The following is a 144179-nucleotide window of genomic DNA, read 5'->3' on the forward strand; positions in this document are numbered from 1 at the left end:
GGTCGCCTACGGGCGTCAAATCAAAAGACCTGCACTTTGTGAGCCGAACTTGTACTCGGACACTGCCGGCACTAAAAGCCATACGCCATTTCATTTTCTTAATTTCCCAATTAAAGTCATGGTCAGGTAATGACTACTAGCAGCAGTTCAATAAACGCTCCCTTCTTTTCTCTTCAGTTTTTTTTCTTTTTCTAGTTGCTTTATATCGCATGACACAGATAGGTCTTATGGCGACGATGGGACAGGAAAGGCCTAGGAAGGGGACGGAAGCGGCTGTGGCCTTAATTAAGGTACAGCCCCAGTATTTGCCTGGTGTGAAAATGGGAAACCACGGAAAATCATCTTCAAGGCTGCCGACAGTGGGGTTCGAACCCACTATCTCCCGGATGCAAGCTCACAGCTGCGCGCTCCTAACCGCACAGCCAACTAGCCCGGTCCTCTTCAGTTTAAAACCATAATCGTCTCAATGGGTGGTGTGAATAAAAATGAGCACGCACTCTTTACTCGCAAATTCAGAGCAGGCACTCGCAATGAGGTGAATAAAAACTGCTGGTCGGTAACAGTCACTCACAGCAGACCTGTGACCTTGAGCAGACACTCCAGTCGCTTGAGTAGCAGAATGGGCGCTCCAGATTTCTGGTGAATTAAGATAAAGCAGACACTCATTTCCGTTAGTGCCTGCTCGTGTTTCCTTGAGCTAGTTCAGTACTCGAGGCAATAGTGTCAAGTTCAATACTAACCCGGAGTTTATGATTGTGGTTAATTGGAAAAGAAAATTATATAAACTTTGCGGAGAATCATCTCAACTTGATTACAAAGTGTTATCTACGTCCAGTAAGGAGCTTGCTGATTGGCTAGTGGAGCATTTCCTTAGGCACTCCAAAGAAACAAGAGGTGGTGTACTAACAAACGAAGAAAAAATGAAAATCTTCTTACGTTACGTTGGTGACCCTGGGTTTCAGAGTGGAGTTGGTGAAGACATTTCGGAGCACTGTGTCAAAAAACATTTTTGCAGGTTTTGACATGAATAGAAATGAAAGCAAATTATTAGATAAAATTCCAACAAATGTTGCTTAGATACAGGAAGCACAGGCTAAGTGGCAAGAACGTTTTAACTTCCCTTATGCTGTTGGAGCTGCAGAGTGTACTCTTGTACAAATTCAAAAGCTACATGTTCAAGAGAATGACTACATTTACAGAAACGGCGTCCCTAGCATTAATATGCAGGCCACTTGCAATGAAAGGAAGAGTTCAACCAGTGTAGATGTATTATGGCCTGATTCTGTCCATGACTGCCGAATTTGGAGGAACTCCGATGTTTGCAGAGTTACGATGCCTCTGTTTGAAGTTGAAGGGATGACATCTCCTGCAGATTGGCTCCTTAAAAAATACATTCAATTGTCAAAATACTATTTTCATCATAATTTTTGTTATTTACGTTATACCATTTTCAGGCTATGATTTCCTACCTTTCAAACGGCCGATGGTAGAGTTATTCTTCCCCTGCATCAGATTCATCAGCCCTTTCTCCCATTATTTTAATAACATGGGTTTGTTTCCAGTATGCTTTAATTCTACTTTATATTTCAGTCTTGTTTTCATGTTTTGTAATTTTTTACCAACAGTTATTGGACGGGAATATTTAAGTTAAATTTAGAAAGTAGTTTACACATAACTGCATTTATTGCACTTGTTTTCTAGTGCTTCTTATCCGGTAACTGTGACTTTGAAAACAGAAGTGTATGTTCCTTTAAAATGGAGATAAAAGCAGACTGGAATTCCGCACTGTATTCTGCCATGTTGAGCATTGAACTATCTGGAAGTCATTGAAGTATTAGGTACATGGCACGTGCACGACCTTGATCAGTGAATCTGAGTGGCTGCTCCAGACACTCGAGTTTACACTGTGCTTCCACTCTACATTTTTATTCACCGCAAATGCGGAGTGGAAGCTCATCGGCAGGGAGACACTCAGACAGCACACGCTCACTCAGACTCAATTTTATTCACACCACCCAATATGTTTATCCTACTCAAAGCAGCATTTTTTAAAAATATGGGTATACTTTTTGATAAGCCTGTATATATAAGGAAAATTCTGACAGCAAAATAATGACAGGACTAAAATTTACGTACTCAATTAGTGTAGCTCTCGAAGACGAGTTGGTGTCAGGAAGGAAGCTTTCATCTCCAGCTCATCGTCTTATAGATCCAAATCCTCCGGGAGCACTACTGGAAGAAACTTCCAAGATGCAACCTAAAATGAAGTGCTGTGTCAAGCAATAAGGATGGTGGACCTGTAAAGAGATCTAACTCACAGTGCGCCAAGTGCAAACAAGGGCTCCACCCATTATGTTTGGGACTTCACAACTATTGTATTCTGCACAGCTTCACTTCCAAAATGACAGTTCGCAAAACACGTGAGCATGTCTTATCTAAGCAACCAGTGCTCTACTGCTGCAAGAACAGCTGATGCAATACGACCATAGCACAGAGCCCTCGTAAAAAGTAATACCATACTCAGAAAAGCGAATGAATCAAGAGTGAAAACAAATTTATAAAAACTTCAAAGATGTTGTATGCACTTACTAATAACACCCAACTAAGGCTGATGACACACGAAGCGGTTTTTGCCGAGTCGGCCGCCGCCTGGGATTGATACACAGAGCGGTTTTTGCCGACTGTGACGAAACCACTGCCTGCTCGAACTGCATCTAAAATGACTGCTTATAAGCAGTCATCGGGTGCGTATCGAGCAGGCAGTGGACAAAACACATTAGTGAGCGTGACGTTAGGTGAGGAAGCTAACTAAAATTACCGAAAAATTAAGGATTGTTCTTATTCTTATTCCAAAAGACTACTTACTCTATATATCCTTTTACGTGTATATTATTGAATTTCAAAGATACTTCATGATATCTAATACAAGAATACCTACCAATGATGCAATCGCCGCGTAAATTCAGCCACGCCCGACTAGAGCGAAGCATCAAGTCAGCCGTGATTCAGCTGAATGTAATAAATCTATGGCGCTAGAGCGCGCACAAAGTCTTCAAACCGCTCGCTGCACCGCCAGCTACACGACAGGCCGAGTCGGCAAATCTGCCGCCTGTCGGCGAGCACCGCTGTGTCTGTTTCATCCCATCTGATACAATAGAAACATGTGCCGACGCGGCGGCCGACTCGGCGAAAACCGCTCCGTGTGTCATCAGCCTAAAAAGGGTATACTGTAGAAGTCTGCTATAGCGATGTAAGGCATATAACGAGAACCCCTTTATAACGTCAGGTCTTTTTTAATGTCCCTTCGAAATCCCTATATTAAACTGTGTATTATCCTTCGGTTACAACAAGAGGCTTATCACTGACGCATCCATTATCACGAGCGATTTTACCAATATTTATGCACCCAGCCACTATATTGCATGCGATTGATCATCTTCGGTATTGTTTTCTCGCTATGTCCACTAGCAAGCTCTCTCGTCGACATTCGAAGACAATGCCGGAGTCTATTAGTAATACCTGTCAACTGCTGTTCCGTAAAGAAAAATGGAAATGAAATAGAACATGTTTTCGTAATAAGTGTGTAAATAACGTGTCCAATAGCAGTTGCTAACTGGTTAAAAGAAAAAAGGCAGAAGTAAACGATAGCTTAATTTTACTGCTAAATACTGCAGTTAGGTAAGAATGGGATACACCTCAAGATATGGCAGAGTGAATAATTGATTTCAGAGGTTAGTTTATATTTTCTTGCATCTGGTTAAATTTTGGAAAGGCTATTCCCATGTAATTTATAGAGAGAAGGTTATCACTTTTCTACTGGTGTTTGATTTATGTTTTAATGGTACATACGTGATATACATAGGTTAGATGACGCTGTTTGAATAAGAAAGCTTAAGCGTTTGCCACAAAATTCAACCTTTGGTATCATTTTTTTTTTTGCTATGAGCACTTGTGAGCTCTCTTGTTGACATTCGAAGGCGATGTCGGAGTTGATTAGTAATGCTTGTCAACTGCTGTTCCATAAAGAAAGAAAGAAAGAGAGAACATGTTTTCATAAGAAATATGTACATAATGTAGTCAATAGCAGTTGTAATCTCGTTAGATATAAAGAATGAAGCAAACGATCGCTTAATTTTAATGTTATATGCTGAAACTAAGTAAGAATGTAGTTTATCTCAGGATATGACAGAGTACGTCACTGATTTCAGAGGATAGTTTATATTTTCTTGCGTCTAGTTAAATTTTGGAATATTCCCGTGTAAATTCGTAGCAAGGTGGTCATAATTTCTCTACGTGCCCTTGAAATGTTTTCATGGTGCATATTCGGTTAGGTTAGGTGATGGTGTTTGAAGAAGAAAACTGAAACGTTTGCCACAGAGGCCTCTGGAGTGATACTGTAACTTTTTCAGAATGAAATTAAACATATACTTTCATGTAGTACAGCATTTCGAAAATAATGAACGAGTAAGCCGTAGTGGGGATATCATCCAAGAAAACGCAAGTTTTGAACAAACCGACTATCATTTCATACCAATTTTAATGTGTATGGGTTTCGCACACCCCCCACTTTTACGAAAAATCGGATATAACAATAATCCGTTATAACAAGTAAATTTTTTGCTGTTATGAATTCTTGCTATAACAGACTTCTACTGTACATTATTAAGACTAAAAGAAATAAATTACTCTCGACTAATGACTAAGATAGTAAAGAGGTTACGGCCTAAAAAGTGAATGCTCCACTGATCTCAGAATCACGTTCTTGCTGCTTGTCTTTCCCGAATTACACTGAGATGTGGTAGACACAGACAAACTATCCACCAACAAACACATGGATGTAAAGAAACAAACCACAGCTACACTGAACTATTAAACCGATAAAAAACTGTAGGCTATTTTACTAATTTATGTTATGGTGAACTGCAAACTACGTATTATACTATACTAGAGAGAAAAATACTATATATAACGATATGCAGAATGCAAATTACTGAAGAAAATGTAAAAGGTCACAAACTGTACCAAATGCCATACACGCCAAGTTAGGTAGTTTAACTACAAGGTGAATGTACACAATATAGTTGGCAACTAGGTTTCGAGATCGCACTCAACGGATACACAACTATATGAATTGCGGCCTGGAATTGGCTAGATTGCACACAACCACAAGTCAAAACATCAATTTAGAAGCTATAATGTTTTGAATATAAGTGATTCTTCAGCTGAAAATGATGCTGATGTGGATGTCATGAGGTCTAATGTTTGAGCATCACAATAGAAAGAATCATGGTGAATTTAATATTCTTCCATTAACTCATTTTTGATGCTCAGATTCTTTCTACATAACTATATTAATAAATCACACAATCACAATCACTACTGATCTGCATTTAGGGCAGTCGCCCCGGTGGCAGATTCCCTAATTGTTGTTTTCCTAGCCTTTTCTTAAATGATCGCAAAGAAATTGGAAAATTTTTTAACATTTCCCTTGGTAAGTTATTCCAATCCTTAACTCCCCTTCCTATAAACGAATATTTGCCCCCAATTTGTCCTCTTGAATTCCAACTTTATCTTCATATTGTGATCTTTTCTACTTTTAAAGACACCACTCAAACTTATTCGTCTACTGATGTCCTCCCACGCCATCTCTCCACTGACAGCTCGGAACATACCACTTATGATACAAATTCTTATAATTTTGTTAATTACCACCTATTCAATACAATAAAAAAGTAATTAAACTTACATATTTATTAAGTTGTTGATATGGTACGTTTCGCTCCTAAATGACGAAATTGAAATAAAGAACCCCCATCTTAGTACAATTACCGGAACTAATACAAATGCTTAAATCTGATATAAATAAATTCTATAAACATTTTAATCCAACAAAAGTTAATGGCTTATTGACGCAAACAAACTCAACTCCTCCCCTTACTTCTCCTAGGCAGTCCCCTCCACAATCTATTGCAGCTATCAATGCCAAAACGTAAACTCATCCACACTCACTCATATAATACAAGGAGTGCAAACAGAACAAGTAGTTCTCAAGAGGCTAGGAGTAACACTAGACAATTACGCAGCAGAAAGAAAAGTAAGTGACAATTCTTTCGATAAGGAGTTTATACAGAATTATAATCAAAACCATAAAGATATAATTTTTTATCTTTCATTGCAGATAAATATCAACAAGCCCTATTTGGAACATACGAGAACAATTCAAATTCTACATCACATTAGAAAGTGTTTATTCACCAACAAGTTTGTTCATGAACAATATTCTCGTATTGACAGCATAAAATTAATGCCAATACATTTTGTACAAATGTTACTCCAGCAACATCGAGAACAAGTTAAATGTTCATAACATAGGCTATTATCAACTGTAGAAAATTGTTAATATAGTTAACGAAGTTTCAACGACAATCATACAAGTCAAGCAACATTGAATCAATACAATTGGCCAGATCTCAAAAAGTTTTTAAAAATAATTTTAAAGGATGTTCACCAGACGAGTTTTGTCAATAAAATGTTAGACTTAAATAGATTTTAGACAAATATGTTTTAACTTGAAGACATTATTTTATTGTTATATGACTTGTAAAATATTATAAGATTTGTCAATCAGGTTTACAAGCATAATCTTAATCCAACAGAATAGATTCATGATCTTATATAACCTTACGTAAATAATAATTGGCTGATGATGCTCCTGAAAAAGGAGCAAAACATGTACCATATCAACAACTTAATAAATATGTAAGTTTTTAGTACGTTTTTATTGTATTGAATAGGTGGTATTTAACAAAATTATTAGAATTTGTATCACAAGTACAGTAGATCTTCAATACGGACAAAAAATGAAATTTATAACCTGCAACATACCACTTAATAGAGCAGCTCGTCTCCTTTCTCCCAGTTCTTCCCAACCCAAACTTTGCAACATTTTTGTAACACTACTCTTTTGTCGGAAATCACCCAGAACAAATCGAGCTGCTTTTCTTTGGATTTTTTCCAGTTCTTAAATTGAGTAATCCTGGTGAGGGTCCCATACACTGTAACCATACTCTAGTTGGGGTCTTAACAGAGACTTATATGCCCTCTCCTTTACATCCTTACTACAACCCCTACTAAATACCCTCATAATCATGTGCAGAGACCTGTACCCTTTATTAACACGTTGAGTGCCGAGCCGATTGTAGCACACTATTCCACTGGTGCCAGGCATGTTTTTGAATTGCATTCCGCTGGTGCCAAAGCAATTGTACGCGTTGTAGACTGTTTATATAATCTTGGGATGTATTTATATGATGTACTAAGTAAATTTTATCTCACCATACCATGGTCATGCGTGACGCCATATGGTGTCACATCAATTTTTAGGAAAGATAAAATATAGCGTGACGCCATATGGTGTCACAGAATTTTTTGACATGGAATGTTCAATACGAATTTCCAATACGGGATATTTATTTCCTAATTCAAATTAACGCAATATTTATGAAAACCTAGTAAAATGCAAAACAAGTACTTATATTGCATTACATATTGTTGTGAACAGTTTTCTGATAACTCTAAACAATGAAAATATGCGTCTCGGCATGCCCGAGTTCTTGTTACTCGTTGTAATTTTTCAAACCTTATTGGCATCGTTGTTCAAACATCGTCCTTTGTACACTTGTTTCATGTGCTGTATTCATATTTACGTTTTGCACATCTGATCGGGAAGTTAAGGGAAACGCGCTAACTGTACGCTACCTGGCTGCTGGCGCAGCTCGACGCAGCCCGGTTGGTTCACGTCCGATGTTTCGCTCCTCCCTACCTCTCCGCCACACCCCGATACTCCCGTGGTACTTCTAATTTTATGACTATTTATTTGCTCAATTTTGGCGTTTAAACTTGCGCTGGGTACATGCAGTTTTCACCTTGGCATTCTACTGCCTCCCACGAATATTCCTACCAAATTTCAACCGAATCCGAGTGTAACACATGTATGTGTTCCCTCGTAAGATTATTACCAATATCTTCAATTTTTTATATTTTTGCACAACTATATAAACTGAGTGATAATACGTACGTAAACGAGGAATAAACAAAGCCTGGCGCGCTTTCACCTGTGACAAAGACCACTGGCCAGTCAGTGGCTTCGGAAGAATACTGTGGCGCCACATGGTGGCATACAGTAAAAATACATAGCTGGAATAGACCCTGAAGTTCGCCCTTCACGTAGTACCAATTTTACGCGCATAGATGTCACAGCTGATTATCTACGGCGCATCGTCTGAAACTCAACTGTGCCGCCATATGGCGTCACGCCAACTCTGATTTCAAGAACGGTGTGCCGCCATATGGCGTCACGCCATCTCAAATTTGTAGACCACCGTGACGCCATATGGCGGCACGTGGCACCCAACGTGTTAACAATCATATTTATGTGATTACCCCAATGGAGGTCTTTTCTTATATTAACACCTAGGTATTTACAATGATCCCCAAAAGGAACTTTCACCCCACCAACGCAGTAATTACAACTTAGAGGACTTTTCCTATTTGTGAAACTCACAACCTGACTTTTAACCCCGTTTATAATCATACCATTGCCCACCGTCCATCTCACAACACTATCGAGGTCACCCTGCAGCCGCTCACAATCTTGTAATTTATAACTCTGTACAGAATAACATCATTTGCAAACAGCCTTATCTCTGATTTCACTTCTTTACACATATCATTGATATCTATAAGAAAACATAAAGGTCCAATAATACTGCCTTGAGGAATTCCCCTCTTAATTATTACAGGGTCAGATAAAGCTTAGCCTACTCTAATTCTCTGAGTTCTATTTTCTAGAAATATAGCCACCCATTCAGTCGCTCTTTTTTCTAGTCCTTCTAGTCCAATAGTACTCATTTTTGCTAGTAGTCTTCCATGATCTACCCTATCAAATGCCTTAGATAGGTCAATCACAATACAGTCCATTTGGCCTCCTGAATCCAGGATACCTGTTATATCTTACTGAAATCCTACAAGCTGAGCTTCAGTGGAATAACCTTTCCTAAACCCAAACTGCCTTCTGTCAAACCAGTTATTAATTTTGCAAACATGTCTAACATAATCAGAAAGAATGCCTTCCCAAAGCTTACATGCAATGCATGTCAAACTGACTGGCCTGTAATTTTCAGCTTTCTTAACACAGCTTCAATGACCAGTACCCTTACAGGTGAATTAAATGAAATGTCAACATTAATGGCAGGAAACTTTCTAAATTGAGTTTAGCTGATGATGGTGTCCTGTTTTCAGAAAATCGTTTAGTTTCTGTTAATGTTAGGTGACCTGCATGAACACTAAACATGTGGGATAATTGATGAATGTAGCAACGACCACGTTAATGATAAATAGCCTTGAGAAACCAATAAGAGTGAACAGAGAAACAATGGAATATGTTGAAGAATATGTCTATTAAAATAAATGTCCTTTTAGAGCAGGCTGGATAAAAAGTAAGAAGAATAGTACTTGCCTGGAAGAAATAACTGATCATTTAGCTTCATTCTCAAGAAAGATTTATCCATGTAAGATCCAGAGGAAAGTACTGGACACTAGTGTTCTGCTTGTTTTCAGATACTGTGGGTGCTCAGATATGGTCCACTGCTATAAAAGACAGGTCAACAAACTTCTACTTTGTCGGTGGAAGAAGATTAAGTTTCTAGGTGTTCTTCTGAGGGATCACCTCCATAACATTATCACAAGGTTTAAAACTCACTAAAGGAGGGGCCGATGACCTTTGATGTTAGGCCCCTTAAAACAACAAGCATCATCATTATCATCACCACTACAGGATGTACGGTCCACGAAGTGGAGCTGGACTCGGCATGTAGCAAGATCTGCCTCCAGAAATGAAAGAAGGCACTAATGCAGTGGTACCCAAGAAAAGGACAATGGAATAAAATACATCTATTATCTAGTTGGTCAGATATATAGAGAGGAAAACTGGGCAGCCATTGAGGAAGAGAAATGCTCGATACAGAAGAACCCGGAAGATGATGGTGATGTCTTTCTCCAAAAGGGAATTAATTATATGATGATAATTGTGGTGATTAATGTCAGGAAGCAATGGCATAGCATTAAAAATATAATGTATATAACTTAATCAGGTTGGTATGAATTAGGATATCAGTACGGCATCATTGATGGATGTCAGCACACCAGCAGATAACTTTACTTAGACATACATGGTTCAGGATTTCAGTATAAAATTTTACAAAGGAAGCCAAGGAATGGAATGTCAGCAAACAACATATCGTCTAACCACTCACGAGCCGGGATATAAGCACACTAACACATAACCACAGCGGGGGGGGGGGGGGGGGGAAGGCAGGAATAATAATAATAATAATAATAATAATAATTATAATGTTATTGGCTTTATGTTCCACTAACTAATTTTATGGTTTTCGGAGAAGCTAAGGTGTTGGAATTTAGTCCCACAGGTGTTCTTTCACACGCCAGTAAATCTATCGACTCAAGGCTGACATATTTGAGCACCTTCACATAACACCGGAATGAGGCAGGATCGAACCTGCCAAGTTGGGGTCAGAATGAAGGCCAGTGCCTCAACCATCTGAGCCACTCAGCCTGGCAGGGGGGCAGGATATCAGCACACTAACATATAGGGTAATTGGAAACTACGTGAACACGTTATATGGGCGTTAGAGGGTTGGTCATACTGGTCATACATACTGATAAAGAATTTAAAATTAACAATTCAATATCTCTTACCGTTGTCATTTTATCAGCTGCTGAACTTAGCTAATCAGATCACTTTATGGGTGAATTCAAATGGGCTTTGGGCAGCACTGCTGCACGTGACGTAAGAACGGCTTGAGAGCTATGCCGGGATATCAACATCAAACACAAAGAAACCTTTGTTTTCAGCCAATGTTGCTGCAGTGTACTTGTTTTGGTGCGACACTGTCAGCTCGGAGGTTTGTATTCAAAACCCTCCGCTGGCAAAGTTTCATTCTTCGACTGGTGCTCTCATTGGAAGTGATTAATATCATTGTAGATCCGTATTGAAAGTTATTATACTTATTACAATAATTAATTGTTTATTCACCTATTCAATAAATTAAACAATTAATTATTTTAATAAGTATACGGTGCTCTCATGCCGGTCCTACGCAAGCAACACCGCCTCGCAAAGCCCATTTGAATTCACCCGCGAATGATCTGACTGGTTAACTTCAGTAGATGGACAGATGGCATAAAACATGCAACAAAGATATCGTTCATACAATCTACGCGTATAGCAGAAGACCATGGAAGATGGAAACGGGTACAAAGAAATATCTTCAGAGATCACGATCCTCAGGATCGAGGGACCGATATAGACAGACATGATCCACCCTCTAATGCTCATATACCAGGTTCACGTTGTTTCCGACCACCCTGCATAAGCACCTAGGAGGCCAGGATATCAGCACACCAACATATAACCACTCAGGGGGACATGAACCAGGATACCAGCACACTACCATACAGGGTCTCTCTTATAAATCCAGACCGTCCAGCAGCATTTCTACTCCCCGAGACCTACGCAGTAGTACGGGAGGCGGGCGCATAGTTCTTGACCTTGCAAGGAGCATGCACATGTCTGACCTAGCATCAGTAGCCAGTCTGAATCTCAGCTGTTAACATGGTGAGACAGTCATCATTGCAGCACCGTATTTTCGTATGTAAAATTTAAGTACGAGTCGGCTCGACAGGGACACTATGCATTTGTTCATCAATTTCCTGGTGATATGCCACCTTCATAGGCAGAGATTCGTATAATTGTAAATCAATTTGAAAATACTGTCTCAGTGCTCAATAAAAAACCTACGTGCACACAACAGTTTTAACAGAGGTAAAGCTAGATGACATTGGTGCGAATCTTGAATGATCACCGAATAAATCACTCACAGAATTAGCACAAGTAGGGGTTTTCGTTTCTTCTGCACACAGAGCTACAAAGCTGTTACACATCAAACCGTACAAGTTTACACGGACCCATTGTTTAAAACCTGCTGATCCAGCCACAAGAGTGAGATAGTGTGAATGGTTTCGTGCATAATCAAATGATTGTTTATTCGACCCACAGCTTGTGTTCTTTTCGGACGAGGCCTGGTTTCATCTGAATGGTTGTGTGAACAGTCATAACTCTCGCTATTGGTGTGCAGAAAATCGTAATAGCTTTTATGAAGTCCCTCATTATGAAGAATGACAATTCCAGCATCTTTTATAAGGTATTATTTCATACAAGATTGTACACACGATTAAAGCAGGGCGGCAACGCGCCGTTAGTTGGGCTGAGGCAGCTGCTGTAGCGCCGAGTACAAACACTGTGCTCTTAGTCTGGGTTTATAAGAGATACCCTGTATAAACACTCGGGGGACATGAACAAGGATATCAGCAAGCTTACACATAACCACTCAGGGGGTCATTGACTACGAACCACCATAGTCACATATGAGTAATGGAAAGAAAGAAAAAAAGATAACAGATCCTGTATTAGAATAAACACAACAGGTCAGTGTGAGAAACGATGTGGCGATTTTCTTTGTTCTTTTGTGTTTTCATGTTTGCAGGAAACTGCATTATTAACTTATTTAGGAAGTTACAGGCTAAAATATCAGCAGAACAGCACTTAACTAGGATATTACCACAACACCACACTACTAAGCGTTCGTGGACTAGTATATAAGCACAGCAGCATGCATTTTCATTCAAAAGGCCATGCAGATACATAATAATAGCAAAACATCAATATTGCTTTATTAATGCTACGTTTGTACACTGACAAGTTGCTAAAACTACCATACATACACAAATACTCCAGACATTTCTGATTTTTTAATTTTTTTAAAAATTTAAAGTAGGCACCGCAAAATGCAGGAGCATGTTATTCAGGATAACGTTTTTAGAACCCTCATAATTTCAGAATCCTGTTACACTTCAGCATTGCACATAGTGTAAATTATCTAGTTAGAAAAGATGACAATGGTATTTAATTGAAGCAGCCTAAAATATATTTTTAGAATCTATTTTTTTCATATTTTGAAGCCTATTTTAGACATTTAAAATAACATTATTAGCCACTGAAAATCCAAGTTCTGGTGATCATGTGTGAAGTATGGATGCAAGTACAAGTTCTTGTTAAAGCTCCTGTACAGGTAAAGAAAAGCTTCACATTACTGAAGATGCAAGAAAATATTGGAAATTGGGCAGCAGGAAGAAAGAATATTGGTAAAAGTTGTATTTACAACCAGTGAAAATTTAAAACTGAACATCAAGAAACAAGTAGTAATCACCAGGTGTTCTGTAGCTAGAAAGCAAAGGATTAGGATATTTAACAGAATTGAAAAGGGCTACACAGCGCAATGTGAACAAAAAGAAGCAATACAGATACACAACTGCAAGTTAAATGTGCCAGCTAAAAGAATTAGTTATGGCTATGGAATTAAATATCACCGACTTCAAAACTAGCCAAGGCTCACAAACAAAGCTTAGAATACTGCTTGCCGCTACAATAGGACCTGAAGATTATGGAGCATAGTTTTAAAACAAACTGATGACTTACGAAGGTTTCACGTAAAATAAAACAAATTGTCTATTTTTTAATTTTAAATTACCCCCCCCCCTCAAACATTAAGGATGTGCAGATTTTCCAATGGCACGGTTTATTCGCCTGTATACAGTATTCTTATTACCAAACAAGTTTCTTCCATAGCAGCAAGAGTTACGGGATAGAAGGCATTGCAAGTACTTTCATCTCATCAGTAAGAAGTCAATTTAATCACATGACAAATATAACGTGACATTTATTAACAAAACCTGAGAGAATATAATTTGACAACTAACATTTTTTATTACACGTTCCTGCTTCAACGATTCCCAGTCGACATTTCATAAAATGTGGCAAATAACCACAAAGAAATCCAAAACAACTATACAAAAGGATCCAGCGTACAGGGGTTGTGTCATAAGTTTCATAAAGTTTTGGCAACGGTGATATATCATCCAAACATGTCGCAGCACAGTAAAGCCGATATTAAGTTTGAAACAAAACGGCACACACAAGGCCACTTACAGATTGGTCTGTGGGCATGGGTGGCTAGGTACCAGCGCCCATCATAGTCTATGTATGACCAGCTGTGTCATGTGGTCATACGTGAAAACTGCAGTTTTCCGTTGCAGGTCCATCAGCATCATGCGGAACTACGAGAAGCTGTGGGTGATAGGGCATTGCCACGTTGAACTGTTTCTCAATGGATGGCAGACTTCCAACGTGGACTGTAGCAACCGAGGACAAGGGAGCAGTAGGCGTCCCATATTTGCCCGTACAGACGTGTCCGTTTAAGACTGACATGGGACTGTGCAGGAATTATCCACACATACGGGTATGACTGGGTTGATAGTGTTACCCATTTTATGACAGAACTAGCAGATGTCCAAGAAGTGTTCGAAGTGCGTGCCACTTCAGTTAACAGAACAACTTCAAAGTGAAGGGAACAACATACTCAATCACACATTATTACAATACATGAAACCTGAGTGCAAGCTTACAAACCAGAACTGAAGCATCTATCAGCCAAATGGTGTCATCCAGCATCATCATGATGACACAAGAATCCATCGCCCACCCAAGGTGGTATTGAGCATCAATCAGTTGCAAGGGCCACCACTGCCAATTCCCTGAACTACCATAGGTTTCTGCAGGGACATCTGTGTTTTAAACTTTGATAGAAACATCCAGCACTGCTGGACAACACCGTACATCTCCAACAGCTCATAAGACAGCTCCCATCAGGAACCTTGCACAGCTGTAGGGGTGGAAAGTCTTGGAACACCTTCCATGCAACTCTGATCTGATTCCAAATGAAAGGACACGCTGCCTGGGATGTGTTTTGCAATCAAAACAGCATATCAGCAACAGGTGGTACAAACTGACACAACCAACACTGCTGATGGTATTCAACGATTCCCCACGATTGCAAATAATTTGTTGGACGCCTTGAGGGGCCTCTTTTGGAGGATGTCAGCTGCTTGTAATGCATGTTTGTATTCAGTTTGTACATAACAAAACACTATAACACTGCATTCTCTGTGCGTATCTTTCTACTATTCCCCAGCCATTAGCTTCTGAACCCCAACCCCATTTGATGATAGCTGGCTTTGCCCTTCCAAAGTACAATGTGAATTTCCCGTGCTTCGGTAAAACACAAGCGTCATAAGTTATGACACAACCCCCATATAAGAGTGAATCCCAGCACAAAGGGTATTAATCACTATTATATACTGTACCTGGTAGTCTTAAGAAAATTTCACTGCATTTCAAAAACAATAAATTATATACATTACATGGTATTCCCCATTGTGAAAAGAGAATTCTGAGTAGTCTTTGCTTCGTTTTTTTTCTTCTTCTTTTTCAAGTCCTCGGTAAAGCTTGCAAGTAACAGCAACAGCAGCAAGAATAATAATTATTATTATTATTAATAATAACAACAATAACAAAACAAAAAGAAGGAAAAAAAGGTTCACTTCAAGCACAACAAATGTCATCTCTTCTTCTCCACATTCACACACGCATAACTTGTCCTAGCCTCACCATTCTGCATCACCACTCGCCTTCTGGAAAACATAGTCCTTGCTGTTTAGGTTCATTATACCATCCTTCAGGTAAAACTTCCACTTATTTCTGCTCCTCGTGATCTGAAAACAGGAAACCACATGTATTTACTTAAAATCAAAGTTCTGCTGCAGGAAACAAAAAAACTGTACAAAACTCAAACCCCATCCAAACCTCTCTGCAGTATTCAGAGAAAGCAATACAATATGACGCCGTTGTTGGCGATTCGTCTATCGGATGGAGACATAAAGCCTTGAGCAAACCCCTTGTTATTATATGACAGGAGTAGGCTATGTACCGACACCAGGTTTCACCTTCTCTCTATCTAATTACCATATTTAAACAACTTGCTTAATGTCGCACAAACACAGATAAGTCTTATGGTGACGATGGGACAGGAAAGGGCTGGAAGTGGGAAGGAAGCAGCCGTGTGGCCTCAGCATTTGCCTGGTATAAAAATGGGAAACCACGGAAAACCATCTTCAGGGTGGCTGACAGTGGACTTCGAACCCACTACCTCCCGAATGAAAGCTCACAGCTGCACGCCCCTAATCCCACGGCCAACTCACTCGGTATTCTCATTGCCATCAACACACCCAGATGTTCAGGTCACCCATGGGCGTCAAATAGATAGACCTGCACCAGGCCTCTCCGGGGGCCACAAAACATCAATCAATCAATCAATCAATCAATCAATCAATCTGATTTTCAAGTATTCTTTCAAGTGATTAGGGAACAATTCAAGTTGAACAGAAAGAGGAGTTGTTGTTGGCAATTGTTGTTTTGAAGGGCCTAACATTTAGGTAATTAGACTCTGATTGTACAAGATGAAAATTATGGTAATTTAAAACTGATGCACCAAATAGGATGAATATGATCATGAATTTAAGATATCAGTGGATCTGAGTCAAAATGCCTTACATTTTGTAAAATTAGAATGTAATATAATTCAAGAAGGCACCGATTTAAAAATAACCTCACAAATATCATAAAATTGCATATAAAACCAAACTAGTATATAAAAACAGAACACTAAAGCATAATCTAACTTAAAAAGAGTTAGAACTACTAAAATTTAAATTCATTTACAGTAAGAGAAAAGTTAATGTTTAACTAGAATAGAATTTTCTGTTGAGAACGTTAAAGTAGATCACTCACAGATGACAAGGTCTACTGAGTACTCGTCATCTCATAGTATGCAGGATATGGTGTTCAGAAGTTTAAGACTACAGAAAAAATCGACCAGGTTCCTGCACACCGTAAGGAAATGTACTATGTTCAGACAGGCACCGCAAGTACACACTGGGGCGCGTTCTCTCTTCAGGTAAGTAGGAGATTGTCGCTATACAATGCCCGATCCAAAGATAGCACAATACCATTGTTCCTCCCAGAAAAAATCCGAAGGAAGACATTTTCATACCTTTGTATTTCCTTTAATCATTCTCAGTTTTTTGGAAGGAAGAACGCCACACTCCTCTTCCCAGCGAGACATTAGCAAATGTCTTATCTGAGAATGTACCTCACTAACAGGAAGCTTTAAGGTAATAGGGACAGTGTGAGTGCCTTACCAGCTAACTAACTCATTCCCCATTATATCCATGTGGCTTGGAAGCCATACAAATTAATTCTGGTGCTTACTTTCCACAATGAGGCACCAGAGAGCATATGCTGTGATACAGAAACAATTTGGAACAAGACAGAAAGTGTTGAATGTCATACAGCGTAAGAACAGCAAAATGCTACGCTGGAAGGAGTTCATTAATCTCATATTCACTGTTCCGTATTAACACCAATATCATATAACCTAGAAAGGAAGTAATTCTCGTTCCACCTTATTCAAAACTATTACAGTAAAATCTCATTAAGACACTGCTGCAGGGGACAAGGAAAGAGAACATGTTAGAACATGTTAAACGAGAAAACGTACTACTGAATGCAAAAATAAAATCTGTCCAAAAGGGAAATGTAAACATTCGGTATGTTCTTTTCGACAAGCGTGCAATTGATATCATGTATGTATGCGTACAGTGAAAGATCATAGGCTATCTACAGTTTCTAAAGATGAGATGAGAGTATTAAAATGCGTAAAAAAAATGAGAGAACAAATCATCATCATCATCATCATCATCATGAATTCCAGCGAGCGAGCCGGGAAGGACGTTTAAGAACGATGTGCCTCCATTTATTACAGTCTTGGTATGCTTCCTTTCTCTCTAGGGCATTCCTTGTTTTTCCTCTCTTCTCTAGACCTTCTCTTTTCTGGTCTAACCACCTTTCTCTAGGGCATTCAATTGGTCTTCGTCCCGGAACAATCTTTTCAAAATACTTCCGCGGTGTTAAGAGTCACCTGCACCTGATAACGTGTCCTAGCCACTGCAGCCTTGCAACACTCAGCCTTTCTTCCATGAGAGAACAAATATGAAAACATTTTCCAATGGAGCTTATTAAATAACAATGTATTAAAAGCTGTGTAAAACACCAGAAAAATATGAATACATTTGCACTGCGCCCAGAAAGTATCAATGTATCATTATAGATCGCGCTGTTGCGTGTTTCTGTGGAGATTGGTAGTGTGGCGAGTTGTGCTGTGTGTGTATGAAGAGGAAAGTATTGGAACAAATACAAAAACCTAGTAAATGCACAGGACTATCATGGGAGCACATCATATGACATTAGCCAGTAATGTTACGCTGTAGTCCACTGCAGCACACAACTTCACAATGACCAGCCCTGTTCGCACATGTTGTAACTCTCCCCGCAGCTGCAGCCTACACGTTGTCAGAGTGGGGCAAGCACATGATGCTTACACACTACATTAAAATACCAGTATAACAAAATTTTGGGGACCTCAGAATTTTTCTTATAGTGAAATTTTGTTATACTGAAATAAATCAATTTATAAGAACTCGTCCCTTGCTAAACCTGCTGAAGAATCTCAGTTATTTCAACATGAATTTACACATAAAAAACCTAATACTGTATTTATTAAGTGAGAGGAAAATTAGGATACATACACTGTACACTAGTGTTTATCTAGAGAAATGAATTTCATTTTATGCATCCACACTGAACTTGGATTAAACTAAATTACAAAATAAGCGAGTTAATTCCACCTTTTCAATACACTAATGTCCAAAAGTTAAGCATAAGTTACGAGTAAGTAGGACAACAGGAAATAGAGCGCAAATCGCACGACATATGCACCTACCAACCTTACCTGCTCGCTCTGTATAGGAAAAGTGTGTTCCTGCTTTGACTAGCAGGGCAACCGTAAGGTAAACACAGCCAGTGCCTGCGCCCCATATTCTCTCCGTCGTGTTTTACCTGTTATAGTGTGCGGAGTGTAGCCTCATGGTGAACGTGACAACATAATGACACGATGCCATTTGGACCCCGTTTTGCAGGGTATAATACTCGGCCATCTGGAAGCAGGCCAGACACAGACCAAAGTCGTCGTATCCTTGTTGAATGTGCCACAAAGTGTCATTTCCAGACTTTGGAGACGATTTCGAGACGCAGGAGATGTTAGTCGTAGGCCAGTACTAGGTCGACCAAGGGTAACCACCCCACAGCAGGACAGATATATGGCCTTACCCGCCCAACGAAATCGGAGTGCACCTGCAAGACAATTGATGGCAGAGCTTGCAGCCGTCTCGGGGGTTGCCGTTTCCCGGCAAACTGTGTACCGGAGGTTCAGAGCTGTTTGCCCGACGTCCATCGGTGTGCATCCCGCTCACTCCAGCACAGAGTGTGCTGTGGAGCCATCAACACTGAAACTGCACCATGAATGAATGAAGGCATGTGCTCTTTACAGATGAATCCCGCCGCACATTAATCTGGAGAGAACCGGGTAGCCGATACAACCACAGAACATCGTGGAACGGGACCAGTATGGTGGTCGTGGCGTCATGGTGTGTAGCGGCATCATGATGAATGGTCGTACAGACCTGCATCTCTTCATGGGTGGTCTGAGGAACACTTAACGCTCGGAGATACAGGGATGAGGTACTGAGACCACATGTTCCTACTCTTCAGGAGTGCAGTTGGTTCAGACTTCCTCTTAATGGACGATAATGCCTGACCGCACCGTGCTGCTCTGGTGGATGAATTTCTGGCTGGGGAAGACATTCATCGCATGGACTGGTCACTGAGGTCTGCGGATCTGAATCCTATAGAACATGCCTGGGATGCAGTGGGGAGGTGAATTGCATCCTGTCAGCCTCCACCAAGGACTCTCCAAGACTTACACATTGCCTTTTCTTGCCACAAGAACTCTTGGACCATTTGACAGAGAGCATGCCACGTCCCTGCGAAGCATGTGTGGCCGTTAGGGGTAACCGTACACCCTATTAACAGCATATTTTGTTGTGGAGGACATTGCCAAGTTTTGTTAGTTGTTGTCAAAGGTGTACCATAGCTGTCAGAACCTTTCTGACACTGTTTTTTTTTTTTTTTTTTTTTTTTTTTGGGGGCAAGTTGTGTGACACATGGTGTGTGAGTCAGCGACCGTTTGTTCAGCAATCCGTTTGACATTCCTATCAGGCAGTATGGCCTTGTTTAGTGATTATGCTTAATCTTTGGACACTAGTGCATATACATGAAGTAATGATATAAAGTACAGGTACTTGCAACAAGTTTTAAGCATCTGAAATTTTACCCTGTACCGGTACATTATGTCCTAGATTTTATATTTTGAAAAAATCTGACTTTCTTCTGAACACTCCCAGACAAAAACAAATATTCAAGTCAGTCAACAACCACTGCACTTGAATTTAACACAGATTCTGGCACATTACTTCATGACAGAAGAAAATCCTGAAGACTACATGCCATGTCTGTTGTCTGCACAAGAGTCAAACTCTATTGAACACTTTGACGCACATCTTCCTCTTCCCCTCATCATCACACGGATTTCTATCACTTATATCTACTGTTAGAAATCGGTATGTTGGAATACAGGTCTTTTATGTTACTTATATGTTATTTTGCGTTACTTTCCTCTAATTCAAACTCCTTGGTTCTGTTGCAAAATTCAATGATGTTGAGTAGGCCCATTGCTGTCGAACTTAAAATGTTTCTTTAAAAAAATCTGTATAAACTTTGCGATCATATTGCTCGGACTATTTCTAAAATTTACTATTGAACTTACGGATGTTTATTTTATGAATTATGAATAGGGTAGTTTTAGTATTCTTTTACGGCATTTATTATATACAGGAAAACCTCGTTAAGATGTTTCTACAGAGGACAACATAAAATAACGTGTTAAGCAAGAAAACGTATTACTGAATATACGAATACCAAAAACTATCCAATCCAATAGGGATATACAAACACTAAATACTTTTCTGACATTAGGACATTTTACGTTGTGTATCCATGTGTACAAAGTAAACTATATCTACCATATTATTAAAAGGTGTGAAAAACAGTAGAGAACAATTATGAAAACCTTTTCTGCTGGGTCTCATAAAATAACAAGTGCAATGAAAGTTGTAAAAACACCAAACAACAAATATGAAAACATGTGCACAGGGGCCAATAAAAAAAATTAAAAATATTGCTGCAGAACACACCCTTTCTAAAACAAATGTTGGCAGTAGAAGCCTTTTATTTCAGAGCAGGGGGTTATTAAACATTATTGTCTGATCACACCCTTTGAGAATGATTTGAGGTTACACTCAACCATGTGCAACTGGCAGGAATGACTTTGGCCGCCATTTTGAATCAAACAAAACTTCGACCAACTTAGTGATCGAATCAAAACTCGAAGGAGCGAGTTCAACATTTGCGACCTCTGCATGCTTCAAGATGCGGACAGCCAGTACACTTTCTAACAGATTTTAATTTTATCTTCATTAGTACGGAATTTTACGACTTAGAAGGGCTGATATCATACCTCTTCGCTATTTCTCCTTCTCTCCTCCTTTCTCCACTTCCCAAAGTATTTCACATTTTTCTTTTAAAGAAAACTGTATTTGCTTCTTTTGATCCATATTGGCAAGAGAGTTAACTGGCACAGTAATACACGTTGCTTCACGAACGAAAGATAAAGAATGAACATGTCACGAGACGTGCATAAACAAAATGCAGTCCTGAGTGTAGAGATGTGAAACCGTAACGATGATTGGTTGATTGTAAATGTAGCGTTCCTACCCAGCCAATAGCGTTACTTCTTATGTACTGGTTACTTTGAAATCAATATCCAGCTCGACTAATCGCGTACATGTATGGAAAATGGCTACCTGAACCGTACTCTGTAAACGCGAATACTGTAATTCAATCTGCGCACCCCAATATTTGAAGATATTTTTATTAATAAAAAATTAGCTTTAATTTGCGTTTCATGTATAAGAAATTAATCCTACATAATGACGTTCAGTACTGGTGCACCAAAACTGAATTACATAAATTACATTGGTTAAAAACTTCAATACTTTAAATTCAGTTTTACTGCAGAAACCATGACACTTTCTCGTGAGATCTTTTTTCAGGCCAGTAACTTCAAGCAAAGTTCGTTGAAAAATAGGCTACTAAATAACGCCAAGCCAAATAAGAATTGATCACAAGTAGTTCTATTAGTTCTCTAATCTAATTAAATAAAACACAACAGTCAATGACAACAAATTTCTGCAAGCAGAAGAAAATATTATGTTGTTTGCCTGCATCCGAAATAGGCTAAAATCTGAAGAGGAAGAAGAAGACTTTTTTAATTTACAATTTCTCTTACGTCACACCAACACAAACAGGTCTTATGGTGACCATGTGATGGGAAAAGCCTACGAGTGGGAAGGAAGCAGCCGTGACCTTAATTAAGGTACAGCTCCAGCATTTGCCTGGTGTGAAAATGGGAAACCATGGAAAACCATCTTCAGGGCTGCCGACAGAGGGTTTTGAACCCACTATCTCCTGGATGCAAGCTCACAGCCGCGTGCTCCTAACCGCACGGCCAACTCACCTGATAGAAGAAACACATCCTACAGAAAAGCACAAAATCACTTCTATTTTTTAAATCAGCGCTTGTTATTTGGTTAGCCATATATGTAGTAAGTTTTTATACAGTAAGTCTTGAACCGCATAAATTATCATTAGGCCTCCTCGAATTTAAAGATTATGTTGTGCTCGAAAATGAAAGTATCCATTTTCAAAAGTTCTCAAATACATTATATTTGATTCTGCCCATCAATAATCACAAGTCACAAATTTAACTGAAACATCATCACTAAAACTTGAGACATTAAAACAGACAATGGTCAAATTTGTCGAATATCTCCATTTATTCGTGACCTTGTGCTCAACTATAAAGAGCGTTAAGACACTCACTGTACAAGCCAGTAGACTAAAGGTGGGAAATTATAAACACTTTTTCAAATGGTAGGCTGTGCATATAAAATGACTGCAGTTTTCATAAGGACATATTAACGTAAAAATTCCCATCTTATATTCGAGCCAGTACAGTAATATCTCAAAACCTCCCATGGATTTATGTACAGTATGTAAGGTGCAGCATCTCTTCAGGTCACAAGAATACAATCGTATATAGCCAGAAGTTTGAGTGCATCATTGACAACTGTAGCAACTGTGAAAGGTTCACCTAAGGTAACACGTCAAAATGAGCAAAAGTGCAGAGAAACTACATTTTGTAAAGACTTTGTCCTACTTACTCAGAAGTGAGCCATTGCCAACTACAGCTGTAAGAATATCTCAGTCATGAGAAATTTTCCAAGCATATTGTAAACTCATGACTATTCCTGTCTGAAAACCCAGTAACTAGTGCCCTGAGAGAAGTGCCAAAAACCTACTCTGCGGTAACCATCAAAAATAAACATCCAACCCTAAACAAAAAATACATTTTTTTTACAAGTACGTATATTTGACGAAACTCATTTCGTCTTCAAGGAGAACTGTTGGAATGCACTCTGTCTCCTTCCAACCATTGTGGCCACTCTGCTTTATGACTTCTGCAGTTTCCACGAACAATAGTAGACGAATGTGATGCAAAGATAATCCTTTAAGCATGTTCATCACCGATCGCTTTTCCCGTACTTGCTCTAATCACTGCAACGAGGGGACATTAACGTGAGGATCCGTGACATTGAAGTCCTTTTGTTCTTGTTATTTGGTAACCGGTGTATAGAGTACGTTTTTGTAAGTCTTGTACGGCAAAAATTACCATTAGGCCAACTCGACTTTTAAAGCTTATGTCATGTTGTGCTCGAGTACAAGTATCTATTCTCAAAAGTCCTCAAACTGCCTAAATGCATTATATCCAATTCTACACATCTTGAAAAACACTTCATCAAGGATTTAGCATTAATGGGGTCGAAATTTATGGATGGATGATGTGTTACATATAAAATTAAAAGTTTAGTTTAACAGTTCCACCTTTTCAATACAAAATTTATGTAATGCGGGGTACATTACAAATGAATCATTTATTTGGAACTAGTTTCAACCTAAAGTCAAGGTCATCATCAGCCAACTAAACGAACTGCACAACATATTGAACAGTCCGTAAACAATGTACATATTTCGCACATAAATTGTGGTTTGACGCTATAGAGTTGAAGATGAAAGTCACAATGGAGATAAAAGTTAAGGCAGCTAAGTGCCTTACTTTAATACAATTTATGCATCATTCAAAACTTTCATCTCCATTGTGACCGTTTCATCTTCAACTTTACAGCATCAAACCACAATGTTTCTGTGATATATGTACATTGTTTATGGACTATTCAATATGCTGTGCAATTTGTGTTGTTGGCTGATAATGACCTTGACCTTAGGTCGAAACTAGTTCCGAATAAATGTTTCATCAATGTAAGCCACATTACAAAAATTTTGTATTGAAAAGGTGGAACTGTTGACCTAAACTTTTAATTTTATATGTAATCACAGTTCAATACGGACCATTCTACATGTTCTATATCTCTTAATGTATGATATGTGAAAATGTTTCTTTTGAGGAGCGGATAATGGCAGGGTTTTTAATACACGATTCGATTAGAATATTCGCAGGACCACGTAATTTGAACAAATAATCCATGAGAACATTGTTTCCGGGAACAGATAATCGAGGTTCGACTATTTCTTGTGCTACATTAATAACTATAATTGATATTTCTTGGTTGTAAATCAGTAGTCAAAAAATTTTCCCTCAAACCTCCCATATTTTTTCCCTTGCCATATCTTTATGCAAAACATTAATGAGAAGAGAGGGAAATTATTTAAATAATTACAATAACCTAAACAACATAGAACAGTCAAATTTAGGCCCAAGTTAATCATCTTTAGAATTTAAGTTGCAGGTATTAGAGATACTAGAGGGGTTCTGTCTTACCTTATCATACTGACACACAACAACATTGTCAGTGTCAAACAGATCCGATGGGTCCTCATCACTAACATCATCACCTGAGTTAAGTGGTTCCTACAACAAGAAAAAATAACATATGAAATTGGGTAAAACAGAGTGCTTACCTAGGCAAGAATTCAAAACACCACACCTAGAAAATTAACATCACTTTGTATATGTTGCCATTCTTCGTACTAGCTTCTTGACCTCGGATATTTCATTAATGAATGTATGACGCCACGGCCTTAATTAAGGTACAGCCCAAGTTTTTTACAGTTCCATGATACATGTACTGCAGTCAAAACTTAACTTTCAAGGTTATATATACCGTAAGTGCTAAGATAAAGCTACTGGCTGTTTAGAGAGGAACTTGACTGACAACTGAAACGCTGTATCAAAAACATTTACACAGTAGCAAAAAAGTGAACCACTTCTATTAATTAGGAAACTTGAAAATATCAGCTTATTACATGGAAATAAACCCCATGGCACTACAACTATTGAAGAGCCTTGGCCTACGAAGCGACCGCTGCTCAGCCCGAAGGCCTGCAGATTACGAGGTGTCGTGTGGTCAGCACAACGAATCCTCTCGGCCGATATTCTTGGCTTTTAGACCGGGGTCGCTATCTCACCGTCAGATAGCTCCTCAATTCTAATCACGTGGGCTGAGTGGGCCTCGAACCAGCCCTCAGGTCCAGGTAAAAATCCCTGGCCGGGAATCAAACCCGACGCCTCCGGGTAAGAGGCAGGCACGCTACCCCTACACCGCGGGGCCGGCTATTACATGGAAATACTGTAAATAAAAATAAATAAATAAATATATATTGGCATGGATGGCAAAGATATCAAAATTATTACCATCCTGTATTGGAATCAGACCACATCAGTTAAGGTTGACAGCACAAAACACCTGCGTTTTTGAAATTAAACAAGGAGTGAGGCAAGGCTGTGTTCTATCTCCACTCCTCTTCAATATTTACTCTGAAAGGGTATTTTCTGAAGCACTAGAAAGAAAACTGGATGTCATCATTGTTAATGTGATCACAATAAATAATCTGCTATATGTAGATGATACTGTTCTGCTTGCAACAAGTGCTGAAGATCTGCAGACATTACTAAACCAACAGATAACACTGCCAAAAGACTCTGATCCTTTGAGATATGGTGCTATCGACGCCTGCTCAGAATATCATGGGTTGACAAAACTTATTACAAAATTAGATTGATATTCTCCTAGTCAATATTATAATATTTTACGTCCAATTAAGACTAAACTTTACATAGATATAGACATTTTTTGACCCGACATTGGGTCATCCTCAGTAAGACATACAGGTATATAATAAATTAAAAAGCATACGACACACAAAATGAAATGTTAGTTAAAAAGTTTTTCTCAAAAAGCATGAAAATTAAAAACTGTGAGATGGTGATTGTTAAAAGTGTCTTGAGCTGGAGGTCTTTTTGTTTCAATATTTTTGTTGCCCCTTGGTGTAGTTCAACTAGTATCTGTAAACTGTTGGCTTAGTTGTTATGTTCAGACATGGGCTATATACATAAATGTTATTGAAGTTGAACCATCTGATTTTTAGTCTGTGAAATGGAAAATGCAAATCAAATTACGAATTGAAAAATGGTGACCAACAGGAAAACATCTAAGGTAAGTTATGAAGAACGAAAATTAACTTACATTACGTGGCCTGCTTGTATTACTAATGTTCTCCAACTATGGAGTCAGCTCTCGACTGCGGAAGCAAGTCAGTCGAGACGCAAGACGTGTTGCTAAGAGGAGGTGGAGTGGCAAAATGAGGTTGGGGCTTCGGGGTGAGTATGGGTGACTGAAACTGAGTGTAATAACAGTGAATTCTTCTGTTCCTGTTTCTTACTACAAATAATTGGAATGAAAGTTTCCCATATTACGTTCCTTTTTTCACTTATCTCATTGAAGTTGAAGGCTCGGTTCTTATACTGATCCGTACTAATCTAAAAATTCTCTAAAGTGTTGAGTAGTGGACCTCTTTGCTCACATTGTAAAATGTTTAGATCTTTATCTATTGTGGTATAATTGTGGTCTTTGTGATGGTTACTCATGGCAGAGAAATGATTATATTTTAAAGCATTGCAGTATTATGTATATCTTATGAGAAAGCTCCTACCAGTTTGTCCGACATAACTTGACCCACATCCCTGGCATTCCAGTTTATATATCCCAGAATTTGTGTATTTATTGCTAATATTTACTGTGTGAGAGTTAAATACTATTCTTTCATTAGTGCTGCTGGTTTTGAAAGCAATTTTTAGGATCTGTGTTTTTAGGATGTTAGTGATTATATGTATATTATTATTACTAAATGTGAATGTGGCATATTTTTCTTTAGTTTCTGATGGGGATATTAGCCTATATATTGACTGTTGTATACAAGGAACTTGATATACAAGGCACAACATAAAAGTTTATCACTTGGAACTTTTCATACAGTATGTACACAAAAGAACGAAACTTGTCTTGAAGTTTAATGTGCTGCACACGTTCAATGCTAACATAAATTAGCAGACTGAGGGTCTTAAAATTATATAAATTTATACACTTCAATATTTCTATGTACAATGAGTTCTATCTTGATAAGATAGTCTGCTCTGATGAATGAATGTCCATGACAGTGGAAGACTATCCGTAGTTGGCAGAATGACAAGCGAAACTTGTAGAAAGTCAGTAATGGCAGAATGCTAGTTACAAGTTGTAGAACTTGCAAGGAACTTAAGTTCATGAATAGCAGAATGCTTGGATTGAAGTCTGAGAACTTTTAGGGAACTTGTATTAAAGTTCATGTGTAGCAGAATGCTAGGACAGGATGCACAACGGCGATACGGGAGGCAGGATACATGAGGCAATGTCCTGAGGTGAAACCTCCCGGCCAGAATTAGTCCACCTGTTCAGAACACTTATTTAAGAGGGTACCTCCGTGTCTCACATACGGTGTAGTCTGGTCGTTGGACACTGTGGGAGTGCCTGGAGAGATAGAAACGTCGCTCAATATATAGCGCTGGCTGACGTCACAGACGATTACGTCAGCGCACTGCAGTCCGCCTCGTGGTCTCTCAAAACGTCGATGATGGGTGGGCTGTGGAACTTGTAGGCGGCGGAGGACACACACAACACTGACGACATCAAATAAAAGGATGTTGTAGTGTTCTGGTACCTTCATATGTTTTATTCTCTCGCAAAGTTCTACGCAGTTCTTTATCGTGGTATTCGCTTGATAGTGATAATGTGCACTAAGGAAATCTTGGAATAAACTGAGATACAGTGGAACCTCGACTCTCCGTTTTTGGACCACGAAAAAAAAAAAAAACATGGGAAAATGGAAAATCCGGGAACAAATGAACTATCAACAATTTGACTAAACATTTACAAAAATGAAATATGTATACTTATAATCTTACAAACACCCCTAAAGCAAATCAAACTACAACCCCAATGGGCCTTCCGCCAACCAAGAAACCGCTGCTCGGTCCGAAGGCCTGCAAATTACAAGGTGACGCATGGTCAGTGTGACAAATCCTCTCTGCCGTTATTCCTGGCTCTCTAGACCGGGGTCGCCATCCCACCATTTAATAGCCCCTCAATTACGGTAACGGTAATCGTACAATGAGTGAACCTAGAACCAGCCCTCATACCCACGTTAAAATGCCTGACCGTGAATACGGAATGATTCTAATATCTTGAAATAGATACAGTTTCTTGAAAAACGCGTGATCAAGGATTTAGCGTTGATGGGACTGAAATTTCTGGACGGTTGACCCGGGAAATTGTTTCTTTGAGGAACGGATAATGCGGGATATTTACAAAGTTATTTAATTAAGATGCTCATGGACGACATAATTTGAACGAATATTACAGAAAAACGTAGTTTCCGGGAACGTATAATCGAGGTTCTACTGTAATTTGTATGTCAGGCTGCCCCTAAAATTGATAACTGGTCATATAGGGATTAGTATGACTATAGGAGGAACAACATGGTTCTGCTTTACCAGTGATTAGTACCATTATGAGGGGGCCAGTGACCTGGATTTTGGAACCCTTTAGATAATGAGTATCATCCCAGTATTGAAGGCATTGTGAATTGGATCCACTGATCGTTTGTTTCACGATCATTTTTTCATCATCCGTTTTAGATTCTAGTTAGTGGATACACATCGACGTTTTAATTTTAGTTTCGTTCACCTTGTACCACTACTCTCACGCAACACAGACCCACGGTTTTACTCACACAGTGGTACTAAACACGGGTCCCAGCCAAACCCGTGGGGTTCCTCACTTAGAAGCACTGATCACAGGCAACACAGACCTATGATGTTTCGCATAAAGCGGTACTACTCATACGTAATGCAGACCCATTCTGAACACAGTGGAACCGACCGGTGGAATACACACGATGACCATCATCACAAACTATGCCCAAAACTGTAGCATTTCTCGCATAAAGGTACTGCTCCTGTGTAACGTAGACCCAGGGTTTTGCTCAGAGGTGGTACTAGTTGCAATACGTCGACCCATGGTGTTCCACATGTAATGATACTAATTAAAGTATTCTCATGGCTCTACATTCATCATCCCTTGGTCATTCCTTTTAGTCACCTCTTACGACAGGCAGGAGATACTGTGGGTATACTCTTCGTCTGCGTCTCCCACCCACAGGGGGTCTGTAAGAAAGAAGTCATCACCCAGACGAAAATGTCTTTACACAGGTCTGCTTTTAGACTGACTTGCTGTATGGGAGAAAAAGCTGGGTGAATTCAGGATACCTTATTCATAAATTAGAAGTACAGTCCTTTCAATTTCCTTGTTAATGACCAGAGACTCTAACGTTAACCAGAACCTCCCCAACAGTATCCAGATTTATGACTCTCTACAATCGCCTCTGCATTGACCAATAGCATGCTTGCTTTGCAGGGACAGTCCACATGGAGTACTTCAATTGTGTGCCGGTCCTGGAGCCGGCTCGTTTGTCACGTCTCAAATGCAGCATAGCTGCACGCAGTTCTATCCAGTCTTGCTGATCACTCTCAGTGGCTACCGTATTTGCTTGCATATAACTCGCCACTGTGTATATCTCTCTCCTCATTCTTAACTTTTGAAATTGCAGGGAAAAACCCCCACACATAACTCGCATTAAATTCTGACGTCATAAAGACATGGTATATACACGAAATAAAGTTTGGGTATTGCATGGCCGTGCCTATATTAAATATCGGAACTGTACCAATTGCTGTTATGGTACTTCGTACGTTGGCCGTGCGCGTAGAGGCGCGCGGCTGTGAGCTTGCATCCGGGAGATAGTAGGTTCGAATCCGACTATCGGCAGCCCTGAAGATGGTTTTCCGTGGTTTCCCATTTTCACACCAGGCAAATGCTGTACCTTAATTAAGGCCACGGCCGATTCCTTCCAACTCCTAGGCCTTTCCTATCCCATCGTCGCCATAAGACCTATCTGTGTCGGTGCGACGTAAAGCCCCTAGAAAAAAAAAAAAAAAAAGGTACTTCGTACGTGACAGTACAACAAGAGGCTGCATTTCTTTCTACCTGTAGAACGGTTGAGGCTAGCTGTTGTAACAAAAATACCTAATTCGCAAACACCCACTTCAAGGCTGCATTCCTAGCCAGTCAGGCACACTCAGCCATCCCTCTCACTTTTTTGTCTTCGCCAATATGCTTATAGCTAACTGTCCGGCAGAGATGATCACGTGAACTGGGAGTGTTTCCCTGTCCAGGCAGTGAAGTGATCACGGTATTAGGTATCGTCCATCTGTTATATTCTCGACAAGTACCGGTATTCTGTCTTCACATTTCATTGTTGTTTCCCAGTTAAGTTTTCTTCTGTAGGTCGATCTTTAAGTTCTTCAGGCCGGGCTGAGTGGCTCAGACGGTTGAGGTGCTGGCTTTCTGACCCCAACTTGGCAGGTTCGATCCTGGATCAGTCCGGCGGTATCTGAAGGTGCACAAATACGCCAGCCTCGTGTTGGTAAATTTACTGGCACGTAAAAGACCTCCTGCGGGACTTAATTCCGGCACCTCGGCGTCTCCGAACACTGTAAAAGTAGTTAGTGGGACGTAAAGTAAATAACATTATTATTAATTTCCCTAGAAACATGGGTTTAAACATGGCTGGGTTTAAACTCAAAGAGATAAAGTACGTTAAGAAAATGGTCACAGAGCTGCCGGTCGAGAATTCGGTGTGACTGAGTTTAATGTTCACTACTGGCATAAACAGAAAACTGAGCTAGAAACCACCAACCGAACACGTAATGCATTCAGAGGGCCGAAAACTGGTAAGTTTCCTGAGCTGGAAGAAGAGTTGCTTCATTACGTTACGGAGTTGCGAAATGCTACATTTCAAAGCGCGGGAACTAGTGATTAAAGGAGGAATCAGCTGTTTGGATCTGAAAGTGACCCGAGGTTGTTCCGTAGATTCATGAGACAAAAGGGATTGTGTCTGCGAAGGCGAACATCTCTCTGCCAGAGAATGCCAGGCGATTTCAGCGACAAAATCAACAAGAAGGGAGAATCTAGCGTGCTTGTACATACAACTGGGTGTGAAAAACAACATTGCTGTCATGCTAGCAATAAGTGCAGACGGAAGAAAATTGCCACCGTACGTTATTTTCAAAAGAAAAACAGTGCCGAAAGCGAAGTTTCCCAAAGGCATTCATGTACGGGCTCAAGAGAAAGCATGGATGGATACAGCTCCTGTCCAGGACTGGGTCCATACGGTGTGGGGAGCACGGCCAGAGGAACTGCTTCGACGCCCAGCAATGCTAGTGCGGGACAGTTTCTGCGAACACTTGGTGGAAGACACAAAAAAAACGTCTTCAGGAAATGAAAACTGATCTCGTTGTAATTGCTGGTGGACTCTCACATTATCTACAGCGCTTAGATATTTCCGTCAACAAGCCCTTCAAGGACAACATACACAAATTGTATGCCGAATAGATGGCAGAAAGAGAGCATGAGCTGACACCAGCAAGCAATATAAAGAGGCCATCAGTTGAACTTGTGTGTGATTGGGTTATGCGGGCATGGGTTATGGTGTCGACAGACGTTACTGTGAAGAGTTTCTTGAAGACGGGCATCGCAAGTGCATTGGACGGAAGTCAGAATGATGCAGTTTGGGATGGTGATCAGACTGATGCACGTGAGAATAGCTCGGAGATTGAAGGCAGTGTCAGTGAATTGTGTAAATATGCCAGTTGCCTTGTTTCAACAGCCTAAGGCAAATATTACGTTTTTTCTGGAATACAATGTTTCACACACGAATCCCCACATATATCCTGGCACTCTGCGGACAAGGAAAGTAAACACAGCCAGCCTCCTGGCCTTCAAAAGTGTGCTGGTCGTTAATGAGGAAATTGCAAGAAGTATAACAGACATGAAAGTAGTATAGATGTTTGCTGATAAAAACAAGTGGAAACAATGGCAGGAGGTTACACAGACTGAGGAGATCAAGGTTAAGTTAGAAATTATCTTGATGGATGAAGCTGTGTGCATAAATGACTTCAGTGCTGGGGTCATGTGAGGTGAATGAAGGAGGATAGACTACCCATGGAGGGTACGAGATAAAGGCAACAATTGTCAGACTCTGCTTTTGTAATGATTTTAAGGTAAGACATGTGGAACTAGAGCAGGCCACACTAATTATAACAGAGCACTGTGGAGGCGCTTAGTTAATTCACACAGACTTGCAGAATAAACACTGAAAGTAACAGTCTGTAATAAAGATATATGTATGCATGTATGAATGACGGAGATAATGGAACACAGTTACATACAGTAAGCATTACAAGTGTTCTTCCTAACACCTTCTTAATGGGCAACATAACCTGGATATGTGCAAGTCATATAATATTAGTACATATTAGTCATTGGGTCCTCCAAATGAAAATGTAAATACTTTAAATCATCATTATTGTCAGCATAATTGCATAAATTACATCGAAATTTAAGGACTGTCACGTAGTGTCGTGAGCGTGGGGTGTCTGGATTAGCACTGAATCCCACGTGAGCACTCAATTCTGCGGAACGTCACAAACCTGTATGGCACCCCACAGGAACCGAATGGTATGCCCCAGAGTTACACGATTATGAACGAGCAGCATAATACTACAAGTTCAAATTACAGTATTATGTCTTTTTCGTGATAATACTAAAATAGTTCAATTTAGCAGTTTTCCTGCCTGATATTACTGTCAATGACCTGAGGGGAATAAATTGAAATTTTATCATATTCATTTTATACATAGTATTCCCTGCCCGGCTACTCATTCCTGCCGCCCAACTACTCATTCCTGCCACTCGGCTGACGAAAATTTCTGATGATGATGCTTGTTTTAAGGGGCCTAACATCGAAGGACAACGGCCCGAACAAAAATTTCTGGGGAGGACACTGCATTACTATCCCTTCCATACCATTCACATGCAGTCACTAGTAAATGAAAACTATACAAACTATTGACAAACCAATTCCTACCTCTTCTGCACCCTCATTATTTTCCTCTTCATTTTCATCTTCGTCTCTATCTTCATTCTCATCATCGTCATCAATGTCCTCATCATCGTCTTCGTCCTCATCCTCGTCGGAAGTATCTGCAGCACCATCTACTTGCCTGAGGGACGCGGCTTGTCCCTGAAGAGCAGCTGTTACGTGTTGTTGGAGGAGCGTGGAAGCAAGTTGTGGAGGTAATGCCATTGTGGCAGAAATTACTGGACCAGTCAAAACACTATGCAGTTGGTTGCCTGAAAAAATTAACATAAAGATCTTACACTACTTCAAATATAAGCCTATTTAAAATGGTCAAAATGTTGCTATTATTCAGTGCATTGCAAACACATTGTGTTAACACACATGATAAAGCCAACAAACAGGCTGGCATACCAATCTGTTTATAAATAAAAATGACACCAGATTGTTCAAGGCACACTATATTTACATTAAACTGTTTTAGATCATATGCAATGTTACCCAGCGGGCAGACTATTCAGCACATATATTTAAAATACATAGTTGGCTCTACTTAAAACATAACAAAGGAATTGTTAAGAGTCCATTCAAACATTATATTTTATTCAAATCTCTGGTAAATGAACCTTGGCCAAAGCTGAGGTTCTGACTAAATTCCTCCACTACACCATCAAATAAATCTGACATTAACTAGTCAAAGAAATCATTCACAAGTTTTAAATCTGAGGGAATTATGGAATACAGTGAAACATCATTAGTGCTTACCTCATTAACACGTTTTCCCGCTTAGCACATCATAAATTCGAAGTCTCGATTCTCATCATATTAAACCTATATTAAAAATACTGCACTTACTGCATCAGAATTTTCACTATTACTGCTTAGTATGATCATATTTTTCCTAGCCCTGAAAATGTTGTCATCCCTTGAGAAAGAAACGTGATTTCCAACTCGAGTAAGAGCCGTCGCCACAGTTGCGCGATTATGGGAAAAGGCCTTGAATTTCTGAACTTCACAGGATAACTTGCACCTTAAGGGGCAAACTGTTAGCTTCAGGAATGTTAATTTTTGCTTGTTGGTTAGCAGCGAAATTGCTGAATAACACAGTGAGCCTACAGCTTGTATTTTGAAATCCATTCAGAAGTTAGACATTTATTTTGCACTGAGTGCTACAGTGATGTGTAGTAAATAATGTTGCGTGATTCGGTAGCTTATATATCCTAGTTATGGATATGAAAAAAGTCGTGAAATTCCTTACTAATGAAGACAAAATTAAAATCTTAAAGCACACAGAGGTCGTAAATGTTAAACTCGCACCTTTGAGTTTCTCGACTCTATTACTCGAGTTGGTTGAAGTTTATTCAAAATGACGCTCACAGGGTGTAAAAAATGGGAAATCATGGAAAACCATCTTCAGGACTGCCAGTGGTGGGGCTTAAACACAGTCAGTCCCATAAGAACAACATAGTAATAATAATAATAATAATTCTGTGAAGAAAGTTTTCTCTCCTCCCCCTTCGTCTTATTTTATCTGTGTTCTTCATTTGTGTCCATGCTTGCAAGCTGTGTTTAATTGAGTTTTTATTTGTAAGAGTTTTTATTTATGTTATACTGTATAATGTATTCTTTGGATTGCCCTTTTCTTCCTTAAATAAAGTCTGGTCCTCATCTCCTTATGGCCTCAGGATAAAGGGAAGTTTCTTCCCATCCTGGGCTATTTTCCTCTTGGCTCCACGTACTGGTGAGAAACACCCCGCCCCTTTTGGTGCGCCAATCAGAGGCAGGTCACCTTGCGCGTGCCTTTCCTCGCTCCAGGCAGGCTAGCGCTCGGTTGATCTTGTCATTCGGGATTATTAGCTCGTTCGCTGTACACTCGCAGGCAGGTCCTGCCGCAGCCTCGAACCGAGTACTCACTAGACGTGGAGGTAAGACTTACAGATTTTTCCTGTTGTGTAGCTCGTTATGAGGAGTTTGAGGAAGCAGATCGCAATCTTTAAGCTATATATATGTTGAGTAGGTGTAAAGCTCCAGTTAATGTTTTAAAGGGGTTCTCGGCCCGTGTATACTTCACTCCTAAACATGGTATGGATGTTAGATTTATATTATGGTTTTACGACCTGTGTTTCGCTTAGCTATGTTGTCTCTTGAATATGGGACAGATCACTTTAAACTGTCGTTTGTAAATTTAAAGTTGCGTTAAGTCCTTTCTTTGAGAAGTTTAAAGGATCTGTGTAAATGAGTATAGTTACTGAGTATGTGAAAGCATCAGAATGTTTTAGTAAATAGGACGAATATAACGGTATTTACATTTCTAGTTGTAATGAGTTTACATTCGAGGCATATGATTTCGCATAACATTGCTAAGTCTAAGATTATTCTGGCGTGACCCAGAACTATCTGGTATTATCCCGCAAATCTGGGATACCAAGAGACCCTACAATTTGGTGTTTGTGTAAAGGCGATGCCTTGTGTTTTTAGGGCTAAACCCCGTTACTAGTGAATTGTACGTAAACTAGTAAATAGTGCTAAGCACATGTGTTTATAGTATTTTAGTAAATTGGGTTTTGAAATGGGATATGTCCCTGTGCTGCTTGAAAAACTGTATCGAAGTATTCAATGGATTCCATTTATGTAACAAACTGTGATCTGGCAAACTTAACGTGCCTTTATGCCCCATTCCCTCGGCCCACCGCTTCTTCCCATAAAAGCTACCGGGTTATTAATAATAATAATAATAATAATAATCTTCGGATAAATCCCTCGTCGTGAACGCCACGGCGCACGAGTCTCGTTCGGATTCTGGGGGTGACTCGACATCATGCAAAAGACGAGTCGGAGCGTCTCTGTGTACCCCGAAGAGTCAAAAACTCAGGCCAAAATCTAAAACCTTTCTAGCAACTTTCAACATAAATTCACTTACACAAACTGGCAAGCTGAAAACCCTCACCAAAGCTCTTCACGAAAATCAGATATCCATAATAGCCCTACAGGAAACAAGATACCCAGATGAAGAGATTTTTGAATCCGAAGGCTACCGATTTTTCAAGAGCAAAGCGCAAAGAGGAATCCTCAATGGAGCTGTGATGCTTGGAACTGTGTTTGCTGTTAGAACCAAGATCCTTAAATCGGTTGCAAATTTCGAACCTGTGAATGACAGATTGTCTATACTCACAATTAAATGCGCGAACAAAACCTTCGCTCTAGTTAACGCACATGCTCCTACAAACGATAAGAACAAGTCTGATCCAGACGAAGTTGATAATTTCTGGGACCTACTGGATGAAAAATTAAACAAAATCCCCAAACACCATGTCAAGCTTCTTTTGGGTGACTTCAATGCCCAACTAGGTCGTGAACAGAAGTACAAGAAAGTTATAGGAAATTACCCTGCTCACAAAAGAACCAATCCCAATGGCAAAAGACTGGTGTCCATTTGCGAAAATCACAACCTGCAGGTCATGTCGACCCACTTTCGTCATCTACCCAGAAAGCAAATGACTTGGCGTTCTCCCGTCCAAACTCTCGGAGAGTTCCAAATTGATCATGTTGCAATCTCCAGGAGAAACAGCCCTGAGATTATGAATGTCAAGGTAAAGAAAGGCATCAATGTGGCCTCAGATCACTATATGTCTCTTATCAAATTCAAACCAATTCCCGCAAACACAAGGAAGACAACCAAACAGATCACACGCTTCGACAATGATAAACTTCTGCAAAGGGTCGAGGAGTTCCAGGAGAAGGCTAGACCAAATGACTGTGACTTTAACAACGCCAAAAGTCTCCTTGTTAAGGCCGCCAAAGACGTTGCAGAAATCAAGAGAAGCAAAAAGCATGCCTGGTGGAATGGTACCTGCGAATCAGTCCTCCAAGAAAGACTCAATGCTTGGAAACAGTACTACTCTACGAAATCAGAAAATGATTGGGAAACCTACAAAAACCAACGTGCCCAAGCAGCTAGGGTGTTCAGAACTGAGAAACGTAAATACGAAAAATCTCTCACTGAAAAGATAGAACAAAACTTTAGGAAGAATGAAAGCAGAGAGTACTACAGAGCCTTCGAACGCAAACTCACTGGCTATAAACCACTATCTCTATGCTTTGAGCGAAAGGACGGCACACTGGCGACGTCAGATGAAGAAAATTGTAGCATTCTGGCAGACTACTTCAAGAATTTACTTAATTGCTCTAAACCGCAAAGCCCCATTGAGACCAAGGAACCCTTACTCAGGTACCCAGATTCCAGACCACCCGACAGAGATGAAATCAAGCGCCACATTGCCCGTCTCAAAAATAACAAAGCGCCGGGGGAAGACTCAGTAGTAGCAGAACTATGGAAATATGCCCCAGAGGAATCACTTGATATCTTGCAAAAGCAAATAGAAGAAATTTGGAACAAGGAGACCCTACCCGAAGATTGGAAAATAGCTTTGATCCATCCATTACACAAAAAAGGCAGCATGAAGAACATCAACAACTACAGAGGAATATCTTTGCTACCCGTGACTTACAAAATTCTATCACTTGCCATCCTGGAGCGTTTGGAAGCACAAGTCGAACATCAAATAGGTGAATACCAAGGAGGGTTCAGAAAAGGTCGCTCAACAGCCGAGCAGATCCAAAATCTCAAAACGATCATCAGATATTGTACACTAAGGTCCAAACAGTATGTGTCTGTCTTTGTGGACTTTAAGAAAGCGTACGACTCCATTGACCAGGAAGTCCTGCTAAACATCTTGAATGAATTCGGAGTTGATTTGAAACTGCTGGCATTAATTAGAGCCACCCTGACCGATACAAAATCCAAGGTGAAGTTCCACGGATGTCTCTCGCATTCCTTTGACATCAAAACAGGAGTCCAACAAGGTGATGGGTTATCCCCAATACTCTTCAACTGTTCTTGAAAAGATCATCAGAACCTGGCGGATGAGATTACAGGAAACCAACTACTGTCCATTGAGAATAGGAACCAAATCCAAGGGGATCGCAACAGACTGCTTAGCATTTGCCGATGATATTGCTGTTCTCTCAAACGACATAGAAACCGCTAGAGCTCAAGTTGAAATTTTAAAGGAAATGGCCGAACAAACTGGTTTGCAGATATCGTTTGAGAAAACAGAAGTAATGACTAACATCAAAGAGGCTCCACCAAAACTCCATACAAAATACGGGGACATCACCCGAGTAGACAAATTCAAATACCTGGGTGAGACCATGAAAAATGGACTGGACAAAGAAGCACTTCAGGAGCGAGTACGCAAACTGGAAATAGCCTACCAAACATCCCGCACAATCTACAACAAAAAATGCCTTTCCCAAAACACCAAGATACGTCACTATGAAACCGTTCTGAAGCCAGTAGTTCTATGTGGAGCCGAAACCCTGTCTCTAAATGCCAACAAAGGACTCCTTGAAGAACTGGAGAAAAAAGAACGCAAAATTGTGAGAGGAATCTTGGGATCAAAGTACAGAAATGGAATCCATCAAAAGAGATCCAACGAGGAAGTCTACAGTAAAATAGAGAAAATTACCGACACAATCAGAAAAAGACGGGCACGATTTTACAGTCATCTGAAAAGAATGGACGAAAGAAAGTTAACTAAAGAAATCTTTCACTTTTTTGATTCAAACCCCAAAACTACAATTCCCTGGTTTAGAAATACCAAAGAAGATCTGCAAATGCTACATATCTCAGCTGAAGATGCCCTTAACAGAGATCTCTTCCGCAAGAAAATATTGACGAACGGGCTAAACCGAGACGAGCAACCGAAGAGAAGACACGGAGCCCCTTGGACAGAGGAGCGTAAGCAGGCCCACTCACAAAGAATGAGGGAAATTTGGGCTCTCAAGAAGGCCAAGTTCAGTGTCAAATGCAACAAGACTTAACGTGGTCCTTGATGGCCCCAGCGAATTATTTATATATATAAAATAATAAGTGACCGAACAAATGTGAACAATTACAGGGGAATTTTCCTGGTGCAAGTCACAAACAAAATCCTCTCGACAGCCCTCCTCCACAGAACACAGGAACAACTAGAACCACTCATATGCGAATACCAAGCGGGCTTCAGGCCCCACAGATCCTGTGCAGAACAGATACTCAATCTGAAAACCATCTTGAAACTACGACACACAAGAAAACAACCCACAATCTGCACCTTCGTGGACTTCCAGAAAGCATACGACTCCATTGACCGGCAATCCCTCTTCCAAACTCTGAGTGAATACGGACTGGACAATAAGATTCAAAAAATCATCAGACTAACTCTCACCAACACAACCTCCCAAGTAAAATTCATGGGAAACATATCTGAAAAATTTCAGATAAAACCCGGTGTCCGACAAGGAGTTGAACTTTCCCCACTACTCTTTAACATAGCCTTGGACAAAATCATGAGAGAATGGGAACAAGCTCTAAAAGCTCAAGGAAATTGGCAATCATTAAGTATGACAAGAAAACATGTAAAAAATCTCCTGTCCCGCTTTCGCAGATGATCTCGCGATCCTCGCAACAAACGAACAACAGGCAATCAGCCAAATCGAAACCCTCAAGAAATGCTCAGAAAAATTCGGCCTACAAATCTCCTTCTCAAAAACCAAGGTCATGTGCAACCACTGCAGCCTCCAGAATTTGAACACGTAATTTGGCACAATAGAAAAAGTAACCAAGTACCGATATCTAGGAGAAATTGTAGTACCAACACGAAAAGAACAGAAGGCCTTTGAGGTCCGCATCCAGAAAATGAAGAGAGCCCTCGGCCGAGAGCAAAACATTTACAACAAAAAATGCCTTTCAATCTTCACCAAAATTCGACATTACAACAATGAGATCAAACCTGAAATACTACATTGGAGTGAAACACTGGATCTCCACAGAAAAACAGTACTTGAAGACATCCTGAAAGAGGAACGCAAAATCATCAGAAAAATTCTCAGCCCAAAACTGACACAGACTGCAATCTCGTACAAAAACCGAGGAGCTCTCAAACCTTGCAGCCGACATCAGAAAAAGACGCCTGAAATTTTACGGACACATCAAATGTCTTCCAGAAAACAGACTGACAAGAATCTTACTTGAGGCAACAGAAAACATCAGAACAAATAAATGGATAACAGAAATCCGCCAAGACCTGGAAAAATCAGGAATCAAAGTGGCCGACATCGCTGACTGAACCTGCTACAGAACGAAATTCAGCAAGTGGGAAGGAGAGTCAGAGAGAAACCACAAGAAGAAGACAGGAGCTAAGTGGACAGAAGAACGAAGAACCACGATGAGAGAAAAATTGAAGGCTGCCTGGCAAGGAAGGAAATGAACAACTTCTAAGTGAGCTTTGCGTGATCAGTTTTCTGGTCTTTTTCGCATCTAATAATAATAATCTTCTGCCACTTTTTCCTCATTGCTTTCATTGATATAGAGAAAGGGTTTGATAATGTTAACTGGAATATTATGTTTAAAGCCCTTAGAATTCTAAAAGTGGACTACAGAGATTGGAAAATCATCTATCAGCTGTACAAGAACCAGACAGCACTTATAGGAAAGGAGCAAATCAACGCAAAAATAAGAAAAGGAGCAAGGTAAGGATGTGGTCTGTCACCTCTATTATTCAATGTGTATTTTGAAGAAGCAATTAAAGTGTTTTCAGCCACCTCCGCCCATGGAATAAAAATAAATGGCCAACTATACCAAACAATACATTTCGCAGATGATATTGCCCTCATACAATAGAGTAAAATAATATATTATTATTGGTCCACCTTTTCAATACAATAATAATATATTATTTTACTCTATTGTAATCACAGTTCAATACGGATCTATCATTATGAAACTTATTTCTTTTAATTGCCCTCATAGCTGAAACTGAGAAAGAGATAGAGACCTCACTAAAGAAATTGAATAATCTACCAATACCAAAATGTAACATGAATGTTAACAAAACAAAAACCATGATAATGAAATGTACTCCGTATGGTAAACAGGGCGTTAATGTTTGGTTGAAAGGAGAAAAATTGACTCAATTAATTCAGTTCAGTTATTTGGGAAGCATCATTACATCTGATGGGAGGTGTGAAAAGGACGCCTGTTCTTGAATAGCCCAAGCTAAAGAAACTTTCAATAAATAAAAAAAGAAGCCTGTTGACCTCCAAGGCAATATCCCTACCAATAAGAAAGCATATCATTAAGAACTTAATGTGGAGCTCTGAGACCTGGACTCTATTAAAGGCTGATAAGAAAAGAAAAGAATAGATGCATTTGAAATGTGGTGCTGGTTCTAATGTTACTAATTCCCTGGACTCACAGGCTAACAAATGAAGTTCTCAAGACATCCATATCAATTAATCAAGCAGCTGGCTCAGGATAGAAGGTCGTTGGACGAGGACAGTCATTCTACCCACCAACCATCAGGTTGAGGTGAATGAGAGAGAGAGAGCCACTTTTTCTACATTTGTGGGGTCGCGGGTGCGAACTCTGTCACACATCCCAGGTTTACGGCCAGGTGTCCTTCCTGACACCAACCCTGTGTGTATGTTAACCTCTTGTCCCATTATTCTACAGGGTTGGGTATGAATTGAGATGAATCTTTGTAGCGAGTTTTTAGGACCAGATGCCCTTCCTGACCCCATCCTATCTAGAGGAATGTAATCACTACTGTGTGTTTCTCTGGTGGTAGGTAGTGTGGTGTGTTGTCTGAATATGAAGAGAAGATGTTGGGACGAACAAAACCACCCTGTCCCCGAGCCAGAAGAATTAATCAGACCGGCTGGGAATCGGACCAGAGATCCTCTGAACTGAAGGCGTGAATGCTGACCATTCAGCCAAGCAGTCTGAATAATAATAATAATAATAATAATAATAATAATAATAATAATAATAACAACAATAATAATATGGAACATTTGACAGGACATTTTAGATACAAATTGCTTCAACTGTGACAAAAATGTTAGCAGTATATATTTTCATGTCATAATTTGTTATTCTGTTAGCAAAGAATTAGTTACGAGTTATTAGAAGCATTTTAATATTAAGTGGTACCATTCCGGCAAAACTATGGCAGATGGCATTTTTAATACCTTTTTTCATTCCTTTAGGCCTTATATCCATCCAAAAAATATATTCAGAATATGAAAAATCAACAAGAAAAGTTTCCAGGTGGAAAAGGTTAATCGGTCTGTGATAGTAACCTTTTACTTTGGGCGGGGGGGGGGCAACATCTGAAGCAATTTCGTTTCAGTTTCGACTCAAGTTATTTTATAACTGTCAGGTTCTTAATCTGCTGAAACTAATTAGGAGTAATAAATTTATAAACTACCTGCAAGAAAACATAGTAACAGTATTAAACCTGAAAAAAAAAAAAAAAAAAAAACTTCATTAAAATAGAATGACATGTTTTGTTCTTAAAAGAACATCATCAGATTCATTAAGATAAGTTCCAGATTTTCAAGTTCATAAGTATTTAAACAAATAAACACAAATGTTTATACTTTTCTAAATATTTGAGTGTGATTTGATAGAATCTACATGCAAGCATGCCTCTGTAACATTTGTTATTAGCTGGACAAAGATATCTTAGAGAAGCACAGTAGGTGTCAGTATTTATGGTGGTGTTTCTAGGAAAGAATTCAATGAGCAAGCTTCCAGAAAACAGATGTCATGAGTTTCTGCGATGACACATTTTGACTCCGCACGGCTTTTTTGACTAGTTTGAATTGTGTCACTCAAGTGACCAGAGTTTCCTTTCGGGGGTTTTATGCAAAACCTACATTTCATTCAGTGACAATTTGGTCTAAGGATCATTGCCATAATCTTGATAAACACTCTAACAAAGCTAATGCAGAACCCATCCGTTCAGATTTGTGCTCATCAGTGGGCATCCATGAACACAGTTAATGATACTGCAAATGTTCAGCGACAATTACGAACATAACCGTACATTGTGCATGCATTAACACTAAACGTACAGCTCAAATCTCTCTCAAATGATGCCACCATCTTTTCGTTTTATTTCGTCCTTGATGAGAGAGGGGCGACCTGATCTCTTTTTTTACATTGTATTCACCACCTCCTGACGATGGCCACATTCACAGACAGTAACAAGTCTCCCACGACACCAATGAATCCTCTTAACCGTTATTCTTGGCTTTCTAGACTGGGGTCACTATCTAACCATCCGACAGCGCCTCAATTGTAATCGCGTAGGCAGAGTGTACTTCGAATCAGACCTCAGATCAAGGTAAAAATCCCTGATCTGGCCTGGAATTAACCCAGGACCTCCGGATGACAGGTACATCATGGGGCTGGCTGAAGGATTATTATACCTATGTGATTACAGGATCCACCTGTAGGAACCGAATATGTAGAAAAGGAAATATACAAGCTAGGTCAAGAGAAAGTACACATGCATGTATGAGCACACATGAACAGAGTCAATGTGCATTTAGTCATTTCTACTAATTGTAATAATATTATGGCCACATTGAGTCTTCCATGTACACTTTATCTTTGAAGGTTGTACTGTTTGATTCTTCTTACCTGCCCAGTACTTCTTCACAGTGTTCTTAACTCATCTGAAATCTCTACAGGCCTTCTGTGCATCATTTCTGTTGAAAATGTGTGATTCTTAAGAAGTGTGGTAATTTTATTCTTGTTCTCTGCATCTGTAATTTCAAGTCCAACTGTTTTGATATCCTCTTCAATTTCTTTGATCCAATGTCCTCTGGTCTTCTTTCCCATATTTCTCATCACTAGTTGTCGTAAAATCCTGTTTTCTGGTAATCGTATGTGAAAGAAATAAGATTCTTTTCTTCTTCACCATGTTGGTAACTGGGTCAATCTCTCGATAGACAGTTTCATTGGGGAGGATTCTCCGCACCCCTTCAACCTGGTACTTGTTCCGATAATTCGTTTTGAGGAGCTCATCAGTTCTTTCATTTTTAATTTGGAACAAGGTTTTGCAAGCGTAGGTGGCTTCGGGCAAAGTTACAGTTTTGTAGTGTTGGATCTTAGTGTCTATTGACAAGCATTTTTTGTTGTAAGTTGACCAGGTTTGAAATCTTGCTTTTTTTATCTTGTTGGTTCTATTTACCCATGTTCCTTTCTCACTTAAGTTGTGCTGCATAATGATTTCTCCAAGGTATTTAAATTGTAGGACTATTGATTGTATTAATCATATGTGCTGTTTTTTTTTATGTTTGGTGAAGTGCCTTTTTCTCTTTCTTTTTTTTTTTTAGAAGGAAGTGTACAGTATAATTCATACCCAGTCTTTAAGACCATGTATAAATATTTAAGGGTTAAACAAACTGTGCATAGAATTAATATACAAGGCACAGATCACACAAGCTTTTGCCTGCAAAGAATATCAATGACTGAAAGAATAGTTCAACCAATATGCCCAAGTATAATTTCAGATCCAATCCTCCCCCTCACACAAACCCATTTTTAATAATAATAATAATAATAATAATAATAATAATAATAATAATAATAATAATAATAATAATGTTATTTGCTTTACGTCCCACTAACTACCTTTTCGGTTTTCGGAGACGCCGAGGTGCCAGAATTAAGTCCTGCAGGAGTTCTTTTACGTGCCCGTAAATCTGCCGACACAAGGCTGATATATTTGAGCATCTTCAAATACCACCGGACTGAGCCAGGATCGAACCTGCCATGTTTGGGTCAGAAGGCCAGCGCCTCAACTGTCTGAGCCACTCAGCCCGGCCAAACCCATTTTTGTGATAGGCTTTATGCTCAAAAGAGACCACAGAGATGAGTTATTTATAAGGTTCAACCTATTCAATATTTATATAAATAATATATAAATAACTCATCTCTGTGATCTCAGTTCAATACAGAAACAACAATGAAGCTCATATCTTTGAATCAAATGAGACCACACAAGGTTCAAAACTGTTTCTGATTTTAATAACTGAACTAAGGTGTTACAACAATATATATAACAAGATAAGACAGCCACTGCAAGACATATAGATTAAACCATTTTCTTATGCCAAACAACTAAATCATGTAATCTCCTGCCAGTGGACATTGGAAGCATGTCTAGAAACCCGACAAAATTTATTAAAACTCTGTTATAGTTTGCCCAAAAGGAATCTATTAATCTGCAATCCGGTGGAGTAAAATGAAATTTAAATTCTGGCAGCCTAGATGGCATCAGATAAAACTACCTGCACATTGTAGCTGAGGTCATATTTCTATTTTCTTCATCTCCGTACAAATCATGAAGGCCCTTGGAGGGGTGGAAGGTAAAGGCTTCCACTATTCGTAACCTCGGCACTTGATGCAGTAGAGTGGTTAGCTCTACACCCGGCCACCTTTGCCCCCAGGAATTAACCTGGTACTCATTTTTGGTGTAGGCTGAGTGAACCTCAGGACCATGTGCACTTCCAGAAGTGGAAATCTTGTTTCTTAAATCTTATGACTTCCTGACGGGGATTCAAACCCACATCCTTCTGGACGAACCGAGCACGCTTTATCGCCTCGGTCAGGCAGCCCCTGGGGTCATATAATGATGAATATTATTATTATTATAGAAGGTAATAATAAAACATGAAAAAATCTAACCTACTGATATTAAAAATAGAATTGTATCATATGTATCATACAAGAAAATACTATTATGTCACAATTAACATCGTTGTAAAGCTAAAATATGATAATCTATTACAAGTATATTTGTTAATTAAAAGAACATTAGAAAAATATATAAATTTCAAGGAGATACTGCAATTTGGAAGTAAGAGAAGGAAAATTAAGAAGAGAAAGAAAATGATCCATAAAAGGGAGAGGGAAATAATGAGGATGAGGAGGGGGGAGGAGTTTTATGGTCAGAACTGGATAATATAAGCCCATTTATGTTTTCTTAGTATTTCTACACAAGCTGCTTTAAAAGCAGGGTATTGCAGAAAGGTGAAAGAACTAGAAGAGAAATACTGGAGGCACGATGGTGTCGTGGAAATAGCCATGAACGAGATTGTAATGAACAGTACTGCAGATAGCAGTGACGATAGTGAAAGTGATATGTCTGAGAATCAACACTACTGCAGATAGCAGTGACGGTTGTGGAAGTGATATTTCAGAGAATTCATACTAAGATGATAACGGTTTAGAAAGTTCATATCGATCGATCATACTATCGATTCGATTCAGATTTCATTTCCATTCAGTTGGCAGGATTACCGAAAGTGGGAGAGCTCCCCGCTTACTCGTCACCATCGTAAAAAGAGGTATCACTTAAAGTTGCGCGTACTGTACTTCTTTCTGCTCTTTCAAAATCTGGCTAACTCTACCGGGCATGAACCTGTGATCTCAGAATCCAAATGCAAACCACTCATCCATATTTTGTTCTTATTAATATTTTCATCATCATCATCATCATCATCATCATCATCATCATCATCATCATCATCATCTTCCTTCCAAGTATTGGGCCATGTGTCCCGTTACGGTGTTGCATTTTTCTTTTTGCAAGACTTGAAAGCAATCAAATGTCCTTCCGACGGGTTGCTAGCCTGAAGGAAGTAGGACCATTGGTGGGGCTGCCATCTCTCAGCAAATGGACTAGCTGAAATTACAGCATTTCCTCCGTAATTGTTTTACGTCCCATAACTAAATTTTTATGGTTTTTGGAGATGCGAGTTGCCAGTGCCCCACAGGAGTTTTACTGATACAAGGCCGGTATATCTGAGCACCTTCAAATACCCCTAGACTAAGCCAGCATCAAACCTGACAAATTGGGCTCAAAAGGCCAGCGCTCAACCATCTGAGCTACTCAACCCAGCATTAATATTTTTGTTATTATCATTATTATTTTTATTATTTACGCATAGCTGTTGCTTCACAGTAATCTTCTAAGCAGACCATCTAACATATTACCGAGTGTCCAAAAATAAAGTACAGTCCTTAGTAGACCATTGGGAGCACAACCTCCAGTAAGGCAAAGAGAAATGGGTACTACTGACTTGCTATTTTAACTTAAAGAAACACAGGCCTAACATGATTTTAAAGTGATTTGTGAAAAACAGACCATGAGAACTTTGAGAATAAGCATATTAACTTTCACTTTTTGAAATAGTCCAGTACAGTAGTTTGCTTCCTCTTGCCCAGATGTCTCATGGAAAGAAATTTTCTCTCAATTTGGCTGAGGCTGTTGATGAGGTGTTCATCAACGTTGAAGGAGTAGAAGCACCAGCAGACAATTCCAGTCCCTCCACTGCTGCCCCAAAAGTTGGTTCTGCTGGATCCTCTTCTTCTTCCACTTCAGTACTTTGTCTTTTTGCATCATCACAAAGGTCTCCAACATCAATCTGTGGTGCTGAGGTTAGGATATATCATTACAAATAACAAATTCTTAGAATGTTGTGACACTCGAGTCCTTTGATACACCCCACCCACCAATCTTCCCCAATGTCATCAGTAGAGCCATCTTCATTAAAATGGTCTGAAATGGTATCAAAAATTGCATGGCCAAAGCAGTTTTGAATAGTGTCTTTCAAGGAAAGAAATAGCTCTTTGAACCAGGGCTTTCCTGTACTTCTCTTTCACAGAATGAATAATGCCAAGGTCCAAAGGCTGCAGGTGACTGGTGTGGTTAGAAGGAAAGGAAACCACCTTGATATTCCGCAGGAAAGATGCATCTGAATGATGAGCAGGACATCTATCACCAGCACTATTTTCCTTCCTGCCGATCCCATTTTACCATCCCAGCTTCGTAAAAATTTGAGATATATCTCCGATGTCTCCCACGCATTTTTGTTAAAATCATATTTACACGGGAGTATACGGGTGTTCTTGAAACATCTTGGCTTCTTAAATTTTCCAATTATTAGTGGGGTAATTTTTCACTCCCGTCACTGTTAGCACATAACAACGCTGTCAGTCTTTCTTTACATTTTTTTTTTTTTGCTTCGTGGAATTTTTCTCCGTGAACAGCATATCTCTTGGATGGGAGCAAATTGTAAAACACTCCCATTTCATCCGTGTTAAAAATATCCTTAACATCATATCTTTCAGGAAGTCAAGACAACGTATACTTTTTCCAGTTCACAACTTTACTGTCATTAACTTTCGCACTCTCGCTGTACATGTTTTGGAACCAAAGATTGTGCTGTTTTCTTAAACGATTAAACCAGCCATTAGAAGCACTGAAATTGACCAAACCCAGCTTAAGTGCGACTTCTCGAGTTTTTGGTTTAAGTATGTTCCCGTCATTTGGAGAGTTCTCACTCCTTTTTCCCCCTCAAACCATTTCATTAAAATGTTTTCAAGTTCCTCATAAGGCGAAGAACGAATATTCTTCCACGTTTTTTCCCCAGAAACGCACTTCCACGGTCAGAACAGCTTTCTTCTGTTTCATGATGCCAAACAGCATAGAGGGTGCCAAGTCATATTTGTTTGCCGTCTGTGACAAAGGTACTTGGCTATCCGTTCCAACATTACTAATGGTGTTGATCTTTGTTGAAGAGTAAGCTTCTTACATTTAGCAGCTATTTAAAAAATATCATCCGCCGTAACTCGCAGTACAACTTTCCACATACACAAATGTAACTCTTAACACAACTTTCAATGCAGAAACAAAAACATTGAATGAGACTGGAAATATTTTTCAGTCTGCGCCCTCAGCGAGATTCCTAACCAGTGATTGGTGTTGCGAGACAGAAATGCCTATCCGATGTAACAGCGCTGCGGCTATAGGTTAAGGCAGCTAACCTCACTGGAGACAACCACTGAACTATCATTAGTGAAGATTCTCCTTTTTCAGATAATCACTGGACATGATATTTAATTTCATTATGGGATTATTTGTACATTTTTTCATTTACTATTATTATTAATTGCCTTTATTATGGATACTGTAAAATATGATGGTAGAAAACTCGCAGGCTTTATGTACAACATGAAATCAATAATTTTTATAGATATTTGAAGGTCAACTAGTGACCCATCCCGACTAAAACGGTCCTAAACCCCGAATCGTTTGTGCAAATTATGTACTTTAAAGATTATTTTAATTCTTAACGAGTCCTAGAGGAGGTTAAACACCTTCTTTGGATGTAAAATTTGGGGAAAATCTCTAATTTGTTTCCTTATTTATGTGAAAAGTGATTTTCTTACCACTGACTATGAACTAAAATCGCTCTAAAGGACGGTTGGAGATAAATAGAGCTTGAACAGCTCTACATTTCGTACGCTTACACTTGGGGTCTATCAATGACGGTTCAGGCAGTGTAAGCCATGGAAGACACGACTTTCTACTTGTTCTGTAATTTTTTTCTACAATACATTTTCATTTTGTTCAATATCCATAGCAATTTTCAGTTTCTAATTGCTTTTAATCTTCTAAAATATATCTTTCACTGTAAATCATGTGCGGTTTGCAAGAGATTTTCCTCCTAAATGTTTATATTTTGTGAAGTTACTTGTGTCTCATGGCATGTACGCGTACGTCAGTTATGCCTCTAGGCCGCACAGCTAGTCTCGCCGGAAGCTGCACTTCACTCCCATAACAGCTGTCATTCCAGTACTACCTACAGTTCAATGAACATAACTAACCAACAGCATCTAACATGACTGAGACTCCAGCTTGCCGGTAATAGTGATTTGCAGAGGCCGCGCCAATTTATCACGGTTCCACACATTGCTAAAGGAATGCCTTCATTTAGCGTATTTACTTCGGACTGAGATTACGTGTAAACGGAAGTTAATCAACATTTAAAGCAAGTTTAGAAAAATGTATATTATCGCAAGTTTTCGTTACAACGGGATGTGCGATCGTAATTTATGTGAAATATATTCCTTAAAAGAGGACATTTCCTTATGTCAGGGTTCGTTAGAAGGGGGTTTAAATAACATTGTGCTTATGGCGATTTGGCTGGGCCTTATGAAAATCTTCGTTAAACGCGGGAATTCCTTAAAAGTGGGCATGTTAAAACGGGGTTCTACTGTAGTTTGCTTTCCAAAATCATGTACGTATGTAGTATCTGAAAAGCCATGTATTAAACAAATACATAGTAATGCTGCATTAGCTTACGATTAAGTAAAAATGAAAAAATATCCCCAACTTGGCGAAGATAAATGAAACCTCTTATCTTATCCAACAACCAAGGATAACACAAAATGTACTCACCTTGTAATGCCGAAGCTGGAACCTGGATGGTAAGTATCCTAGGCTCACCTCCACCCTGAGCTGGGAGTGTAATTTGAATAGGAACTTGTTTGGTGGGGTCGGTAACGATCACAGTCTGTTGGGTAGGTTGTTGAGTTTGTTGAGTGGGTGCCATCTGTTGTTGAGGAACAGTCTGTTGTTGCTGCTGTGCTTGTTGCTGTGGCAGAGCTGTCTGTTGATGAGACATCTGCTGCATGGCTTGTTGCTGTTGTAATTGTTGTTGTTGTGGAATATGCTGTTGATGGTTCGCCTGTTGTAGGACAGGGGCTGTTTGGTGAACATGACTAACTCCCAATGTGGTCTGCTGGCTGATAGGATACACTGCCATCTGTTGTACTGTAACATTGCATTTCAAACGTCAGTTATTTTATTTACTCATGTCAGGATCATTAAATTATTTAGTACAAGGTTGGCAAAGATGAAAAAGAAACACAATAGACAATTACAAAGGATATTAATTACAAAAGAAATCTGAATATGACGAACAGAAGTAGAGGAATTAGGAAGTCTCTATCAGAGCTGACCAGTATTTATAGGTGAGCTGGCACAAGGTTGCACTTGACAGTAGTAATTCATATTGGCACCACTACAAAAAACAAATGAAGAATTTCACCCATCAATCAGAATGACCAATCCACTACTTTTTATGCCAGATATAGTTATTAGTTCGTATTTAATTTTGTGTAGTGTAACAGTTCAAATCCCGTTACAAGGTGATATCTGTATTATTATTATTATTATTATTATTATTATTATTATTATTATTATTATTATTATTATTATTATTATTATTATTATTATTATTATGTCAGTATTATTATTATTTTATCTGTGAGATTATCATTATTGTATTATCATTCTTGTTCAATTCTATTCTGCAATGCTTGTCGCTTGCATGATTGTAGTTAAATGTATGCATATATATGTGTGTGTGTAGAATAACACTCAAGACATGTACAGTGAGAATTGTTATACATCAGATGTTGGATATGACATTGCTACATTGTGCAATACTGGTGGAGTAAATGCAGAGTCATGACTACGTCATTGTGAGCATTTAGCGATGAGCTCAGATACTCAGACCGCCCCGGAGGATTTCACCATTGTATGTAATATTTGTCGCGAGGTGGGAGTCGATAATAGTTATTTCTGGAGATTACGTAGGTGTGCCATGCTGTGCCTATATAAGGTGGCTGCATATTGTAGCGTCAGTCATTATTCTACTGGAAGGAGAGACACGTTGGCCATTAAGTGAACGAAGATGGAGTGGCCTCAGTCAGTCAACGGGAGTCAATAGTTAAACGGAAGATGAAGAGAGAAGAAGTGGATGGTGAACTGATGGAGTCATATAAGGATACCACTTGCAATGAAGTAATACCATCCAGACTTACAAAGTAGTCATATGATATGGAGAAGAAGCAGTCACAGGGATACATCACCAAATTAGGCGTGACACATCTACAGTAAACACCAGATCTAAGGAATACGTCGTAATTACACTCAAAGTGTTGAAGGTACAGTCAAGTGAAACAGTGAGGGATATATTTCGTATAAATTGTTAAATGTCCGGTCAAGAAGAATTCAAATTCATGCCTAGTTTCTTTCAGTTGCAATGTCATAATTTCATATTCTCATCTGTTTTAATCGCAGCAGTTCTCACTATTTTATATATTGTTTCAAGAATATATTTTGTTCTATCAAATTAATTTAGAGTTTCATTTCTACAGTAAAATTACTTAATCTCAAATTTAATGGGGAAACCGAATGCCAATCTCCTTTTCCCAGAACTTATATGGTATGTTGTCAAAAGTAAGCTTATTACCCCACACCCTAGAGATAGTCAAGATTCTCATTCTATTATTGCTGCACTGAGTGGTAGCTGGCGCCCTTCAAATAACGTATGTGTAAGTAAGCAGGTAAGAAGTAAGTGTGAGTACAAGGTCCGACGATTGTGTATTTTATTTAATGAATATTAATTAACATATTTTTCAATTTAAATTCAGATTAGTATGTTTTCAAGTAAGTAACCGAGTCAGGAACATCTTCTCAGTAGTGCTAATAATCTTTTATTTACTTATAAAAATATCAACATTTTTTAAAATGCAATGTTTAAGCTAGCTGCAAAATAAAGATGAACTATTTTCGTTTGATTGTTGTTGGCAATATCACTAGTACAATATAGTGGTACCATCTATAACTAACTTGACTGCCGTATCGAAGTGTTGCAGTTTCGTCTGTCGTCGCTAGCATGTGGTCAGATGTGATTCGCACATTTATGAAAGTTTTGCTTTCTTTGTGAGATAATTGTGGAATTTTAAATTTTTTTGGAACTAGTGCAGTGCCATGTCATGTAAACAATGATGACCTAGTGATGAATCACAAAGTGATAATCCTTTGTGCTGAGGAGAGCCCCTTCATAGTCAGACATGTGAACTCACAAGTTTTCACCTTTGTAAAGGGAGTGGGAAGCCATATGCTTGTATGGTCGTCCCTCTGTTCCTGCAGACCAATTTGTGGAACGCACGTGTCAAACATAAGATCTATCAAAACGTACTGTTATTCAGAAAGGTGTTCATCTCCAGGACCTGAAGGAAAAAGGGACTGGGAAACCAAGCAGTAAGGGAAACAAGAAAAAACAAAGCTAAGAGCATGGACTTGTTTCTTAGCACTTCAGGAAAGAAACAAATTAAGCCATCTTCTGTAACAGGAATTGATTCTTTCCAGGCTGATACAATACAAAGACACATGACACATGTACAATCATTAACAACAGGAAGGAATACCCTACTGTGGCAAAATTACTAGCCTCCCTTAAGCGCACAATGCTTTTTCTCCAATGGTAAAACTTCCTTAAAATTGGTACTGCGAGCCATAGGTTTCAGATATAAGAAACTGAATGGAAGAAAAGTGCTTCTTGAAAAATCACACATCGTGATGGCTAGGGGTAGTTTTCTCAATAAACTTGTTGGTGAGGATCTCTGCGAGGTGGTAGAGATGTGGATGAATGCTTGGGAGTGCACTGCTAAATCTTGGATAGATGAGTCCTAAAAGCTCTGGTAGTTTACCGACTGGGACAGTTACCAGATTAATAACGCATGCAGGTTCATCAAGTGGTTTTGTGGAAGGTGGTCTTCTTATGTTCTAATCAAAAGAGAAACTGTGATTATCACAAAGGTATGGACCATGTTCATTTTCTAGACTGGTTTAAGAAGCTCCTGCAACAGCTCAAAGACCCTTCTGTCTAGTGGAATGGCTGCAGGCAAGAAATATCCCAGTGCATATGGGTATGACTAAATTAGCCTTACATGCACTGGTGAAACAAAACAAACCCCTTTCACGAACATATGTAGTCGATGAGGTAGCGAAGGAACAAGAACACAAGGTTATTAGGCTGCCGCCATACCACTGTCACTTCAACCCAATTGAGTTGGTATGGGGTGAAGCGAAACATTACCTACGCAATAATAACACGTCCTTCACAATTACTGAAGTGGAAAGACTGTTCCTGGAGGGTACTGCTTGAGTGGAGGCGGAGGAAGAAATTTAGCAACATTAATGAACTCGGAAACAGCAATAGATGGCATCATCAGTGATTGTCAGGAGTTGGTGATCTGCCTGGATGACTACAATGAAAGCGATAGTAGTGGTGGGAGTGATCTGGAGGGATCGAGTCTCTACCAATGTGAATCAGGTAAAGAAGAATAAAGTTACTGAATTTTTGTAAATTGAATCGATTTTATTCTAAACCTTTTGCGTTAATGCCGGTATATATTATTGTGACATTTATTAGTGTATTTAAAGTGAGAATCTTATTGGCCGATTCCTTCTGTATTTTCTAACATTGCGATAATCAGAACTTCAAAGTAGATGTATCTAGTATCATCTTGTGTGATGATGTATTTTATTGTAAACTTAATCGGGGTGTTGAGAGTGCTATTGTTGTTGGCCAATTTCATTTATATTGTGTATCATCGCGATGACATTAACCCTTTGGGGTCCAATGTCGGACTCAGTCCGACATCGTTAATTTTCAGTTCCGGTCCTATGTCGGACCTAGTCTGACACAATTTTAAGCTTATATATATCGTATTATGGAGCAGAAATGGCGCCAAGCTTTACGCAGTATACGGCCTTGGAATTTCTCTGGTACCTACAGACATCAGCTGTTAATTTCTTTAAGCTAAATTGTGTTTCCTTTGGAGATTGTTCCTCACTGTCTCTGTTGTGTTTACCTTTGTTATCAACATGGCATCCACCAGCCGCAGCATGGAGCCTGACGATATTTACGAACAGTTATGTGACAGTGGCGATATTGACGATTTGTTGATGGATTCTGACAGCAACATTAGTATTCCCAAATCTGAGAATGATATTTCAAGTGAGGAGGAGGAAACTGAGGTGGAAGATGGTGGCAAAAACGGTAATGTAGGGGGTAAGTGGGGTCGATCATGCTGATCACTACTGCTCATCTTACGATTTTGTAGTGAAAAGCCTGAAGTGGTGGAGGAAATTGTACTTCCAGGCGCTGGAGGTAGCAGTGGTGAACAGTTTTCACCTATATAATTTGCAACAAAATACAGAATATAAGCCCGAGGTGAATCAGAAAACTTTCAGGGACCAAGTTATCATGGGACTTATTGGGGATGTTAGGATCAAAAATTCCCATAAACGCAGCCGACAGAGCAGCTGCGACGAAGAATTTCGACTGAATGGGAAGCTACACATCATAGATGCTCGTGAGGACAAAATAATCAAGGATGGTGCCATGTGTTCCGACAGGAAAGCGAAAGGAAGCAGAAAGGAGACTTCCCTTTTTTGTGAGACCTGTCCAATGAACCCAGGACTACACCAGAACAAATGCGTCTGGAAGTACCATACTTCGAAAAAATATCGCTGATAATATGGTTAACTTGACTGATAATGAATAAATTTGCAGTTCATATTTTTATTATAAAAATTCAGCTTTTTACTTATGTATTTCCTTTCCATTCTTGCCTAATGTTAAACTGGACCTGTGTAGGATGCAGGCGGGAAATCAATTGGACCCCAAAGAGTTATAAGCATTTCAATTTTTTTTTTTACAACTTGCTTTATGTCACCGACAGATAGGTCTTACGGCGACGATGGGACAGGGAAGGGCTAGGAGTAGGAAGGAAGCAGCCGTGGCCTTAATTAAGGTACAGTCCCAGCATTTTCCTGGTGTGAAAATGGGAAACCTTGGAAAACCATCTTCAGGCCTACCGAGAGTGGGGCTTGAACCCACTATGTCCCGAATACTGGATACTGGTCGCACTTAAGCAGCTGCAGCTATCGAGTTTGGTAAAAGCGTTTCTCCCAAGTTTCTAAAAACTCAAGTATCATGCAATCAGCAGTTGTGGTGGTGGCAACATCGCTTCGTGTGCCACTGCAGTGTGACCAACATTTTGCGCAGCTGCCATGTGCAACCTTATGCCGGCCCAACTATAGTGAGGTCACAGCCATTGGATATTGCAATAACCACGACTGCCATGTTTATTTACAGTCCCATATAATTTTGTCTCTTATGTTGATTTTTTGAATGACTATTTCAATTTTGATTATCCAATTATTCTTGCCTTTTAGTGAGGAGACATAATTAACTACCCTTTTACTTATTAATTATTTGTCTGTTCTCAAAGTACAAGATCCACATAAATAGCAAAGGTCAAAATCAAAAACCACAAGAATGTCCAAGTCCATAGCCAAGTCATAGGTCAAGATGGCAGCAAACCACTTCACAGTGACTTATTTTTAGGGATAAAGTAGGTAATGGAAAGGAACAAACTAGTGCAATTCTAGTCATACACAGAATGATAGGAAAAATGAAAGTAACACACAACAGGAGAAACACGACAAGTCAGTGTGGAAAGAGGGAGAAACAGAAGAAAGAAAAAAACACAATGACAAGGAAAATATCCACATCTTACACTCTGTCATCTAGAGATAAACAGCTTGTCTCCTCGTCAATCCCAGTTCTTCTACACCCATTTCCTCTCAGCCCCCAACGAGCTAATTTCTGCTTTCCAGCCTCACTAGGAGGATATAAAGATAAAGATCAATACAGATGTTTAAAAAAAAATTTATATTTTTGTCTCTTCTCTTTTTCTTTGTTTATCTGCCTTTCTTCTTATTCTACACTTGCTACATTAAGTCTGAAGATCTGTCAAGATAGCCCCTCAGTGAGTGTTGAAGCCCACCCTCCTGATGAAGCTGGGAAGCTGAAATGACCTCATCGGGGGCTGAGAAGAAATAAATGTAAAAGAAATGGAACTGACTGGGAGAGAGCCTATCTACCTGAAAACAACAGTGTACAAAAATGAGGAGATTATACTTGCCCTTTTGTGTTTTTCCCATTGTGTATTCCTTCCACTGTACTTGTCTTTGTACATAAGACTTAATTTAAGAGATTGTTTATCTTTCTCTGTAATATACTTTTATCTAATGACAAGTCAAGCTCGTATCTTGTTAATGCACTCGACTCATTTGATCTGACGTTCACGCGGGCAGTGTCCAGGCCGTACAAAGCTCAAATGGACGAGACATTTAAGTGCCATGCCGAGTCATATATACTGGCTTATATTTTGATCACCCCTATAAGGGATTCCCTTTTGCAAAGTTCTATGAACAGAACAGGAATGTGGCTTGTTTACAGCTCTCCTAAAAACTTGCACTGTTGTTTATTGCCTAATTGTAGCCTCTGAAAGCACAAACATTTTATCAGGTGTCGGTCATACTCCCAGCCATGGCTCCAGGCGAAGTATAAGCAAGTGACAGCAATGCTATTGCTGAGTTAATTGAAATTGTTTTAGATTCAGAGGACAGTTATTAGTAGAGCCCGGATTTCCATGCAACTATCAAATCTCAAAATATGCACAATAACGTGGAAAATATGCACTATCGAAATTCAGTTCCACATGGTTATATTTTCAGTTCTTCATGAAACATTGTACAACAACTAATTTTTCCAACTTGTCTTGACTTAAGCTCACCAAGCTCGATAGCTGCAGTCGCTTAAGTGCGGCCAGTGTCCCGTATTCGGGAGATAGTAGGTTCGAACCCCACTGTCGGCAGCCCTGAAAATGGTCTTCCGTGGTTTCCCATTTTCACACCAGGCAAATGCTGGGGCTGTACCTTAATTAAGGCCACGGCTGCTTCCTTCCCACTCCTAGCCCTTCCCTGTCCCATTGTCGCCATAAAACCTATCTGTGTCGGTGCGACGTAAAACGTGACGAAATCAAAATCGGGCTTTGATGGATCGCTTTGTTCAGCTTATCTCTAGCCGTCGCAGCTACTTCTCCGTGCGATGATTGCAGACACGTTTGAAAGTCTTCAATAACGGCTAAATATTCGACACGGGGTAGACCTGTAGCTTCCAACTTTTTTATCGTAGCAGGCAATTTCCCAAAATTATATTTTACATACATTAAGTCCTGCTGCTCATTCTTTTTGCTGAATTCCACTTGCGCATCTACTGGAAAACTGTCTACGACCTAAAACCGGAAAAAATGAATTCAACTAATTGATATGAAGCCTGATCAGTGGCATTAAGTTCAATGATGGTAAATTGGATTATAGGATCTGTACGGTATGTACTAACTTTGGTTGTCAGGTAGGATGTCATGGAATACTTCTATTTCTCTCCATATCTCAATAATAGACATGTAACATGGAAAAACGGTCCCAAATTTTGCAAATCAACATTAATAAAAGACACTATCCTGTAACTTAACATTATAAATGCGCCAAAATGAGAAGAAAAGCCATTATTTTGCGATATAAACATCCAAGTATTCGTTATTAAATCCAAAATCTTCAAAATAAGCATTATGCATGAATTTTCTCCTAAAAAGGCCAAAACATGCAAACATGCACGGAAAAAGAACGGTTATTTGGAATCGCTAAGTCATGAAACGAATATTTGCAAAGTTTGAGAAGTGCAACCCGCTTATTTAAAAACATGCATTTGCATGGAAATCCAGGCTCTAGTTATTAGTTTAGCTGTCAATATGGAAACATGAAATTTATATTTTATGGTATGGACCAGTTATCGGCCCCACATGGAAAAAGATGATGACAAGTGGTTTGACACTAATGAGGATGAAATTAAGGCCTACTTTGTCCTCTGCATTCTGATGTCCCAGGTTCGTAATCCTAACATTCAATTATACTGGAGCAAAGATAAATGTATTGAGACCCCAATTTTTCGAGAGACAATGAATAGTGAAAGTGCTTCTACATACACCCGAATGTTACGAGATAGTGAAAGTGCTTCTACATACACCCGAATGTTACAAGATTTCCCGCACAAAATCTTCGTTCTAACATAATTGTTGTTGAGTAAAATTATTTTGAATGCTTCAATGAAAAGTGTGCATGAAAAATTCTGGCTGCTGTTCCATTTATGGCATTTATATCAGAGTGCAACACAGTAGTTCTGACCGGCTGGGTTACTCGTGTTGTGGACGATTTAAATCCAATTTCTAAGTGAGCGTGCGGGACCATTAAACCTGAATCGACTGGATTAATATTGTTAAAGAGAGTTGGGAGACAGATCAGTAGGGATCATTGGATTATTGTTTGCCGAGCGTGAGGAGTGTCAAGAACGTCTTAGAAACTGATGAAGTATGAAGGGACATGGAGAGAGAACAGTGAAATAAGATATTAAAAGCGGAAATATCCATTTAAAATCTTGCAGACAAAACTCAGGTAAGTTGTCTGCCACCCAAAGTACAGTGTCAACACATTTATGGCTCTTTAATACCTGCTGCATGTGTTGCACTGTATGGGTCATGGGCTGCAGTTTGAGAGGTGAACCATGGCTTGTTCTACATTTACCGGGGTAACCTCATGAGGGAAATCTCGTTTAATAATAATAATGTATGTATGTTCAGTCATCAGCCCTAAGGCCGGTTGGATCCTCAACAGCTCCGCCATCAGCTGTCATAGATGGCCTAGGCACCACTGAAGAGGCGTACTAGGGAAATGAGGAGTGAGGTAGTTTCCTGTTGCTTTCCTCACTGAAAATTATTATTATTATTATTATTATTATTATTATTCTGCAGTCTCCTCACCGAAGGTTAGCAACCATCATGGAGTCCCATTTCCCATATTAGAGCTGCTGTGTTGTGGATGCTGAACCACTGTTCGAGATTCCGCATCCAAAATAATCATCTCCACCCGCGTCCTTGTTTTCCTTCTATCTTGTCTGCGAAGATGAGGGCGAAGAAGCCGCCAAGCTCAAGGAATTAACAAATGAAAGTTAAAATCCACAACCCAGCCAGGAATTGCACCCAGGACCCCTTACATCGAAGGCCAGCATGCCATGGAGCCAAACCTTGGAAACAAGCAAAAATCCAATGGCACGGTCTTTAAGGTAAAGGCGAGATATTTTTCCAATGTAAAAAAACTGCAAGTTCTGCATCTTCCTTGTTGTATGCAGTCTAAACTTGACACTGTCAGATTTTTACCTATTTGCAAAGGTGAAGTACACACTTGGCTGAAGAACTTACGGGAGTGGACAGGACTAGATGCGAACAGACTGATGAGGACAGCCGAACATCGTGCAGACTTAGTCGGGATTGAGGCCAAACTTTAGTAACAGAGAAGACACTACAGAAGAAGAAGTACACTGACGGAGGGAAAAGAAAAAAACTGACGATGAAGAGGACGTAAAGGCTGCTGTCACAGACTGTTTGAAGCACAAGTGGCAACTTTGTACAAGGTAATACTTAAACGATCTAGAAGTACAAGTGCCTAAATGTGAGAGAATATTTTTACACTGAGTTTCTGATAGAACACAGTCATTCAATGAACTCCTGAAAAATCATCATCAGTTCCTACTGCGTGAAGCACATGGGACAGCAAGCTTCCTCCAATGAGTCCTGTTCGAAGCAGCATCCTTAACCCTGACAGTAACACGTCTATAAATATCGCTTTAGTTACACCACACGTCTTGAAGACGTGCCACTCAAAGCCTATTATTTTTTTTTTTTTTTGCTATTTGCTTTACGTCGCACTGACACAGATAGGTCTTATGGCGACAATGGGATAGGAAAGGCCTAGGAGTTGGAAGGAAGCGGCCATGGCCTTAACTATGGTACAGCCCCGGCATTTTCCTGGTGTGAAAATGGGAAACCACGGAAAACCATCTTCAAGGCTGCCGACAGTGGGACTCAAACCCACTATCTCCCGATTACTGGATACTGGCCGCACTTAAGCGACTGCAGCTATCGAGCTCGGTAGCCTATTATTTAAAGTTACGTCAAAGTTACCAAACGGAATGAACAAGGATTAGAGGTGGTGGAGGGGATAACTCTCCCTTCCTTATGAATACTAGATGGCATTCATTCACACGACACGTCAGAAAATCGTATGGTGTAATTGTCAGGGTTAATATCATCCCACCTGATGTTAACTATTCATAGTTCTTCTTTGAGCGTCTGATGCCATGTTTTGCATGGTCTGCTCAGTTCACGCCTGGCTCCTGGTGGCTCCCATCATATAGCATCCTATCTGGTAAGCGAACAATACAGAGTTGGTAAGTAATTTAGTAAAAGTAATTTAATTGCTTGTAACAATTACTTTTTTAGTCATTGTTACTCTTAATTGTTACTGTTCACAAAATGTAATTTTTACTCATAATTTACTTTTTGAAATTAAATTATAGTCTTTACACTTCAGTAATTGTTACATTCCAGTAATCAATATACACCGCATTGAGAGCTTAGCAACTTTGGAGCACCAGCATTTGCAAGTCGTCGCGCTAGGGATATAATTCCAGAATATGTCGCACACTCGTTCATTTACTGGAAGATTGTCGCGGTTAACAGCTAAGATTTAGATAACAGATACAAGGTTGAGACAATGGTAGTAGTTACTGCTCAAAGAGGAAGTACAACTGGGCAACCGTCCTCTATTAACACTAATCACAAGGAAAATGGAGAAGGTCCGACACTTCGAAAAGTGAAGGTGTCGCCGGCAAAAGAAAGGGAAGGGCCATGAAGGTCGTGAAAATGAGACTTGCTAGGCCTCAAAAACCTAACACCGTCAGGGTGGGGAAAGAACAATAGTTGACCGAGGACAGTGACACAAGTAAGTGAAAGGAATGCCAGAGACAAGTACGTGAATGGAATGCTAAACTCGCCTAGAGGAACCATGGTCGCCAAACCACCCTCCCAAGTTGAGAGTTCCCGGTCTCCTTTTTAATTGCCTCTAACAACAGGCAGGGGATACCACTGATGTTATTCTACCGCCTCCCACCCACAGAGGTTACGTGGTCAAGAATGGAGCAGGAATAAACATGTGACAGTGAAGAGTTTAAGGCATTCCCCCATTTGAATAAATCTTTTCTTTTCAATTAGTTATCCTGAAAATAATGCAAACACAAAAGTGACATGTAAATTTTGCTTGGGAGCAATAACTTTGAAAGTCTGATCAGTCTCACTAGCAATGATAGCCACTTAAAGTCTCTACTCTAAATAACACAAAATGGAGTAAATATATTTTTCCTTGCAAACTTTGGTATCATTTTATCCCCATGTGAAAAAATGTCAGCGATTCCCTAAAGACTCACGTTCTGTGAACTAATTGTAATTTTAAAGATTACTTTTTGAAAAAGTAAGTAGTAATTGAAATTGAGTACATTTTTTCTCAGGTAACTATAACTGAGCCCAATTACTTTTATTTTGTACTATTCCCATCACTGGAAGAATATGGCAGGCTAAATGCATTCAACATTTCGTCACAATATCTCGCGATTTTCCTGCAGCCACTCCATCACAAAATTTTCTCGCTGGTGACTCTGTCATGCCTAGCAACACCTAAAATTTTGTGTAGACAACACTGGCGGACTACCCTTGCAGGAGCCGCTCAACCCCTAAAGAGCGTGTCCTCAGGTGGCAGATAGGGGGCGTATAGAAATGTGGGCTGGTGAAGATACCTTGGAAATGAACCCGCAGAACTACAAGCAGCTCTACCCCTGGGGGCTTTACAATATTGGGACACCCTCTCTCCAGGCGTCATAAATATGGAGGGCTCCAGCTTCGGGTTTTGAGTGAAGTCCACAATGGTAGCCAACGGTGGAGAAGCTGGTATTCGGAACAGTGCAGCTGGCAGAAATGGCATCCTAACACAGAAACTGGGTAATCTATGGTCGACCGGGCGAGTTGGCCGTGTGCGTAGAGGCGCGCGGCTGTGAGTTTGCATCCGGGAGATAGTAGGTTCGAATCCCACTATCGGCAGCCCTGAAGATGGTTTTCTGTGGTTTCCCATTTTCACACCAGGCAAATGCTGGGGCTGTACCTTAATTAAGGCCACAGCCGCTTCCTTCCAACTCCTACGCCTTTCCTATCCCATCGTCGCCATAAGACCTATCTGTGTCGGTGCGACGTAAAGCCCCTAGCAAAAAAAAAAAATCTATGGTCGAGTTTTAATTTATTTTTGTCGGGTAAGCATTAAATGTGTCAATAGAGATCTTTTAGAAGCTAACATCCAACAACACTGAGTGTTGAATGGACTTTTTTCTGCCTTTCCAAAATCCAACTACTGTATATCTGCTGGGTGTGAACCTATGGCCAACAGAGGCCATATATAACTGATCCACAGAGGGAGCAGTGTGAATCTTTCTATTATGAAGACTGCTCCACATCGTCCATCAAGGACACGTCGCACAGGATGACCAAAGAAGCAGTGGGTGGACATAAGCGAGGAAATGTCCGGCCAGCGATGCAGTAGATCATGCCTGGCAAGCCATGTGCAGAACAGCAAATCCTGCTATGTGGGACAAATACTAAGAGGAGGAGGAATCTTGGGGGAAAAAAAATATCAAAACACAAGATAAACCCACTAATGTACCTGGTTTGCTGGCTATATTGTTTCGAGCAAGTTCCTTCTGAATCCCAATTTGAGGGGGCTGAGGTTCTGGAGGATCTGGATTTAATTCAACAGCTTTACTCGAGATGAGTTTGGTCTCCCAGATTTGTCTAAGCTCCTGGAGGACTTGCTCATCCACACCTTCATCCAGGAAGGCATCTCGGACTCCAGTAATCACATCTTCTATGACACTGCGGTATAACTTCAGCTGCAACAAACAGATACAAAAATAATAAGTAAACTGAACCAAATTGTTAGTAGCAGTAGGAGTTCCTTCATAGTCCAGGACAGGGCTATTTAATTAGTCTTCCATCGGATCACTTAAAAAAAAATAATAATAAAGAGAGATATGTAAATTTCTCCGCTACACAGAAAAGCATAGAATCGTGGATACATTTTTTGGGCTTAAAGGACAAGAGAGCTATTGTCGCGGCCACCAAATTAGGCGGGTCAGAGAAATTACGCTGTTGCCAAGGTTATGTAGCAACTGGCGAAGAAATGTCTGACTGAGCACATCATTTCGGAGTGCGAGGCAGGGTGTTCTCTCTCAAGCTCCTGATGTTACTTCACATAATGTTTCGAAACAAATTATACCATAAGCTTCAGAAAAGACTGCTGATTTCAGTGGTATAACTATTTTCCATATAAACCATTTTAAATAATTATTAAAAATAAAATCTTGAACGAGTAAATTTAAATCCTTAGAATCATGTATTGAAAATTTCAGTAAGCGGCCAAGTTTTTATATCTTCGGCCAATAAAATTTTGTCTGCGGGAAAAATGTAAAAAATCGCCTGACTTACATTTTTTATATGAAACATATTTCTGCGAGTCTTGTAGTTTCCCTGGAAAATTGCCCGCAAAGCGATCATGTAAATGGCACTAACTGAGACAGTTCGGGGCGCGCACGCCAGCACGGGCTGCAGGACGCCGTAAATACTTTTGGATTACATATTAATCTGTATCGGTTTTCTTACATTATAACTTTGAATATTTGAGTAATGTATATTGGTCCGAGTAATATAGAAAAAGAACTACTTTAAAGAATGGGTTTACATTAATTTACAATGAATTAAGAATCGGTTTCTATCTAAAAGGCAGTCTAAGATTTCTTGGTCACTGTCATCATTCATCTTGCTATCTGTCGAGTCGTCATTTACACTGATGATGAATGACTCCATTGTTTCTTCCCTTATTATTTCCTTAGCCCAATCGTCTGCTTGAGGATTTTCCGTGCGATTGAAGCACTTTTCCCAGTCTGCAGCAGTCACACGGATGATGGCTTCTGACGCGAGTTTTTCTACATCCTTTATATTGAATGTCTTGTTTCTCTCTGCCACTTCTCTCTTGACTTGAGCCCAAATTATTTCAATTGGGTTGTATTGGCAGTGGTAGGGCGGCAACCTACTACCTCATGGCTCCAAGAGAGAGCTGATTTATCAAGTTTTCCTTGGAGATGAAAGTATTTTATGGTTGGGTGAATATTTGGCTTCATGAACACATCTCTGGACAGAACGAAAGCTAACATTACACATTGTTGCAGTCAATTCTTGACTTTTCTTGAAGCTCACAGTCTGAAAAATATTTAAGCCGGCCAACTTGTGCACATATTGCAACACATTCACAATTACCGATTTTGTCTGGCTGGCTAAATCCTTCTTCTTAAGCCCTTCCAACCGACGATGCTTCAGAGGAGTTTCTTGTTCTTTTCCCGCACTTACTTCGTCCTTTTAAGATAATAGACCCGAAGAAACACCAGGCTGAACACATTCACTATCCATTTTTAACTGCACTTACGGTGCAAACTCAACAGCCGCATTACAGGGAATGACTCGGGTAAGGTGGCCTGGAATGGATGGGCTTCAACTAGACAGCACTGCACGATCAGCGTTGCCAATCCGTGCTCGGAGGTAAGCGACTCTCGACCATCTGTCGCTTCACCATTCCCATATCTGAAGACAGCGCAGTTTTCCTCACCCGCCTAATTTGGTGGCCGCGAAAATAGTACAGATGCTTTGGTTGTTTCCCTCTTAGTAGCCTCTTATAACATGCACGGAGTGCAGATAATACTTCTTTTCATTCCACCCACAGGGAAGATAAAAAATTCCGATAAATGAAAAGAAATATGTAGCATCATGTTCTACATCCAACAACATAACAGCCAATCCAGCACACAACAATCCCATGCCATGTCACAAGATAGCCCCACCTATCAAGATCTACGTCCAACAAAACCGTTGCTGATTTTGCACACAATTTTATGACCTTAAATATTCAGAAGATAAATATTATGAGAACAATTCTGCTGCATTCTGTGATGTTACCGTGTGTACAAAACTTTGCTCTGACCCAGTCAAAAACAGTGGAAACTTGTTTAAAATACTGTGCCATTTGTACCTACTGTATATAGAAGGCAGAGCACACGGTATTAATGTGAAGAGGATAACGAAGACTTGGTATAGATGGTTTTCTCATCATCATCATTTCCCATTATCCAGCTGTAGCAGGGTAGGGGCAAATACGGTTCCCCTCCACTTTCTTCGGTTTTTCCACCACTCCTCTTCCAACACTGTGTCCCAGTCCAGGTTTCTTTCCCTAATACCGCGTCGGGTTGTGTGCTTTCATCTCAATCGTGGTCGTCCTCGGCCTCTCCTTCCTTGCATTTGCGTTTCAATCATTTTTTCTGGGATTCTTTCATCAATCATTCGCTTTATGTGTCCAAACCATCTTAATAGGCTCTTCTCTATTCTACCATTCATTTTTTCCACTCCAATTTCTTCCCAGATTTTCTCATTCCTTATTTTGTATCTTCTACTCTTCTGTATCATACTCCTCAAGAACTTCATTTCGGCTGCGGGGCCGATGACTTTCGATGTTAGGCCCCTTTAAACAAGAAGCATCATCATCATCATTTCGGCTGCCAGTATTCGACTCTCTTCTTCTTTGTCACTGTCTAAGTTTCTGCTCCATAAGTTGTTATAGGTACGTAATACATCTTGTACATAGTATCCTTTGTTTCCATTGATAAATCTTTGTCCCATAACATGTTTCTTACACTATGACAGAAACCGCTTCCAGCTTGAAGCCTCTTACTAATTTCAGCATCCAGTCAAGCATTCTCCATTCATTCACTCCCCAGGTATTTGAATGTATCCACTACTTCCAGGGGCTTGTCCGCAAGTCTAATCTGACCTTTCCCTTCTTTCTCCCCTCTAGTCATAACAAGAGTTTTACTCTTTTCTACACTTATTTTCAATCCACATTCTTCGATCTTCCCATTCACCACATCCAAATGTTCTTGAACTTTCATGTCCTCTTCTCCCCAAATCACAGTATCATCTGCAAATAACAACATGTTCATTTCTCTTCCTCCATATGCTGCTTTTGCTGTTCTCATGATGTCATCCATTACTACTTTAAACAGGATTGGCGATAGAACACTTCCCTGTCTCAGCCCAATAGTGATTTTGAACCAACTTGTCTTTGCAGGCAACTACAACATTCCTTGTACATTGCCATGATCATTTTTATTAATCCCTGTCCAATTCCTGTTTGCACCAGACTGTCCCAAGCTTTAGTCCTGGGGGGTATGATGCGCAAAGGTATCACCGAGATATCACTATAAAATTTGTCACAAATGGAACATAACAATTGCTTTTACACATATCAAGTGAAAAATTCCTGGCACATTAAGAAATACCGTCGTTATTTGAGAAATATGAAAACATACTTAAGGCTTGTAGACAGGACTGGTTTATGTCGTATTCCGCTGCTGATGCCGTCTTTTGTTTTTTTCTTGAGGTCCAGGGCTAGCACCGAGGAATGCGAGTGCTATGTCTGTGGATTCTCATTATCTTTGTCCATTATGAGTAGAGCGGCTAGTTCAAAAAGCAAAATGGAGGTGAACAGTATTCATTTTTCGATGAGGCAAATGAACAGGTTATTGTTAAATTACAAGACCTTAAGCTATTGCCGAAGTAGCATGATCCCTGGACCAATAAATAACTTAATGAATCAGTTAGGGCACAAGTCCACAACTCGTCGTGATCAAAGAACTTCAGCGAACAAAGACATTACATACGAAATTGTTCAACGTGTGAGACAAAAGACATACGTGTGTCACTGTGAGCGTAACACCAAATGTACTTGTAAAGTGGTAAAGTACGCATACATAATATACTCCAAAAATGAAATATTTCTTAATGTGCCAGGAATTTTTCACTTGATATGTGTAAAAGCAATTTCTATGTTCCATTTGTGACAAATTTTATAGTGATATCTCGGTGATACCTTTGCGCATCGTACCCAGTCCTGGGGACACTGTCATATGCCTTTTCAATGTTAATGAATGTCATCACCATATCATTTCCATACTCTCATTGCTTTTCCATTAGTTGTCTAATAATGAAAATGGGCTCTATTGTTGACCTTCCCCCAACCTTATCCTATTTTCCAGTATCCTTTCCATTATCTTAGCAACATGCGACATCAGAGTAATTCCCCCTGTAGTTTTTCAATACTTTCTTATCGCCTTTCTTGAAAATTGGGATGATTATTCCTTTTTGTCATTCCTCAGGGACCTCCTCAACCTCCCAGACAATCCTGAGAACTGGATATGTCCACTGCAGGCCTAACAGCTCCAGCTGCCTTTATTATCTCCACTGAAGTTTCTTCTATTCCAGCAGTTTCTCCATTCTTCATCTTTCTTACTGCCATTTCTATTTCATTCATCATAATTTCTTTATCCATTTCTTCATCAACTAATTGCCTTTCCTGGCGGTCCACTGAATGACTGCCATTAGTTCTGTTAAGCAACTTCTGAAAATACTCCCTCGTTCTATGTATTTCTTATTTCTTTTGGCTTTGTTAATATTATGCCACCTTGATCCTTCACAAATCTGGTGTTTACTTGATCTCTCTTTTTGTTTCTTAAGAAACCATACAATAATTTCTTGCTGCTCTGCATATCATCTCTCAATTTCTGTGTGAATAAGGCCCAGCTTTTCCTTTATTCTTCCTCCACTACTTTCTTGGCCAAATTCTTTGCCTCCACATATTTTCTACTTTCTTCAGTCTTAGATGTTTTCCATGCTTTCCATGTCATTTTCTTTTCTTTCACTTTAATCTTTACCCTATCATTCCACCAGTGTGTCTCTTTGTCTTTCACATTTTCTGATGTTCTACCACATACCTTTTCTGCACATCCAACTAGTGTTTCCTAAAATCTTTTCCATTCATCTTCAACATTCCCCATCTCTGTCCTGTATACCAAAGGTATTATTTCCCTTTGACATTGTTCTCGTATGATTTTCTCCTTCAACTTGCATACTTTAATTCTTTTCTTCTCTTCTTAATGGGTTGTTTTTTTTTTTTTTTTTTCAATCTTCCCCACATTCGATTTTCCTATCACCACTCTAAGTTCTCCACTAAAGGCTTCTTCAGGCATGACTGTAACAACTAAAAGGTTCTTCCGGTGTTCTTTCTCAATGATTATACAGCATGACTAACATCTAAAAGGTTCTTCCGGTGTTCTTTCTCAATGATTATACAATCAATCATGGTCTTTGTTCGTCTGTCTCCCCAACCATACCCTGTAATGTTTTGACTGTTCTTCTCCCTAAACCAGGTGTTTCCAACAATCATTTGGTTCCTCATCCAAAAATCCACCAACAACTCGCTTTCTGGATTCACATTTCCATATCCAAAGAGCCTACAACATCTTTCTTCCCTTGTCTTTTCATTCCAACTTGTGCAATTAGATCTCCTATCAATAGCACTTCCTTATCTTCTATCTGTCTCTCCACTTCCTCCAAAAAGTCCTCTGGATGTTCACCTCTGCAACCCGTTTGTGGGGCATACAACTGAAATAGATCTTTCATGCCATTTTCAAACTGGAGTCTCATCACCATCATCCCATCTCATTTTCTAGATTCCACATATTCTTGGATTTATTTTCTAAGTATGATGGCCACTCCATTTTTTGCTTCAGGTCCTCCACTGTAATACAGCCTGTATCCTTCTTTCAGAGGAATCTCTCCTGTACCCCTCTTCTTGGTCTCACGCAGACCAAGTATATCTTTTTCTTTCATAAAGTCAATCAGTTCTTGTCTTTCCCGTCAGTGTTAGGACATTTACTGTCGCAATCTTGAAGTAGTTTGGTGCTGGTTGCACAGCTCCCCCAGCACCCAAAGAGCTGCGCATCGCTTTTAGCAGGGGACACCCTAACATCTTCCGCGGCATCATATCTGCTTTATCCATATAGGCTATTGTTACAATGGGCTTGCCACACCCAAAGGCATTTTATACCTACTGCCAGGTTCAAAATTAGGCCACCCCTAACATGGAGACAGACGTCTTTCGTAGCCGCTCCTCTGAAGTACAGATGCTACGGGTTTGCCCCTTCTGCCATCTCCACCGTACTGAAGTTCATCTTCTCTGTCATAGATGCCGTTGAGGACTTCACCCATAACCCAGGGCAAGGGCCTTCCATATTTATGACCCCTGGAGAGAGGGTGTCCCAGTATTTTAAAGCCCCCAGGTTTTCTGTCCATGCTAAATTGATGGCGCCAATTCCAGATGGACCCCCAAGCCCAAAAATATATCCACATTAAAGTTACAAGGATATATTTTTTAATAAAAAAGACATTGCTTTCATATTTGCATATGGGAAGGTTCTGGGACCTAGATATGTTGATGGACATTGAAGAACGAACCAAACAATGAGCTATACAAGGAAACAGAAGGAATTATGGAATCGATGAGAAAGAGATGAGCCCAATTCTTGATACGACAACTGAGTTAACACATGGATGAACGTCTACCCCATAGTCCCATTTCCTGATACGGGGTTAGGGATGAGATGAGATGAATTTATTATGCAGTTTTTATAGCCAGATGCTCTTCCTGATGCCAACCTCATTTGAGAAGCTAATAAAGATAAAATGAATGACTGTGAATGAAATTGGGTAAGGAGGTAGAGAGAATTGGCGGTGGGCTATGAATAGAAACTGTCTCAGTATTTGACTGGAAGTGAAAATGGGAAACCACAGAACTTTTTTTTCCTACTTGCTTTACGTCGCACCGACACAGATAGGTCTTATGGCGACGATGGGACAGGAAAGGGCTAGGAGTAGGAAGGAAGCGGCCGTGGCCTTAATTAAGGTACAGCCCCAGCATTTGCCTGGTGTGAAAATGAGAAACCACGGAAAACCATTTTCAGGGCTGCCGACAGTGGGGTTCGAACCTACTATCTCCCGAATATTGGATACTGATATAGATGTTGATTCCAATAGGGAATCTGAAATATTTGTCCTGAATGAGTATTATTGGATGGTATTTTTTTTTTTTTGCTAGGGGCTTTACGTCGCACCGACACAGATAGGTCTTATGGCGACGATGGGATAGGAAAGGCCTAGGAGTTGGAAGGAAGCGGCCGTGGCCTTAATTAAGGTACAGCCCCAGCATTTGCCTGGTGTGAAAATGGGAAACCACGGAAAACCATCTTCAGGGCTGCCGATAGTGGGATTCGAACCTACTATCTCCCGGATGCAAGCTCACAGCCGCGCGCCTCTACGCGCACGGCCAACTCGTCCGGTTTGGATGGTATTATTGGATACTGGCCGCACTTAAGCGACTGCAGCTATCTAGCTCGGTCGGAAAATTATTCTCAGGACAGCTGATGGTGGGGCTCTAATTCACCTTTCTCCTGAATGCAGAGCTTGGCCCCTCCACTTGATTGAGTTAACAGAAATGAATCATAAACATATACCGAACAATGACCATGTCAAGCCACGTTCTTCCAACAAAAAAAAAGTACTGCCCCTAGTGTTTGCAGGGAGGGAAATAGACAACTGCGCACAGTGATTATGAAAGAGCAGTTGTAAACAACAGCAGCGAGATTTAGGGGCATGTTGTGGTCTCGAGAGGACAAGGGAGGAAAGAAAAGGATGAAGAGAGTGGAAAGTACAGTAAAAGCTCTCCTTACAGATACTTCCCTCTTCAAGTAAGGACAGACTTTCTAATGTCCCAACTTATATACGAAGCATGTTTTTTAAATAAGTACCCTTTTTAAATACGGCCGCTGCAGTGCATCAGTCGTCGTTCAGAGCATGCGCGCTCAGTACGTACATCTGTACGCTAGCCACAGGCGCCATTCTGGAAGCATTCGCCCATATTTATGGTCGTTTGTGCATACTGAAAATGCCTCTGACAATTAACGGTCCCGCCAAGTGTGAAGTACGTGTTGTGATTCATTATCCAACTGGAAAAGGCGTGAAAACTTGTTGAAAGTCATCAGCAGATTAGTGAAGTGTATGGAGAAGCGTAGTGAGCGACCATCTGTCATTAATTTGAGATAAAAGACGCTTTACGATTTTGTCATTAAGTTATTAATTGCCTGAACTTTCAAGGAGTGTTCTTTATGAAATTGTGGCAGGATGCTTAGATTATCGGCAGTTGTGCTCACGCAATCCAAAACAAATGGCATGGCATGCTCACAAGAGGAATTCTTTTGCTTCATGATAATGCGTACCTCACACAGCTAATCGAACCCGAGACCTCATCGCTTCATTTGGTTGGGAACAATTTGATCATCCTTCGTACAGTCGTGACCCAGTGCCTAATGACTTGTTCCTGCACTTGAAAAAGCATTTAGGAGGTCAGCACCACAACGATGACCTAAAAATGACTGCGCGGCAGTGGTTGGCACATCAGGTGGCAGATCTCTACTAGGATGGAATTCAGAAGCTGGTTTCACAATAACACAAGTGCCTTACTGTAATATGCTTGGAACAAATGTTGAGAAGTAGTTGGTACAGGCTTGCATGTAAAAAAAAAAGTTTAAAAATTGCATCACTTGTTTTCTATATCAAAACAGTACTTCCTTAAAAAACATGCCTCTTAATACAGATATAATTATAAAACCAACTCTTGTTTATGGATACACTCAGACACTGACACATACAGCTGTTTGAGAGCACTTAAGATTGTTTTACCTTTTAATAATGGACAGATATGGGTTTCAAGTTGGTGGTGGTGATTATTGTTTTAAGAAAGAGCTAATACACTAAACTGTGTTATAAAAACATGTAAGTTGGTTTTGAGAAATGTATTTCTTTATAATTTTTTTTAAGTTGCTTTACGATGCACCAGATACGACAACGCAGCTGCAACTGCCTTCTCTCCTGGTGACAATGTATTCCTGCCAGTTCTCGCTAGACTTATCCCCGAACCAGCTCTTACATGCCCTCTTCCTTCATATGGACGTTCTGCTGCACTTCCTCTATCCACAGCAACAACTGTGTGTCAATGCATTGTCAGCCAGATTTCTTCATGTCTTGGATGGCCTTCGCTACAGTAGTAAGAAAGTCACGTAACGCACCTCATGTACCCTAGACTGACTGAGTTTATAATGGGGAAATTTGATGCTGTTAACAATGACTATCTTGGGTTCTTGTGGTTTCCACCATTTAGTTGTCTCTGGGCCCTTCGCAACACCACTTCATTGTGCCGTTTATACTATGGAGTAAGGCATTCAGATAGGATTTTTTTTTTTTTTTTTTTTTTTGCTAGCTGCTTTACATCGCACCAACACAGAGAGGTCTTATGGCGACAATGGGAGAGGAAAGGCCTAGGAATGGGAAGGAAGCTGCTGTGGCCTTAATTAAGGTACAGCCCCAGCATTTGCCTGGTGTGAAAATGGGAAACCACGGAAAAAAACTTCAGGGCTGCCAACAGTAGGGTTCGAACCTCAGATAGGATCACCCTCATATCCACCACAATTGGGAAGTCATGTCTGGGCAATGGAATGACGTAGATCTGACTTCGATTTTCACCAAAAGTAGAGGTAATTAACTGACTAGTGTGCTCCCCTAAAAAGGTGTTACTGATGACAAGATCGCAAACATCACCAAAATCAAGGATTTGGTCTCTGCCATGTTGCGCATGTTGTTGGAGATTCATAGAAAAGGACTCGTACACACTCTAACGGCGTTATGTGATTTGGATATGCAATCTCCCTGTACATAGTTTAGTATTTCAAGTATGAGCTCCTGCTATCTAGCGGAGCTACTGGGAACTGCCATATCGCTTGTATTTATGCTTTTGTTTTGTACTGGTTTGTAGTAAGTAAGAATAAAGATGGCAGCCATGACGAAGTAAAGTGATTCAGTGTTTTATTTATTAGTGATATCCCCAACATTTATGGTGCCGAAATAACCCATCTGTTCAAGTTACGATACGTTTCATCACGAACTTTCAAGATTTGGAGAACTTTCACGCCAAGTAACCACGGATCTCCTGTAAAGGGAATGTTTCATCACGCCACTCGACCCAGGATCACGATGAGTAAAACAGTTATTTCTTCTGAGATACAATGTACTGAATCACTAACGTAGCATGCTATATGGGGATTATACGGCATTATTGCATTGGTGTAGATATTATTTCTGCATGCTTCAAGAATATCGTTCTTTCTAAAACAACTTCACGCCGGTCTGTGTGACAAGTGCTGCCACCTACTGGAAACAAGGCGGACTATTACCGGCCCAACTACCTACAGTCACGGGAACAAAGCCCTGCCTGCAGCACGTTCATCTGCACCCCCTCCTCAGCCGTCATAAATTGCCCGTCTGTCACACCGTCAGCGATGTCTATACAAGACCTGTCCCTTCTGAAAAGAAAGCGAACTACTCTGCGAGCTAATTTAACGCGCTTTGTCAATCTTTTAAAAGACAAAACAAGTACACCAGAGTATGACGAAATAGAATATCTTCGTGATAGACTTCAGAACACTTTGCAATTATTAGTTTCCTCAGATGATGTTATACACGACCAGTTACCCGACACAGATTATGAAACAGATGTACAGGCATGTGAAAACTATGTCGACAGTGCAACAAGAGCTATACAGCATGCCAACAAAGTTCTTACACGGAAACCAGCAGAGACAAATGCGTCAGCATCCATTCCCAGTTCTAGCTTTTATGTTCCACCCCGAGTTGTTCCGGAATTTAAACTCCCGACAATACACATTGAGCCATTCTCAGGTGACATAGAGTCCTGGTCTCGTTTCTGGGAACAGTTCGAGACAGCAGTTGATAACAACACCACGATTCCAGGCATTAGCAAGCACGTGTTATTACGAGGATATCTACGAGGGGAACCCAAGCAACTCGTCGATGGTATAGCACTTAGTTCAGAAACCTACGCCCAGGTCAAGACTTTACTTACCGAACGTTATGGCGACAAAGATAAAATAATTCAGGCTCATCTGAACTACCTGGAGAATTTACCACCCACATTATCAGAGAATCCCGATGATCTCAACGTGACATACCTGGAGTGCCACCGTAGAGTTCAAGCCCTCAAGGCGCTCGGCGAAGACATTAATGTTTACGGACGCGTGATTGCCCCGAAGATTTTACGAGCTTTTCCAGCGGCAATCTGCACACGTTGGCTAATTCACGCAAAGCGCAACAAAATCTCCGAAGGTCATATGATGTCTCTGATAGAATTTCTTCGTGAGGAGGTAGAAGCGGCCCTTAGCACTCAGAAACTCAGGGGAGAGAGCAGCATCGCACTTCCATCACTTTACCAACCTACAGCAGCTGCTTTCCAAGTCAGTACTAAGCCACAAAAGTTAAGAAGGGAGCAGAACAAGCCCACAATAACACCATTCTGTGCCTTCTGCGAAAGCAGAGGTCACTGGGCACAGGGATGCACACAAGTAGTCCTACCCCAAGCTAGGGTGGAGAAGCTGAAACTCTCCAAAAGATGCTTTCTCTGCCTCAATCGAGGTCACAATGTCCAGAACTGCAACAAGAAGGGCAGAGTGTCATGCTCTAAATGCGAACAACTTCACCACGTATCCATCTGCAACCAGAGCCAATCCCAGGCAACTTCTGTCGGAAAGATTGAAACAGGGCCACCCAGTTTTTCATTTCTGCAGACAGCCCGTGTTCAGATACAAGGACCAACAGGGACACACAAAATCACACGATGCCTCCTAGACGCTGGAAGTCAATCAAGTTTTATTGCCACGTCATTATTGGACACTCTACAGCTACCAGTAATCTGTACTCGAGACCTAGCAGTCACAGCCTTCGAAACAACTAGCAATAGCTTTCAGCCACGTCGACTCACCCAATTTGAAATTATCGGATTTTCGACAAAAACCGCCGTCACTATCACAGCTTTCGAAAGTGCCAACACTTATTCATCTCACCCAGCAGTCACTCTTAACCACAGCAATCTGCCACTCGCTGATCCAAAAACCAACGATGCAGATGACTTGCCGATTGAAATCCTTATTGGTGCAGACAATTATTGGAAAGTCGTGAAACTAGATCCACCACAGCCCATCAGACCCTCCTTAGTCCTACTTCCAACAATCTTTGGTTGGGTCCTCACAGGCAACCGTTCTGGTACCACTGTCACTCATGTCATGACGAACCACGTCTCAGTCAACAATGACGAGATATCTGACGACTCCATGCGACGTTTTTGGGACCTCGAGACAATCGGCATTCGAGAGACGAAACACAGACAACTAGACGACACGGATGCTGCTATTCTTCAAGAGTTCCACGACAATTACCGCATCCACGACGGACGAAGAGTCGTATCCCTTCCTCGCAAACGGGATATAGTCTTATCCGATAATTTGGCAACAACCGAGGCAAGGTTTCGAACACTACAGAGACGGCTACATCAAGACGCAACTTTCAAAAACATGTATCAGACGCTAATGTTGGACTACGTGCTTCGAGAGCAAGTGGAACTAGCCCCCGATACCGCAATCCCTGGAAATATGTTTTATCTGCCACACCATGCCGTCAAGAAGGAGAAACGAGATGCCACGAAATGGAGAATAGTGTACGACGCTTCCTCTCACGAACCAGGATTCCCATCCCTCAACGATACCCTCCACATGGGTCCAAATCTCCTACCCGAAATTTTTGCCACCCTCTTAAGGTTTCGATTGCATCGAAAGGCCATCGCATGTGACGGTACCCAGGCGTTCCTCCAGCTAGCCCTCGACGAAAAAGATAGAGATCTCACCAGATTTCTTTGGTACCGCATCGAAACTACTACAGACGGAACCTACACGACAACAGAGGACGTCGTAACGTACCGATTCACCCGGCTACCCTTTGGCCTCACCTGTAGCCCGTTCCTCCTCTCAGCCACTCTCCGTGAACTAGCTACCCTACACTACAACACTTATCCCACGGCAGCGCCTCTCCTAGATGCTTGCACATTTATGGATGACTTCACTGCCAGCGTAGAAGACGACAATACGGCCGTTACTCTTTATTATGAACTGACAGCCCTCCTGCGCCACATTCGACTCCCACTCTCCAAATGGGTCACGAATTCCTTGCCATTAATGAACATTTGGAAAGCAGAAACTCGAGAAGTTGTACTGCAGACACGAGTATTAGGTATTGACTGGAATGCGGAATCAGACGAACTCTTTACAACCCCAAGTGACGTCACTGCAAAACTATCCACACAGCCAGCAACTAAACGACAGTTACTGAAAGCCACCGCACGCTTCTACGACCCACTTGGACTATTTTCACCCGTGTCAATCACTGCCAAAATCCTTTTCCAAGATACTTGGTGCCAAGGACTGGCATGGGAAGAAATTTTACCGCCTAATCTCGCCCATCGATGGAACGATTGGCTCTCACACCTACAGTACCTCTCTCCAATCCGAATACCACGATGGATTGCCATTTCAAATTCCGGTACAGACATATCACTGCAAGTGTTTTGCGACGCCTCCGAAAGAGCATACGGCGCCGCATTGTACGTCCGGTCACTTGTCAATGACGCTTACACTGTTCGCTTAGTTTGCAGCAAGGCCAGACTGTCCCCTGTGAAGAAAGTGACCCTTCCCAGGCTCGAATTGTTAGCAGCCTTGGTCGGATCCCGACTTCTACATTATTTTTACGAAGCCACTGGAGTAACGTCCATCCCTGCCACGTTATGGAGCGATTCTACAGTCACACTGGGGTGGATAAGAAGTAATCCCAACCGTTGGAAGACATTTGTCTGTAACCGGGTGACTGAAATTTTGACTCATACCACGTCCAGTCAGTGGAGACACTGTCCCGGAATCAACAACCCAGCTGACCACCTTTCTAGAGGACTTCAAGCACACCAACTGGAGTCCTTGGACTCATGGTGGCACGGACCTTCGTGGTTGAATGGACCTTCCTACTCATGGCCCAGAGATGTCACCCCCACTAATATAACTCTACCTGAGGAAAGGAAGACCACTCAAGTTCTTGCAACCACCACGCCAGAACCATTGTTTGCTGCCTCACGATTTAGTACATACTGGAAACTTTTAAGGGTTACCGCGTGGATTATACGATTCGTGAAATGTTTGAAGGAGAAAACCAAGTATTGTCACAACTTCACAGCCTCAGAAATGGAAGAAGCAAGAACGTACTGGATAAAGCAAGTTCAACAGGAATGCTTTGCTTCTGAACTGCAAGCCCTGAAGAATAATCTTCCACTAGCACGAGCTTCGAAGATCTTTCGCTACAATCCATTTCTACAACATGGTATCCTTCGACTAGGCGGACGGCTACAACACGCAGACATCTCGAACAACGAAAAGCACCCAATACTTCTGGATGGCTCACACGCATTCTGTAAACTTCTGATAAAACAAACTCACATAAGACTTCACCATCTAGGTGTTTCAGCTATCCTAACTGAACTACGCACAGAATTCTGGATCTTGCGAGCACGCCAAACAATCAAGAAGGTCTTACACACTTGCCTTCCGTGTAAAGTTGTTCACCGGAGGAGACCGACGGAATTAGAAGCACCACTTCCTCTGGATCGTCTATGTCCTTCCAGACCATTCGAAGTAACGGGACTAGACTTCGCAGGACCACTGTACGTTACTTCTGGCAACCTCATGAAGAAAGCCTACATTGCATTATTCACCTGTGCAACAACGCGTGCCTTACACTGGGAGCTGTGCGGTGACATGTCGACAGACAAATTCCTACAGGCCTTGCAGAGGTTTATAGGCCGACGTGGTATACCACACACGATCTACAGCGACAACGCTCAGACATTCCATTCAGCGAACGCAGAGTTAACAGACTTGTGGAGAGAACTGACAGCGGCACGGACACACCACTATATGGCCCAGCAAGGTATCACATGGAAGTTCATTGCCCCACGTGCCGCTTGGTGGGGAGGATGGTGGGAAAGACTAATTGGCCTCACCAAGCGATGTCTACGGAAAATACTTGGACGTTCCACTATTGATGATGAAGGGCTACGGACTGTTTTGACCAGCATAGAAGCCGTATTAAACACAAGACCCTTGACGCAACATGATGACAGTGGTGGTGTATTGACTCCAGCCCACTTCCTCGTTGGCGATCGACTCACCACGATACCTACTGGACCAGAACCACCTAGGCGAGACCTTGTTAGAACCTTCAGACTACTCCAGCGAATGACTGACGACTTCTGGAAGCGTTGGAGTAAAGAGTATTTGCTACTATTACGGAATTTTCACGAAGTTTGCCAGCCCAGAGACCACGGGTCAAGAATCAGGGTCGGTGACGTAGTTTTACTACAAGAGGATACACGCCCAAGACACATGTGGAATAAAGCACGGGTCGAAGAATTACGCGAAGGACGTGACGGGAGAACTAGAACGGTTATTCTTCGCACCTCGGACGGAAACAATGTGACACGACCTGTCCAGCTGGTCATCCCACTCGAGATAGACCAGGGTGGGGAGGATGTTGGAGATTCATAGAAAAGGACTCGTACACACTCTAACGGCGTTATGTGATTTGGATATGCAATCTCCCTGTACATAGTTTAGTATTTCAAGTATGAGCTCCTGCTATCTAGCGGAGCTACTGGGAACTGCCATATCGCTTGTATTTATGCTTTTGTTTTGTACTGGTTTGTAGTAAGTAAGAATAAAGATGGCAGCCATGACGAAGTAAAGTGATTCAGTGTTTTATTTATTAGTGATATCCCCAACACATGTCATACCCTTGATTCCAATGACAGTTACATCCATCTTCAGCACTTACAATGAATCCATTTAGGATATCTTTATAAATTGGAAATAACAGATACAAAAGTAGCAAGAATAATTGCAGGTACAAAGATGTGAGAACAATGGCAGGAGGGTACTGGAAATTAGGAGATAAAGGCTAACTTACAAAAGAACTACTCAATGAATTAAGTTAAACAAATAAACTGGCTTAGGTGCAGGGTTCATGTGAGGCGAATAGAGGAGGATACGTTACTGAGGAGAACAGTGCCAAGAACTACAGGGAGACCAACAAGATGATGATGATGATGATGATGATGATGATATGATTTAATGACAAGAGGAGAGGAAATAAAGACTAAAGAGTTCTAAATACAGGACTGTGGGAGCATTTTGTAAATTCCTCTTTTTTTCTATTTTTAGATCGCTCCAACGAGGACAGATCTTACAGCAATGATGGGGTAGGACAGGGCTAGAACTGGAACGGAAGTGACTGTGAATGATCAATTAACATATCGTAAATTCTTGGCAGTAATAAAAATGATAATTGTTCCAACTATTTTAAATGCCATCTATTGGCTGCCCAGCATTCACACCCATACAACAAGATGGGAATTACAATTTAATTGCCATTTGTTATCAATTTAATTGTACAGGAAAAGTTTACTTGCAGCATTTATATCATGGTTGTTGTTGAATCTCTCAAGCTACCAAAATATGTATCCACCCGGTTAATTCTATTTTGGACTTCTACGTCAATGTCCGTGTGCAAAGAGAGCATACTGCCTAAATAAGGAAAGGTATTTACAACTCAAAGAACTTTTCCATGGACATCATTGGACCTTGCCTGTTCTCTTAGGGCATACTGGTACAAGATATGGGTCTTTTTTGTATTAATCTTGGTAACAAACATTTCACAATAAAATCAACCAAGGTGTTATAATTAATTGCTGAAAAATAAGGTGGCGGCTTGTACATGAAATGTAGAAATATACCGATAGTTCTATTTGAAGTAACTTAGACCTCAACGGGAAAGTCATGCTATGGGCTTAGCTCCAGTCTGCAGAATGGACTCGTTTGTAGTCCATCCCCCCCAAGGGGTATCAGTTCAGTCCATAACAAGCTGCCCGGGTGGTAACTTCACCGTAGAGTGCTAAGTTTGCTGTGGTGATGGTAATTATTGTTTTAAGACGAAGTATAACTGGGAAATCAAAATTTATTAACCCTTTTGCACTCAGTACGCCGATGGATCGGCACGCGAGGTTATAGCCCGAGATGGCTCATGGCACTAATACATCAGTTCTGTCCTATTTAGGGGTTTTGGTCATTTGTGTGGCTGTTAAATGGTAACAGACGATCGTGACAATAACTTAAAGGATTGAATTTGCATTTTACTCATCAGACAGGTCCACCAGCCCACAAAATACACTGCCAGAAATTAAAAAACATGCAACCTCAAGGACTGTGTCCAGTGGCACCAGAGTATAACATGGGCACAATGAGGAGTTGTCGATAGTCCGTGTGTTCGTTATACTTCCTGAACAATAATTAAACATATTCTCAAAACTCCTTTTTTGCACGTGGTTGTGCTTTCTCTCTCAATGGCTGGGCCATGTTCAAGGCCAAATGATTCTGATGGCCTTTAATATTCACGTGATTTAGACAGCAATAGTGACTTTGTTACCAAAAGTGATTCCCAGCATGTGGGTACTGACGACTATACTCGTGAAGATTTCTGCACTGTCACAGCTCCTCACTGTGCACCAGACCATAAAGAACCTGACATCAATGATAGTTATGTGTAGCCTACAGTGAATAATTTTGTGTCCTACTTGATGGGCGAATTGCAGCAAAAAATATCGTACTGCAATTAGCCATCCGACGATTATTGGCAGGAAAACCATACCTATTTAAGGTAGGAGGAAATGCCTTTCGCCAGAAAACATCATGAGGCCCTCTAAAGCTAACAACCTTAGTTGTACAATGTTGGACTATGTCTAACCCTAAAATGAACATTAATATAATGGAAAAGCTTCTTACGAATTAAATTACCCTGAAGACAAAATCAGGCTTCAGATTCCAGGGTGCCTGACATTTTGAAGCTCATGAGTGAAGTGGTATAGGCATGGTATAAGTTTGGCCGGTTCGCAAGAAAGAAAGAAAGAAAGAAAGAAAGAAAGAAAGAAAGAAAGAAAGAAAGAAAGAAAGAAAGAAGAAACAGTGTTTAATATTCCTGTCGTAAACCAAGTGCTAACTTTCAAAAATTCTTTTCAAAATTTAATTATTTTTTCTGCGCTACCTATAATAATACATCCAAGATATATTCATTTCTCACTTTCCTATATCAGGATGATTTGTTTGATTTTAATATGTGTTAAACTGTTTAGGTGATTAATTTTTGTAGTTTGATTGAAAAATCTTCGAGCAGACCTCTGCAGATAGGCTGAGTGGAAGAGGGTTAACACTAATTACAGGAAGAAAAGTGCAAGGGGTTCAAAACTTCAAAATATGGAAGATTGAAATATATATATTTATTTATTTTGACTTTCCCCATCTGGAGATTGCAACTGAGGACAAAGTACACAAAAAGGCAATATGAATATTGTAAGTAATTGTGAGTTGGTTAGCACATTTGACATACTGTATGTCTTACAAGTTGTCCATTTCATGACCGTATCGATGTTTAATCAAGAAGTATAAATAACCACCTAATCGATACTTTATTATTGCCTCAGGCAAAATTGAATATAATTAAAACTTACAGGACATGTTTCGACCAATTAGTGGTCCTCTTCAGCTGTATAAATAAAGAATTGAGAAGAAAAAAAAACAAAAGATTATGACAATAAGCACAAATAAAAGTTATTTGGAGACTTCTTTGATAAAAATGGAGGTCATCAGAATAGGACATCTTGCCTCTCGTTCTTGTTTGGAAAAGATGTTTATTCTGCGCTGTCTAGAGGGTCTGTCTTTGAGCGCGACCTGGTGAAGTAACGATGTGATACAGTCTGACAATTCATGGTAAGCTCTGGTGAGAAGGGAAGTAGAGTTTTATCGTCATCTAAAATAACGTGTGAGGAGGGAGATTGGGCTTCTGCGATGTCGTGTTTGATTATATCTCTTGTTCGTCTAATCTGTTTCATGTCTACCCATTCTAAGTATTTGCTAATATTCTCGTATAAGATGTTTTTATGCTCGTTTTCGTTGAGATTCTCTTCACCGTTTTCCAATTTATCAAGAACGATGTGGATGTTTTTCAGGTTGTTCATAAGATTACCTTTATTTATCATACACATAATTTGAAGGTCCTGTTTTATACTGGTGAATTTGTGGTTGGACTCTTTCATATGGGATCCCATGGCAGAGAATCTTTTGTATTTTTCAGCATTGAAGTGTTCTTGATATCTAATTAAGAAGTTCCTTCCAGATTGTCCCACGTAAGTTTTTTTACATTGAGCACAAGTCAGCTTATAAATACCCGATTCCTGGAATTCGTCATCTTTAAGTTTATTAGCTTTATTGTGACTAAAGAATCTATGTTTCATGTTGTTGTTTGTAGAGAAGGCTACTTTGGTATTGTGTTTCTTGAATAAGTTGGTGATTTCGTAAAGCTTCGGGTTATTAAAGGTGAATTTTACATATCCTTTTTCTTTTTCTGAATGCTGTTTAAGTTTAATTTGTTGTTGGTATTTGCATTTAGTGATGATTTTATTGATGAATTTCAAACTGAAACCATTATGTAGAGCCTGATGACGAATGAAAGAAAGTTCCTTTTTTCTGTCTGTTTCTGTTAGCGGAATTTCAAAGGCTCTGTTGACGAAACTATAATAAGCGGATTTCTTTTGCGAGATGGGATGTAAAGAATCACTTTTGATTGTTGTCAGGGTAAAAGTGGGTTTCCTGTATATTTTAAATTGGAAATGGTTGTCTTTCCGAATTGTTTGGATATCCAGAAAATTGAGTATGTCTTTCTCTTCTTCTTCAGCTGTAAATTTCATGTTTGGGTCTAAATTATTCAAAGTATTAAGGATAATGTGACTGTCATTTATTTCCTTGTTAATTATGGCATAGGTATCATCAACATATCGAAGCCAGAGATCGAGTCCTTTAATGTGGCCTACTATCTGAGTGTGTTCCAAATAGTCGAGGTAAATGTTAGCTAAAATTCCAGAAGCCGGCGCTCCCATTGGAAGTCCATCTTGCTGATATATTTTATTATTAAAAGAAAAGAAATTGTGGTTCAAAATGAATTCCAAGATAGTAATGAAGTTTTCTATTTCAGGTATACTGATACGTTTGTGAACTAATAAATTTGTCTTTATAATCTCAATGGTGTTCTTAATAGGAATGTTCGTGTACATGTCCTTGATGTCGAAGGAACTTGTTACATGAGATGAAGTTAACGTGAAATCTTTAATAGCAATGCCTAATCACAATTGGCATAGTTTCGATAACAGACAAGTATTAATACAAACTTTAGCAGAAACAGAGACAGCCATACAAAGCCTTCCAGTCGACATTCAGAATGACGTACGGTACGAAGCAAAGAAAAAAATTCCCTCCATAATTAAAGGGTTACTAACCAATTCCACAAACACTAAGATCGAGAAGGATCTTCAACGTAAAATTAGACAAAGTGATGTAGTGATAACGAAAGCTGATAAAGGTGGAACAGTAGTAATATTAAATGAAACCGAATACATCAATAAAACAGAAACTTTTTTCACTAACAACAAATTTAAGGTAATTGAGAAAGACCCCACCCTAAAAATTCAAAAGAATTTGAAAGGGATACTGAAGCAAAGCTCCTTCCTTTTTAACGACCAAGATATTCAAAAACTCATTAATATGAATCCAGGACTTCCTAAAGCAAGAGCTATGCCTAAATTTCAAAAAAAGGATGCACCTATGAGACCTATAATTAATTTTCAGAGAAGCCCAAAATACAAAATATCCCAATTTATTCATAGGTTCTTAACTCATAATTACGTATTTTATACCAAATCTTCGATAAAAAACTCCAAAGAGTTCTGCATTGCTATTAAAGATTTCAAGTTATCTTCATCTCATGTAACAAGTTCCTTCGACATCAAGGACATGTACACGAACATTCCTATTAAGAACACCATTGAGATTATAAAGACAAATTTATTAGTTCACAAACATATCAGTATACCTGAAATAGAAAACTTCATTACTATCTTGGAATTCGTTTTGAAACACAATTTCTTTTCTTTTAATAATAAAATATATCAGCAAGATGGACTTCCAATGGGAGCGCCGGCTTCTGGAATTTTAGCTAACATTTACCTCGACTATTTGGAACACACTCAGATAGTAGGCCACATTAAAGGACTCGATCTCTGGCTTCGATATGTTGATGATACCTATGCCATAATTAACAAGGAAATAAATGACAGTCACATTATCCTTAATACTTTGAATAATTTAGACCCAAACATGAAATTTACAGCTGAAGAAGAAGAGAAAGACATACTCAATTTTCTGGATATCCAAACAATTCGGAAAGACAACCATTTCCAATTTAAAATATACAGGAAACCCACTTTTACCCTGACAACAATCAAAAGTGATTCTTTACATCCCATCTCGCAAAAGAAATCCGCTTATTATAGTTTCGTCAACAGAGCCTTTGAAATTCCGCTAACAGAAACAGACAGAAAAAAGGAACTTTCTTTCATTCGTCATCAGGCTCTACATAATGGTTTCAGTTTGAAATTCATCAATAAAATCATCACTAAATGCAAATACCAACAACAAATTAAACTTAAACAGCATTCAGAAAAAGAAAAAGGATATGTAAAATTCACCTTTAATAACCTGAAGCTTTACGAAATCACCAACTTATTCAAGAAACACAATACCAAAGTAGCCTTCTCTACAAACAACAACACGAAACATAGATTCTTTAGTCACAATAAAGCTAATAAACTTAAAGATGACGAATTCCAGGAATCGGGTATTTATAAGCTGACTTGTGCTCAATGTAAAAAAGCTTACGTGGGACAATCTGGAAGGAACTTCTTAATTAGATATCAAGAACACTTCAATGCTGAAAAATACAAAAGATTCTCTGCCATGGGATCCCATATGAAAGAGTCCAACCACAAATTCACCAGTATAAAACAGGACCTTCAAATTATGTGTATGATAAATAAAGGTAATCTTATGAACAACCTGGAAAACATCCACATCGTTCTTGATAAATTGGAAAACGGTGAAGAGAATCTCAACGAAAACGAGCATAAAAACATCTTATACGAGAATATTAGCAAATACTTAGAATGGGTAGACATGAAACAGATTAGACGAACAAGAGATATAATCAAACACGACATCGCAGAAGCCCAATCTCCCTCCTCACACGTTATTTTAGATGACGATAAAACTCTATTTCCCTTCTCACCAGAGCTTACCATGAACTGTCAGACAGTATCACATCGTTACTTCACCAGGTCGCGCTCAAAGACAGACCCTCTAGACAGCGCAGAATAAACATCTTTTCCAAACAAGAACAAGAGGCAAGATGTCCTATTCTGATGACCTCCATTTTTATCAAAGAAGTCTCCAAATAACTTTTATTTGTGCTTATTGTCATAATGTTGTTGTGTTTTTCTTCTCAATTCTTTATTTATACAGCAGAAGAGGACCACTAATTGGTCGAAACATGTCCTGTACGTTTTAATTATATTCAATTTTGCCTGAGGCAATAATAAAGTATTGATTAGGTGGTTATTTATACTTACTTCTTGATACTGTATGTCGTCGTATTAAAAAGTTTGGGAGATACGGTTCTTCAACATTTGGACAGAATATTTCAAGGCAGTCACTGCAATTTATTTTATTAATACCTGATTGAGGTTAAAGGATTTCCAGAATTGGATGAAAAAGAGAGGAATGGTTGCTCTAGCGTCAACCATTAATCCTATGACTTCCATATCATCCAACTGGTATTGCTGTTGATAGAATGGGATAGTTGGTACATATGTTGTTTACTTTTCCTCATGTACCTCATTGGGTTATGTTTTGGGTGTCTCTAATCTGATCGTTGGATCTATTATAAAGTCCTTTTGGTGGTACTTGAAGGCTATCATGTCAATTCAGCAAGTGCTGCATGTAAGAGAGAGAATGTGAACCTCTTCCAAGATTGTAAAGCTCGAGTCCTGTAACGCTCGAGCACTGGCAGATCGTATATTATGCTGCCTAGTATTTTGCAGAGCTTCTCCATACGAGCAGCAACCGAGGATAAGACCGAGAGTTTCTACCTCGTTGTGGCAGTGCCGACAACGGTTAATGTCAATGGTTCTGCCTGGAATAGCTCACACAGCTGCTACGTTACCTGTCATTTTCAAGCCATCATGCCATTCGCTACAAGATAATCCTTGGAGGGGAGATCACACAACTTACCAAATTCAACTTATCTCAACTGGGTTATTATTTTCCGAGGGTTTAAAAAACATCCTTTTTATTCAATACGCTGCCACCTGGAGTTAGACGAAGCCTTTTCAAACAGTTGAGTCTTTCTTCTTTTGGTTCCCTTGTATTTAGTAGGTAAAGATCTCTGAAATTGAACAGTATTCTAAGGGCATTAATGTGTTGAAGAACAACCTCCCAACATGATTGGAATAGCCCTAGTCCCTTGAATTTCCTAGGACTGTATGGCATGGTGTCCGGCATATCAGCGGGAAATTCTAAGATTGTTTTCAATGTGCATCTGATAATTTTATCTGAATCTTCGAGGAATTTTACAGGAATTTGCTCAGAGGAAATTGTTTGGAACTGGTAAATAAGAGATGGACAAACCGAGGTATTTAGAATAAGAATTTTTGATTAGTTTGTAAAAAGGTGAGGACAACAGAGATTCTAACTTGTTTTTTAGATTAATCATTGAAGCTTGAGAGTTGAATGTGATAATAATCTCAAAGTTCACTCCCAAATATTTGATTGATTCTCCTGGAGAGATACTCTTGACATCTCCTCCGTGAGTTGAGATCTCTTCACCAATGAGCTTACTTTGAACAATATTTATACATACTGACTTGGACAGATTAATATTTAAAGCAATCTCACTAAATCCTTGAATTACCATTTGTGCAAGTTCAAGGGAAGATTGTTTATCTTTGCCGATGATGACGTATCATCCGCAAAACTTGAAACAGTTAACGGCTTAAAGTCAGGTGTTACAGAAAATTCATATTCTCTTGCCACAGGTTCCTCGTTGAGTTCTTCCAAAATATGATCTGTTGCAAGATTGTATAATGCTGGATATAAAGGAGATCCCAACAAAATGCCTCTTCTAAGCGGTATTGGCTTGGTTTTGAAGTTGCATTCAATTTATGTTTGATTTCTTTCTTGTAATGAGACAACCAGAGAAGAAAGTTTTAAGGGAGTATCAGAATTTTCCAGAGTTTTTCTAAGATGTTCATTGCCTATGTTGTCTAAGACTTTATGAATATCAAGAAAATCATAGTAGCATTGCTGCTATTCTTCTTCACACATTATAATATCGACTGCAATATGGACGTGTTCAGTATTGTGCCAGGTGAATTTGTGAAACCTCTTTGGTGCTCATTAAACACCTTTGGTTGAGGACTCACTCGATCACTCTTCTGAGGACTGAAAGAATTGTGACTGGCTGCCAGTTTGAGCTTGACAGCTAATCTCCAGATTTAAATATTAATACTGTTCTTGCTTTGTTGAAGCAAAGTGGTACATGTGATGTCTCTAACATATAGGTAGCTATAAGAGCAATTACATCCGCAACCATGTCCTCTCTGACAACTCTCATTAACACATGATCAGGTCCAGGTGACGTATCATCTGCTATTTTCTGAAATGCTGAAAGAATTTCCTCTTTTGAAAAAATGATATGTATCATCTAGAATAGTTCTCTCAGAATCAGGTAATTGCCATGGATAAAAACTTCTGATAGAGTCATTACTGATAGGAAAAAAATTTGGGAAAAATGATTTTCTGTATCCTGCATAGGAATTTTGCATTGTGGTCCACAATTACCAAGAACATGGAGAATAGCTTTTCTCCTCTGATGATAATATTGATACTGCGATAGCTGGTATTCGTATTTTGTTTGACTCTTTGTTCTATCGCGTTTTGTTTGCCTTTCAGGGTTTGATGATTGTGCATAATTCCTCTGAATATTTTGATCCTTCTTATTTTTCAAGTTATAATACCTGTGAGCAGGGTGCTTAGGTCCAGGAAGAATATCAACAGCTTGGGCACGGAATTGTGTGAATTCATGTACTCGTTCTGAAAACCGATTATCATCCATATTTTCCTCGAATGTCCGTTTCCCATTCTGTAATTCCTGATTTGAATAGATTAACATGTGAGTTTGAACAGGGAGAATTATCTTTTATCGTAGAGGAAGAGGGAGAGGACGTTGACGATTCAGAAACATTGGCAGAAATGTTCATCTGATGAGATGCAAGTCTCAGTCGTTGAACATCAGGATGAGATTTGCTTCTGTGAATGCTAACGCCTTTCTTTCCACAGAAATATCGTCCACAAAACTGACAATGAATTGATTGGGACATTGCACAATGTGCTTATTATAAGAAAAACAGGCTCAGATTCTAGGCAAAAGGTATAAGACTGAATGCATTTCATTCGTCAGTGCTTCAGACGGATTGTGTGCTAAGCTTTTGCTTGCATGATTGTTTTCAATGTTATGTGTATATCTTATAATTATGTATATAATGGTTTGTGCTTACTGTTCATTTATATTTAATCTTTGTATTGTTTTGTGTACGTTACCATACGCTAATAATAATAATTACTAACATAAAGGTCCACTGATGTATAACCTCTATGCTGTAACTGATCTGAAAAGTGCATTTACTGTATCAGTGAAGAGCTTTGAACATAGAAAAGGAAAATGACAGCCTCCTAACAGAATGGTTCATTGATGTATAATCTCTACGCTAAACTGGTCTGGTAAGTATATTTACTGTGAAAGTTGAGGGCTTTGGATCTAGGAAGGGAAAATGGCTGTCTCCTAAATATCCTCTTCTATAACATTGTAAGTAATGTTTCCTTACATTTTGTAGTTGAATACGTTGGACAACACCTCATCGTCTGTAGGGGATCTTGATACCAGCTAATATCTGTGGCTTTTGTGTTTTAACTGGTGGAATCCTTGTCTTCGTACTTAAAAACATGCACCCAGCATACAATCCATCTTACTGCAATTTCAATACAGTTTAACCACCTAATCAATACTCAAATCAACAAAATAAAACATTGGCCATGAAGGGCACAAAAATTAAAAGACACCCTAGGCCTCAAGAGGCCTGACAAATTAGTGGAAGCAACGCCAGACTCTGCTAGGGGGACCACAGTCGCCAACCCACGCTCCCAAGTTGAGAGCCCCTGGTCCCCCCTTACAATAGGCAGGGGATACCATGGATGTTATTCTACCGCCATCCTCTTCTTCCTGCTAGCCGAACTTGCTCCACATGCATTTTTGTGCCACAGCATTCTGGCTGAGTTCTAGCAAACATGAGATTTTGACAACACAAAGAGAATTTTATATAGGCCAAACCTATTTTTCCAGCACTTACAGTGTAAGAGTTCTTCTTTCTTAACGGACGTCCCATTGCACAGGGTTTGCTGTCTTGCTATGTTTCCTTCATTTTACTCAATCCTGTACCTCTTTTGCGCAGATATCTGCAACCCATATGTTTTCTGTGATGGAGTCCATCTACCGTTTCATTGGTCTTTCACGTGGACGACATCCTCCAGGATCGAAATGGTCACTTTTGTCATAGAACTGTTGTCTTAACAGATGGCATGACCATACCCCAACAGAGTCCTGCCTCTCTCACTTTCTCTACAATCGGGGCCACGCCCAGTCTTTGTCACACACTGTCATTTGTCCCATGGTCCTGGGGTGTTAGGTCAAGGGTTCATCAGAACATTTCTGTCGCCATGGGGTGGATAATTTGGCCTCATTTCCTTGTCACCATGTGACATTCTGATCTGTAGAGAGCAACAGGGCGCACTACTATCTTATATACATGCTCCTTAGGATATTCAGACATGTGCTTGACACAGAGAATGCCGGTAACTTGCCACCACTTAACCAACGCTGCATTTACCCTTGACGTGACATAGTTGGAGGCGTCACTGTGAGATGTCAAATCGTGGTTGCCAATGCTGATGCTGCCATCATTCATCTTTCAATCCACTGCTGGATATAGACCTCTTCCATATGCTTCCATCGTCTTTGGTCTTGAGCCACTTGGAACCAGCGTGTTCCAGCCAACAGCTTTATGTCGTCGAGCCATCTCTTCTGGGGTCTTCCAATGCCTCTCTTGCGTTCCCATGGTCTCCAGTGAACAATCCTAGAGGTCCACCTGTTGTAGTCTTGTCGAGCTACGTGTCCTACCCATTGCCATTTTAGTCTTGCTACTCTCTCTAGGATGTCTGTTACATTAGTTCTTCTCCTGATGTCCTCTGAACGGATCTTATCCCTAAGGCTGATCCCTAGCATCTGTCGCTCCATGGCTCATTGTGTTCGCTGAAGCTTGCGAGCACTTTCCTTCGTCAAGAGTCATCGTTCCCAGACCATAGGTACTAACTGGCAGCACGCACGTATTATAAACCTTGGTCTTCAGGTTAATTGGAACATCCTTGTTGGTGAGGATAAATCTTAGTTTTCGGAATGCAGTCCAGCTCATACCTATTCTGCGAGGAATTTCTGCACGTTGGTTGTCTTTTTTGGTAGCAGGTAGAGACCCTCCTTGGAGGCAGCTCTACCCACGGAGTGGCGCCCCTGCCTATGCGAGTCCCAGAGCACGCTGACCCGGTGTGTAGTATCTGGTAAGGGTCCCAGCTCAGGGTTACGAGTGAAGACCTCAACGACATCAACGGCGGAGAGGGTGACCTTCGGTACGGCGGAGATGTTGGAAGAGGCAGCCCTGTATTTGGGGATTAATACGAGAACAACACACAAAGGGCATGACTGTTCCACATGTTAGTGGCGGTACCCCGACAGCGTCTGTTCCCCATGTTAGGGGCGGCTGAATCACAACTCACCAACACGTCTGGCAAGCGTGGTGTTTTATTGCCGAACACCTTCCATCAACTCCTATGACTTCAAATTCATTCATATTTTTGCAAACTTTTCTTCCATATGTACGTTTTGCAGAACGACCCCTAGATAGCAATAAAGACCATTACAGCCTATTGAATGGTAGCCAAGTGGCAACATACCAGTTTTCTGGCAAGGCAAAAAACATCTTGTTTCCTAAGCCGTACAGCTTCAGGGACTGCAGGAAGCTTTCCTGAATGTGTTTCACACCGGGTACCAAGATTTTTGAGACTTGTCAAATGTCCCTTAAGTGCACAGACCACTGGGGACATTAGAAGGATGGAGGTAAGAAGGAAAAGCAAGGCCAAAAACAGGGGGGGAAAAAGGAGGGGATGGAATTGCATAAGAAGCCAAGAACTAAACAAGACACAATTGATTCCAGCAATAATTAAACATAATGAAATTGACCTTTAATACCAATAAATAGCTACATAGAATGTATTCTCAAGGAGTATGAAAGGAAGTTATTTGATTTTTGTGGTTTACCATATATTGTGACAATTTTCATCAATACTGCACATTTCATCTTTACAGTTGCAAGTAATTTCTTTAATTCCTGTTATAATAACAAGAGGACATTTACAGTAAGTAAATAGTAGGCTTTAATACCATGACGAAGGCATACAAAAATTGGTGCCCCGTTATGACAAGTGCCTTAATAATGGTGGTATCTGTGTGAGGAATCCAAAGAAAAGAAAACGTTTTCAACAAAAGGTTGTGTTTCTTTGTAAAAGAAAAGTCAGTACTTACTTAAGGCATGGTTTAGACTCGACACATGTGAGGCACGAAGTGTGAGGCCTACATTGCGTATTACCTCCACAAGGACATTATGAGGCTTTCTGGATTCTTACACTGTGGAGCCGTGCTCCGGCCAATGGATCTTGCCACTTGCGGGCTACTTTTGGACGAGGATGCAGAAGATGAAGAGGAAATTATCCTGCACTTTTTTGGTAGTGAGTACTCTTTAAATAGGAAGTACAACTGTGCAATCATCCTCTATTAACACTAATCAGAAGAAAACAATGAAGAGGTCCAACCTCCAAAGTATATAAAAATAATGTTATTTGCTTTAACCCCTGAACGCCCGAAATTTTTATTTTTTGAAATGTTCAATTTTTCTTAATAAACATTCTGAGGATAGGGTATTATTCAAGGAAGATCCATTATTTTGAAGCAAACATGTTTAGTTTCGGAAATATAGGGTGTTGCATATATGCAACGCTAGGCGCTTAAATAGTAGTCTGCAAGGTACCAACACATATGTTGTTTTCTTCGAGAAAATAATGAAAATAAGAGGACAATGAGCATGGAGAAGAAGATAAAAGTCATTGCTGAGTTTATTATTTACTAAGAGACAAAATAAAATAGTTTATATACAATAAGATATTATTTACAGTACCTATTATATATATATATATATATACGGTATATATACAATAATCAAAATAAATATATTTATTGGAAAATTATATTGAAAACTGGCAGGGTATTTAGAGTTCTTCAGTTTACTGGTGTAATCATTTGCTGTGGGTTTCTCTGAAGACTCAGTGATCTGTATGTCCCCTTGTGTGGAACGGAATGAAGCAATTCATGCAGAGCCCAACATCACACTTTACACACGCTGTACTTCGCAAAGTCACTATCAGGAAAGATACCGGAAGGTGGTGAAAAGTCTTTTACAGTCCAATTTCATGTAACTTGAGGTATGAACGGATTTCGATTAGAAACATAATGAGCAGCTGCAGAAGCACTATCATTAGGCGGGACAATATCACACTTATCATTGCAATCTTCCTCCAGTCTTTCTTGGTTGGAAAGAACAACTTCAGCTCCCGCAGCAAGCTGCTTATGACTCAGATTGTCAATAAGCCCTCCCTCGTCCTTATCTGCCAAGTCTTCATCCGAAAGGGGTGTAGGCTCTGGAGGTTCTACATAAATAGTATCTACTCCTTCAATTCGCTTTTCTACTTCCTCGAGAATTTCTGCTAATGTCAAGCCCCTGAAATAAATGTGAAACGAATAAATGGCACTATTCAACTATGATTTCCTCCCTATATGTACGAGATCAAATTTCCTACCACCACTTATTATTATTATTATTATTATTATTATGCATCACAAAACTGGTATATGAGTTTGAATTGCATGCACAGCAACGAAGGGTTATTACGTTAATAACAAACCCTTCAATACCAAATTGGTACATAAGGAAGTGATTTGACAACGGATCCGCCTAGCGTTGTGAATATGCAACGCTGGGAGTATGTGGATCTCACTCGCCCACGAGTTATTAATTGTAAAAGGAATCGTGCTACATTCAAACTCTGATGAATTTACTTCCTGGATTTCCTAATAGAGGTTAATTATTTCTAAATCATAAAATTATATGGCGAATCTTACCTCTTACGGTATGCCATTGTGACAGCTGGAACATACGGCAAACTTCAAACATACACCTTGTCAACAATAAAGCGGTGACTATTGATTAACCGACTCGTAACAAACCACAACACTTCCCTTTACTGAATACGCGCGCAATTTTCATTCTTTTACTGGAAAACAAGTTTATACATTGAAAGAAAAGAGCATCGGCACACCGTTGCACATATGCAACGCTAGGCGTTCATGGGTTAAGTCCCACTAACTACTTTATTCCTGCAGGAGTTCTTTTACGTGCCTATAAATATACCGACAAGAGTTTGACGCGTATTTGAGCACCTTCAAATACCACCGGACTGAGCCATGATCGAACCTGCCAAGTTGATCTCAGAAGGCCAGCGCCTCAACCATCTGAGCCACTCAGCCTGATTCTCCAAAGAATGAAGGAATCGGCAAAAGAAGGGAAGCGGTCATAAAGGAGGTGAAAGACACACTAAGCCTCGCAAACCTAATACCGGCAGGGTCGGAAGGAAACAAGCGTTGGGCAAGGAAGGATAGGTACGAAAAATGAAAGTGAAGAGCCTGACACTCAGAAGACCTGTGGTCACCAATCCACACTCCTACGTCGAGAGGTTTTGGGGTAAACCCTTTTAATCACATCTTACGACAGGCACGGGTTGCTATGGATGTATTTAACTACGCTATCCCACATATATTTTGGTGGGGAAGAGAGTGATGTCTTCACTAATAGAAAATCTAAGGGAGCCTGCAATATTCTTCTAAGCCACCACTTATTAACAGACAGTAAAATTAAATTAATTACTTTCAAGTATCAACAAACCTTTTTCAGAGAATTCTACATTTCATTAAAGATGCGTACATCATTAAAGAAGACATTAGCAAAAGCCGAGCGACAGTTATGGAAGAACCATCTTATTTGGTGAATTTGGACTTGTTCGATAAGTTTCTCGTCCATTTCGTCAGTAAAACTCATCTTATTGCTTGGTGCCAAGCCTCGCACAGACCTGACAGAATGAATCTCTGCGAGGCGATGCAGCAAGGTAGGCCTATTTCAGGGAAGCTGTGCAAACAGCGCACAGCACAACTTCAAAATCCACTCACTATTGCACCTGTAGTTTGAATTTGTGCAAGGCGGTTACATACCTCACACGCATCGAGTCTTAAAAACCAAGCCTTTAGAAAGAATATGCCTCATACAATGGAATGATTCAAGCCCAATATAGAAAGACAGGAACATGAAAATGACACGATAAACAGAATGACAGGTCAGTGTGAAAAGTGAAGCGACAGGAAGCAAAGATCACAGTAATCTTCATACACTGTCACCTTCACACAGATGGGCTCTCTCATTTCCTCTCAGCTCATTTCTGCTTCCCAGATTCATAAGGAGGGACCGACAGACCACAGTGACGGAATTTCCTTTCCCCCCCCACTAGTGGTTTAACATCGCACTAACACATCGAAGATTTTCAGCAAAGCAAGGATGGAAAAGTGCTAGGATTGGGAAGGTAGCAGATGTAGTAGGAAGGTACATTTACCTGGTGTGAAAATGGGAAACCATGGAAAACCATCTTCAGGGCTGCCAACGGTGGAATTTGAACTCACCGTCTCCTGAATGCAGCAAGATCACAGCAATCTTCCTTTATGTGTGAAGTGTTGGATAAGAAGACAAATAGAAGCATAGAAAGGGATGGAAAAAAAAAAAAAAAAAGTTGCTCACAAATAATAAAAGACTGGTTCAGAAGGAAAAAAGAAAGAAACAATGGATGTAAAAGGAACCAAAATTAATGAGGCAAGAGCCCAATTTTTTAACGTGAAAACCACAATATAAGAAAATATGGAGACTGTCCTAGTTCTTTTGTGTTTTCATGTTTGTAATATTTTTCTTTTTACAAGTTGCTTTATGTCACGATACAGATAGGTCTTATGGCGATAATGGGACAGTAAAGGGTTAGGGCACGGAAGGAATCGGCTGTGACCATAACTGAGGTACAGCCCAGGCATTTGCCTGGCGTGAAAATGTGAAACCATGGAAAACCATTTTCAGGGACGCCAACAGCTAGGTTCGAACCCACTATCTCCCGAATATTGGATACTGGCTGCACTTAAAGACTCCTCGTCTTTGATACAGGACTTCATTTGTCACTTTCTTGATCCCTTCCATTAGTTAAATGGGAAGACTAATTTAGTCCAAGCGCAAATCAAGTGTCAGTTCATGCCAGTGCTTCAAAGATCATGCAACTAATCTTTATTGACAAAACTGGAATAGAGAAATATAAAGGTGACTGAGCTCTTTATGTCTTCTCAACTGTGAAATTACTAGTGTTTCGTCCCCATGTGGCAGTAGGCTCATCGGTTGCAATGAAGCACCTTTACAGCATGCTGGCAGCTAGTGAGCCATTGAAAAACCACCGCAAACCTCTATACTTTAAATACTTTTAAAATAATGTAATAATTTACAATGGTATGGCCAGTAAACAGTCAAGTCATTGCATGGCACTGATGTCAGATGTCAGGTTTGTCAAGACCCAATGATGAGAAAATTGAAGATAAGAGAACATTTTCCTTTTAATACTGGCACTGATTTTACATCCCACTAATGACAAGGTTTTCAGAAATGCCGAGTGCCAGAATTTCATCTCGCAGGAGTTCTTTCACGGATTGGTAAATTTTGGGCAGGAAAGACTTGGGAGGGGTATTTTAAAGCGAGCAGCGATGTTGTATAACAGTGAGGTACCATGGAGGCCAGTGTAATACTGTATAAGTTGGGAAGTTACAGTGTAACATGTAACTATCGAAGCGTATTTAATAATAACGGAAGACATAACGGCAGGCAGTAGTGAAAGACCGTCAACTCCTACGACATTTATGTCTGTGTGACAAAACTTACTCTTATTAATGGTTTCAAATTTCTAGGCACGTTGAGATTCATTTATAATACTAACAATACTACCACAGAAGAATCAAAAGCATCAAAATCTGTGTATAGAGGCCATGCTGCCAGTGTTCAGTTGAAGCTTACCAGCACTTCACTGGCTACATAGTGCTCAGTGTGCACAAAAGCTAAATACAGAGCGTGGAACACACCAACTGCTGTTCAAGTCTACATTAGTATGAATCCACACTAAACACAATCAATGAAGCATATGTCATAAGTGACACTCCTAGACAAGGATCACAGCCCAATGGTTGAAGAAGCTTGGTCCCAAGCAGGCCCACTTGATAGTAGTAGCTGTTCTGGAGATTTTCGACACTTACTCGTTTGTAGACATCATTATCCTAGGCTTAGAGATAGTTCACTAAAGATCAGACAGTGGTCTGTATCATCGAAAATCCCCAGAAAACCTGTACATTCCTAACAGATTTCCTGATTTTGAAGTCGGATAGGATGTAGTCTATAATGGATCTGGTCTCCCTACCCACCCATGTGTAGCGGTGAATAGCCTTATGCTTGAAGAATGTATTCATAACTGCTAAAGCCATACTAGGACAGAAGTGCAGCAAATGCTTCCCATTCCTATTAGCTTCCATATCTTCCCCCACATTTACCAATCACCCTTTTGTATCCTTCAGTTCTATTTCCAACTCTCGCATTGAAATCGCCCATTAGCACTATCCTGTCCTTGCTGTTGACCCTAACTACGATGTCACTCAATGCTTCATAAAACTTGTCAACTTCATCCTCATCTGCACCCTCACATGGTGAATACACTAAGATAATTCTCGTCCTAATTCCTCCAACTGCCAAATCTACCCTCATCATTCGCTCATTTATATGCCTATCTGAAACTATGAGTATTCCTGATGAAAAGCCCTACCCCATACTCTGCCCTTCCCTTTTCAACACCCGTCAAGTACACTTTATAATCTCCTATCTCTTCCTGTTATCTCCACTTACCTGAATATCACTTGCTCCTAGCACATCCAGATACATCCTCTTTGCTGGCTCAGCCAGTTCTACTTTCTTTCTTCCATAAGCCCCATTAATATTGATAGCTCCCCATCAAATTCCATTTCGTTCGCCAAGTTGCTTCCAAGGAGTCCCTCGCCTGTCAAATGGGAGTGGGACTCCATAACTCCCATAGGTCTGAGGCTTGCTTAAAATGTTCTGATCTCAGTAAATTCATGAAGCAGGAAGCTACCCTACTTACACATAGTCTAAGTAAGGATCTCTCCTCTAACAAGTTAAGGACCACCGGTGGATTGTATAGTCCTAGTCACCTGAGCACAAGGAAGGCCATGACTCAGAATATGTCCGAGATGCCCACTCCCATTCCGTAGCAACAGGTATCCCGACTCTCCGGACCTCTTTAGGCCACTCAGCTGTTGCCCATGGTTCACGAACTAGGACGTGACTATAATAACCCACACCATGAACCATATGAATGTAATGTTTTCTGATAATGTTAGACGTGTTTGAATTGTCTAGTGCAAATAAATAAAGAATATGTACTATTACACCTTTACTAAGCAGAAACTGTCTTTAGCAAACATTCTTTCCAGTTCCTTGAGATTCCTTAAGACAGGTTTTACTGTACTGTTATACTAACAGTGTTGTGGCTGAAAGTTCTAGTGTTCTGTAAAGGCACTTCCCATAATCAGATCAAAACAAATCGCATGGCTCAACAGCAAGCAACTGCAGATTAAGAGGTGATGTGTAGTCAGCACAATGAATCCTCTCTGCCTTTATTCCTCGCTTTCTAAACCGGGGCTGTCATCTCACCATCTGATAGGTCCTCAACTATAATCATGTAGGCTGAGTGGACCTCGAACCAGCCTTCAGACACAGATAAAAATCCCTGAACTGGCCAGGAATCAAACCCCGGAGCCACCGCGTAAGAGGCAGGCATGTTACCCCTGAACTTCAGGGCAGGCTTCCATAATCAGACACGAGCTATTATTATTATTATTATTATTATGGTGTATTCTGGTTTAACAGGGTACTCTGGGGCCACCTCACAGGGGACTAGGAGTTAGGCTAGAACTGCTCTCTCCTAAGTGGCCAATGTCTTCCAAACAGAGTGCTGTCTCCCTTGTTCTGTTGACAGTTTACAGACAGCAGCCAGCCATATCCAATGTACGCTGTGGGGAGCGGAGAGTAATCTATGAGGCGCGTCTAAGTTTGGAAGTTCATATGATGTACAAACTTCATCTCATTTTTAATGAGTTATTGTTATCCTCAGATTCTCTGTACAGTAAGCTAGGCAAGAAGCTCTTCAACTTCTATTTGAAACTAGTATACTTTCATGGAAACACACTACCTTACCTAAAATTTTACAAATGCTGACTAGAAAGGCTGGCAAATCAGATCCTGATTGCACAAGTCTGGACATTAGTTGCTGCCACACATCTATGACAACAATTAAAGGACCAGCTTTTCAGATCTGAACCTATACCACCCATGGCACCAATTTGCACCCATTCAAGCTTAATGACAATAAACCACTAGACAATGTCACTGCCACCACATCGCTAGGCTACAAGAATACATTCTTCTTTCTCAGCCTTCCTCTTTGGCCTGAAGCTCATAGTCAGTCAGTGCACAAACTGTAACTGAACAGATCACTGTGCTGTGCAGATGGATTTCTGTGCATTCTGAGTTGAGGTGGTGAAACTTTTTTAATGGTAAATGTATCATCATAATCGTGTTTCCTTGAGTGACTGTTCACTCAGAAAAATACATAATAAAGAGCAGGATGTGAATTTAGTGGAATGTTCCACCTTCCGCATCAGTTTCACCTCTTGCCGGGAAGGTTAACTATTCGACCAGAACAAACTTGTGCAAATATCAAAACTATTACAGTACCTAAAGCTAGGTTTCAGTAGCATTCTCGTGAATAACCAGGAATGGGAACAGCGTGTTCTTTGCCTGGATATTTTAGCCAATGATAGTTTGAAAGCTGCAAAATTTACAAGACACTTCCAGATAAAACATCCAGAATATGGGAGAAAACCTATTGACTTTTTTAAGCATCACAAGCAACCACTGAAAGAAAAGCACGCTACAATTCTTAAGAAAGCACTAAGAGCATCATTAAAGGTTTTAACTGGCATTATTTGCTGTTGCAAGTAAGCAATCATCACCACCCCCCACAAGTTTGATCCTTTTCCAAAATCTGTACAGATATTCAAGAAGAGAATAAACAGCAACAGAGAAAATAAATGAAATGTTGGAGGGCATTCGACCAGTGCAGGTTATTATAAATAAAAAATGTGTGTGAATAAATTAATTCCATCCCCTGGTCTATGGAGTTTGGACAGCCGAAGTAGGGGATTGCCTGTAGGGGTGAAGTACAGTGGGGACTTCGAGGGCCCTGGGACTGCTAAGGTAGCTGTGAAGGCCCTTCAAGAACTCTGAAAAGTGGTGGCAAAAGGGGCTCTGGTTAAGACGCAGCAGGTCGTTATGCTACTTATGTTCCAAAATGGGTAAAAAAATAAATAAGTAAATAAATGCAATGTAAATTTCAATCTTATACCACTTGCATAGTATTATTTGAAGTAAATCCACATACTGTATATGAGTTGACTATGTTTGCAAGTACAGGAGATATTTTAAGTAGAATTTTGTAAACAATATAAATTTATTGAGGATGAGCTGTGTGTTTAATAGAAAAAATTGTTAGTGTAAATTGTATAATATTGTATTCTAGGAAAATTTTCTTCTTCTCTTCTTAATTTAAAATTTAGTGCTTGACAATAATGTATTTTAGTGTACCATTTGCCACCAAGGTAGGTAGACACCTCATTTGCAAATAAAGAGATTTTGATTTGATTTTTTTGAAGTTGAACTGGTCTACTACTTGCAGGGAAATTAACTATGAGTAGATAAGAAGCAAATTTGAGGGCTTTTCCCCCACAACATTGCTCCACTTGCTTTATCATAGGCTCAGTGAACCACTCAAAAACCACATTCTTCCCTTCTATGAATGGCTACCACCTTCTACTCTTAAGGTGTTTATTTAAATTTTCTTCCTGTTCCTTTAAGTAATGGTTATGATTTACAATACATTGTGGTTACGGCACAAGTTAGTGTTAGTAAAATCACATGTTTACCTGCATCTAAAATGGAAGATCAGTGGCATATACTGAGGGCTACCAAGGCTATCGGTGAAACGCAAACCTCAAATGCTTTTTTTTGCTAGTTGTTTTACGTCGCACCGACACAGATAGGTCTTACGGCGACGATGGGACAGGAAAGGGCTAGGAGTGGGAAGGAAGCGGCCGTGGCCTTAATTAAGGTATAGCCCCAGCATTTGCCTGGTGTGAAAATGGGAAACCACGGAAAACCATTTTCAGGGCTGCCGACAGTGGGGTTCGAACCTACTATCTCCCGAATACTGGATACTGGCCGCACTTAAGCAACTGCAGCTATCGAGCTCGGTAAACCTCAAATGAGAACAATGGAAATCTAAAGCACATTATAATGTAAGCATATGGCACATTCTTCCAATTACAAAACTTCAATACAATGAGAAAAAACGTTGCACGTATTTCTGAGAGCAAGGCATCGGAGAAAGATACTGCAGCCCAGACTCCGCTCTCCTCTCCCCTCGAACCACCTCACGCAGCTTGCTGATTGTATGCTCGATAGGTGCGGGGACCGGGAGGATAGGTATGCTAGGCTTCGGTCTATCAGATAGCCACTGTTATATACTTCCTCACCTTATACTCATAGATAACAGAGTGCTGACATTTCACTCCAGTTACTTCTACATCCTAGTAGGAAGACACTATAGGGCTGCTGTTATAAGAGTAATATAGTTTTCTTTGTATAGGTAGATCTGCTAAAATGAAATGCATTCTTTCAGGTGTAGTGTTCTCTTTTGTTGGTTGGAATGGAACCCATTATCATGGGACGGACATCACCGCTGATCTCCCGAGGAAGCTAATAAACCAGTGAATTATACGTATGACTTCTTGTAATGCTGTAAAATTCAAAATGTGTATTTTATAATAATAATAATAATAATAATAATAATAATAATAATAATAATAATAATAATAATAATAATAATAATAATAATAATATAATAATAATAATAATAATAATGGTGCACGGCATCTGTACAGGCTTGGTAGCGACCTGATGAGGATGAAATGAATGGCGAAGAAGTCATAAACACCCAGTCCCCAAGCCACGGGAATTAATGGTCCTAGGAGGGGGTTGATTCTGAGAACTGAACCGGGGCCATCGTACTAAAGGCAAGCATTCTATCCATTTAGCCACAAAGCCAGACTTTAATTTGCTAAACCTTAGGCACTGGTCAGGTGTTCAGCTTTGACAGTAGCAGAGACTGGGACAGTAGCTTCTGAAACAGCTTTGACAACGCAGCAGGCTACTCCGTTGGCTATTGGCTGCAGCCCAAAACTCTTAAAAGGCTTGACATTCACTAAACCAACCATCGAAAAGGGGTAACCTAAGTCTAGTGATAGCCCACGTCTTGGACTCAGCATACGCCACTGAAGATCATACTGGTTTTATGCTAAAACAGGAGTAAAATTCAGTGACCATTATTAAATATTATTTCAACATGGGAAATATACAGGGTGGTTGAAAATAATGTGAACCGGGTACATGACCGTAAGAGGGTTGGTCATACCGATAAATAATTTGAAAGAAATAATTTGACATCTCTTGCTGTTGTCAATTAATGAGCTGCTAAATTTAGCCAATTAGATTGCTTTGCAAGCGAATTAAAATGGGCTTTGCAAGGCAATGTTGCTAAATCTGCACGTGGCTTAAGACGGCTTGAGAACACCAATGGAAGAAGGAAACTTTCGCCAGTGGAGGAGTGTGAACACAGACCTTCCGAACTTACAGGATCGCGCCATAGAAAATACACTGATGACACCGGCTGAAACTCACAGTATGTTTGTGTTTGATGCTGATTTCTCGGCATAGCTCTCAAGCCTGTCTTAAGCAATGTACAGATTCAGCAACACCGGCCCGCAAAGCGATCTGAATGGCTAACTTCAGCAGCTGAGAAAATGAGAATGCCGAGAGATATCGAATTATTTCCTTCAAATTATTTATCAGTATGACCAACACATTTACATCAATATACCCGGTTACATTGCTTCCGACCACCCTGTACATACACATCACAAGCCCACCTAGTGGCCATGATCGTTAAGGCGCTGAAGTCTAAATGGTCTGACACCGTGGTTAGCCGGTTTGAGTCCCGTTGCTAGAAAAAATTTCACCATCAGAATGATGGCCAACAGGATAGGGGAGGCAGTTGAATACAATTTGTAAACACTAGATTGCGTGCCAAAAGCCTGGATTATGTTCCAAACTTGTCCACAGTGCTCATACGGAGTGAGAGCATATTATGAACATTAAAACAAGAATAACAGTTAACACCACCTTTCCAATACTTATCTTTCCTTATATTTAGGAAATAAACATTACAACAGGCGTTGTAAGATGGGACGTAAGCATCTTCAGCCAAATAAATCTTAGCCTAAAGTTAGGTCAGGGCCCCAAACCTAGTGTCCTTAAAATATATGTTACCCTAAGAATCAACATTTACATTTAGAAAATCAAATAGACTTAAAACTAGTGTGAAAAAAACATAGAATGTTACAACATGGCTAAGAGAAAAACACACAATCGTGTTGAAACAGAGGATAAAAACAGAAAGTACAATAAAGAGCTGGTAGTGAAATAATTAAAATCATTAGGATATCATAGCTATCAGTCAGTCAATCAGAAATGTTCAAACAAAAAACAAGAGTACCGGTACCTAGTAACTAGATAACATCATTCATTTCATCTCATTAACTCCTCTCATGAGGTTTACATCAGGAAGGGCATCCGGTCCTGAAAACTCGCTTCAAAGATTCATCTCACTTCATAACCGACCCTGTAGAGAAATGGGACAAGGGTTGGACATGCAGACTTACATACATACTGTATATATACACACACAGCCCACACACCTTTCTTTACAAGGGCACTGTGCTTAATCATTATCTTTTGTCAAAATTTTCATAAAATGTAGGCTATCTAGCTGTTGTGGAATTCTTTGCTTTATTAATCACTTCTCAAAACGATGATGCAAGACTCAATACGACAAAGAAATAATTTGTTAATTATTTGTACTATTGGTCCAGGGCCAGCCATTATCCATTTTAGGCTTTGAACTGTCCATGACATTCATGGACAAAGATATTCAGACTTCACAGACATAATACTAGACATTCTTTCGTACAAACCCTGGACCTCAAGAGGTTAAAGGTAACAAAAAACATGTTTAAGTCATGGTTGTATGTATATATATATATTGATGTTTTAATAATAATAATAATAATAATAATAATAATAATAATAATAATAATAATAATATTAATATTAATAATTAATAATAATAAGAAGAAGGTCTGATGGCCACCGAATTTTACTCTTGATTTCCCTTATCTTACGTTTAAAACAGAAATTTGCATGAAATTTCACTAAAATTAATGTGTGTCATAACCCAGTTTTGGATTTCGCTTTTTTAACTCTCTTGCTTTAATCACACTGAAATCTTCCTTTATCACTCTCCTTTATTACAAAACTTGTTCTTGCTGTGATAGAACTTCCATTTTTCTCTTATGTAGGCTACACTTGCCATGACAACGCATTCACTGCTCTATAGTATGGCAACAATAAAAATTAATTAAGTTTATTAAAAAGGAATTCTTCCCCTGCGAACCATGTGACCTTAACTGTGGTGGGTAGGCTTGTGCATCCCAAATTAGCAGATGGCCAAGCTGCAGGTGCAACCATGTCAGATGGGTATCTGTCAAGAGACCAGACTAACAAATGGTTAATTGATTGGGGGAGGAGGGGGGGTAGCAGCCTTTGGGAAGTTGCAAGGGCAGCAGTCTAGATGATTAACTGATATGATCTTGTAATAAGACTCAACATGGCTTAGCTGTGTTGATACTGCTACACGGCTGAAATCAACGGGGAAACTACAGCCGTAACTAAGACCTGAGAACATTCAACTCTCTCTGTATAAATGATGTACCAATGACTGCATCCTCCTGGGTAAAATATTCCCCCATTTGGATCTCCGGGTGGGAGCTACATGAGAGGAGGCAATCAACAGGAAGAAGTATACCAACATTCTGAGAGTCGGAGCATGGAATGTTAGAAGTTTGAATCGTGGTAGGTAAGAGAATCTAAAACGGGAGATGGATAGACTAAAGTTAGATGTAGTTGGTGTAAGTGAAGTAAGTTAGCAGGACGAGCAGGATTTTTAATCAGGCGACTACAGAATTATTAACATAAAATCAAACAGGGGAAATGTAAGAGTTGGTCTAATAATGAATACCAAATCAATGCCCACCACAATAGTGCAGGTCTATATGCCTACTAGTTCAGCAAATGATGAAGAAATCTATATAAAAAGAGATAGAAGATTTAGGTAATACAATATGTTAAAGGTGATGAGAATCTAACTGTGATGGGAGACTGGAATGCAGTGGTAGGCCAAAGAAGAGAAGGTAATAGAGTATGCTAAGAGAATTCGGACTGGGGCAAAAGAATGAAAGAGGAAGTTGGCTGGTTGAATTCTGCACCGATCGTAATTTAGTCCTCGCTAATACTTGGTTCAAACACCACAAACGACGGCTGTATACGTGGACAAGACCTGGAGACACTAGAAGGTATCAAATAGACTTCCTTATGATTAGGCAGAGATTCAGAAACCAGGTATTGGATTGCAAAACTTTCCCAGGAGCAGATGTGGCCTGACCACAACTTGTTAGTCATGAAATGTCATCTGAAGCTGAAGAAATTAGTGAAAGGAAGGAATGGAAGGAGATGGGACCTTGACAAGTTGAAAGAAAAGAGTGTGAGGGATTGTTTCAAGGAACATGTTGCACAAGGACTAAATGAAAAAAGACTGAAGGAAACACAAAAGAGGAAAAACAGGCCGGCATGAGGAATGAGGTCAGTAGGGCTGCTGAAAACATGTTAGGAAGAAAGGAAAGATCAACTACAAATCAACGGACAACTCGAGAGATACTAGAACTGACTGATCATCATCATCATCGTTGTACCGTTCCAGTTTCTGGGGTACTGTTAATGAGCCTCTTCCACTTCTTTGAGAAGTCATGGAGAACATCATCCACTGTCCATCCTCTGGAAACTAGATCAACCTTGATCACTTGTCCCAAATGAGCAAATTTATAATACCAATATAAATGGTCCGTTATTGGACATTATAAATTTTCCAGCTAACTCATTCCTGGTTGCCAGCGTTTTGCCCTCGTGTGCTAGGTTGGACTCATCAGCTGGTACCTAACACACCTACCAAGATGCTGGCTAGTGCATACCGTGGAGGCCACTGCGTAGGCCACCGAGACTTTGTCTCTTTACCAAAAATTGATGCCTGCTTGGCCATCAACCTTGATCATGTCCATCCATCAAGTTTTAGGCCTTCCTGCAGGTCTTTTCCCCTCCACCTGTCTCCACATTTATTCTGGCTGTTTTTGTCGGCTCCATCCTCATCACATGCCTGTACCACCGTAGTCTGGATGTGCCAATTCTGTCTAATAGGGATGTCTTTATTCCGGCTTCCTTCATCACCTCCTCATTTCTTAACTTGTCCATATTGGTCTTCTGGATGATAGATCTAAGAAATTTCATCTCTGATATTTGCAGTCTTGATGAATATCTTTTTGTGAGGGTGCATGCTTCAATACCATAGGTCAATCAATATTGGTATGAAATAGCTGTTAAACATCATCAGTTTGGCCAGTTTTGGAATCATGTCATCCCACAAAAGTGTTCTAGAACTGCCTGATGAATGATGAAAATACAAGAATGCAAAAACTTAAGAGGGTAGAAAACAACACAGACGATTTAAGCCCACATACACGACATTCGTAAATTTAGAAAAGGCATTCAATAATACTGATTGGACCAAGCCAGTTGAGATTCTGAAGGTGATCGGGATCAGATACCACGGACGAAGAATATCTACAATCTGTATAAAAAACAGTCTGCAGTGATAAGAATCGAAGGCTTTGAAAAAGAAGCAGCAATCCAGAAAGGAGTGAGGCAAGGCTGCAGTTTGCCACTCCCCCCCTTCTTTTCAATGTAAAAAGAACAATCAGCAAAGGAAACCAAAGAGGAATTTGGAATGGGAATCACAATCCAAGGAGAGGAAATCAAAACCCTGAGCTTTGCTGATGATATTGTTAGTTTATCTGAGACTGCAGAAGATCTGGAGAAGTTGCTAAATGGTATGGACAGTCTTGGGGAAGGAGGACAAGATGAAAATAAATAAGTCCAAAACAAAAGTAACGGAGTGCAGTCCAACAAGTCAGGTGATACAGGAAATATTAAATTAGGACATTAAGTTTTAAAGGTAACGGATGAATATTATTACTTGAGTAGTAAAATAACCAACGATGGTAGACGGACATAAAATTCAAATTAGCACAAGCATGGAAGGCCTTCAAACATTGATATAGGAATTAGAAAGATGTTTTTGAAGACTTTCGTTTGCAGCAAGGCATTGTATGGAAGTGAAACATGTATGATAACTAGCTCAGAAAGAAAAATAATAGAAACTTTTGAAATATGGTGTTACAGAAGAATGCTGAAGTTGAGATGGGTAGATTGAATCATGAAGATATACAGAAACAAATTGGTGAAAGGAGATTGATTTGGCTAAATTTGACCAGAAGAAGCTACAGAATGATGGGACACATCTTAACACACCCAGGATTCGTTTAGCTGGTTTTTGAGGGAAGTGTAGCTGGTAAGAACACTAGCGGTAGACCTAAGTATGAATATGACAAGCAGATTAGAACAGATGGATGTAGTATTTACATAGAAATGAAAAGGTTAGCACAGGATAGGGTGGCATGAAGAGCTGCATCAAACCAATCTATGGACTGATGACTCAAACAGGAAGAAATTTGCACAAAGTGCATAAGCTGGTAAATTACAATTACAATCAGACATTCTAAGCACAGTGCATATAGGGGTGTACTGGTACAGGGACATAAAACATAGGGGTTATTTTTTTCCCCACAGTGTCCTGGTCTTATGAAAGGAGATAGGCATATATCATTGAGTTATGTCCAAAATTCATGGTCGTTAAGTCAGGAAGGTCACCTTAAAAAGAGTCGGACTTATGAGAATATAATTCTGTCTTGGATAAAAGTCATAAAGAATAGGAGCAGTGTGAAGGTGACAAATTCTGTTCACAGCCACCTTTGAAATGAAATGAAGGAGGTTGCCTAAGCTTTAAATTCAATGAACATTAAAACAGTTGCCAGAGAAGCCCGTCACATTGTTATGAGCGAAATACAGGAAAGATATTAATAATCTAGAAAATTCCATTCATTCATAAAATTTGCAATTCACAAGCAAAACTTCACCCCCCCGCCAAAGTGCATAGCCAGATCGTCTTAAGTATTTTGATAATTTGTGAAATAGGCCAAGACGTGAACCATCATTTAATCACAAAAACAATACATTTCAGAAAGTTAACACTGTTAACTACTGACGAAACAAACAATGCTTCGGTAACCTGAAACAAATCCAGACATCCTTACATAACTCCATTCTTCAGGGAAGGTGCTGGCTGCAGTATCCACGCAAAAGGAATCAATAATAGCAGCCCATAAATGTGCCTTGCATAAGAATAGGAAAATAACACTGAATTGTGAGTACCCTACTTTACAAAACTGTATTATTGTCCCTAAGGAAATTACTTCAGTGTCCTCAACACCATGTGCCCGGTTTTCACACTCACATTCTGGCCCCACCTTCTTTAAATTACAGCTGCCATAGTGTACTATTCTGTTATTCCTTCTCTGAGGCACGGTAAAATATCTCTTGCTTTACACCAAAAAATTCTCATTAAATTTAGAGGTCCAATACAAATGTCCTTCATCTTAATAAATGACTCTCACCTTAAAGGAGGAATTGATTTGTCATTTGTGGTGTGCACAAAATACAGGTAGCCTACCAGTACTGAACAAAACTCTTCTGTTTGAAAAGTGAGAAACTCGGGCATTAAAAATGTTGAAAGCCACTTACGAAGTTCAATTACACTGACAGCACCTAACAGTGACAACAGTAACTCAAGTTTCAATAATGAATTGGAGAAGAAACAGGATTGTTAAACGACATGCAAAATCATAAGTAAAATGTTTAATTCTGATAGCCCAGAAAATTCAGAAACTCGTTCAGTTTTAGATAAGTTTTCTAAGTAGTTTTAGCTCATTTGCGGACAATTATGCGTTTGTACTTCTCAAGCCGTCAATGCCAGTGGATCAAGGTTCAAATTCCAGTTTATGTGCATGTAGAAAACATAAGCTGTTTACTCTAACTTGCGATTTTCATTCACCATGAAAAGAAAACAACGAACACCAATAATTCTCAGTCTCATCTTCGTCTTTACCATAGGGCCTACCCAAAATTCGGCAAGTTATGTCTCGTAGGAAAAAAAGAAAAAAGTAATACAGTTATTTATAACAAAACATAAATAGATTCTTCAAAATACGTATAAGAACGGTCCCTCGGGAGTGATAATTATGAAAATGTATTCTTTACGTAACTTACGTTACAAAACTGTAAACGACACATCCAACTGAAATATAAATGCATGATGTTATAGGAATTTATTCAATTTAACTAATCACTAATTACTCAGAAACTTAATCAATAAATCATGAATGTCGACCCTACATAGTCAGAAATCGTATTACCGGCTTACTTACGAACTTCCGCACTTACTCTGAATTATAGCCTACAGATTTTTCACCTAGAGAACATTTAGGGTCGTTTTACGCCGCAATGGAGTTTGAAGATGATGTGTCATCACATCACTTGATAAACGGCCGTAAATAGCATACCCTCATAATCATTTTTTTATTCTGTTCAACTCTACTCACCACGTTCGCCTGGCTCTGGGTCATTGCAGCGCTTTATATATTGAAAATACCATACAGACTCCACTTATCGCTATACGGGCTTCGGAGAAGCCAGTTTCCAACCAGTTCTGGAGCTCTTTTATACTTTCTCTCGCCTTCCCATTCCACCTTATACAAGGATGAGACTTACGTCACATCCGTCATAGTAGTCATCGAACTACACACATGAAGAGTATATTATATTATAAGCAACAAAGTAGAAAATATTACTAGTACCTGTTTTGATTAATACAAATTTAAATTTAAACTCCCGTTAAATCTTAAAATAAGATAACAGTCATGGAAAATAATACATGAATTTAGTACATCCATAATTACTCCATGAGTGCTGTTATTCTCTTTAACTTCCGCTTCATGTGATTGGTTGCAACAGACAGAAACTTCAAAGGCGGTGATACGAGGGCGTAACCCGAAACACTGTCGTTTTCTTGATCCATTATGTCTTATAAGGCATTTCCTTCTTTCTGATTTTCATTCCATGTTCCCAACATCTCCCTAACACAATAATCTTAAAGCAGCATCAACTATGTTAACATTTTTTTTTTTTTTTTTTGCACAAAACAAGTTACCGGTATTTTATTTATCCTTTTCTTTTCCCCACTGTCGTTTTCTTGATCCATTATGTCTTATAAGGCATTTCCTTCTTTCTGATTTTCATTCCATGTTCCCAACATCTCCCTAACACAATAATCTTAAAGCATTAACTATGTTAACATTTATTTTTTTTTGCACAAAACAAGTTACCGGTATTTTATTTATCCTTTTCTTTTAATTTTTTCCGTAAAGAATGACTAAAGAGTGCAAGTGTAGGAACTGTGGGTGTGGCGAGGCATTGAGGGGTATGAGGGAGGAGTTGGAGAGTTTGAGGGAGATAATTAGGATTCTCACTTCTGTGAGAAGACAGGAAGGAAGATAGGACTCCCTCAAACAATGTACAGGTTACAGTAGGTGTACAAGAGGGAAGGGAAGGAAAGGGGGGGAACTGTAGAAGACACATGGTCTAATCTTCTAAGGGGAAGGAGAATGCAGGCTAAGGGCTCTATTCAGGATCAGAACTTAGGACAGGTGTCTGTGAGAAATCAGTACGAGCCACTCCAGGTAGAACAACAGAGAGAAGATGAGGAACAGGGAACTGTTGCTGAGATGTATGGAAGTAGGAGGAAAGGAAAATGTAGACTAGAGTATAGGAAAAGACAGGTGGAACAGGGTCATGGGAGGGAGAAAAGGCAGGAGGAAGTAGCTTCTGCAGCTATCAGTTAGATAGGGCTAACCAGGAGGGGAGGGAATCAAAGGAGGTGGGAAGGATTGAGGCTCTGGTCATGGGGGATTCCATCATTAGACAGTGGGGAAAATGTGTGGAGGAAAGGGAACCAGGGTAGAGTGTTATCCAGGAATTAGGTTGAGGCAGATGCTGAGAAAAGTAGAAGAGAAGGAGAAGGTGGTAGTTTTTCACATTGGTACCAATAATGTAAGGCAAGCTTATATAAGTACCAACATAGCTGGGGATGTGTGGGATCTGGTAAATGTGGCACAGGTGAAGTTTAAGAAAGCAGAGATTGTTATCAGTGGAATACTGTGTAGGAGGGATACTGATTGGAGGGTGATTGGGGATTTAAATGAGACTATGGAGTGGGTATGTGGGAAACTGGGAGTGAAATTTTTAGACCTAATGGGTGGGTGGAAGATAGGGACCTGTGCTCAGATGGCCTTCACTTAAATCGCAGTGGTTAGGAAATTTGTTTAGAAAGGTAATCGGGAGGTACATTCAGGGAAACGGTGCTGTCTAGGGAGTGGTGATGAGGGTACAGAGATCTGAAAGTCAAGTAGGGATGAAATAAAAATGTTAGTGTTGAACTGTAGAAGTACTGTAAAGAAAGGAATATAATTAAGTAACTTAATAGATATATATTTACCAGATATTGTAATAGGAGTTGAATCATGGCTGAGAAATGATATAATGGATGCAGAAATTTTCTCATGGAACTGGAGTGTGTATCCTAGAGATAGGATAGGAATGGTGGGAGGGGGAGTATTCATTCTGGTGAAAGAAGAATTTGTAAGCTACGAAAAAGTTAAAGATGAGAAACATGAAATTCTAGGTGTAAGGCTCATTTCTAAAGATAATAGACCACTTGATGTCTTTGGAGTGTACAGACCAGGAAAGGGTAGTGCTGACACGGATTCAGAATTATTTGATAAGATAATCAGCTATGTGGGAAACGACATGGAAAGAAATGTGATTGTAGCGGGAGATCTTAATTTACCAAATGTCAATTGGAAAGGAAATGCGAACGATAGGAAACATGACCAACAAATGGCAAATAAGCTAATATTGGCCTCAGTAGTCTTGTTAATTCTTAAACAAATTTCAGCAACTCATAGCACTAAGTAATCTTTCAATTCTGTCGCAGAATGGTTCTTCATTACAAGGCCTAGCTTCATTGCAATCAGATCACTGTCACTGTAGTATCGTAAGCTGTTGACGTTGTGCCAGTCTTCTCTGTAATGCTTAATCAATAAATTTCAGATATCGGGTTTTTTTTTTTTTTTTTTTCATTAATACTATTCACTTTCTGAATTACCTGAGGTACAAGCACATTCATACCTTTGTATCACTTATTAACTGAAGCATAAATATCTGTATAAAATTTACAATGAGGTTCTTCTCTTGTAATGGTTCTAATTCCTGTTCTTTTTCTCTTTATGTAGAATCTCTTGCATTTGGAAATTTGGAAATAATCGAGCAAGTAAGACAAGCAGAAGCATTCCTGAAAAGTGTCAGAAGCCTGGTTTGGAGCAAGGATGTCCCTCAGAGAAACAAAAGAGTGATATACAGGACATACTATGTACCTATTCTGATGTATGCCATAGAAACTTGGGTAATGACACAGAGAGCTGTGGCTGGGTTACAAGCAAGTGAAATGAAATTTCTGAGAAGCGGGATAAGAGTGACAAGAATGAAAAATGAGAAGGTTAGAGATATAGTAAAAGAAGAGCCGCGACAGAATAGGGTAGAGAGTGACAGAGGAAAGGGTACTCAATAGGATACACAAAATAGTGATGACCAGAAAATGACCAAGAGGACGACCAAGTGGAAGAGTGTGTAGAGAGAAGAGGAAAGAACTGGGCAAGAGTAACGAGGGAGAAGGAAAGGCTTATGTTCCAAGCAGACCTGGTCAACAGCTGGAAACTGCAGATGATGATGATGATGATGATGATGATGATGATGATGATGATGATGATGATGATGATGATGATGATGATGATGCAGTTTACTTTGAAATGTTCCTGAATAGCACTTTTCCAATCATACACTGCACTTTGATTTCCTAGTTTTACAACACTATCGTCTCCAATAATGTCTAGGTAGCCATGTGGATTTGCAATTGCTTCATTTTTGCTAATGTCTTTTTCAATACTTTTTTATACTCTATCGGGTAGAATGAAGCTATGTCCTACTGCAGGAAAAATTAGCTCCATCACCTTCAAGTTCTGTGGAAGATGGCATTGTAACAAACTAGTACACATACCAAGCATTATGGTACTATTATTTTGTCCGCTGCATCCGTAGGCTAATAATAACACTTTAGCTCTTGAGAAGTCTATTTTACCTTATTTGTCATAGCTGAAGCTACTTCATTTGCACCTCTTCTCTCCAACAATACGATATAACAGCATCTTTACTTAACTTAGATTTAGACATTCCTTCAACAATGAAACTATGAAAAAGATCGTTCATTTGTACATGTTCACATAAGTTAGCCTGGCTAAAATTACTAGCAATGTAAATATATTTGGGAAAATGTTGTGATTACACATAGCTATAGCAGTTTTTGGTTTGTTTACTTTATGATGACATGCAGTTTTCTGTACCATAATTTTAACTCAGAGTTCAATTTGTCTTGACAAACACTTGCATCGCTAGCATAGAATTCTGTGAGCAAACTGAAGGCGGTAACTTCAGAAGGCTGAAGAATGGTATTCGTACATAAAAGCATTTGAAAACCTTACAAAAGTTTATGTTTCAAGAAACAAGACTAATGAAGTTATTTAGAAATGGAATGAAAGTACAGATGCGAAAGTAAATTTCTGGCATCGAGAATATGTTCATGTTCACTTTATATCTCTTCCAAAAGTGAAGATTTTAGACAATACTTCATTGACATTTTCACGCATAGTTTTCATTTCATTGATGTAGTTGCATTTTGTTTTACGTCATACCTGCACAGATAGATCTTACGGCAATTATGGGATAGAAAAGGGCTAGGATTGGGAAGAAAGCGGTCTTGGCCTTAATTAAGGTACAGCCCCTGGTGTGAAAATGGGAAACCATGGAAAACCATCTTCAGTGCTGCCGACAGTGGGGTTCGAACCCGCTATCTCCCGAACGTAAGCTGACAGCTAAGTGACTCAAACTCTGCAGCCACTCACTCTGTTTTTATTGTTGATATCTTCAGCAAGATTTACGCTTCCACTTGATCAACAGCTGTTGTCTGAAGGAATTTACTCAATGGCAAACACAAAGAACACAGTTAATGAATGCAAAACAGCATTATGAAAAATTTACATACAGTCACAGCAAAAAAAAATTGAATTCTGATGTCTTTTTGAGGTTTGCAATAATAGGATTATGCAGTTCCACCACCGTGGCCACTGACTTGTTACTCAAAGTCAAATAAGTGTTTCACAGTATGAAATTGTAGTTTCCTTAGCACAGTCCATTAAAAAACTTGTACAGACTTAATATTGACCTAGGGAGTTTCTGATGACAGCAACTTAACAGGCTAGATACCACTAAGTTTAGGGTAAGTGTAGAGCAGTGAACATAACGCTGATGGAATGATTTTCTTCAAATGTGCTTGGACTCTGATTAGTTAGCCAGACATTGATGCAGCTACATCAAAAGTGAAGGCAGAAAGTGATGTAAGCAACTAATAATAATAATAATAATAATAATAATAATAATAATAATAATAATAATAATAATAATAATAATAATAATAATAATAATAATAATAATAATAATTGTATGGCCTCAGCTACGGTGTGCAGACATTTCTATTTGACACCATCTGGCTGTCTGCTTGTCAATTTCAATGTTCTGTTTTACTCTAGGCCTACTAGATGGCAGACCAAGTAAACCAAAACTCTCTTGAGCGTCGATGGCTGAGATTTAATTAATTTTGTCGGGTAAACACCAAATGTGTCACCAGAGATCTTTTACATGCCAACATCGTAGGACACGGAGTCTCGAATGGACTTTTTTCCGCCCTTCAAAAATCCGACTAACTCTACCGGGTTTGAAACCGCTATCTTGGGACCTGGAGGCCGACACTCTACCACTGATCCACAGAGGCAGCTATGTAACCAACTAGAGGGAAAAATATTCTAGACGTGGTGCTTGTAAAACCAGATAAGCTCTATACAGAAACTGAAGTGACAGATGGTATAAGTGATCACTAAGGCTCAGAAGTTTAGGGAAAATCCTTCCTTTTTTTTTTTCTCGCGTGTCCGAAGATGAGACCCAACATAATATATGTTCATTCTGGGTCATTATAGGCCAGAAAATGGTAGGTTGTATTTGTCCTTTATTGTCCTTTTCAGCGTTTCTTGGCTTATAAGCCCTTTCTAGCCTTTTTTAGGTCATAACAGCTATTTTTTTTTTTTTTTTTTTTTTGCTACTTCATCTTCTTTCGTCCGACTCGTTGGCTGAACGGTCAGCGTACTGGCCTTCGGTTCAGAGGGTCCCGGGTTCGATTCCCGGCCGGGTCGGGGATTTTAAACTTAATTGGTTAATTCCAATGGCACGGGGGCTGGGTGTATGTGATGTCTTCATCATCATTTCATCCTCATCACGACGCACAGGTCGCCTACGGGAGTCAAATAGAAAGACCTGCACCTGGCGAGCCGAACCCGTCGTGGGATATCTCGGTACTAAAAGCCATACGACATTTCATCTTCTTTTGACAACATTAGTTCTGCCCATTCTTAATTCGAATTATCATCAGTTCAACCATCACCTCTCAAACATATTTTCTGTAGTTAGAGAGAAAATGAAATGAAACTAGTGTTTGACAAAAGCAGGAATATAACATTATGTTCAAGATGAGTGAAATATTGAAATGAGAACATTTTGACATGAGTATTTTTAAGAGCAAGATCTCATTTGTTTGAAGTATGAATCCTTAAGATCTAATGATAGGGAGAGAAGTTTCTCGATGTTTCGCAACGTGCTGTCTGAAAACTGACGATCCTTTACACCTAAAAACCTGGAGATGACTCTTGTGATATACTGCAAAGCTAACCAAGGTAAGGTTTCCGAATTCCAATTTCTGTAACCCTAGTGTGGTTAAACCAAACATGATTCCAGTTATACTAATTTCATTTTCTTTTTCCAGGATGTCCATTGTGGGTTTGCTGAATTCATTCTATGTAGAAAAAGCATTTCATTCTAAATTCAACAATTAACATTTTTAACAAAAAAAATTTTTTAAATTATGTTAATCTAAAATATATACTGTAATGTCTGAAACAAGAATATTTCATTCATATATTTTTGCACCTTATGTTGCATACCACCAGAATTTTCCATTTAAAAACATTATATTACTTCATCAAATATGTAATTAAAATTATGAATTAATTCAGATTACATTTTCATATCCTTTTTGCCAGTTTTTAGTTCCTTTTTTTTTTTTTTTTTGTAATTTTAGGTCACTTACAGATTTTTTTAGATAATTTGGCAGGACAAGTTGGTTCAAAATAACTCGTGGGCTGAGACAGGGAAGTGTTCTATCACCAATCCTGTTTACAATAGTAATGGATGACATAATGAGAACAGCAAAAGCAACATATGGAGGAAGAGAAATGAACATGATGTTATTTGCAAATGATATTGTGATTTGAGGAGAAGACGACAGGAAGGTTCAAGAACGGTTGAATGAGGTGAATGGGAAGATCAAAGAATGTGGATTGAAAATAAGTGTAGAAAAGAGTAAAACTCTTGTTATGACTAGAGGGGAGAAAGAAGGGAAAGGTCAGATTAGACTTGCAGACAAGCCCCTGGAAATAGTGGAAACGTTTAAATACCTGGGGGGGTGAATAAATGGAGAATGCTCGACTGGATGCTGAGATTAGTAAAAGGATTCAAGCTGGAAGTTGTTTCTATCATAGTGTAAGAAACATGTTATGGGACAAAGATGTGCCAACGGAAGCAAAGGATATTATGTACAAGATGTATTACGTACCCATAACAACTTACGGAGCAGAAACTTGGACAATGACAAAGAAGGATGAGAGTCGAATACAGGCAGCCGAAATGAAGTTCTTGAGGAATATGATACAGAAGAGTAGAAGAGACAAAATAAGGAATGAGAAAATCCGGGAAGAAATTGGAGTGGAAAAAATGAATGATAGAATAGAGAAGAGCCGACTAAGATGGTTTGGGCACATAAAGCGAATGAGCGATGAAAGAATGCCAAAAAAGGTGATGGAAATGCAAATCCAAGGAAGAAGAGGCCATGGACGACCATGATTGAGATGGAAGGATACCATCCAACGCAGCATTATAGAAAGAAACCTGGACTGGGACACAGTGTTGGAGGAGGAATGGTGGAAAGACCGAAGAAAGTGGAGAGGAACCATATTTGCCCCTACCCGGCTACAGCTGGATAAAGGGAAATGATGATGGTGATGATGATGATAGGTCTTCAACTTCCAAGCCCTGGCGATCACAAAGCTGTTTTCGTTGTAGTTAAAAATAAAGGCAATAGAAGAAAAGGTTGTAAAACTAGGAATATTAGGCAATACAATATGATCGATAAGAGAGGCATGATGGAGTGTTTCAAAAGTAAGTTTGATCAGTGGAAAATAGTAAATAAAAATGTAAACAACCTATGGGATGACTTTAAAGGAATATTGTTGAGGAGTATGTAAACACATACTGATATGTACCTTTAAAGGTGTTAAGAAATGGTAAAGACCCACTACCAGTGGCGGTGGGCTATAAGGAGCACATGAGCACGTGAACACCCAGTTCTAATGCATATTCAAGCATTCACGAATAATTCAAAATTGTTTCCTTTGTTTCTGTCTGATTTCATCAATCGATTGAAAGTATTCGACTTCAAAGCTCCGTTACACTGAAAGCTGTTTGTTTCGACTGATAATGCAGGGAGCACACTGGAGATTTTGCTACGAGCCTGAAGACTATACGCATGCACATGAAGATGACGTCATGGTTTATGCACAGATATCTCCGTAAGTGAGGAGCACTGTAAGGTATGTGCCTTTCAGTCTACAACCACCCTCAAACAAGTGATAGTATTACAGTTGACCACAAGGGTCCGCCACCTCCCCGGTTACTGTTGGCCACAGCTCCCAGAAGTTGCATTACATCGCCGGAAGATTTCGCTAGTAGGTAATTCTGAACACAGGGAAAGAAGTTTGCTTTACATTGTGGGTGCAGAATCGTTTCAATTTGAGTACTGGTAAATGTGGTAATTGCACGCACTATTTTTAGCTTGTTGTCCTACTTAGGTGAACTTCGTGCTGTGTAAATCCAAGAACAGTGTTCGCATCTTTTAATATTCGTTATAATACAGCATTGTAGGAACGTTACTCTGAATTTTACTTTTACCGAGCTAGATACTGAACCTGCCAACTTGGGGTCAGAAATCCGTCTGAGAGACTCAGCCCGGCAGCGTAATTTTAGTTTTGTTGTACACTCACTGATAAGTCTCGGAAAAATGCGTCCTCGGTTATAGGGGTTCTACCAAATTATGAGTGGAGAAGCAACCGTACAAGAACTTTTAGTGAACTGATTTGTGTAAGTTATTTTGTACTGATTTGCATTCTAATTGGTATATTTGAGATGTGAACACACAATTTGTTGTGAACCCCCTGAAAATATTTTCTTGAGCCGCCACTGCCCACTACATTACAGCAGAGAATAAAGAGATTAAGGAGGAGGTGCAGGTTATAAAGAAACAGAGTTAGGACTGATTATGGAAGTAAGGAGAGATTAAAGGAAATTCAGTTTAGCAAAACAGTCAGCTAATGATGATGGCAAACATAACTGGCTTTCATATGAATTTAAGGTGAAAATGGAAGGATACACTCATATAAGTGTACTTTTAAACAGGAACAGGTTCCATGAAAGACGTTCCAGGGATCATTAATGAATAAAGGGAATGTAGGCTTATATGTGAGGACTTAAAGAAGGCAGAAGTATTCAGTCAGCAGTATGGATATGAGGATATTGTCCAGGTAGGGAAAGTGATTGTTATTGGTGTACTGCTGAAATTTACCTGTAATAATAAACACATTTACAAAAAGGTACAAATGTTAAAAGGCTAGAAAAGCAGATGTGTTTGATAAGATTTTTGGGGATAGAAAAAAGGCAATGGATTGGAATATAGTACTATAGCTGAAGAACTTATTTGATTACTGTTTGGGTGAAGGAGCTATACCATATCAAATGAATGAAGAATTACTATAAGGAAAGGGTGATAAACATACGTCAGATAATTACAGGCTGGTCAACTTTACATGTGTTACTAGTATCATCTGGGAAAGCATTCTTTCTGAGTATATCAGACATGTTTGCAAAATATTATAATATATTGTCTTTACGTCGCACCGACACAGATAGGTCTTATTTAAATTTAAGAATTTCATTTTTAAGTCTGTATTGAACTGAGGTAGTATTGAAAAGGTGGATTTTTTAATTTTACTTATCTATTATCAGATAGGTCTTATGCGATGATGGGATAGGAAAGGGCAAGGAATGGGAAGGAAGTGGCCATGGCCTTAATTAAGGTACAACTTCAGCATTTGCCTGGTATGAAAATGGGAAACCATGGAAAACCATCTTCAGGGCTGCTGACAATGGGGTTCAAACCCACTGTTTCCCAAATGTAATCTCTCAGCTGCGTGCCCATAACCACACGGCCAACTCGCTCTGTGTTTACAAAATTACTATGGTAACTGGTTGTATAGAAGGCAGAGCACCCAGCCACAAGAGCACAACAGTGAGAGAGAGCCACACCCAGCCAAGAAAGAATCAACCACGAGCAGCCAAGCAAACCGCCATGACTGCCACTACCATTCCAGTGCCACTATTGCGATTAAATTGCTGCTATACAGTGGAACCTTGCATTGCGAGCATAATTCGTTCCGGCTACATGCTTGTAATCCAAAGCGCTCGTATATCAAAGCAAGTTTTCCCATAAGAAACAATTGAAACGCGGATGATTCATCCACAACACAAAAATATTTATTCGCATACCATTTCTAAAACAAAATATAACATAAAACAAATTAAAGTGCACTTTTCCTTAATCATTGTTGATGTGAGGGAGATGAGAGATGACATGATAAGGGTTACTGTGTAGCACAAATTTCACTAACGGAATCATTGCTATCTGTTGGCTCACTGGATTTTTTTTTTTTTTTCTTCTTCTGTGCAACTTTAACGAGGAACCCGTCCAATGACTGTTGACTTTTGCCTCTTTTTGAGGATTTCACGAAAATGTGACATTGCATTGTCACTGAACTGATTCATCGCTCGCACTGCGACAGACTTATTCGTGTGGTGTTTTTCTACAAAATTTTGCACCGTTTCCCACATTTTGCACTTCTCCTGAATCTCAGTTGAAGTGAGAGATTCCATTGACTCTTCCTCCTGCTCTTCCCCGGACGAGATCTCCATAACCTCCTCCTATTGTTCGCGATGCAGGTCCATCAGTACATTGGTGGTCAGATCCTGGCTATGTTCTTCCACCAGCTCTTGAATGTGCATGTCATTCACCTCCAGCCCCATAGTCTTGCCTAAGGACACACTTTCATCGACAATCGGTGGCTCATTTTGACCAATAATCCCATGAAAGTCACATCCAAGAACACAGTCAGGCCACAGCTTTCCCCAAGCGGAAGTGAGAGTTCTCTTGGTGACTCCATCCCAGGCTTTATCGATGATCTTCAGGCAGTTCACGATGAGGAAGTGATTTCTCTCAAACTCTCGGAGGGTAAGGTTTGTTCCTTCGGTCACTTTGAAGCATCGCTGAAATAGTCCTTTGATGTATAGCTTCTTGAAGTTCAAAATGACTTGCTGATCCATAGGCTGGAGTAGTGGAATAGTGTTGGGAGGAAGGAACTTAACCTTAAAGAACTTGAATTCTTCCAGTAAGTTGTCCTCAAGGCCTGGAGGATGACCAGGAGCATTGTTCATAACCAGCAAGACTTTGAGCGGCAGATTATTTTCTGAAAGGTATTTCTTCACTACAGGACCAAAGATCTCGATCATCCATTCAACAAAGGAACAGGGGAGGGGAAAACGTAGGCACACTGATGCTCGCATTACGTAACCTCAGTCGCTTATCAAGTTAGAATTTTTTTAAATGTTTGCTCGTCTTGCAAAACACTCGTAGATCAAGTTACTCGCATTCCAAGGTTTCACTGTAGTGGCAACAAAGCAAATTCTGTCTTAACTGCTTAGTGTCCTGAGATCATGACTTGTCTGTGGTGTTAACCACTGCTTTAGGTAGAGGCAGCATGGTTCCCTGCAATCTGTGTGACAGTGATTTCCACCACATTTGTTGCAACAAGTAGTCACACACTGCCCAGTCCACAAGTGTATTTGACCACCCAGTATACTAAACGCACATTTCCTAACCACTTATTACCACACAATCTTGCCACTTACCATACACACCAACCCAGTAATGCCCAGAAACTAAGAACAAACTGGAGTCAGAAATAGGCAAAACCTCTCTCTCACTATCCACCCCTCCCCCTTCAAAAACAAGTCTATATGAAAAACTCTTAAAATTCTAGGATACATCCAAAACATCTTAGAACCTTGTTTACCAATTAACAACATTATTCCTCCTTTCCACAGATCCTGTGAAGAAATGATTGAACACAGACACCGTATTAACAACACTCTCTACGAGCAATGCATGCACCTCAACTTCATTGAAGAAATAATAAACTATACAATTATCATTGTTCCTAACAAAAACCAACACATTCCAAAATTCACTCAAGCTCTTATCAAAGCAGGTCTTCTAATTTACCATCCTCACAATGATACCAAACTACCGAATAGTACTCAAACCCAGGACCCCTCATTAAGATTCTCAAAATTCACTCAAACAAGAAATGTTCCTTTAAAAAAAACACTCACTAAAGCTCAAACAACCACAGAATCCAAACAAACACAAACAGCACAGGAAAAAAATCACAAGTGAAGCACAATCAACCCCCATAAAGGTCTTCACGACTAACACCTCTATCCGAAAGGAACCTGGAATAATAATTCCCAGGCCTCCTGTACAAATTCGAAGACTACACAAACAGTTACCCTTCACCTCAAACATGCCCTAAACCATGCCCATGATGACTTAGTTCTACCCTAACTATTCAATGTTTCAACTGTCTAAAACTAAACTACTCGGCTACTTACTGTAAATCTTCACACCACATGCTACAGATGTGGTGGAAATCACTGTCACACTTATTGCAGGAAACCATGCTGCCTCTTCCCCTGACTGCCTCTACATAAAGCAGGCCAACATGCTAAAACCATTAGGAATTGTCACACCAAGCTAATGACAACTGGAACAGTTGTGGATAAACCAAACAGAGGACGGACGAACTTCGGAAAGGTGATCTCCAGAAAATGTACCGGCAGTGAGAGAGATATTCACTCGCAGTCCTGGTAAATCAACATGCCAGGCAGCTCGTGAGAGTGGAATCAGCAGGCATACAGTGCGTGTTGTGTTAAAGAAGGACCTGATCTGGAGACCCTGGGAACCCCATTGTGTTCAGGAGTTATTGTTGCGAGGATTGTGACAGGCGAATGGCATATGGGAAAATGATGCTGTCATGGAATAACAATTGGCCAGATGTGTTATTTGGAGTGATTAGGTGGTTTTTCATGTTGGGGGGTTTGTCGATTGACATAACAGCCATAATTGGGTAGAAACAAATCCATTTATAGGAAAGGGAGTTAGGGATTGGAATAACTTACCAAGGGAGATGTTCAATAAATTTCCAATGTCATTGAAATCATTTAAGAAAAGGCTAGGAAAACAACAGATAGGGAATCTGTCACCTGGGCGACTGCCCTAAATGCAGATCAGTATTGATTGATTGATTGATTGATTGATTGATTGATTGATTGATTGATTGATTGATTGATTGATTGATTGATTGATTGATTGATTGATTGATTGACAGGAATTAAAATTCCAAAGTCGACCAAGTCGGTATGACTGCGGATCATATCATTGGTCCATTCATATTATGAGACACGTCCGACTCGTTGGCTGAATAGTCAGCACACTGGCCTTTGGTTCAAAAGGTCCCGGGTTCAATTCCCGGCCGGGTCAGGGATTTTAACCTTTATTGGTTAATTCCAATGGCCTGGGGGCTGGGTGTTTGTGCTGTTCCCAACATCCCTGCAACACACGCACCACACATAACACTATCCTCCATCACAAAACACGCAGTTACCTACACATGGCAGATGCCGCCCACCCTCATTGAAGGGTCTGCCTTATAAGGGCTGCACTTGGCTAGAAATAGCCACACTAAATTATTATACGAGACACCATAAACAGTAAATGGTATCGCCAGATGCTGAATGAATACGTGTGGCCAGTGATATCACAATGGGACAATTTTTGCTGATATCATTTTTGAGTAAGACGGAGCACCACCTCATTTTCCCTTAATCATTCATGATTGGCTGGATGAACACTTTCCAGGACATTGGCTAGGATGGCGAGGACCACATGAATGGCCTGCTAGAAGTCCCGACCTCATCACTTGTGACTTTTTTTCATGGATTTGGGCCAAAGAAGAAGTATACCGAACATAACCATGCACTCTGGATGAATTAGAGGAGAGAATCAGAGTTGTCCTCGGATATGTACGTCAGATTTTCCTGCACAGGTCAATTGATGACATTCCTATATGTTTACGTTGTTTGGCCGACAACGCAGGAACATATGTGGAATTTTAGTGTGGTACACATACTGAGACCACAACTTGTTCTGTGTGAAAAATTAATATTTGTTAACAAAAAACATATGGATATTTAAAATTAGGAAGCTACATCGCACAAACCCTGTACACAGATCCTGAAAGTGATTTGCTCATTGCATTCTTTAATTAATTAATTAATTAATAAGTAAATAAATAAATAAATAAATAAATAAATAAATAAATACCATAAATAGCAGGTCAGGACAAGCAGCAGTACTCTCACCAGCACTTTACCGAGGGGGGTAAAACTTACCATACCGCAAACAATATTAAACCTACAACCTTTAACCAACTGTAAACCCATCAAGACCACAACTTTCTACAAGCAATTTTACTAACATTACTAGCCAAGTTTACCCCCGTCACTATCCAAGTCACAACCCCCCCTCCCACCTGACCCTCCCTCCAACAAACCGTCCTAAATCAACAATAGCTCAGCAGCCAGGACCACTCGGTGGATGAGTAGCTGAGTCCCCGGCAGTTAAGAAGAATCCCACTCCACATAGCCAAGCACACCCCTACTGCATGCCCCCCCAGACAGGCACACCCCTGTGGGTAGAGGCTGTAAAATAACACCCACAGTATCCCCTGCCTGTCGTAAGAGGTGACTGAAAGGCGGCCCCGGGGGCTCTCAACTTGAGAGCATGGACTGGTGAACACGGGACCCTTACTAAATTGGCTACCAGGAATAAGTTAGCTGGGAAATGTATAATTTCAAATAACAGACCAACTATATTGGTATTATGAATTGAAATATTCAGGACAAATATTTCAGGTTCCCTATGAGAATCAATATCTTAAAGATAAAAATTTCATAATGTTCCATATTGAACTGTATCACAGTTAAATTGAATAAGTAATAAAATGGTTCAACCTATTCAATACAAGTAAATAAGAAATGTAGTGTTACATTCTTATTTGATTAAAAGCAGTACCAGTACCGGTTTACCACCAATCTGGGTCATCATCAGCTGATTAAAAATACATAAACAATGCATAGGAAAACAAGAAATTATAGGATAAGTCTTTCAAAAGCAGTTGAAGAGGCAATATAAGACAATAAGGATTAGCACTGTGCGATTTTAAATCATAAAATCCAGAAGAAGTTGACGATTAGTCACTTATATGAAGCATGCCGCAAGCCCCTAAAGAGTAGCACAACACACGCAATGTCCGGCACTGTGCCTCAAAATGTTTGTGAGAAGAGGTGAACAGGCCTTTTCACCAAAATAAATAAATAAATAAATAAATAAATAAATAAATAAATAAATAAATAAATAAATAAATAAATAAATAAATAAATAAAATTAAAAATCTATTTTCCGAATTGAACTGTATACTATATTACCACCTACAGTTCAGATCATTAAAATGTTCAAATTTACCTTATACCTTACGCCACCTTAAGCTACCTCAAGTACGACCCGAATTCTTATCTTCAAGAAATAACATACTATGCATATGTGTTTTTCCCTTGTTTCCAATATTGCGCTTTTTACCATTTTTCTCTTCACAATTGTTTTTTACGTCAACTGTTCCGCATCTCTTGAATATCTACAAGATCCTATTAACATTGATATATACATCAATTATATTATATATATTTTCGCGACCGAAGCATTTAAGCTATTCACCGAGTTTCGTCGGCATTTAAAAGCACAGTGCCGGACATTGAGTAGGCCTATGTTACGCTGATCTTCAGGAGCTAGCATGTCACTCACTTCAATTAAACGACTTGTCTTTGAGTTCTACACATTTTTGGTACTTCATAGTTATTACATCGTGTTGTGACTTCACGCCTGACAGTGTATGCAGGCTGGTTGACTGAACTGTTCACCTCTTCTCGTAAAATTTTGAGGCACAGTGCCGGATATTGCGTGTGTTGTGCTACTCTTCAAAAGGGTGCGTCCAGACAGGATCCGTCTTGTCCGGCAATCCGTCTTTTCAGGCAACTGCGCTATGTGCGTCTCATGGGCGCCCGCAAGGGGGGGGGGGGGGGGGGCACTTGCCCCCCCTGGAATTCTAAGAATGTTGATGTTCAATTGTTTAATATCATACCAGATTATTTCATAAACTGAACTTACTGACAGTCATCTAGCATCTGTTATAACTGGAGATTTCTGTAAACAATTTAATGTTGCTGACGTTATATTGGTTTTATATTCAAGAAAATTGTCAATGTGCCCCACCCCTCCCCCTGGAAAAGATCCTGCGGGTACCCATGGTGCGTCTTGAACAAACCTACCTGTGTTAAATGGAGGTGGCCGCACAAAATGTGTGCGCGCCTTATCAAGGTCGATTCACACATCTCCGGAACGTGACGGCGCTTTCCGTGACGTGACGGCATCTTCCGTGAAAATAAAATATCGTCGCCATGTAAACGAAGGGATGAGTCTTCTCCGCCGAATCCGTCATCCGTCTTATTTCATCAGTTTGTTTCTAGACGCAGAACGGACAAGACGCAGTGACTAAAATGAGTAGTGAGCCATCCAAAGACGACATTATTTCACGGGTGTTCAAGTATCCGCCGCTGTGGGATTCATCCAACAAAGATCACAAGGACCGCAATGTAATCCAACGTATCTGGCGGGACTTAGCGACAGAATTAGGAGCAGACGAAGGTATGCAAATAATGTTATTAAAATGCATTTAATTTAATATTGATACTGTATTTAATTAATATTAAGTAATATTTCAAATTGTATTAATTCAGTACCGGTATAGCAGAAGCAGAATGTATTTTTTACAAAATGCAAGCACATGGAAGGTGTTTATTGTTCTATTTCTATAACAAACGGTACTGCCATGGAACCTCTCCCTCCGGACTACAAAAGTACTGTGTGAATCTCTGCCTTATCAATTTCGCTGAAGTGGTATAACGGTTGTGAGCTCTTGTTACTGGAATATGGTCCACAGATGTTGTCTCACAATCGGACAAATTATCTGTTGATGTTACACTATTGACACAGATGTTTCTACACTTGTTTCTATAGCTGAATTAAGCACTCGCCATTTGGCTGTAAGAATTCGACGGGCTCGTGCCAGTCTGTAATTGAAATTGTTTTCTGAATCCCCCAGTGATTTTCTCGGATATGGCCTCATGACGTGTTCCATCAATGGATAAGCTTCGTCGGCTATAAACATGTACGGTGTTTTACATGTTGTCCCCGGTAAATACTCATCTTCATGAATATTCAAGCAATTACTTTGTAGCTGATCGTACAAAACAGATCTTCTGAACACTCCACCGTCACTTTCACCAAATACAGTAGAAACAATACGCGACACTGAGCGAGATATCGAGGGACAGCTATTGGAGCTCTCTCTAGCGAGTAGACCTGAAAACTAATTGATCTGTCATAAGAGCACGTGTATTTGTGTGTGAAGTTTTTGGTGTTATTTATGCGTTTTCAGTGAGTTGACATAATTAAATAGTAGCGTGTGTCATTCCTTGATATCTCCTCTCAACATGAGGGGAAAGGTATGTGCTGTGTTTGGCTGCAGTAACTACGAAGTAGAGAAGAATGCGCGGTCGTTCTTCAGGTTCCCTCGTGACAAGAAAATGTAAGTAATATTGTGTTTGCATATATAGTCTTCCAGTGACAAAGAGAATTTTATAGTACTTCATAATCTTCTGACCTGCTCGACCCATATTTTAACTGGCTTAAAATGTAATACGCATATTTTATTGTATAGTACAGCAGTTAACCTTCAATACCGATGTGTTGTTGTAGGTGTGATCTGTGGGTTTTGAAATGTCACAGAAATGCTTTGGATAAGGGGTACAAGAAAGAAGGGACGTTACGCTTATATAATATATATAATTTCGTATGGCTATTTCTAGCCGGGTGCAGCCCTTGTAAGGCAGACCCTCCGATGAGGGTGGGCGGCATCTGCCATGTGTAGGTAACTGCGTGTTATTGTGGTGGAGGATAGTGTTACGTGTGGTGTGTGAGTTGCAGGAATGTTAGGGACAGCACAAACACCCAGCCCCCGAGCCATTGGAATTAACCAATGAAGGTTAAAATCCCCGACCCGGCCGGGAATCGAACCCGGCACCCTCTGAACCGGAGGCCAGTACGCTGACCGTTCAGCCAACGAGTCGGACATTACGCTTATATAAGAATTATAAGATCTGTTCAGATCATTTCCAGGCCAGCGACTTTAAAAATCCTCGACTATACAGCCAAGGTTGTGTTACATTTTTACTCTAGTTGTACGTAAATATTCCTCAAAGCACCACTATCGACAACATTTTCATACTTTTCTTTCTTTTATACCTCTTCTCATATTAAAGGCGGGATTTTATAGATTTTCTTTCTGTTAGTAGGCTATATGTTAAGAGAAAAATTGTCCAGCTATTAAATGTTAATTAATTGCATCATATGTGTAAGGGATGTGCCTATATTTTTATTGACAAGTGTCTTAATGTGATGGTACAATGTTTTTAAATGAGAAAAAAGACAAATCCAACCGTAAGAGTTCAGGGAGGAATGCTAAAGCTAAAAAAAGTAATGCTTGAATGAAAGATCAAGCCATTTCACAGCAGTCCATTTCCCATCCTGTTTATATGTTTAATTTCAGTCTTTAAATAATCTTTTTAAATAATTCTTCATTCATTTATCCTGAATTGCTTTAGCAACTTCGAAGTTAATATCTCAATAACACTTTCTTTCTAGACGTAATTTATTTATCCATTTCCGCATATACATATACATTTCCATTGATATTTGAATTTAGCGCGATTTTTTCAGGTCAAGTCACTAGGAGCGCCACCGTCGAATTGTCTCCCATTTTAGCAAAGCTAAATCCGTAAGTGTCGCGTATTATCTCTACTGTATTTGCTTTCACTACCGTAGGCACCAATATCCAACACAGTAAATTTATAGTCCGCATCACTGACGGCTAATATGTTGATGGAATAGAACTGCTTGTAGTTATAATATTTCGATCCAGATCGAGGGGGGGCACTTGATAGCTACGTGCTTGCCATCCAGACTGCCTAGGCAGTTGGGAAAATTCCGCATTTCCCAATATTGTTTTCCTATGGCAAGCCACGTATCAGCTGTCGGTGTTGCAATATACATACTACTTAACAGGTCCCATAGTACATCACACGTTTCCTTTACTATTTCTGCGACAGTACTTTTCCCCATGCGAAATGAGAATGCCAGTGCCCGAAACGAACTGCCTGTAGCCAGGGCGTGGAATACGGGACTATTACAGAAAGGAATTGAAGAAACTGGAGAAACCCCGATCGGGTGACGGAGCTGATAGCCATTCAACCTTCAACTGGCCCCTTTTTCCTCTGTTATCATTTTTGAAAGATTCAAGGTCTACTCGGCCCAGGACAACAAATCTTGAGTCAACAAGGAGTCAAGATGCACTGGAGCCAGCGCAAAAAACAATTGAAAATGCTAGTAACGACTCCCTTACGGAAATCAGTCAAAAAGCAGGACCCAGTCAAGACATCACACAAAACCTTAAGTCATTATCTATAGAAAGAAACACTCAAAGGCAATACCTAAAGAAAAGTGGGACCGATCTGTACCGGCAGTCCATGTTGGAGTTTGAGGCTAAAAAAGTTAAGCTTCTTGAGATGGACTTAACTGAGGATGAAGATGAAGATTTATTATTCTTTAAAAGCATGTTAAAAGATTTCAAATCCCTTCCGAGAGAGAGAAGCTTAAATTTCAAGAGATGCTGTACAAGGAAATTACCGGTGGCTCGGTAGCTGACGGATTAAATCAACAACAAAACTCCACGTCGCCAAGTACAACAGTATCAACATAGAGTGAACAGACTGACACTAGTATGGGTGACTACCAGGCACAGTTCTCTTTTATTAATAATGAATAACTCACAGTGAAATGTCGTATGGCTTTTAGTGCCGGGATATCCCAGGACGGGTTCGGCTCGCCAGGTGCAGGTCTTTCTATTCGACACCCGTAGGTGACCTGCGCGTCGTGATGAGGATGAAATGATGATGAAGACAACACATACGCCCAGCCCCCGTGACATTGGAATTAACCAATTAAGGTTAAAATCCCCGACCCGGCCGGGAATCGAACCCGGGACCCTCTGAACCGAAGGCCAGTACGCTGACCGCTCAGCCAACGAGTCGGACACTCGCAGTGAGTTGCCATTATTTTGTATCTATCTGCAGTTCATTTTTTAAAATAAAAAATCAATGATAGTGAAACTCTAAAGAAAAGCCTTACCTTAATGTAACCACTAGCCTTTCCTTCGTAGAAATTGGATCACGGTACTTTAATTTCACTTTTGACAGTCTGTCTCGAATACTCTCATGAATAATGTGGAAGCAGTATTTCGACATCCTGAAGTACTCAGCAAATTTTTCATCGTGCTTCAAAAGTTTCGGAAATAATGTATGGTATTCGCCATAACTTCGTCTATCATTATTTATTTCATGACACCAACCCTCTTCACACAAACTTAATTTCAGTGCAACATTTTCACAGAGCAATAACCTCCGTCCTATTCTTACCAGTGGCATGGTGAAGACTGACAAAACGGATGACTGATCCTGTGTGGCCACGCCGTATAAGACTGATAAGACGCTGTCGTATAAAACGCATCATGACGTGTTGCACGCAACGGAACGGATCCTGTCTGGACGCAACCTCTTCAAGGGCTTGCGCCGTGCTTCATATAAGTGACTGATCTTCAATTTCTTCTGGACTTTATGATTTAAAATCGCACAGGGCTAATCCTTATTGTCTTATATTGCCTCTTCAACTGCTTTTGAAAGACTTATCCTTTAAATTCTTGTTTCCCGATGCATTGTTTTTGTATTTTTAATCGGCTGATGATGACCGAGATTGGTGGTCGAAACCGGTACCGGTACCGCTTTTCTTTTGCTAGTTGTTTTACGTCGCACCGACACAGATAGGTCTTACGGCGACGATGGGACAGGAAAGGGCTAGGAGTGGGAAGGAAGCGGCCGTGGCCTTAATTAAGGTACAGCCCCAGCATTTGCCTGGTGTGAAAATGGAAACCACGGAAAACCATTTTCAGGGCTCCCGACAGTGGGGTTCGAACCTACTATCTTCCGAATACTGGACACTGGCCGCACTTAAGCGACTGCAGTTATCGAGCTCGGTGGTACCGCTTTTAATCAAATAAGAATGTAACACTACATTTCTTATTTACTTGTATTGAATAGGTTGAACCATTTTATTTCTTACTAGCTGATGTACCCGTGCTTCGCTACGGAATTCTAAATTTTTTATACAGAATTCTAGATTAGGTAGTGTAAACGTTGTGAGCAAGATTGTATTAAGTTGCATAGCTCTTAACGTTGCCCTAGAAGCACGACGGGCAAGTCACCAACGTCTTTTCTCATATCAAGACTGGGTTAGGGAATTTTCATTGTAATGGTAGGCCACTTTGCCTACCGTCAGTCACAATCATTTTCATTATAATGGCAGACACTCACTCTCTGCCTGCCTTTATAGATTCTCAGAACGACTCTCTTAGCGGTTTTCCCAACTGAAATGAACATGGGTCATTACAATGACGTCGGTAGGAATGGTGCGATTAAAAGCAATGCCTTCATATGAAATACTCGATCAAATGAAAAACCACACATTTTTTCACTTTTAACGAACAGTGGTTCGAACTAATAGTCCACAGCTACAGAGCTGGAATGACCAAGACGCAGACATCCGTGATCCATGAACAATCTTCGTCCTTTTTTCGGCGGGGGGGGGGTGTTCAAATAGTGGGTAGTCCCAGGGCAAAAACTATGCCCGTTTACTTATCTGTTTCCTGGGAGTACCCGATAAGTCGGAAAATCTCAATTCACTACACTGGCGGGGGAAAGAACTATCTGACGTGGAGGCAATTTTTCCTCCAAGCCAGAGAAGAAACCACATCTTCGCTGCTAATTTGGAATAAAATTAATGTAGATTTAATAGTGAAGAGGAAGAAGCTTTTCCTAAGAAACTGCTCTTTTCAAGGTTGAATTTTGAGTTATTTAGTGAATTCTGGTACTATTTGGAATAGGGCTAAATTGTAATTTCAGATCAGACTACTAACTGAGCCTCTGACTTAAGTGCTCACACTGCTCATTCAAAACAGCGCGTCAGAGTAGGTATCGTATAGCTGGCATACTATGATGAACCAGTGTGTTACGTACCAGCAGTATCAGAAAATGTATGAACCAGAGGATTGGCATGCTAAAGAAGAAGGTTATGTAACTCCTCAGCTATTCCCCGCCAATATTCAGTTAGGCTGTTATACTATTTCAATTTAATTATAATCAATATCTTAAGCGGTATGTTTCTGAGTTGTCGACCTTAGGTCAGTAATGTCTTTGAGGTTGAGCCAGATGTACTCCTGAAGCCTGTGGTAATGTGATAGGGAGGGCCCACGTAAAATAAATGGTGAGTGGTACTCGTGGATATTGACGGGGTAGAATTGGTAGTACCTTCGGTTGTAGGGCTGTTTTGTCATCTGTTATGTATTAAAAAAAAAAAAAAAACCCAACAAGACATCACTGGTATATGTGTTTGATTGACTGTACAGTTGAAGGTGTGCCGTGAAACTACCTCTGTCCACATTCTCTAGCCATTTAAACAAGTGAAAAGTTATATGTTGCCTAATGGCAACACTATGCAGTAGGCTAGACTTATGTCTAGCGCCTGACAGTGTGCAGCCACTCGGAGTAACTCGGCTAAGTTCGGTCCGTGACCTATGAAATACAATATGGCCGGCAGATAAGCAGCTGATGGTAGTCGGAAACTCGGCCGACTGGATCCCTCGCTGCGCCCTAGAGCGACGCATCAAGTCAGCCGTGTCGACAAGCTAATATTGTTCGACAATCACCCACCACGTTTGCAGTTAAGCTCCCTACATTGCCCTGCTTCCTCAACTTTCAAATGCGCACAGTTCGTAGAAATTATTTTAATCTTAAATCCCATCATAGCTCACACCGATATTGACAAATCTTAATTTCTACACTACCTCTTTAATCAACCATGCAACGTCAGTATGCGAAGGTTTTTGAAAGTAGGTAAATGAATAAAAAGTTACCACATTAACGCTGCGTATGTTTCATAGATTTCACTTAAGTTTTAAAATCTTCCCGTTGAGAGGTTTCTATTTAATTTTATAAATCGCTCGCACTTCTGTAAATAATTTGTGACAATGTTAATTAAAAGTGGCTTTAAAAATATTTCTAAAAAGAACTGTGGAAGCCCATCATGACAAGTGTCACATTATATTTCTCTCGTGAATTTGTCTTTCATGAGACTGGAGCAGTTTAGTAATTCATTTCGAGGAAGGTAATGCAGAGCTGCAATAAGAAAATCAGAGACAATTGTCTGAAGCGATACAAAAGATGACTAGATTCATAACAAAGAACTAGTGACCTTCCATTATCGGATGGATGTGTTATTTCATGCTTCAAAAGTACCACGTCCTCCACAACAAAGAACTAGTGACCTTCCATTATCGGATGGATGTGTTATTTCATGCTTCAAAAGTACCACGTCCTCCACATAATGTTTCAAACATTGAAACATTAACCTGTTAATTATCGGTTACTATTCGAAGAACTTGAAAACCACCGAGTGAGTTGGCCGTGCGGTTAAGGGCGCGCAGCAGTGAGCTTGTATTCGGGAGATAGTGGTTAGAACCCCACTGTCGGCAGCCCTGAAGGTGGTTTTCCGTGCTTTCCCATTTTCATACCAAGCAAATGTTGGTGTTGTACCTTAATTAAGTGCACGACCGCTTCCTTCCCACTTCTAGCCCTTTTCTATCCCATCGTCACCATTAGACCTATCTGTGTCGGTGCGAAGTAAAGTAACTCGTAAAACTTGAAAACCATGTTCTTTGACTGCTTCAATGGCATCTAATGTAAATTTTGCCACCTGCTTTCCAGTTAGCGAATAAGTGAAATACAACGAAACCGGGAGACTATTCTATAAAATGTTGGCAATCCCTTGAATAGAATACATAGTAGTTTCTTAGCCAGCTTGACTTCAACGCCCAGTTCATCTCTGTCGACATCTCTCATGCCGAAACATGTCTCAAGCTTCTATCATATTGTAGTAATATTTGAATACTGGTGTCCCATTGCTATCGGAAAGTTCAATATTGCAAAGTCCATAACAAATATACTAGTTAGTAATTGTAACGAGGGTATTGCCTAATATTTGGACACTGATATTCCATTACTATCTTAATGTGCGCCAATAGAATATAGCCGACAGAATATAGCACGGCCGAGTATAGTCGACAGATCTCCCCGAGCACGGCCGAGTATAGCCGACAGATCTCACCCGAGCGTAGACGAGTGGCTTCACATTGTCAGGCGCTAGACACAAGTGTAGGCTAGAGAGTTAAGCGGTATGTTTTGAGTTGTCAGTGGAGAGATGGCATGGAATGACATTAGTAGACGAATAAGTTTAAGTGAAGCTTTTAAAGGTAAAAAAGATCATAATCTATACATAATAAGAGTTTTGTCTGTACATTGCTCAGTATTTGAGAATAATGGTATTTCTGTATCGGTCATGTCCATAGTAACAAGAAAATGCACTTTTTACTTTTCCGTAATTTCTGTCTGTCTGTCTGTATGTACACGCATCACGAGAAAACGGTTGAAGAGAATTTAATGAAAATCGGTATGTGAAGTCGGGGGATGAGCCTCTACAATCTACGCTATAAATCATTTTACTCACGCTGAGTGAAATGGTAGTTTAGGGGAAGACCTAAAATTGAATTCTCAACTATTTATGTTATTAGTGGTCGTATTTTAAAGAAAATGGGTATGCAAAGTTGGGGAATAAATTGCTACGATCTAGGCTGTCAATAATTGTATTCACGCTGAGAAAAATGGTAGTTTAGGAGAAGGCCTAAAATTTAATTCTCAAATATTGTTGTTATTAGTAGTCCTATCTTGATGAAAATCGGTATGCAAAGTCAGGAAATAAGTCGCTATAGTCTAGGCTGTAAATTATTTTATTCACGCTGAGTGAAATGGTAGTTTAGGGGAAGGCCTAAAATGTAATTCTCAAATATTTCTTATTAGAGGTGTAATCGATGAATGCTACATAACTAAGGTTATATAGTATTAAATTTCTTATTATTCATGTCCTATACATTGTTACCGTACTGCTATGAATCACAAAGATATTATATGAATTTGGATTTTTGTTACTAAGTCCATATCAGCGCCGAGTAACGAGAAAATGGGTAAACAGTATTTAAAGAAAATCGGTATGTTAAGTCAGAGAATAAGAAACTACAGTTTACGGTATAAAATATTTTACAAATCACAGAGTCGAAAGAAAACTAAATGTGTAGGCCTACAATATAGAAAGCTCATAACATTGATCAACAATAACATTACATTGACCATTGTTTGTCGTGATGTGCTTTGTGTCTTCTGTTGCCCCTCATCTCCGGTAGATAGGATTACTGCTGCGTACAGAGTATTTTTTATTTGATTTACGTCGCACCGACATAGATAGGTTTTATGGCGACGATGGGATAGCGTAGGGCTAGGAGTGGCTTAGGCCTTAATTAAGGTACAGGCCCAGCATTTGACTGGTGTGAAAGTGGGAAACCACGGAATACCATCTTCAGCGCTGCCGACAATGGGGTTCGAATCCACTATCTCTCGGATGCAAGCTCACAGCTGCGCACCGCTAACCACACGGTCAACTCGCCCAGTCGTACAGAGTGTAACAGCCTGCCTGAATATTGATGGGAAGTAGCTGGGGAGTTAGATAACTTTCTTCTTTAGCATGCCATTCCCCTGGTTTATAAATGGTACGTAACACACTGGATCATCATAGCATTCGGTCTATTCAATCCCTACTCTGAGGCACTGATTGGAATGAACAGTGTGCATATTTAGCGGAATAATGGCAGATGAATCTGCGGCCTGGTCATCCCAGCTCTGGAACTTTGGACTATTAGATTGGCACCGCAATCTAACCGCAGCACTGTTCGTTAAAAGTGATAAAACGTGCGGCTTTCCATTTGATAGAGTATTTTATATGATAGCATTGCTTTTAATCGCTACATTCATACTTACGTTTTTGTAATGACCTATGTTGATTTCAGTTAGGAAAACCACAAAGTAGTCTTCTGAGAATCCCGTAGCGAAGTACGGGTACATCAGCTAGTATCAAAATAAAGTTGGAGTACAAGAGGAGAATTTGTGGCAAATATTCATTTATCAAGGGAAATATTTGTTACATTTCCAAGTTCTTTGAAATCACTTAAGAAAAGACTAGGAAAACAACTGATCCACCCTATCAAAAGCATTGGATAAGTCAATAGCAATACAGTTATTTGTCATCCTGAACCTGTTTTTTTTTTCAATTTGCTTTACATCACACTTATGGCGACGATGGGATAGGAAAGACCTAGGAGTGTGAAGGAAGCGGCCGTAGCGTTAATAAAAGTACAGCCCCAGAATTTGCCTGGTGTGAAAATGGGAAACCACGAACCCACTATCTCGCGGATGCAAGCTCACAGCTGCGTGCCCCTAAGCGCACAGCTAACTTGGCCGGTTCCTGAATCCGGTGCTTTACCAGAGACTTATACGCCCTCACCTTTACACCAACTCCTAAATACACTTCTGACCATAAATGAAGAGATCTTCTACATCTTGCTTGAGTTCTACAGTTGGGAGTCACTGGAATAACCTTCCCTAAACACAAACTGCCTACTATCAAACCAGTTACCGTAGTAATTTTGCAAACATGCCTGACATAATCAGAAAGAATGCTTTCCCAGAGGTTACAAGTGACATGTGTCAAACTGAGTGGTCTATAATCATCTGCTTTATGTTTATCACCCTTTCCTTTGTACACAGGGACACAGGAAATACTTAAGTTGGGTGTGAATTTGTATATGATAATGCTGGATTTAGCATGTTAAATTAGTAGTATTTGTTATAATATTTCCTTTCCATAGAATTGCTTGTTGCACTCTTGTTTGTTTGTTTGTTTGTTTGTTTGTTTGTTGTTGTTGTTGTTGCTGGGTAATATTATATTAACTTTACTTTTTTATTATACTACTGTAAGTGACCATTGCCACCGGGATATTTCCCATTTGCGATGTAAAATAAAAGTACTATAGCAATTTGGTATGGTATAGCTCCTTCACACAAACAGTAATCAAATAAGCACTTCAGATATACTACTATATTGCCTTTTGTCTACACCCAGAAATCTTATCAAACACATCTGCTTTCCATACCTTTACATACTGGGTCATACCATTTCACAGATAGTTCTTTACACGTTTCAGCTAAGTGGTGTGTAATTCCAATGTCAATGGTCCATTATTGGAAATTATTAATGTTCCTTAATTAAGGCCACGGTTGCTTCCTTCCCACTCCTAGCCCTTTCCTGTCCCATCGTCACCATAAGACCCATCTGAGTTGGTGCACCATAAAACAACTTTTAAAAAAATATATATTTAATTTACTTTTTCTGGGGAAGTCTGCGGGCTCTCTTAAGCCCCAGGCATGCCTGCATTTTAGGCCTTGCAGGCCCTAATGTTACATTACTGGCCCAGTGATTCCAGTGTCATAAATGTGTGGTTCACTAGACGCATCTCGTATAAGTACACTCCCTACTTACAGATGATTAACAATGCCTCTCAACATTATCAAGTGATTTCGAGTCAGGCTGAGTAGCTCAGACGGTTGAGGTGCTGGTCATCTGAATCCAACTTGGCAGGCTCAATCCTGGCTGAGTTCACTGGTATTTGAAGGTGCTCAAATACGTCAGTCTTTGTCGGTAGATTTACTGGCACATAAAATAACTCATGTGGGACTAAATTCAGGCACCTCGGCGTCTCCGAAAACCGCCAAAATGTAGTTAAAGGGACGTAAATACATTATTATTATTATTATTATTATTATTATTATTATTATTATTATTATTATTATTATTATTATTATTATTATGCGTGAATGGTCCCTTTCGGAACACACGAAGCTTTATTTATGATTTCGTTTGCGGAGGATCCAGGATGCTTTCATCTGTTGACTAAAGATCCTTTTCCTTTCTTCCGTCCACTTGGTACCTGCTCTTTTTGGTACTTCATTCTCTGGAGTAACTTCCCAATTGTCAATTTTCTTTCTATATATATTTCGATTCAAAATGTCTTCACAGAGAATTTGTGCGTTCTTCATGTCTGCTTTTGTTTGTTGTATCCAAGGAAAATTCTTCAGTTTGTCAACTCTTTCAAGAACTAGGTGGGTTAGTCTAGTTTCTGGAAGCCTCTTAACATGTCCATAAAATTTTAGCCTTTTTTTCCTGAGGTCTGCCGCAATATTAGATAATTTTTCTGTAGATTTCCGGGTTTGGAGGCGGTACCCTTCTCCCGTGTGTCTTGGTCCTAAAATTTTCCTCATGATTTTTCGCTCTTCTTTTAGGATATTTTCCAGTTCGCCCTTTCTATGAAGCGTTAGAGTTTCCCCTGCATATAAAGCCTCCGGTTTGATTACAGTATTGTAATGTTTAATCTTAACGTGGAGAGACATACATTTTTTGTTGTAGATTTCTCTTGTTCTCCCATAAGCTCTTCTGAGTTTTTGGACACGGTTGTTTTGGGCTATTTTCTCTTGTCCGGTTGGTTCGAGGATTTCGCCCAGGTATTTGAAGTGAGGAACTCTGTTGATTTGTCCGTATTTTGTATTGAGACTATGGATGTCTAGTTTTGCACAGAAAAATTCAGTTTTCTGGAAGGAGATATGAAGTCCGACCTTTCTGGCACATTCTTGGAGAATTTCAACTTGCTTTATTGCTGTGACTTCATCGCTGGACAAAAGGGCCAGGTCATCCGCGAAGGCTAAGCATGGAATTTCAAGCTTGTTTTATTATTATTATTATTATTATTATTATTATTATTATTATTATTATTATTATTATTATTATTATTATTATTATTATTATTATTATTACTGATACAAATGCAGATTCAGAACCAGTTAATACTTCGGCGGGAAATGCGCTACTAGTACTGTACTTGCCAATAGGATCACATTTTCACAATTTTCGCGCCTTTTTACAAAAGAAATGCGTATGGCCTTATAGAATTTTGCGATCGATTTGACATATCAATCGATGTCGAACGACAGTATAAAGGTGGTTTATAATAACTGGTGAAGACAATTGTTCCACAATGAAAGCAAAACTCAAACTGTTGGGTCAGAAGCATATATGCCGTAGCAAACTTTATTTTTCCCGCCCTAGTTGAGGAGTAGGAACGGGATGGTGTAAGGCAGATTTGTTAATGTTAAGGCATGTTTCAAAGTATAAAATCCAAGGAGCACGATATTTTCACATCTGCTGGACAGCTGAGCTATTTGCTAGTTGTTTTACGTCGCACCGACACAGATAGGTCTTATGGCGACGATGGGACAGGGAAGGGCTTGGAGTGGGAAGGAAGCGGCCGTGGCCTTAATTAAGGTACAGCCCCAGCATTTGCCCGGTGTGAAAATGGGAAACCACGGAAAACCATTTTCAGGGCTGCCGACAGTGGGGTTCGAACCTACTATCTCCCGAATACTGGATACTGGCCGCACTTAAGCGACTGCAGCTATCGATGAGCTATTTGCAGCCAGCTCTTACGGTTTTACAAATATTAACATGCGTTTTACAATCGGTCGCACTGGCACTTACATAAAAATTTACACTGCTGACAAGGGTGGGATTTATTTTCTACAACGTAGGTTCATTGTACGGTGTTTTTTGGTACAATACAATACATCCCGAACTCGAACGTGACGCAGTAACAAGAAGAGTTTTTTTTTTTTTTTTTTTTTTTATTTTATTTTTTTTTTATATAATATAATGTAGAAGGCAGGCTAATACCGTGGGCCGTGTCTGTAATGTATTCTTGACGGGGTACCAAGGTTCGGTGCATCCTTTGATTGCAGTTACTTGCTATGCTCAGCGAGAATTACATCTTTATATTCTGTAAACAATTACATGCTCCTCGAACATTTTACAAGAATTCGTGGTTGTATTTTCAGCATTCAAATATACGTTTGCCTGGAATACTGAGGTTTATTATTATTATTATTATTATTATTATTATTATTATTATTATTATTATTATTATTATTATTATTATTATTATTATTTCTTCGTTATGACCATTCAAAGAGCACGTTTGAACTTATTCATTGGCCTAATGGTTTTCGCTTTGCTATCCTCCCAAAATCTCTTTATGAATGCAGTGCTGCATCTTGCGTTCTGTGGATCACTTCCATCCAGTTTCTTTTTTTTAGGTTTTTTTACGAATTTGTGCTTGGCTATTATTGTACTAAAGGCTCCGCGATCTTCTATGATGTCGTCCATGATTATTATTATTATTATTATTATTATTATTATTATTATTATTATTATTATTATTATTATTATTATTATTATTATTATTATTATTATTGTACCTCCCGCTAGTTCAAATATTGCGCCGATTGAAACTCCTCTACAGGAGAAAGCCTGAACTTTAAAAATCTGTATTAACTCAACAGTTTCTCCGAAGATGGCTCTGTGTGAATTTTGATGTGTTTTTGTTTGTCACTGATCAAGAAGTGTGGACGTTCTCTACCAGATGTCTCTACAAAAAAACTATGATCATGCACTCTGGTGCAAAGGAATGAACCTTCTTGAAGAAATTTTGTATTCAAAAGTTGTTGTCTTTACTAAATTTTGTTCTTTTATTTTTGGGTTGGCAATATTAATCCTTCCTTCCGCCAGGTTTGAACTTAGCCAATCCCAAATTCCTTTAATTAATTCTCAGCCAATCATGTATGTCTTTTTCGATATGGATATGTAGCTCTAAGCTATCCAATAAAGTTGAGGGGGTGTGTCTACTCATTCTTGAAAGGTCTCGAATTTTCCACGAGGGCATAAAAACTGCTGATTTTCTTGTCTCCGCGCCACTTCAGTAACATCTAGAGTAGTGTGTGAATATGTAGCAGGGGGCGGGAAGCGCCTCTTTCTTCGGACAGCAGTTTTTAAACAAGGTAATGGCCTTTTAACATCTTTATTTCTTGCTAGCTCAGCAGTTTAACTCTCGGGGAGGGTTCGAAACTTTTAATATGTAACCAATCTCTTTAAAATGTAAATCCCTTTTCACTCTAGGTAAAAACTACTATATCTTTAACTGTAAAGCGGGGATAGAGAGTGCTTCACCCTCTCGAGCTCTCCTTCATTTTGAAATTGAGGTGACTACGTTTTCATAACCGTTTCTTCTCTTCCTTAATGTATTAAAGTTTTTTAATAAGAGTCACCTCCCTAGCTTGGGATTAGCCCCTGTGTATCGGCCTGGAGCCACGTAGGTTTTAATATTCTGTATTTAGGAGTGCAAGTTCACGCCTCCAGTCCTTTCTGTACTTTGGGTCATTAACTTAACCTGATGTTTTGTTTTCTTCATGCGAAGGCCCTGTAGGTTGGGTATTAAATACCCCTGTTTCTTTGTGTGCCTTGAGGGCAGATAGTAGTGAAGTTTGTTGTGGCCTTTGATAGGCTTGTCAAATTGAGAGCAAGTCCGCTCTTTTTGGTATTATTAAGCGGGAGCAAGAGCTCCAGGTAATTAAGGGTTTTCTGCCCTTTGATATTTTGTGATTGTGAGCTGAGAGCTCAAGAATTGATGAATTTGGGCCCGTAGCCCAGAATTTGTAAAGACCACTTAACTGGTGTTTTGTAAAGCGGCATTGTACCTGATTTTCTTTGTTATTTCCCCTAGTGGAAACTGGTTACATTTTCTCTAAATTGTGTACCTGATTTAACTTGTTGTTATTTGTTGTACGCTCAAAATTCTAAGTTACCATTGTTAAGTTTTGAAAATACAACCTTTATTGAAATTTTAATTCATCTTTCGGACTTGTAGTTAGACCCATTCCAGCCCGCACCTTCTTTCATCCCTAACTACCACGGATATCTCCGTAACAATTATTATTATTATTATTATTATTATTATTATTATTATTATTATTATTATTATTATTATTTAATCCGTTTACCCTCCAGGGTTGGCTTTTCCCGCGGACTCGGCGAAAATCCCATCTCTACGCCTCAAGAGAAGTGTCCTGAGCGTGAGACATTTGGTCGGGGATACAACTGAGTAGGAAGAACAGTACATTTCCCACGCAACCTCACCTGCTTTGCTGAACAGGGGCCTTGTGGCGGATGGGAAGATTGAAAGGGATAGACAAGGAAGAGGCAAGGAGGCGGCCGTGGTCTTACGTTAGGTGCCATCCCAGCATTTGCCTGGAGAAGAAATGGGAAACCATGGAAAATCACTTTGAGGATGGCTGAGGTGGGAATCGATCCCCCTCTACTCAGATTACCTCCGGCTGCTGGACCTATCTTCTAATGATCTCCCAGCAAATATGCAAACTGTACAAAGTAATCCACTCAACGGCTCTTTTAAGAGCCAATTGACTCGAAAGCTTGGACATGGTATTAAAATTTGCCAATTGAATATTGAAGGTATCAGTATATCTAATTGTGATGTTTTGTCAAAATTGCTACGTAATAATGACATTGATCTGGTACTCATTCAAGAAACACATGCTGCTACAGAAGATGAGCTAAGCAAGAGAGGGAAAATTTATGGTTATAGTATTATTGGTGCTACCTTTGACAATGTATATGGTATTGCTACATATGCCCGAAACAACTTGGAGCAGGTTGAATTCATATCATCTAGTACAATTAATAATATTCATAATGCAACAATAAAACTGCATGATGTAACCATCGTAAATATCTACAAACCTCCAGCTATCTGCTGGCCAACCCCAGCTATTCTAGATGCAAGTCATCCAACTATCTATGCTGGCGACTTCAACAGTCATCATGAAACTTGGAAATATGCAAGAAACGATGATTGCGGCATAGCTTTAGTAGAATGGTCAGAAGACCAACATGTACATCTTATATTTGATGCAAAAGACAAAGGCACGTTTAGATCTGCTGCTTGGAAGCGAGAGTCCAAACCAGACCTCTGTTTCGTCACATGTGACTCTGTTGGCAACCCTCTACCCATGATGAGAGAAGTTTTGGCGAACTTCCCAAATAGTCAACACAGACCAATCTTCCTTGAGATGGGCATCTCTGTTCCCTTAATCATATCTTTCCCACGCCCACGCTGGAACTTAAAAAGGGCAAACTGGACGAAATTCTCTGAAGAGCTGGACAAATGCATTAGATGGATTCCGGCAACCAGCGATAATTATCAGAGATTTCTAGGGCTTGTGAAATCTGTAGCCAAAGAGCACATCCCAAGAGGTTACAGGAAAGAATACGTTCCTGGATGGAGTGAACAGAGCGATGCCCTATACAATGATTTTCTTGAAACAGGTTCCCATACGACTGGTGAGGAGCTATTACGGAGTCTGGATGAAAATTGTAGACAGAAATGGACAGAAACAGTTAGTAACTTGGATTTCTCTCATTCCAGTAGAGAAGCCTGGAGCAACTGAGAAATCTTGGAGGAAGCTCAACAGGAGGTAGAGAGAAGTCAACTATCTCACCAAACAAATATAGCCTCACATATTGTTTTAACTTCAAGGGTTACTAAAGATAAAAAACATACAAAAACTGTGAAAAAGAACCTAAGGATGCTTAAACGTACCTCTCCAACCTCTTCCGAGTACTCAGAAGCCTTCACGATTGATGAGGTTGATACAGCATTAAAGGACATGAAAGTTCGTAAGGCACCAGGTTTTGATGGAATACATCCTGAATTTATCGTAAATATGGGACGGAATGCGAGAAGGTGGTTGACGTGCTTCTTTACCCACATACTTCAGACAGGTGTTCTTCCCAAGGAGTTTAAGATGACTAAAATCCTTGCCATATTGAAAACTGGCAAACCAAAAGATATACCACAAAGCTACAGAAAAATCGCTCTCCTCAGTTGTTGCTATAAACTCCTTGAAAGACTACTATACAACAGAATCAGGATTGTAATTAATCAACATATCCC

The 144179-nt window shown here is 39.8% G+C and overlaps 1 protein-coding gene across 1 annotated transcript; it reads right to left on the bottom strand.

The window, feature by feature from the left end:
- Nucleotides 1-13811: 13811 nt before the first annotated feature.
- On the bottom strand, nt 13812-110256 carry TfIIA-L (transcription factor IIA L). Its single transcript, XM_067156899.2, has 6 exons — nt 110094-110256; nt 63589-63814; nt 50680-51054; nt 33545-33810; nt 25005-25094; nt 13812-15747 (listed from the first exon to the last, which is right to left on the bottom strand). Exons 1-6 carry the CDS (start codon nt 110115-110117, stop codon nt 15640-15642), a joined length of 1089 nt encoding a protein of 362 aa, XP_067013000.2. The 5' UTR covers nt 110118-110256; the 3' UTR covers nt 13812-15639.
- Between the last annotated feature and the right edge of the window lie 33923 nt (nt 110257-144179).

Source organism: Anabrus simplex, chromosome 13, assembly GCF_040414725.1.
Source record: "Anabrus simplex isolate iqAnaSimp1 chromosome 13, ASM4041472v1, whole genome shotgun sequence".
NCBI lineage: Eukaryota > Metazoa > Arthropoda > Insecta > Orthoptera > Tettigoniidae > Anabrus > Anabrus simplex.

What these genes read in the sequence shown, in the direction of transcription:
- TfIIA-L (XM_067156899.2), bottom strand. Translation starts at nt 110,117, where the DNA reads ATGACCCAGAGCCAGGCGAACGTG. An exon ending in CCCAGAGCCAGGCGAACGTG is followed by an intron (nt 63,815 to 110,093) that starts GTGAGTAGAGTT and finishes TGTTTGTTGCAG; the next exon opens with CTGAAGTTATACCGCAGTGT. An exon ending in TCCAGCTTCGGCATTACAAG is followed by an intron (nt 33,811 to 50,679) that starts GTGAGTACATTT and finishes TAATTTTTTCAG; the next exon opens with GCAACCAACTGCATAGTGTT.